At 40.5% G+C, this 143,518-nt stretch overlaps 1 protein-coding gene across 1 annotated transcript; it reads left to right on the top strand.

The window, feature by feature from the left end:
- The first annotated feature begins 24,244 nt into the window (after positions 1 to 24,244).
- Positions 24,245 to 140,847, top strand: GRXCR1 (glutaredoxin and cysteine rich domain containing 1). The gene is made up of 4 exons (XM_043438599.1): positions 24,245 to 24,646; positions 83,617 to 83,859; positions 127,206 to 127,271; positions 140,563 to 140,847. The coding sequence occupies exons 1-4, from the start codon at positions 24,245 to 24,247 to the stop codon at positions 140,740 to 140,742; spliced, it is 891 nt and encodes a 296-aa protein (XP_043294534.1). The 3' UTR covers positions 140,743 to 140,847.
- The last annotated feature ends 2,671 nt before the right edge of the window (positions 140,848 to 143,518 follow it).

The raw sequence follows: 143,518 nt of genomic DNA, 5'->3' as shown, positions 1-143,518 counted from the left end.
TTTTGCATCTATGTTCATCAGTGATATTGGCCTGTAGTTTTCTTTTTTTGTGGCATCTTTGTCTGGTTTTGGAATTAGGGTGATGGTGGCCTCATAGAATGAGTTTGGAAGTTTACCTTCCTCTGCAATTTTCTGGAAGAGTTTGAGTAAGATAGGTGTTAGCTCTTCTCTAAATAACTTCAGAATTTTTAAGATCAAGGGAAGAGTGGTGTTGCCCAACCCTGAGGATAAGCTGTGTGAGGACGGGCTGACCTGCCACTTTGGAGCCTGACCCGTGATACAGGCGACCATCAGTGTTGAAGCAGAAGCATTTTGAGATGGCAGAATCTCAAAATATCAAGATCTCAAAATCTTTCCACCCTGTGGTGCAGAAAGATGGTGTTCTAGAGAGGTTGCTTTGTAAAAGGCTGGGCTCGGTTTGTGGCTCTATGTCGAGAAGTCCTTTCTGTCTGGAGGCTTGGCTCAATCAAAGCCTGACGACTGCTGCAGGATAAATGGCCCCCTCTGTTTTCTGGGAGTGCCCTTTGCCTCACACATGAGCCCCGACTCCCCGGTGTCCTGGAAGAGCTCTGGCCACTCACCCCTCTGGTGTGGCCTCTCATGGTTCAGATCCCTGAGAACCCTGCAGCTATCTTCTTCTTGCACCTGTTCTCCATGTACCCTGTCCCGCTCAGGAAGGTCATATTCTGTCAAAAAACTGCACTCTGGGGTTAGCAAGCTAGGCAACCTAGCAGCTTGGGGAGGTTGGACCCCTTGTGGTGTCTTAGCTCCTCTTCATCATAAAGTAACTATGGTAACGGAGATATTGTGCTGGGTAACAAGAGCAACAGCACCCTGAGATTAATAGCTATGACTCATTGAGGCCAGGTACTTAAAAATATTGGTTAAAAACTCCAGTCTTCACTTACCCGTGAGACAGGTATAATACCAAGTTCATCCATATGAATTTATTTATATTCTATCATTTTGACCTACAGAAATGACAGTTTCATTTGATTAGACCTAAGGTTTTACATGCAAAGAAAGGGAAGCTCAGGGAAGTTGCAAAGTTTTTACCAGATTTTACACGCCCTGACTCAGAGCTGGCATTGTAATGCGAGGCAGCTGGCTCCTGGGTCACTGGTCCTGCTGCTGTGACTTCCTGGCTGCTGGAACTTACAGAAGCTAGACTGCCTGGGTGTTTCTTTGGGGAGATTTCAGGCTGGAACTTATAGCTGTAGAGAGATTTGCAGAGCCTCCAAAATCCCCTAGTCCTGTGGAACTCTGACCTGGTGCTGGAGCGTTTGGACCTGAGGGTGAGACTATAGTACTCTAGCTCCTAGACTCTAAGAAGACCCCATAAGGCTAGAAATTGCAAAGGCAAGTGGGCCAAAGAGCTGACTCAGAGAGAGTAGATGAGGGGATGTGAGAGGTCAATTGCTATGCCCCCGTGAGAATCAGGAGGGTGCCTGAAGCCACAGGGCGGAAGCCAGGGCCCAGTGTGGGGGGCCATTTCCCAATGTGGGGCTCCTCAAATACCTAAGGCAGAAGCCGGTTTCCCCGGGTGGGGCTCCTCAAAGACCGAGTCCCCTAAGAGCTGCCCGGAGGCAAATAGGGTGGCAAGGTGCATTCCTGCAGCTGAGCGGAAAGCAGCAGGGGGAACGAGACCAGGCCCCGAAGCCTCGGAAAGCTGCAGGGGGAACGGGACCAGGCCCCGAGGCCTCAGAAAGCTTCAGGGGGAACGAGACCAGGCACCCCAGCCTCCGTCTGTCTCTGTCCTGCTGCGGCTGCAACTCTGCTTTCGTGCTTTCCTCTCGATAACTGTGGCTCCTCTTTCTCCATCTTCACAGACAGATTTCTCAGGGTCCTCATGCATATGCTGAACAGTGATGACCCCAAGGATGCCCCTAAATCCCAGTGGCCACAAACACCAGTGAAAAGTGTTGCCATTTAGTTAAAAGTTCTCCAGTGAGAGTCGCCTACTGATCTGGCTTGGGTCAGAGGTCCCCCGAAGCCTGGAGTAGGTTCCACACACAGTCTCTGAGGAGGGCGCACTGTACCATCGGCAAATTTTCAGGCTTGTTATAGTTGGCATTAAGCCACATTGAGAAGCCAACAGGAAGTTTGCTTTTTTCTTTTTTTCTCTTCTGATGTATTTTCTCACTGGACTCTTCACCTCTTACCCCAGTATTGCAGCCTGCCTTCCCTTGATCCAGTCTCCCATGCCATTGGAGGCTGTGATAGCCCGTTTCCATGCTCCTCTGAAGTTCCTTTGAAAAATAAGTCCAACAAATGGGGGTATTGGTTCTAAAATAAGATGTGTTCTGACCTTAGGTAATGTGAGAAAGATTGGTTATAATCTGTAAAAAAAAAATTTAAAGATTATGGACATATAAAGAATAATCACTTAAGATTTTTAGAAAAATAAGCATTTGGAGAGATATCAACAAGCCAGCCAGTCCTTTTAGTCTAGGACTGTCCTTCATTTCCCTGGGAGTAGGGAATGACAACCCACTCCAGTATTCTTGCCTGGAAAATTCCATGGACTGAGGAGCCTGGTGAGCTACAGCCCATGAGGTCACACAAATTCGAACACAGCTGAGCGGCTGAGCACACAGCAAGCATCTTGCTTCTACACCTGTTTTAGCACTCGAAGTCCCTGGTCCCCAGAAATCCCTCTTCCTCTCAGGCACACTGGGACTATTTGTCACTTAAAAGTCCAATGGATGCCTTGGTTACCTCTGTAGAGCAGTAGTTACCAAGGGTAAAGAAGCATTATTTTCCTTCTCTTCCTTATAAAGTGATGGGGTTAATCCACACTGTTTATCCCTGTAAATTAATACTATTAATAGCTTAAAAATTATACATTTCTTTGAATTGAGGTTCAGTCAGCATCCAAGTTTGGCAGGTGTGGATTTACCCCATCATGTATGGGTGTAAGAAATATTCTATACAGATATAATATTCTGCTTTCTTTGTTCTAGACTGGCATGTCTCAAATTTGGATGTGCATAGGAATCCCCTAGGGATCTTGTTAAATGGCAGATTCTGAGTCGGTAGCCCTGGGCAGGGTCTGAGGCTCAGCATTTCTAACAAGCTCTCAAGCCAAGTGATACTACTAATGCTCTGTCAACCACACATTGACTAGAAGGGTTCTAAATCATAAAATCTATTGCTCAGAACTCCCACTCTTGGATAGACAAAACTTCAATTAGAATATTATTTTGGGGGTATGCCCCTCGAGAATTATATAAGAATTGTGAGGGCTTATTTGGTGATTGGAAAATGAAGAGATGGACTTTGCTTACTATTTCCCAAAGCAGTGAGAACAAAAGAGAAACCAATGTCTTTATAAATTTTCCTGCAACACACATACAGGCATCCCATTTTAAATCCGTGTACTTGTTTTAATTTTTAAAGCTCAAATTTGTTCTGCAATCCATATAGAACTTCTCGTGCTTCTGGTAATAGATGTCTGACTTTGCAAATAATTACTGATGGAATATCTGGCCACTTTGGCTGCCAACATCATCACCTGATTGAAAACTAAAATTTTCTCTCACCAAGAAGTTCTTTGAGTGGTCATTTTGTAAAATCAGCTTCTTCTCGTCCCATTTCTTTGACCTGAAGTGTAAGACATGGCATGTGAGAATGGTTGGAAACTAAAGGACTCAACGAATGCAAAATCTTATTCTCATAGCTTTATGACAAGTTGAGTATCACCTGGACAGCCTAGTAGAAAATGCTTCTTAAGATGTCCTTGGTCATCTTTTAGATGAGAGATCTTTACTTGATGATCTTTGTGTATTTCTGATAGGAATAAGAAATCCAAGGAAGGAATAAACATAGAGTGCTAGTCCATTTTCTGGAGTGTGTGTTTGCTGCTGGCTGAGCCTGGGCAGCCTTCGACCTATCTTGAACAGATGCCTCTAAGAAGAAGTTAGGGGCAGTGAATGTCTCCCAGGCTGCAGAATGTCATTAAGGCTTGATTGCAGTCTCCTGACATGATGAAACTGAATTGAAGAGCTGGAACTGCCTGCTTGGCGGCTCTGCGGACAGTTGGAAAGCTCAGAGAAGGCACAGGCATTAAAGAAGAAAGAACGCTGACAGAAGCTGGGCAGGCAGACAGGGCTATTTAATGCAGAGGGGTGGGTGTTAATTAATTTATCTGGGGTGAAGAGATCTGATTTCTAAGCCAGACTACAAGCTGTTGCCAGTCTAGTTGGGGACAATGTCCTGACAGCTATTGGAGTATCATCCATTGTCTGGATGGCTGATCTCAGACCACATCTATCTTGCTGGGTCCAGACTCATCATGCTGCACCAGTTGGACACCAGCAGCTCACCTTTCTTACCCCTCAGTGTTACTCTTATTGTACATGCCTGTTTAGCTGCCTGTCTCTGCTTCACGTGTCTTCCAGAGCTCCCCTGGAGCCCCAAAATGATCTGTGGCAAGTGGACAGAAGGAAACTGGGAGTGAGTGGAAAGTTACCATTCCTTCTAGAATGGCATAATTTTAAGTGGATAAAGTTTTGGCTTCCTATACTTTTAAGATGGGCCAAACGTTATCCGGAAAATAAAAGTTAGTCATTATAATGCACGAAAGGAGATGTCAGGCTCGTGGTGTCCCAATCTCCTGTCTGGTCTCTGCTTTCTCATCACCAAAAACTATTTTCTCACAATTCCATTGTTTCACATAACAAAGGGCCTGTCTCATGATGTCCTCCCACGTGCAGTTCTATGGAGGCGTTTATTATAGTAATTAAATTTTCAAGGCCAAAAATGGTATAATGTATTATGAAGTGCAAATAGAAATGAGTGCAAGTTTGCGGGTAATTTTAAAAAGTATTTTGACATAGTGGAAAAAGCACTGGATTTGGGTCAGGAGATCTGGTTTAAGCAAGTCACTTAAAATACAAGGAGCCCCTCTATGTTTGTCAAAACTCCTCAATCTGTAGCCTTGAAAGGATGCAATATACTGCATGCAAATTAAGCCTGTCTAAATACATCTTGAAAAATCTGAGGAATAACTCTGCTTTATTTATTATGAAGATAACACATTCTCTTCTAAAAATGCAGAAAAGCAGACACAGACATAAATACTAATCATAATATTTCAACCATGAGATGATCACATATCTATTTTCTATTTTGTCTATTTTCTGTCACATATCTATTTTGGTGACTGTGGGGTAGATTAATGCTATCCTGTGTTCTGGGTGCTCTTATCACCACCGATCCATGCAAAGCCTTTCCTCTCCACCCATCCCATACTCCCAGTACCGTTTCCCTCCTCTGTCTTAAATATACCTATGGAATATACTTTGATTTATATCACCTTTGTAAAATATGTATGGTTATTTGTGCATGCATTTGTTTTTCTTCTATTGACATATGTTATTGTCTGTAGAACTCATTCTATTTCTGAATTATTTTATTCAATATAAACACTGTGTATTGTTTTACACAAATCACAATTATGTGTAAATTTAGTGTATTGATCCAAATTTCTACATAGCACTTAAAGAGCTATTATTTCCAGTGTCCCAATGCAATCCACACAGTATTGAAATAAACCTCCTTGTACATGACCCCTTATGGACCTGTGAGGTCATGTCTCTAGGTTATACCTGTGAGTGGGTTTGTGGGGTTTTTGGGTCAAGAGATCCTGAATGTTTGCATCAGTGTATACAGCAATCAGTTATTTTAGGAGGCTCTCAGTTTTCCACACATCTTCAAACATTTATGTATTTAATTTACTTTCTGTCTATATTTTTTAAAAATAGAAAGTATGTCTTATAATTTACTTCCAAAAGTGTTCTACAGTGGATATTTTTTTTTAGATTTAGCACAATATTTTAATGTTATATTCAAAGTTAGGTCTTAATTATTGGACTGTCATCATTTGTTTAACTGATGCCCTGTTTTGTAATATTCAAGAAAATATTCTTCCAAGATAGGACATAAACAAGTCTACAGTTAAGCCAATATAATTATCAATATAATTAATTGAATCTTGGATATTTGGACCTAAGAAACAGATTCTGACTCATGTCCAAATACCCGTGATTCAACTATTAAATTTGAAAATCATATTGCCTTAACTATAGACTTGTTTATGTCCTATCTTCTTGCCTGGAGAATTCCATGGAGAGAGGAGCCTGGTGGACTACAGTCCATGGGGTCACAGAGAGTCAGACATGACTGAGCAACTTTCACTTTCACAGGGATCTACATCTTAGCAATCGTGGAGTGTTGATAAGTGAAATATTTTGGTTACAGGAAACTAATGAAATTTCGGCTGCATTAAAAGAAGTAATTCAGTAAGTTGAAAGGATAAACTAAAAAGAAACAAAGACATGAGTTCCAGAGCAATTCTGTCACGCTGCCGAGCCTGCGTGTAGCCGATGGAAATAAACAACGCGATCAGGTGTATCACATCCTTTATGTAGCGGGATACAGAAGGTTAAGTGCCTAAACTCACCAGGTGGAATCATCTTAGGGTAGAATATAATTAAAATAATAAACCCCCCAGTTTTAGCAAATACGTACTTTTCATATGCTAAACTTCCTTGCAAGTTTCCTTATCAAATTAAGTAAAATTAAGCCAATGTTTATGTTACATTCTTCAGTGATTTAATATTTCAAGTGTTTGATGATGTACTGATTACTCCTTCACACGCACCCGCTCCCATGCCATCCTTGATCCAAAGAGATACTCATTGTATTGAATGTTAGGGTGATACTCTGATACTTTCAGATCATCAGTGATTTGCTATAAATTACTTTTGGAGAATTAAATATTGACATGTTGAGCAAGATATCTGATATTAAGAAGAACTTATTTCAGCAAACAAAAATTAAGTAGATCCATCGGCTTTGATTAAGAAGTCTTTGAAAGAGAGTCATTAGCCTTTTAGATTGTATGCATGCTATGTACAACATGATGTATGTAAAAGGAATTTTAGAAAGCTTAGTGTAAGAAAAAGAAAGATGAGTGCTGGTTGTTATTCTTTTCTGAAGTGTAACATTCTGCATCTGTCTGAAATTTAGCTAGACTTTTCTTAAGGGAGTGAGGAAAACTTAGGAAAAACATGAAATAACCTTATATAAACATGTTCTCTTTCGGTGATAAGATGTTATTCACCATGCACTGTGCTTTGTATCAGAGCAGCATAATTTAGGTTACTCATTTATCAAGGACAACTATGTCCTTAATAGGAGAGCTCACAGAAAACTTTATGCTAGGAAACACCTCACTTTTTTCTTGTCTACTTCCTTGGAACAAAGGGAATTATTTTCTGTGAAGAACACCATTTTTAGAATATTACAGTTTTAAAACTATTAATTGCAGGTACCTTGGGAAATTTTAGAGGTTAAAATATTCCTATTCAATCACCCTGTGTTGGTATTTGAACTGGATGACAACTTTAAGAGGAAGATGTAAAGCAAGTCACTTTCTGTATGAGCAAGGATTAGCTTTGTTTGTGTTTGCACGGGCAGGACGGAGGCCAATGCTGGGTACATGAAATATGCTAAAAATATTTGCTGAATAAATTAATGAGTTGAGAAATCAAGCAATTGGATTTGTAAAGGAAAGAGTGAAAATATAAAGGTGAGGATTCACTTTCTGAAAGGTTACCGGCATTCGATTTCAAGTGTTTCATTTACATAGGACACAGTTGTGGGATCAACAATGAACTGAGAATAGTTTTATCTCTTTGTGTCTTACTTCACTTTCTTCAGTCTGGAAAGTGGATATATTCATATTTAACTCCTGTCTTTATTTTTCCTATGCTTCTCTTTTCTAAATTGTTTTGAATTTATTTTGTGTTGCTATAGTATATGCATTTCTATAGCCTTCTTCTAGTCTCTGTAAGGATTGTGTAAACATAAATTGGAGTAATGATAGCTGTTTTGCTTAAAGTCAAATTAGAGCACCTCTAGGGCTTCAGAATTCCTTAATAAACAATCACGTGTAAACATATATGAAGGATTATTATTAACACACACTGTTCCAAGTAAAGTATAATACTATTTTCCCCCATCGTCAGTCACCATTAATGGGCTGCTCTAGCTCCAGAATCTATTGGCCCATGTCAGAGTTAGTGCCTGACTTACTATTTGGTCTCATCCATAAAATGGATAGTTCGTAATCCCCTATGCTCAGGAAGCGGCTCAGTGGTAAAGAATCCACCTGCAGTGCCGGAGATGCCGGTTCAGTCCCTGGGTCGGGAAGATCCCCTGGAGAAGGAAATGGCACCCCACTCCAGTATGCTTGCCTGGGAAGTCCTGTGGACAGAGGAGCCTGGAGGGCTACAGATATGGGGGTCGCACGGGTCGGACACGACTTAGCGACTAAACCACTACCACATTCTCAGGAATGTTACGAGATTAAGTAAGATCAAAGGCGGTGTTCTCTGTCTGTTTAATGCAGCTCATTCCTCCCCATCCTCACTGCTGCCAGGTTGCATTTGTGCTGTGAGAGGTGGTCAATATGGGCAGGAGAAATCTTGGTGGCTTCAGAGATGCTCCATTCTGAAACATCTGAAAGACCCGAGCCTGTCCATAGAAAGGAGCCAGAGTCTGGCTTTGACCACACAGGATGAGAGTCAAACGGAGCTGGGTCCTTGGAGGAGAGCAGACAGAAGAGGAGGAAGGAGGAGGAGATGGGGGCTGGAGGAAGAAGCCTTGGATGTCCCTCTGAGGCTGACATTTTTGGATAGAAAGGTGACTCTATGGAGACTGGAAATAAGTGAATGAACCATTCTCGGGAGCCCAGTGTGTTCCTGACAGGCTTCTAGTAAAAATACATGTTTCCAGGTAATGAAGTTCTTTGCTGCCTGTTCCTCTGGATGTTAAATAAAAGTGATATGTATATGAATATTGTGACATATGCTCATATTTCATTGACTCTAAGATGCTATTAATATTAGATGTAAGGTGCATCTTTATTTTATAAACCACTAGGAAAGTAAAAAAAAATACCTGCTTTTTAATTTAATCAAGGCACAATATTTTGTCACTTGAAGATTTTAGTTTAAACATATGGAAAAAGCTTTTAAAGGTATATTTACACATAGATTACTCATATGTATTACTTTTGAACATACATATAAAAGCAAATAAATTGATTAGGATGTTTCTAAATGTGTTCATATGCACAGTTTAATTGTGAATCACCTTTCCACTCAGAGTAATTGATGTGTGCTTTCTAACACAGGGCTATCAGTCCTCCCTGCAATCAGAAGTACCTATGGTGCAATGTTTCTTCAAAGTACGCTACGCCGTTGTCTCAGTTTCCTCCAAGCCAGTGACAACAGTCTGCAAGGTTAATGTGCAGGCAGTGACAGCTTTGTCATGACTGTCACAGGTGATCTGATGGTCAGATGCCCAATAATTTCAGAGATGTTAACGCAGTGAAAAATGCAGGTCTCAGAATGGATGACATACTCAAATATCCTGGGACCCTCAGATCCCTCTGTAAGTCCTTAGACAGCATTCCAGGCTGGGTCTTGCACATTTAATGTATTGGCGAATATGTGTTGCAGCTTCCACAGTGGGAGGGAACACGTGATTTCTCAGTGACAGTGACTCCAGCCTTCAATAGTGGGATGGATGGATGGACCTCAAGGTTCCCAACTTGAAAACCTCCAGAACTGAAGAAAAGGGGGTTCAGTGAGTCTCACTTGAAAAATGACACAACTGTTTGTGAGCGTAGCCCCGTGTGGCCCGTATTCTCCCTTGGGCTTCTGCCGATCATCACCCATCACCCTCGAAGCTGCCTGAATGTGCCTGACAGATGCCAGCTGCTGCCCCTGCCCCTGTGAGTCTGCAGAGTCTGTGCCCAAGAGGACTCTTTTCTAAAGCTCCCAGTGATTCTTCTCTCCAGGATGTCAGAGATGTGGGAGTTTTTATGTGTAGTGGGGACGAAGGATGGTCTTCTTAACTCTTCATCTCATTTTATTCCCTGGGTCCCAAAGGAGCAAAGCTCATTCCTAGCGTCCCTTGACCCTTCCAGGAGACTTCTGGCTTCTGGTTGTCATCCTTGCAATATTAGGACTTCAAAGCATTCCAAGTTTCTGAGAGCTAAACAGATACCAAGATAACATCTCCATTATTCCCTCGCATCCATCACCTATACTCTCTCATGCCTTCCATGCCACGGCAAAATATATCAAACACTTATCATTCTCTTACACTTCTTTTAGCTACAAATCAAGAGTGATCCTGTGCATTGCAACTGGTGCAAAATGAAGAGGCAAGAAGGTGTGATGATCCATATTCTATCACTAGTTTTAGCCTCATATGAATGATGCTTTACTGTTTGCCCACATATTTCCTTCTTTGTATGGATTTAATCTTACTCTTTGTTTCTCTCAAGAAGATGATAAACTTTTTGAAAATAAGGATTATCTCATGTATCTTTTGTGAACATCTTCTAGTGATGGGCAGTCAATGTAAATGATTATTTTTATTTAGTTTCATTTCTAACATGGCATATATTCATAGTGGGAAAAGATTCTATTTGCAAACCAAGCAGATGAAAGCCAAGTTCGTTAGATTATCTTAAAGTTTCAAGCTTATGTATGAAAAAGCTCAAATGCTTTGGAAACTGCATTAACTCATTTTGTAAAAGATGCTGCAAATACACATCTGCAAAGTCCACCTCTTTAATGTGTATTTGGTACTTTGGGAGAGTTGAATGAACCCTGTGCTTTGTGGGATGGTGAGATTTTTCAACCAAAAGCTCACATTTCATACTCCATCATGCCTTCTCTTCGGGGAAACTCCCTTGGCCTTTCTTGGGCACCACTTTTGTGCTCTTAAAAACCTTTCTAGTTTACTTTTGGACTCAAATTACAATCTTACCGGAAACACAAAAACATTTCCAGATCTCTACATGAACACAGAGTATTTTTTTCTGTCTTGCTGGCTGCCTGTTTTTCCTTTCCTTGCCAGCTTTAACCTTCATCTCAGACAGTCGAATCAACAGGGCCCTGTTACCTTGGCAACGATGATAGGATAATAGAATTAGAATGTCCCAATGCTTCATGCTAGCATCATGCTCTTGGAAGCAAAAGAAAACACAATTATGAAATATAACTTGTGGTACTTTCAAGTGGCAGTATCCATTCATTTTAACTGCATGCCATTTATTAATGAAAGATAATCTATGTTGAACTTTCAGTGATTTAAAAACAGTTCAAGCACAAGAATAAGACAGGAAGTCTGTCTCAGGATAAGGTTTTCATATATTTATATGTATATATATACATAGAGTCAGCTTTGCATGTTTCTTTTGACATTCTACTTTTTCATCAGTTTAAAGATAATGACCAAGAAAAATTTATCAACAGGGTAGCCTTTGAGAGAGTTGCCATTTTATCTGAAATAGATTTGAAAATTCTTGAGGCTCTTTCTGCTTTCTAAAAGCACATTGTCACTATAGAAAAGTAAACTGACACTCTAGGGGTTTACACTTCCAAGCTACCACATTCAGCACTGATATTCTGTTGAAATACGCTGCTGATTTGGAAAGGGGGCTTTTGCTGATGTTCCTAATACTTTGGCTCCTCCTCTCTTGTTTCTATCCTGATTCCGGAAAATCTTAAGTATAAACCTGGTCTTTATGGTATCAAGAATACCTTGAGTATTTTTGGGTCTGATTCAGTACTTTTTTCAATTGACATATAGTTGATTTACAATGTTGTGTTACTTTCAGGTGTAGAGCAAAGTGATTCGGAACAATACATATATACATGCTATTTTCCAGATTCTTTTTTATTAGTGGTTGTTATGAGATATTGAATATAGTTCCTTATGCTGTGGAGTCGACCCTTATTTATCTATTTATATGTAGTAGTGTGTATCTGTTAATTCCAAACTTCCCAAGCTCCCATTTTACCCCATCTCTCCTGCTTCCCTCTCTGGTAACCAAAACTTTGTTTTCTACATCTGTGATACTGTTTCTGTTCTATAAATAAGTTCATTTGTATTATTTTTTAAGATTCTTTATATTTACCCCATCTCTCCTGCTTTCCTCTTTGGTAACCAAGATTGTTCTCTACATCTGTGATACTGTTTCTGTTCTATAAATAATTTCATTTGTATTATTTTTTAAGATTCTCTATATAAGTGATATCATATGATATTTATCTTTCTCTCTCTGATTTACTTCACTTATTATGATGATCTCTAGGTCCAGCGCTGCACGTGGCATGATTTCATTCTTTTTTTGTAGCTGAGTAATATTCCCTTGTGAGTGTATATATATATCTCCACCAAAATTTCTTTACCCATTCATCTGTTCATAAGCATTTAGACTGTTTCCAGGTCTTGGTTATTGTACATAGTTCTGCTGTGAACATTGAGGTACATGTATCTTTTGAATTAGAGTTTTTGTGTTTTCCAGGTGTATCCCAGGAGTTAGATATAGCTGGGTAATATGGTAACTCTATCTTCAGTGTGTGAGGAATGCTTGTACTGTTTTCCACAGGGTTGCACCAATTTAAATAACCGCCAACAGCCTAGGAGGAGGGTTCCCTTCCCTCTACAACCTCTCCCGCATTCATTATTTGCAGAGTTTGGATGATGGCATTCTCACCAGTGAGGTGACACCTCATTGTAGTTTTCATTTGCATTTCTCTAATAATTAATGCGGAATTCCCAGATGGCACTGGTGGTAAAGAAGCTTCCAGCCAATGCAGGAGGTATAAGAGATGCAGGTTGGATCTCTGGATTGGGAAGATCCCCTGGAGGAGGGCATGGCAACCCACTCCAGTATTCTTGCCTAGAGAGTCCCGTGGACAGGGAAGCCTGGTGGGCTACGGTCCATCAGTTCCCAAAGAGTTCAACGTGACTGAAGCAACTTAGCATGCACATAATAATTAGTGATGTTGAGCATATTTCCAAGTGCCTGTTGGCCATCTGTGTGTCCTTTGGAGAAAGTCTATTTTGATCTTCTGTGCATTTTTTGACTGTATTGTTTGATAATTTGATATTGAGCTGTGTGAACTCTTTGTATATTTTGGTGATTAATCCCTTGTCAGTGGTATTGTTTGCAAATATTTTCTCCCATTCTGTAGATTGTCTTTTCTTTTTGTTTATGGTTTTCTTTGCAGTGCAAAAGCTTTTAAGGTTAATTAGGTCCCATTTGTTTATTTATTTTTGTTTTTATTCAATATTTTCATTACTCTAGGTGATACATCAAAAAAATATCATTGTAATTTGTGTGAAAGAGTGTTCTGCCCATGTTTTCCTCTAGGAGATTTATAGTATCTGGTTGTACATGTAGATTGTTAATCCATTTTGAGTTTATTTTTGTATATGATGTTAGAGAATGTTTTACTTTATTTTTTTACATGTTACTGTCCAGTTTTCTCAGCAACACTTGTGAAAGGCCTTTTCTTCATTGTATATTCTTGCCTTCTTTGTCATAGACGAATTGGCCATGAGTTTATTTCTGGACCTATTACCCTATTCCTTTGCCCTGTATGTCTGTCTCTATGCCAGTATGTTTTGATGACTGTAGCTTTGCAGTATTGTCTGAGGTCAGGGAGCATGAGTCCTTCAGTTCCGTTCTTCTTTCTCAAGATTGTTGGGGCTATTGAGGGTCCTTTAGGTTTCCATACAAAATTTGGAGTTATCTGTTCTCGTTCTGTGAAAAACGCTGTAGTAATTTGATCGGGATCGCACTGAATCTGCGCACTGCCTTAGGTAGTGTGGTCGTTTTGACAATATTGAATCTTGCAATTCAAGAGCACAGTGTATCTTTCCATTTGCAAGTCTCATCTTCAATTTCTTCTATCAGAATCTTACAGTTTTTGCACATCTTACAGAGTGCAGGCTTTTTGCCCTCTTGGGTAGGCTTATTCCCAGGTATTTTATTATTTTAGACATGATGGTAAGTGGTATTTTTTTCCCCCTTAATTTCTCTCTCTGATATTTCATTGTTAGGGCATGGAATGCAACAGATTTCTGTTTGTTAATTTTGTACCCTGCAACTTTACCTAATTCATTGATAAGCTCTAACCATTCTCTGGTAATATCTTTAAAATTTTCTATGTGTAGTATCATGGCATTTGCTAACCATGACAGTTTTACTTCTTTCCAAATTTGTATTTCTTTTTCTTATTTGATGTGGCTAGGACTTCCAAAACTATGTTGAATAAAAGTGATGAGAGTGGGCATCCTTGTCTTGTTTCTGATCTTAGAAGGAATGCTTTCAGCTTTCCACAATTGCTTATGGAGTTAGTTATTGGTTTGTTATATAAGGCCTTTATTATGTTGAGATATGTTCTCTCTGTGCCTATTTTCTGGACAGTGTTGATCATAAATGGATGTTAATTTTACCAAAAACTTTTTTCTGCATCCCATATGATTTTTATTTTTCAACTTGTTAATATGTGTATTTTCAACTTGTAATATGTTAATATGTGTATCACATTGATTGATTTGTAGATCTTAAAAAATCCTTGCATCCCTGGAATAAATCCCACTTGATTATGGTGTATGATTCTTTTAATGTATTGTTGAAGTTAGTTTGATAGTGTTTTGTTGAGTTTTGCATCTATGTTCACAGTGGTATTGACCTATAATTTTTGTGGGTGTGTGGTATCTTTGTCTGGTTTTGGTATCAGGGTGATTGTAGTCTCATAGAATGAGTTTGAAAATGTCCCTTCCTCTGCATTTTTTTTGGAATGGTTTCAGAAAGATAAGCATTAACTCTTCTCTAAATTTTGGATAGCATTCACCCATGAAGCCATCTGATCCTGGAACTTTGCTTGTTGGGAGTTTTCAAATTATTGATTCAAATTCAGTCCTGATCTGTTCATATTTTCTATTTCTTCCTGGTTCAGTCTTGGGCGATTATAGCCTTCTAAGAATTTGTCCAATTTTCTAGGTTGTCCATTTCATTGGCATATGGTTGCTCATCGTAGTCTCTTATGGCCCTTTGTATTTCTGTGGCATTGGTTGTAACTTCCCCCTTTTCATTCTGATTTTATATATTTGTGTCTGTTCCCCTCCAGTCTGCAGTTTCTGCTGAAAAATCAGCAGATGGCTCTATGGGAGTTCCTTTGTATGTTATTTGCTGCTTTTCTTTAGATGCTTTTAATATTCTCTCTGATTCTTTAATTTTTGTCATTTTGATTACAGGATGTCTTGGTGTGTTCCTTTTTGGGTTAATGTCTTGGTGTGTTCCCACAATTCTGTATGGGACTTGGCATGTCCTGGACTTGGGTGACTGTTTCCTTTCTCAGGTTAGGGATGTTTTCAGCTATTATCTCTTTAAATATTTTCTCAGACCTCTGTTCTCTCTCTTCTCCTTCTTGGATTCTGGGATACCTATAATGCAAATATTAGTGCCCCTGATGTTGTCCCAGAGGTCTCTTAAACTGCCCTTTTTCTTTTTTTCTGTTTGGTGGCAGTGATTTCCACTCCTATGTCTTGTAGTTCATTGATCCATTCTTATTTAGTCTACTATTGATTTCATCTAGTGTATTTTTCATTTTAGTTATTGTATTATTCATCTCTATTTGGTTGTTCCTTTTATTTTCTAACTATTTTTTTAAAAAACTTCTGACTTCTCATTCTGTGCATATATTTTCTTTGAAAATTCTATCATCTTTATAATAATTGCTCTTAATGGTTTCTTGTGTAGATTGCCTATCTTCACTTCTCTCAGTTCTTCTCCTGGGGTTTTTATCTTGTTCCTTCATCTGAAATACATTCCTCTGCTACCTCTTTTTGGCTAAGTTGCTCTCTGTATTTTTATGTATGTGGCAGGTTAGTTACATTTCTTGGCCTTGAAGAAGTGAGCCTCTGTAAGAGATGTCCTGTGCTTCCTAGAAGTGCACTCCCCTACGGTCCCCCAAGGTATATGCTCTAGTGGTTCCCCCAGATGGGTTTTTTGGGGTCCCTCTGTTGTGGCAGGCTGACTATGTGGGCAGCCTGGTAGGCTTGGTTAGTCCCTGGTCTGGTTGGTTGCCAGACTCTGTGTTATGAGGCTATTGTTTGCTGGTATTTGGTGGGGCCTAGTGCGAAGAGTTGACTCATTGGAAAAGACCCTGATGCTGGGAGGGACTGGGGGCAGGAGGAAAAGGGGACGACAGAGGATGAGATGGCTGGATGGCATCACCGACTCGATGGGCATGAGTTTGAGTAAACTCCGGGAGCTGGTGATGGACATGGAGGCCTGGCATGCTGCCATTCATGGGGTCGCAAAGAGTCGGACACGACTGAGCGACTGAACTGAACTGAACTGAACTGAGTAACAAGGTGGTGGGTTGCAGCGCCCTAGTGGGCCCCGGGGCTAGTGATGTCTCACTGTGGGTGGAGTCAAGATCCCAAATGTTCTAGGGATATTGTCACTGGCACGTGAAGCCAGATCCTGGGGTTAGTGGCGGTCGCAGCTGGTTCCTGAAGTCTGATCGCGGGTCCCTGGGATCTCAGAGCTCATTTCAGATCATTAATGGAAGGGAGTTCCTGACACAGGAATGGGGCCCAGGGTGTCCTGAGGGTGATTTTGGCCTGTTAGTAGGTGGGAGGGGCCCAGCTGGTCCCAGGATAGGGTCTGGCTTGCTGTTGGTCGGCTCAGTCCCCAGGCTGCAGGACTGTAGTCTTCCTCCTTCTGGTGTCTGCCCCCTGGTGGGTGAAGCTCCTCTGGAACCTAGCGCAGTCTTACTGCTGGGAAGGGCCATGTCTGCCCAGGGGTGGGTGGTAATGGGTCTTGGCCCTCTGATGGGTAGGGGCATGTCCAGAGGTGGCTCTGGGCTCAGGAAGTTTTTAAAGCAGCTTGTATACTGGTGGTTGGAATTGTATCCCCCCATGTTAGTTTTTTGGCCTGAGGCATCCCAGCACTGGCATCTATCAGTTGTTGGATGAGGCCAAGTCTAGACCAAGATGGCGGCCCCCAGCAGCATTGTTCATGGAAGTATTTGAATGTTCCCCAATATTTCTCCCACCAGTGTCTCTATCCCTAGGGTGAGCCTCATCCTCATCCTACCCTGCCTCCAGGAGACTCTCCAAAACCAGGAAGGAGGTCTGGCCCAGCGTCATACCAAACTGCTCCTTTTGCCCTGGAGGGCTTCCCTGATGGCTCAGCTGGTAAAGAATCTGCCTACAATGTGGGAGACCTGGGTTCAATCCCTGGATTGGGAAGAGCCCCTGGAGGGAACAGCTACCCACTCCAGTATTCTGGCCTGGAGAATTCTATGGACTATAGTTGATGGGGTCACAAAGAGTCAGACATACTGAGGTGACTTTCACTTTCATGGTACACATGAGATTTTGTGTGTGCCCTTTAAGAGTGAAGTGTCTATTTCTTCCAGTTCCCTGGGGCTCCTGCAGTTAGGCCCTGCTGGCCTTTAAAGCCAAATGTTCTGGGCACTAATCTTCCTGGTGCCAGACCCCCCAGATGGGGAGACTTTCGTGGGGCTCAGAACTCTCATACCTGTGGCAGAACCTCTGCAATATAATTATTCTCCAGTTTTTGTGTTGCCCACCCATGGAGTATGAGATCTGATTATTTCATGTCATCCTTCCTACATTTTGTTGTGTTGCTTCTTTGTGTCTTCAGTTGTTTGAAGAACTTTTCTGAGAGGTTCCTGTCTTTTTCACTGATGGTGGTTCTGCAGGTCATTGTGGTTTGCGTGTGCTCAGGAGAGCAGGTGAGCTTAGGATCTTTCTACTCTGCCATCTTGGCCACTGTCCCCAGTTCAGTCTTTTTGATGGTTTATTCATTAATATTTATTCTTGAGTGCCATACTCATTCATCCAATCTGACCTTTCTTCCATCCTGGGGCCTTTGTATTTACTTTTGTTATCATTCTATGCAGAATATTGAGAAGTAAGCATCCCATGTGTAGGATAAATGTATTTTTAATTTCACTCATTGATTTCCTCTTCATTGGGAATTAAGAGATAACAGATTCATATGCCAATCAGTTCAGTTCAGTTCAGTTGTTCAGTCATGCCCGACTCTTTGCTACCCCATGAATCACAGCATGAATATCCTCAGGTAATAATGGAGTAGTTAAAAAATCTTTTTACCATAAGATATTTATAAATATTCTATATACTGACAATCTGAATAAAGAAGAACATAAAAGTGACCTTTCTTCCAATCTTTTGAAAGATCTTTTCTTTTAAGTATCTTAGCTATACAATACACAGGAAATTCCTTATTTAAGAGAAAATAACAAAATCCTTGTTTTATGTTTGAATAAAACTTGAGCTTATAGCTACTTGGTGCTAAGTAGACTGGATGTTTGAATCTCTTGGTTTTTATAAGTTGAGGGTAGCCAAGTCAAGGTTTCAACACCTAAATAAGTAAACTTGATTCATTGTTCTTTGATTTTTCTGGGACTGGATTCTACAAGCAGAGTATACTATTTACTCTCTAGCATTCAACAACTTTTAATATAGAGTAGATGATGCCTTTAATGACACCACGAGCATTAAATGACTCAGGTATTTTGCCTGGAAAGTTGTTGCTGTTCAGTCGTTCAGTTGTGTCTGACTCTTTGCGACCCCTTGGACTGCAGCACGCCAGGCTTCCCAGTCCTTCACTGTCTCTTGGAATTTGCTCAAACTCATGTCCATTGAGTCAGTGATGCCATCCAACCATCTCATCCTTCTTCTTCTTTCAATATTTCCCAGAATCAGGGAGAGATTTCCAATGACTCAGCTGTTCACATTAAGTGGCCAAAGTATTGGAGCTTCAACTTTAGCATCAGTCCTTCCAATGAATATTCAGGGTTGTTTTCCTTTAGGATTGATTGGTTTGATCTTGCAGTCTGAGGGACTCTCAAGAATCTTCTCCAGCACAACAGTTTGAAAGCATCAGTTCTTCAGCATGAAGTCTCTTTATGGTGCAACTTTCACATCCATACATGACTATAGAAAAAACCATAACTTTGACTTTTGCCTGGAAAGTAAATAGATATTAATTCCCACCTTGTATGTAGCCTGGGAGCAGGAAAGAAAGAGGTGAAAGTACTCATGTTAGCTGTTATTTATGTGTCTCCTAAATGGGAGGTCAGTTTGTTCTGACATTAGAACTTAATTTAGTTAGTCTTAATTCAGCAAACATTTATTTATTTGCTTCATTTATTTATTGCTATGTATAAGTGAAACATCCTACAAAATACAGTGGGGAAATTAAAGATGAGAATTGAACTATAAAAGTCTATTTTGGAAAGCTGTTTCTCTGGGAACTCTTTATTGGTCCTCCTTCATTGGTGGTAATGCTAATTTTAAAGATTTTAGGTAATTAGATACTAGAAGTGCTGGGTGCATGTTGAGTCTACAGCTGAGCAGCCCTGAGACTCTGAGCCAACCATGCCTCTCTGGATCCATGGTGACAGGTATAAGCCAGCACTGAAAACCCCTGCTCCCAGTTACAGCACTTAATATATAGTCAACAGTCCAGAGTTGTATAGAGTGAATGAGATTCTGCAAACTGTAGCCCTTCTCCCAGGATCTAAGTGACGACAGACTGGTTCAGCCTTGAAAACCTAGAGTCAGACTAGAAAAAAATTACTTTGATTCCTTTTCAGTTAATTATGTTCACTGACTCCACGTTCTTCTCACTATCCTCCAAACAGTATAGTCAGCCCTCTGTATCCATAAGGTTCCACACTCATGGTTTGGTTTCAAACAACTGCAGGTGGAAATATCTGAAAAAATTCCAGAAAGTTCCAAAGAACAAACTTAAATTTGACATACACTAGCAACTATTTACATAGTTTAAATATTTAAAAAGCATTTACATTGTATTAAGTATTATAAGTAATCTAGAGATGATTTGAAGAATTGATATAAGGGAGGATGTGTGCAGATTATATGTAAATACTGTGCTATTTTAACAAGGGGCTTGAGCATTCATAAATTTTAGTATCTGTGGGGGTCCTGGAACCAATTCCTCAAGATGCCTAGGGATGACTGTATGTGTGTTTAGCTATTTTAAGTAAATGATAAGAATTTATAGCTATCATCTGTTGAACAGCATTCTGAGCACTTTGTATATACATCATTCTAGTCAGTCTTGCCAAACATTCTGAGCAATAAAATCTACTATTTGACAAATGAAGAAACTGAGGTTCAAGGTCATTTTAGGGGATGGTATAGCCAAGATTTCAACCCAGCACTGTGTATACCCGCAGCCCCCATTCTTCACCACTAATCTATAAACTAAGAAATCATCGCTCTTTCTTGTTATGTATTAGTAGTTTTGTTTTCAACAAATATTTTCTTTAATGCACTCAGTTTCTTTTTTGATTTAGAAGTTCTCTGCACTTCAAATGAATATTGAACTGTGAATTTTGATTTGCAAATTCATGTTGGTTGAGAAAATCTCAGTATTCTGTAAGCTGAAAATTTCAGGGGTAGCTTGTTCTCCCTGTTTTACTGAGGTTGTGCATGTGTGTATGCTAAGTCACTCAGTCATGTCCAACTCTGTGGAACCCTAGGCACTGCAGCCTGCCAGGCCCTCTGTCCATGGGATTCTCCAGGCAAGAACACTGAAGAGGGTTGCCATTCCCTGCTCCAGTGGATCTTCCTGATCTAGGGATCAAACCTGAGTGTCTTATGTCTCCTCCATTGGCAGGTGGATTCTTTACCACTAGTGCCCTTACTGATGGTTAGTAAATCTTTTGCCCCTCTAATTGCCAATGTAGTTAGAAAATAAAAATTGATACGTCCTTTCCATCCAAGCAGAAGTTCTGAGAACAGCACTTTGGGAGTAAGTCATGATTTATTGTTTCCCTAGGGACATGTGCTGCTGGAGAGAAGACCATCACTTTGCCAATGACCGGCAATATTTCTGCAAGACCAAAAAATAAAATAGTGAGTATGATAGCTATAAGATGGCAGCAAACGGAGACATTTTGCACATATTTTCTGTGATCCAAGGGATTAAAAAATTATCCTCCAAATGCTAGGAATATTTCTAAATTATTTTCACCATTCAGTAATAATCACACAGAATGGTATATGGGGCAATATTTGGAGACAAGATGAGTAATACTTCTTTGCAACTAAGGAAGTAATTAGATATTATGATTAAAAAACTAATGCTAGCATATCCAGGCCTAGGTCTAGCTGCTCAAGTACTGTTTCTACTAGGAATTGAACAAGGGGTACTTTTCTCTTTGAATACATCATTAATGTTAATTTCCAAAGTAGTTCTACCTTGGTTAATACAATATTTGATCTGGAATTTTTAACTTTATATTTTAAATAAATAAATACCCAGTGGTGTCAAACTTGTAATATTTCTGTATTGGTAATGTGGTTTTTCATGGGAATGGGATGTTTGTTCATGTTTTGAGGGGTTGCATAAATCAAGGCTTAGCTTAGGAAGGAAAGGTCTTGTTAGTTGTGTGCCCTCTTTTGAGAAGAGCTTTGTAGATGGGAGTTATTCTTTGGGCATTTGGCCTTTTTTTAGTTCTTTGAACAAACTTATGGTTTTCTGCCTCAGGGCCTTTTCAACTACCATTTCAGCTGAGGAAGTAGCTTCAGCTACTGTTGCCCACTTCAAGTCTTTCATGATCAATCTCTTAATTTTGGTAGGCCCTAGTTTAATGCCTCCTATTAGGAGAGGCTAACCATGATTCTTCTAAAGTAGGCTCCCTTCTTTTATATTTTCTAATTGTATCCACCTTTCCCCTTTGGTAAAATGCTTGTTACAATTTTTATTACTACCTCTAATTGTTTATTGAGTGTTATCTGTTTACCTCTAAAGGCAAGGATCATGCTTGTATAGATCCAGCAATTCTTTGATATTTAGTAGGTGCTCAATAAATATTGTTAAATGAATAAATGATTGTAAGAGTACATCTGAAGGAAACTCCTGCTCAAGGGTGGGGGCCAAACTGACAAAGCAAAGATAATGTTGTTGTTTAGTCACTAAGCTGTGTCCAACTCTTTGTGATTTCATAGACTGTAGCCTGCCAGGCTCCTCTGTCCATGGGATTTTCCAGGCAAGAATACTGGAGAGGGCTGCCATTTCATTCTTCAAAGGGTCCTCCCAACCCAGGGATCAGACTTGCATCTCCTGCTTGGCAGGTGGATTCTTCACCACTGAGACACTGGGGAAGCCCTGATTATAATGCAGGGAATAATAAACTGATAGTGGGAAAAGGTGGCAAGTGGGATAGTTAGAAAGTGCTATATTCATATTGAGCAGCTGGGAACAAATTCTAAACACAATGAGAGTGGAAACTGTTGAGAATAGCATTGGTGTGTTTTATTGGTGATGACTAGAAATTAGGTTATTTTTAAAAAGAAGGGTTCTGTACATCTTAAAATATGCTGTGTTGAGCTATAGCTAATTTTTCTAAGTATTATGTAACCAATGGAAGGTATGGGTCTCAAGCTTATATATCTTTATATTTATTATTGTCTCCTGGTACCCTTGGGGGGTATGCAGTAGATGCTTGTGGGATACTTATTGCCTGAATGAAAAAAAGAATTACAAAGATTATCCATTGAAAAGAACAGGTTGATTTTTATTTTAGCTTAAGACGGGTGTGTGAGTTATAATGACCTAGGACATATTACACATTAGGACACACATATTCTTATACCAGCAGATACTTCCATTTACTTGTAGTCCAATGCAGTGGTCATAGCTGTGAATTTCCTTGTGACTCAGACAAGCTCATATATGGCATGACTGCTGATGTCATCCAGCTAGCAGATGGGGAAGAAAGAGAAATAGAATGACATACAGTGTCTTGTCAACTGCCTGGGTCCACAGATACCTGTCACTTTTGCACACATCCCCTCGGCAAAAGCTAGGCATTTGTTCTCTCTCCCTTAAATGCAAGAGGCTGGACAATGTAGTTGTATGTATCAGAGCATCTCAGCTTCATACACACTGTAATAAATTTCACAAAATTATTAACATCTCTAGCAACAGTAGTTGTGACTTTTATTTTTAACTCTGTACTGTTAATTACTCTCTGAATTTTCTGAAATAAGCACAAATTAAGTTTATAATCAGGCAAAAGCTTATAAACATTAAAAAAAAAAAAGGGTCCGTGAGAGCTAGCTGAGTATCCTCCCTCTGGAGGTTCAGATGGGTTGGGGCGCTCACTATGGTGTGAGTTTCAGTATGTCTTTGTATCTTAGGAACTTCTTCAGGTGCTTGCCAAAGTGACAGAAAATCCACCGAGCATAGTGTAAGGAGGCCCCTTCTCTATGCATGGGTGGTTTGGATATGACATTTATCAGTGCTGATCCCCTGGATTGCCTTGGCTGATCTGGCTGACTTGGAGGATTTTCCATTCTTCCCTTGCAGTTCCATATTTCCTTTCCAAAACTTTTCCTTCTGACAAAGAGAGGAGTGTTTTCTGCTCCCAGAAGTGGGAAAGCACAAAAGAAAAGTTATTTATTTTTATAGTCTGTTGAAAAGCTGCTGCTGCTGCTAAGTCGCTTCAGTCGTGTCCAACTCTGTGTGACCCCACAGACGGCAGCCCATCAGGCTCCGCCGTCCCTGGGATTTCTCCAGGCAAGAACACTGGAGTGGATTGCCATTTCCTTCTCCAATGCATGAAAGTGAAAAGTGAAGTCGCTCAGTCGTGTCTGACTCTTTGTGACCCCACGGACTGCAGCCTACCAGCAAAACTACTTGTGCACAGAGATGAAGGTGTAGATTGAACATTCATTGTATAAATGTGGGTGAAGTCTAACTGATGATTTAATAAGAATTGGTATTGATGGCCCTATGCAAGCATGTAGCATGTTCACTGCCCTTTTTTAAGAGTGTGAAAGACAGAAGGAATAGGCACTGTGAGAAGCCTATGACACCTCCCAGCCTACACATTTGATTCCATATTTTCTCTCTGGTTTCCACTCTGAATTTCAGAGGTATTTCTGCAGCTAAGATCCTTCTCAACACTCACCCCTGGCTTCAAAGTTCGAGCCTTTCATTTCTTTGCCTCGTACTTACCTTCTGTTTCATTGCTTGCTACTTTCTTGCACTTGTCTTGCTGAAGAGTCCACCGTGGCTATTTAATATTTAAAGGCTGGGATCACTTTGCAGGTTTTAGTTTAAAGGTAACCATAGCACGCACACACACACAGACACATTCATTATTCATAGCAGAGATGCACTGTAAGTTCTTGGGACACTTCTTTCCCTGCGATGTTAGTTTCATGCAAATGCTGCCGTCACTAGAATTAGGCTCAGATATTGCTATGTGGCAGGTTGACTAATGCAGGAGCGAGGGACCCAGAACTATGTGAGCTGTTTGTTATGTGGGCGGATGGGACCATGCTGAAGCGGGAGATGAAGCCAGAAACTGACAGGCCCCGGAAAGTCCGATTTCGGATCGCGTCGTCTCACAGCGGGCGAGTTCTGAGGGAGGTGTATGAAGATGGACGGCCAGCAGGCTCTCTGGATTCTGAGTGTGCCAGTGTCTGTGGCATAGATGGGCTCCGTGAGTCTGATGGACAGCAGAACGGCCACATAGGACCGGAGGGTGACGAGCAGGAGAATGACCAGGATAACTTGCTGGTGTTGGCAAGGGCGGCCAGCGAGAAGGGGTTTGGGACAAGAAGAGTCAACATTTTAAGCAAGAATGGCACAGTCAGAGGTGTTAAATATAAAGTCAGTGCTGGGCAAGCTCTGTTCAACAATCTGACCAAAGTATTACAGGTGAGTCACTGAACTCTGCCCTTCCTTCCTGGCCTTTGTTACTAACTCACCGTCTGAACACCTCTGTTCTCCAGTTTAAAGCAAGCCTCTCTTACTCATGACTCTTACACTATGAGTCACTTCTGCCTCTAGGATATTGTCTCAACAGCCATCGATGAAAAACATGGTCAAATGCTTAGCAAACTAGATTGATTTCTCAAGGCCAAATTCCTAACATTTAAGTAGTCTTCTAGTACATAATGACTAAAACAGAATATGTGTTTCTTAGCCAAGGAAGGGAAGAAGACAGATTATAGTGTTCAAAGCATTTGAGCAAAGCTTAGGAATTAATTCCTGGTTAATCATCCTTAATACACCCGTTTGCCGTGTGTCATCACTTGTATAGACATTTAAACTAGAAAAGATTGAGTGCTACATTGAGTGGAGTTGGGTTTAGTTGGAATGCTATGAAGATAAAAGGCTAATTTGACTCCCTCCCTTTCCTGGTGAGTTGCAGATTTCATCTAAGGTACTTTATTCCATTAATTTGCCTTAAGAACTCCAGAGCAGTACTTGAAAAAGTTATTCTTCTGTAAGTGTACAGTTTGGATCCAGATTTTATAGTAAGAAGTTAGTCTTTAAAATATGATAGATTATGCACCGTAATGCAGGAATGCATTATTCATCCTGGGGCCGTTGGCAATGATCTTATGTTAATACAAGTTTTTGAAATTGCCTGGGAGCATTGGTGAAATGATTTTCTGTTAAAAACAGGAATCTTTATTTCATGAATGGAATTCCTAATCACTACCATTAAAGTAGCAAGCCAAAACTTTTTCATTGTAATACCTTTTTATATTATTTGAAATATTTAAATAAAGTGATCTCTCGTGATGAATATTCCAGTGCCTTGACATTAAATAAGAACATGGGAGTGGTGGGGAATTTAGCCAAAGACTTTTATTTTTCATTTAAAGGAAGTATTGGGAAAGGTCACATTATGAGGATTTAGAAAAGAAACTAAAGGGTAAAAGCTTTTCAGATCAAAGGTTTTTTCATTTATAGAATTTACGTATGACAGATTTCACAGATTAGGGGTGGGGGTTGAGAACCAAACATCAGAAACTGGTGAGCATGTTTTACTAGGTTGAAAATAACCCCGTGTGGCGTTCTCTCCATTAGGCTGGTTCATCTTAGCGCCCCGTATGTTTCGCCCAGAGCAGAAATTGTTATTGCTAAAGTGTGGAACAAGACACCATGACAATTACGTTTATAACTGTTTGCATTCTTGTGATTAATTTAGCTTGTCATGACTTCACCTGCTTTATAATTTGGAGGGTTATTTACAAAACTGCTGTACTAATTTTGGTCCTTGGATTAGAATTTGTTGTTCAAATCTCCCAAGAAACCTATCCTTTATGAGTAAATACCTTAAACCTTCAAAGCCTACAAGAGGAAAGCTTTTCCTCTTGGTGGCTTTATCCTAATGATGCTATAAACTCAAATACACAATAGAGGCAATTCCAAGATAAAAATTTTAGTCCTAGATTAGGTTACAATATTTGTTTAGATTTTTATGCATAATTCCATCACCCTCTTTTGTTTTTTTATATTTTAATTTTTTTAAATTATGAAAACATGGTAACGCATTTACAGGAGATGTAGAAAATACAAAACAAGGTTATATGTAGTTCCACTACATATTACAATTATTTTTTAAGTAGACAAATTAAGATTTTTACTTGGAGTTTCAATATCAAACTCTCAAAAATTAATAGAATGGATACACAGAGAAGAGAAGGATATAGTAGACCTGAAAAGCACTATGAACCAATTCAACATAATTAAGATTTATACAGTTTTCACACAACAGTAGGATACAAATTCTATTAAAGTTCCCATGGACTGTAAACTTGAAGACATTGGAACATATCCAGGGGCATAAAACAAGGTGCAAAAATTTCTAGAGATATTGAAATCATACAGTCTGTTCCCTTATCATTGTGGAATTATGTAGAGATCAATATAAAAAATATTTGAAGATAACCGACATATTTTCAAGTGCAGTGTGACCTTTACCAAGAGAGATCTTTGACTTAGTCATGAAAAGCCTCAAAAAAGTTAGACTGAAAAAAGTATAGAGGGTAATTGCAGAGAAGAAAGCATCTAAATGAAAAATTAGCATCAAAATGAGAAATTAATATTAAAGATACTTTATAAACAAAATCCCATGTACTTGGAAATTAAATGACCACTTTCAAATGATGTTTTATCCAAGAAGCCATAACAAGGAAAATTAGAAAATATTGGTAATAGAGTAAAAAATGAGAAGAGAATTTACCAGAATTTGTTGCATGCAGCCGAAGTTGCTCAACGCAGTTAACTACAATGTGGAGTCTTGAGTAAGGTATGGAAACAAATAATGGACACTAACATAAAATTGTGTTCATCATTTTTTTAGATAAAAATCCAACAAAACTGTCATTTTCTAATAATGTAACCTCATTCTATTCACTCCATGCTTTAAGAAGACAATAATGGTTACTAACAGAGGTCTCTCAAAGTTTGATATTTAATCAGTTTTTTTTCTTTCCGAGCTGGTCATTCTTTTTTTTTTTTTAAAAAATAATTGTAAAGAAATCAGTGCATTATATTCACAAGTTGTGGCCATTATCACTAGTTTCATCCTCATAATGATCACCGCCACTATCACTGTGGGGATATTCGCCCACGTCTCCAGGACAGAATGTTAAAGGAGCTCCCACCTTATATCAGAGCTGCTGGCTGCAGGATTTCAAGGCCTCCGTCCCCATCACGTCTGTGTGAACAGCGCAGACATCCACACAGTGTTATGCTGAGAGCTGACTTGGATCCTGCCGCCTGCTAAGAGACGTGTGCATCGATAAAGGATGACAAATGTCTCCGGCATATGTTTTAGGATGACTTAGTCGGTCCTGTCCACAGGCATCCCACGTGCAGTATCAGAGAAGCCCCAGAAGGTAAAAGCAGAAGTTACCATTCAATTACACTCATAGGTCGGTATAGCGGCCAGAAGTGCCTCTTCCCGGGATCTCTGTATATTTTCCAAATCCCTCCAGAAGTAAGCAGCAAGGTTAACCAGATGGAACAGTAATGTAGCAGTTTCTCTCAGGGAGGAAAACCTAGGAGTCAGGAGTCCTATCTTGGATATTGGTTAAGTTTCCAGTGCACAGCCAATTTTGAAGAAAGGAACTGTGCTGGAAGAAACGACCAGGTCGTTCTTCCTACTCTTCATTTAAGATAATAAGTTATAAAATCTTAAAGCACTCAACCTGAAACTTGAGAGGAAACCCTAACTATAAATAACATCTTTGAAAAAGCAAATCACTTTGCTTTCTATTAGTTTTCCATTATGTTATCACTGTCTCATAAAACACTGGTAAGTGACTTGCAAAATTTTCAACTGCAGAGGATAGCCTTGAAATCGTTTTTGCTCCAAACATTTATACTTCTGAGCAGCACTTATTAATTAATAGGAAGTTGTCTATAAAAAGGATATTAGAACAAATTTTTATTTCATTTGTCAAATAATTGCCCTATAGAATTCTGGGTTATTGAAGGTGTGCAGAATGAATCAAGGTTTTTAAGGGTGGTGATGGACCCAGAGAGAAAAGGTCACCTGGATTATCCATTGGCCCTTGTAGATTGTGGTTTGTTGGTGAGTCACTCAAGGGCCTGGTGCTGGTCTAAATTATGACTTTTCAGATGCCTGACTTTTTCATATCTCCCAGAGATCACAGGATGTAATGCCTAAGAGAGGCCGATTTGGAAATCTGAAAGCCTAGAATATAGTCATGGCCTGGAGACAGGCACGCATCAGAAGCTGTTTATGTTGTTCTTACATATGGGAACCTGGAGAAGGGAATGGCAACCCACTCCAGTATTCTTGTCTGGAGAATTCCACGGAGAGGAGCCTGGTGGGCTACAGTCCACGGGATCGCAAAGAGTCAGACACGACTGAGCTACTTTCACTTCACTTTGCATGCAGTAAAGTTCAAGAATTATGAACCAAAATGTAAAAGGAAATTTTAATGAAAAATATTTCTTAGTGTTCTGTATGACTTCAATGTTTAATGAGGAAATAAGAAGATATGTATTGATTTATGGTTTTTTACTCTGATCAGGTTAGATCATCAGGAGGGTCTTTACTGAGTCAGAGATAAATAAAGGTATACTTATAGACATGTTTCCTATTGGTATCCTAATTTATCCATCTCTAGTTGGTTTAGAAACAGGTCTAGAAATCTCAGCAGTATAGGTGTTCTTTTTAGTTCTCTTTAAGAAATTCTGCTGTAAGGATATTTCTATCTAGATAATACTTTTCCTCATTATTTGAAAATTTTAGAAAATTTATTTTTTGTTTAAAAAATTATTCATTGTTATCTCATGCGAGACAAATTACACAACTGTATTGCTCAAGCTCTCCACCCAGTTTGCATAATTAAATATGAGATACACTTTTCTCTCAGCAGCAACATCATTTCCAAAGGCTCTTACAGTGGTCAATGATGCAGATAATTAAGGTCATTAATGTTTTCTAATTTATTCTTATAAAATGACATTTCAGACGGTAATCTTTTCTTGATCTTATCTTCAGACTTTGTAAGCATACTCTGTTAGAATTGCCTAAACAATTTCCATAATTTTAGTTCCCTCTCTTTCTACAAATTTCACATTTCTGTATTAGAGAAAAATAGATGCAAAAAAATAAAGTAATTACAGCACACACTATAATTTGGTGGCTCTTTTCAAAGAACTCAAATTAGACATATAACCTCCGTCTGTGTATGTATATGCATATCTCTAGCTTGTGAGCTTGTATGTATGAGCATTCTAATATTTCAAGACAAATAAAATAAAAATAATAATTCACTAGCAGAACAATTATGCAAAGGATTTTACAAACATTATTTTGCTTAATTATACTCAAAATTTTGTGAAATAAGGAGGATATTTTTATTATGATGGTGTCTGTTTTTTAAATAGCTGGATATCAGAGAAATCAGTTATTTGACCCAAAACTAGAATACTGCCTTTCACTGTTTTGGATTTGTTCATTTTTAAAAGTATAACACTCTATATAAACATTCCTCACTTTGCCTTTTGAAATGTTGTAATAACAAATATGAAGATATACAAGAATATCATGTTATGATATCATCTGGTCTTTTGAAATTTCAACAATTGGTTAGAAGATTTTTAAATTTATCATCCATTGAACTTTCAATCTTCACCTAGGGGAGGTTTTTCTGCAGCTAAATAGCTTCTATTCAGTTTTAAATTGTAACTCTATATCATCATTTGATTGAATTGTCATGAGATTGGAGAAGTTGGGACCGCAGGGGAATGGCTTGGTTCACTCAAGGAAACAGCTGCTCAGCTTTGCTCACTGACCTTAGCATACAGCTATTTATCTGTATTGGCAGAAGTTTCTGGACATACTTCTTATCCATCTCTGGTTCACTGAATCTAGGTTTGATAATAAAATAATACTCCAGAAAAAAGGAAGGAACACTCTTGATGACTGTTAAGTCCCAATGGCTTATTTGGACCATTCTGGAAAAACAATGATAATGGTAAAGGTTGATTAAGTACTTCCTGAATGCCAGACACTGTTCTCATTATTTATGTGCATTGGCATATTTGTTCTTCATAGCAACTCTATAAGGTAGTATCATTATTAATCAACTAAGTACAGTTTGAGCTTCATTTCTGTATATGAAACATTAAATTGTGGGATTTAAAATCATATTTATCTGGGGAAATTCTTATGCAATAGTTTATCAAAACAAGCATCTACTAATGTAAATATTGCCTTCTTAGCTATCAGTAGGCAAGAAATTCTAGGATTTTTGATACAATTTCAAGTGGTGCAGGAAGCTACATTAAGAAATTAGGTGACATCATCAAAGAAGCAGGGAAAAAAGCACCAAAATATAAGTTGGTATTGTTGTCGTTTAGTCACTAAGTCATGTCTGATTCTTTTGCGACCCCATGGACTCTAGCCTGCTGGATTCCCTTGTCCATGGGATTTCCGAGGCAAGAATACTGGAGTGGGTTGCCATTTCCTTCTCCATGGGATCTTCCCAATCCAAGGATCAAATCAGTGTCTCCAGTGGATTCTTTACTGTTGAGTCACCAGCTACTGATATATTATTGTCTACAATTAAAGAATTGTAAACTGTAGAGTATGTGACCACTTTCCACGTGCCATCCCTTTGGTACTCTTTATAACACTATTTATACTGTGATACTAATTAGGACCTCAATAAATATTCTTTCTTTGAGTTAATGAATTTAGTGACATACTCTTAGTGGTTATTTCCTTCTCTTTGTGTTTGGAGATTTCTTATATTGGATAGGAATAGAGTTTGCATGGTGAAGTATTAGTAGCTTGCTCCCATCAATTCTCTAATTGATGTGAGTTATCTTTAATTGATATGAGTTATCTTTAATATTCATTCAATCCTTTATTTAATAGCTGTTGACTGCATATCTAATATGGAGCAGGGACTCTGCTAGATAAGACGAGGAATAAAACCTAATTTCTGCCTCCATGGACGATTGAACAGTGTATTATGAATGGTTGTGTAAAGTGATTCCTGGAAGAATTCAGATACAACACTGACACTGTTTCCCATCTACAGAGGATTCACCCCCTCTCTTTGCTTATTGGCCTATCATAGCCATGCCCCCATTCTTCATTGGCCAATGCTTATATTTTTCTTAGCTTTAGTCTTTTTTCTCATTAGACTGTCATTATATTACATTCTTTTCTTCAGTTACTCTTGCTTTCTTTTTAATTTCATTCTGATCTAGATATAAAAACAGAAGGGTAATCTATATAATTAAGGATACTTATTTTGACCTTATAAGTCCCCAACAGTCAGGAACAGTTACTCTACCCTTTAGCACTCACTTATCCAAGTCCTGTGAATCTTATTAAAATCTTGTCTCCTTAGTGCAATAAATATCTAAATTGGAATGGTTCATTTTCCTATTTATCAGAATCCTTGTACCATCATGAATTTAAATTTGTAGGAGCTTGGTTTTAATTCTTTGAAGATTAATTGTTTGACGATCCCATGAAGCTATTTCAATTCTGACTTTAGAACAACACCCTGGGCAAACCAGCAGGTTCCACAAGGTGACTGGAGATGCTTTGATGAACTCTTACTGGCAGCCCGTGGTTACCACATAATCAGAGAATTAACACCTGGTGTTTCAAAACTTTACAAAAGCAGTATAACAGTAGGATTAGACAAACATCCTCTGAGTGGCATATTCATGCTTACAGAGTTTCTGATATTTTCTCATCAAACCAGTGCTTTGGATTGTATAAAAGCAATATGAACATTTAATAGTCTATAAATTGACATACTATACGATTATATGAATCCCTCAAAAAATCATTATTGCTTGGAATGAATTTTCAAAATGATACACAGAGTAAAATATACAAATTTTTTTGGTTAAGGACATTTTATTTACATACACAAATCCATTCAACTAAGAATTTGGATCCCTTTGCTTAGTTTTATTTTTCTAATAATTCATTATCTCACCTAACTGCTGACAATTTATTTATGTCTTAGAACCTTTCATTAGAAAGAAAGAAGTAGATGTATTAGGTTGACCTAAAATTTCATTAAATTTTTTTCCCATAAGATGCTATGGAAAAACCCAAATGAACTTTTTGGCCAACCCAATATTTATATTTTGTTCATGTAATCTCCCCCACAGTTAATAGACCAAATTAGAGAAGAATTCCTTATTTTATTGATCTATAAACAACAAAATTAGGCCATGAAAGAGTTAAGTTCCCCCATTATGTATCTTTTATGTAAGTAATGCTATAGAATTAAACATCTTTATTATATGAAAACTCTGAAAGCTTGGCTAGTCCACAGTTGGAAAGAGTAGTGAAAACCAAAGTATTGATTTGCAAGAGATAGTCTGTGTTAGAAGAGGAGGCGCTGGGGAATTATGCTCTAACAGGTCAGCAGAAAGAGAATGAGGAGAAGTTAGAGTCCCAGACCAGTGGAGACTGAATGAAGGTCATCTTAGGAAGGGAAGAGAGGTGATGGGCTTTGGCCTTAGAGGAGGTCGGTGGGTCTAGAGGTTGGGGTTCTGGGCTTCATGGATTGGAACTGGGTCAGCATGGAGAAGCTGTGGACAACCCTGCCTGCGGGGGCTCTAGAAGCCTCCAGGGCTGGCAGAGCAGCTCTCCTTGACTGCTCGCTGGCCTTGCTGCAGAGCCGGCTTCACATGCCACCTCACGGCTGTTTCCTGAGCACCTCCCGTGGACAGCTGCCGGCATACGGCTTGCAGAGCGTCTAATGGAAGTGATGCCCTCTCACGGCCTGAGATTCTGCGGAACTCCTTCCTAACTGTCCCAAGTAAACACTCCTCTTTTCAATGACACAGGACTCACGATTCCCCCCTGAAATGAAAGCAAGGCCTTTGGCATCCAGATTAATCATGCTGGGTACGTGAAAAATGAAGCCTGCAGTATGAATATTCAGGACTTTCCTGGGCAGTGACTCAGGATAATGACTCACTTCATGTATTAGTTTCTTACTGCTGTTGAAACAACATGCCACAGACTTAGTGGCTTAAAATAAGACAAATTTATTACTTTACAGTTCTGTAGGTCAGAGTCTGAAATGTCTAAGGGGATAAAGTGAAGGTTTTAACCGGACCATGATCTTTCTGTTCCTACCTTTTACGGCTTCTGGAGGCTGCGCGTTCCTTGGCCACGGTCTTGCATCACTGTGACCTCAGCTTCCACTGTTAATCTCTTCTTCTAGTTCTTCTGCCTCCTTTTTTCTTTTATAAAGATGTTTATGATTACACTGAGCCTTCCTGTATAATCCAGGCCAATCCTTCTACCTTAAGATCCTTAACACAATCACTTCTGCAAAATCTCTTTTGCCATTTAAGGTAACGTATTCACAGGTTGTGGTGATTAGGGCATGGCCCCTTAGGAGTGGCTGTTAGTCTATATACCACAGCTGGTAGGTGTAGTAAGCTTATTTTATCTATGAGAAAACTGAGGTTTTGTGGTCGATTAAATTATTGGCTGTTTTTTCTCCCTTTTCCCTGTGATACACTGACATAGTTTTGCCACGGCCACCTGAAGACAGGACTGCACTTCTGCGGCCTTTGACTGTAGTCTTGGACACTTATTGGACGGTGGAACGGTAATAGATGCAGCACATGCAGAGGCTTGAAGTGTGTTTTGTTTGCACATTTGGGTTTGCCGTCTTCTATGCCTTCATTTTATGTCTGGGCTCTTAAAAGCAGCTCTATCAATTATTCCCGAGTAAGAAAACAACCAAGTGTTTCTAAGAAACAAAGCCCCAATTTCCTTTCTGAGAGAAAGAAGAAACAAACATCCTATGGACAGATCAACTATGGACACTCTGCGAGTGTCTTAAATGATTTTTGTGCTCTCTTTCCCTCCATTAATGGGTGAGAGTATTATTCTCTGGAGGGAGATGGCCTGGTTTCTGATGCAGAGTCTGAAACTCCGAGGTGAGTATCCTAGGGAAATTTACTTAACTTTTGTAAACTCCAGTTTCCTCCTCGGTTAAGTGGGGATAATGGTAGCAACTATTTCCCATGAAATAAATGAACTACTGAGTGTTAGCATTTTACACAAGGCCTGGCACATTGTACGGCTTCCCTGGTGGCTCAGACGGTAAAGTGTCTGCCTGCCATGCGGGAGACCTGGGTTCAATCCCTGGGTCGGGAAGATCCCATGGAGAAGGAAATGGCAATCCACTCCAGTACTCTTGCCTGGAAAATTCCATGGACTGAAGAGCCTGGTAGGCTACAGTGCATGGGGTCGCAAAGAGTCAGACACGACTGAGCGACTTCGCTTTCACTTTGGCACATTGTGCATGGTGAATAAAACTGTTATTTCTATTATTCATCCCTCAAACGAACTGAATCAGTCATTGCTAACTAAGTACTCTGCTAGGCAGTGAGGGCACAATACTGAATAAAGCATGATTTCTATCCTCAGAGGAGCTAAATTCCTTCTCATGAGGAAGATAAACTCATAGTCCCTGTCAAACATGGTGAGTACTGTGGCGTTTACACACAGACAGAGGCCGGAATTCTGACCCAGCTCTGTAAGTCTTCAGAGATGCTCTTCTCCTCATATGACATCTTTTGAAATTAGGGCTTGCGTGGGACTTCCTGAAAAGACGTCATGGTACAACAAGCTTTACTGGCTGCACTCACTTCTCCGTGGGAAAAAACTCAGCTGCTGGCCCTGGACTTGGCTTAGCCTCTGCTACACAAACCTGTTTTCCCGAGGCCGGTTCCTCTGTTCCAGGTCCTGTCCTGGCCCTGCGTGGGCCCGTGTCTTCCTTTCTCTAGTTTTAACCTCCTGTGGCTGCTAGGCCACGTTTGTCAGTTTGGCTCCGAACCTGTGAGCTCAGCCAGCCCCCGACGAGCCTTGTGTCCGAGCATTCCTCCACGGCGCCTGTCATCCTGCAAGCCTGGCTTGCTCCTTCTGGGTAGAGATAACTCCCGTCTCTTCTTTAGTAATAGCCTGGATTGACTTGTTATACCTTTCAACCCTAAGCCAAGGGATTACTTGTATTTATATGGGATTTACTTTGCTATAAGCTACAGAGTCGACTGCTGGAGATGGCTTAAAGTACAGACGTTCATTTTTACCCGTTCAGGAGATGTTCAGAGAAGGCTGTTGCTGAGGGTGTTTGGTGGCTGGATAAGGGGGTGAATGACCCAGTTCCTGCTTTCTGCTCTATCATCCTTGGCTTGTCTGTGAAATGCCTCGTGGATCCAAGATGGCCGCCAGACCAGAGTCAAAAACAGGAAGGGATCTCCTTTGTAGGTTTGCCTCTTCTATCGGAAAAGAAAACAGAACCCTAGAAATTTCTCAGAAGCGTTCTCTTACAGTTAATGTCCGGAATAGAGTTTTATGGCTACTGCTTGCTATAATCGGAGAAGGCAATGGCACCCCACTCCAGTACTCTTGCCTGGAGAATCCCATGGACGGAGGAACCTGGTAGGCTGCAGTCCATGGGGTCGCGGGGAATTGGACATGACTGAGTGACTTCACTTTCCACTTTCATGCATTGGAGAAGGAAATGGCAACCCACTGCATTGTTCTTGCCTGGAGAATCCCAGGGGTGGGGGAGCCTGGTAAGCTGCCGTCTATGGGGTTGCACAGAGTCGGACACGACTGAAGCGACTTAGCAGCAGCCCCTTGCTATAATAGAAGCCTGGGAATATGAGTTATGGCTTTGCCCCTGTGGCAGAGGACAGCATGGAGCCTGGGGTTCGAAACCGCTGTTGGGTAAGCAAGCAACTGTGCCTGCCACACCAGTACCTAAGACCTCTGACTGTTGTTGTGCAGTCTCTCAGCGGTGTTGGACTCTTTATGACCCCATGAACGCAGCATGGCAGGCCCCTCTGTCCCTCGCCATCTCCTGGAGTTTGCCCAAGCTCATATCCATTGAATCAGTGATGCCATCCAGCCATCCGGTTCCATCCAGAACTGTGATATGACTTAATTTTTACTTTATACAACTTGACTCACATCGGACCATACAGAAGCATTTTAATAGTGATCTTATAGTATAATCTGTGTACATTATTTTTACCTGTCCTTGTTTTTTCCTGTCTTTTCAAGTTCATTTCTTAATGTTTTTTCATTATCTATTCCTTTTGATTTCTGGCTGCCATACCTGTTTTCTCAGGCCTAGACCTTTTTCTTGTTGCTTTTTACCTTTAAAAAAAATGTCTTGAACCTTTTTACCAGATGGCTTTCTTTATTCTATTACTAGAACTTCAGAAACCTCAAATGACATGTTGTTGTTGGTCCAGGCGTGTCCAGCTCTTTGTGACCCCACGGACTGCAGCACGCGAGGCCTCCCTTTCCCTCACCACTCCCAAAGATTGCCCAAGTTTATGTCCATTGTGTCAGTGATGCCATCAAACATCAAATGACATGAGGGGATGGTAAACAACGTATTATTAACTCATAGCCATAAACATCTAAGTATATTACTTACCTATTGTATCTAGAGTAGGGCCTGATGGTGTAATTTTAAAAAGGTGCAGGCCAGCCACACTTGCCCTAAGCTGAGCCACCTGAAACAGAAATGAATTTCTCCTAAACAGTGCATATGGCTTTATTTTTTCCCTCCTGCTTGCCTTCATTAAATCAGAAACAAAATAAAATACATAACACAGTGACTACAGAGTCACAGGGAAGCTTCCCACAGCGTCCTCCTCCACGCCTGCCTTGGAAGCATCCCCTCAGGGCTCCATAGGCAGGGAGGGGGACTCACTTCCTATTCGAGGAGAACAATGAGAGAGCAGCTCTCCGCATGCAGAGCAGGGCAGCCCTCTCTCAGCAAGCCTCTTAGCTTGCTGCTGCTGCTTTCCAGATTCCACTAGTCATAAACAAGCTTTGAAAAAATTATTTAAGCAAATTCTATTGGTATTAATAATGACAGCAATCCTGTTTTGAATGCCTGCACACACAGAAATTAACTTAGGTACCTTTCTTATGGGCTTCCCAGGTGGAGCAGTGAGAAGGAATCTGCCTGTGAATGCAGGAGACTCAAGAGACATGGGTTCAATCCCTGGGTGGGGAAGATCCCCTGGAGAAGGAAATGACAACCCACTCCAGTATTCTTGCCTGGAGAATTCCATGGACAGAGGAGCCTAGCAGGCTACAGTCCATGGGGTTGCAAAGTCCATGGGGAAATGACTGAGCACACACACACACACACACACACACGCACACACACGCACGCACACACACACACACACACACATCTTTCTTATAATACTGTTTCTTCAATCCATGTAGCACATTTGGAAGTCAGATATTAATTTATTTTACATGATATAAGCTGACAACATCCCAATTTGATGAAAGAGCAATGAAAAAACATTTGTCCCCAAATATTTTGACCTTTGATTTGATCTGCCATCTGAAATTTTTCCATTATTTTTCTTACTCCAGAGATCTCCTTTGTCTTAAGTCAAAGTTCCCTTGAAGGAGAACCTGCGATTGGATTCTTGAGACAAGTGATTTATTGAGGGAACACTCTTGGAAGAAAAGGGATGGAGGGAACAGTTTAGGGTGGCAAGAAAGCTAAGCAAAGAAGTAATCTTGTCTAGAGACCAGCTGCAGCCTGAATGCTTGGAATACAGATTATACCATGATTTGTCCCTGTCTTCAGGAAGGGGCTGGCGTTTGTCATGCCTGTGTTGTTTGTCATTGGCTGTTGGGTGTCTATGTGTGTATATAAATGTCCATAGTAAAAAGGCATCATCCATTCTGCTGAAACATTGATCCAGAGAAAGGGGAAGCTGTGAGCTTTTAGCAGGCAATAGTCACAGTGGCTGGGGCTGGTGGTGGTGGGTGACCCAGCATTTTGGGGGAAACCTGGAGCATCCACTACCGTCCACTTCTTGCAGTGTTCAGACTTACTGGCTTCTCCCATGGAGTTTATTCCATCCAGGCACAGCCATCCCCAGTTAGTGGGGGAGCTACTAAATGATAAGCCCCACACTGTAGCTGGTCTTAGGGTGATTTTTGTTTTACCCCTCTCTCACTTTCCACCACAGACCTCGTCCTCTTAACTAGCACAACCATAGCTTGCACAGTTGAGTGTATTCTCAGTCCTGGGGGATTCTGAGCCTCTGGTGATTTGTACCCTCATCAGGCGGTGATTGCTGTACCTGCCCATTTACATTTAAAACCAAGTGAGTGCCGAGAGTGGCCCCTGAGCGCCGCACTGGTTTTTATCTGTCCCTAATATATAGCCGCAGTTTATCCCTTTGACAGTCAGGGTCAATTACCCCCTCCAGTGTGACAGCTCCTTTTTATGACAGCTGGATTCCTGTAATAATGAGCCCAAGGTAACCACAGGTCGGCTGTAGCTTTAAGTTTAATGGGCCCTGTCCTACGCTGTTTAGTGGAAGTATCCCTTTTGGGACCAAGGGACTAATGATAGCTAAAGTCGTAGGAATGGAAAGCAGAAGTCAGTCACTGTAAGTGATGGTGAATGGGGTCATTCTCCTATCTCCCCGCTGGTTCCTGGACCCGTGAATCCCAGATATCGGCAATATAGCATCTTATGATGACCACTGGCTGGAGGTGTGATTGGCGTTCTGAGGACTGGCAGCCTTTCCCACCAGGTGCCATCACCGAGCTGATGCGTCATCTCTGCTTTCACGCTGCTATTCTCCAGCTCTATCCAGCTCTGGACGCCAGCCCCTTCCTGAAGACGGGGACACATCCGCGGTATAATTTGTATTCCAAGCATTCAAGCTGAAGCTGGTCTCTAGAAATGATTACTTCTTTGCTTAGCTTTCTTGCCACCCTACCCTGTATGGTAGGGCTAATGTTCCTTCCTATTCAAGTAGCTTATTTGAGCCTTCTGAACCTGCTTGAGCCTGATCTTATTTCATTTTCTGATGAATCACTTCCATTTTCTGATGAATTGTTGCTAGACCTACTTGATCTTAAATGACTCTGTGGTTGTGACAGTATACATCTAGTATGAAAGTGAAAGTGAAGTTGCTCAGTCGTGTCCAACTCTTTGCGACCCCGTGGACAGTAGCCTGCATCAGACTTCTCCATCCATGGGATTTTCCAGGCAAGTGTACTGGAGTGGGTTGCCATTTCCTTCTCCAGGGAATCTTCCTGTCCCAGGGATCGAACCCAGGTCTCCCGCATTGTAGGCAGACACTTTACCCTCTGAGCCAGCAGGGAAGCCCTATAAAGTAGTTACATCCAGACTAATTATATTAGTCTGGAAGGGTAAATGCTCAGTTTCTACCAGGGGCCTGGCCAAGCCAGAAGCTGCTTTTCAAATACTGTGTAGTTTCTTCTGCAGACAGTATGGTTTTGATCCAGAACCTAGAGGTTGCTGCTATGTCTTTCCTGGCCAGAGATTTGACAGAGTGTCCTTGTCCACTTCAGACACCTCTAGTAACGTGGGATCTGCTGGGCACTTCAGGGCTACTTGTTCTTTGGCCTGTAGCTGTTGCAAAGCCCTTCTTTTTGAGCCTTACTGTAAGACTGGCAACCTTCTGCGCCCCTTACAAATGGATGTGTGTCTTCTAACCCCATCCAGCACTGCACTTTTTATTTAGAGATAGAGGGTGCGGGGATTTCGCTGGCAGTCCAGTGGCTAAGACTGAGCTTCTAGTGCAGGGGGAGCATGGTGGATCCCTGGTTGGAGAACTAAGACCCTACATGCCATGTGGTGTGACCAAAAAAAAAAGGTGCAAAATACAACAACTCATCCTTTCCATTTGAGGGGAAGTTCCAGCATGCCCCAGACCACCAGACTCCTAAATAATTCATCAGGAGTTGCAAATTCTTGGATCTTTATTGGGATTTTCTCCCACATTCTGGAGCATATGTGTCTTATAGTCAGGCAGTTAGTATTTTTTGCTCATCATGTCTTAGATGAGCTGTTAATACCGGTGGGCCAGTATGTGGTTCTGGGTAATGTCCATAACTGCCCTCTCACCCAAGTCTCCTAGACAAAGGGAGTGATTGTCTGTCTAGAGGGAGAGGAAGCTGAGAACAGAACAACCACCACTCATGACAACAGAGACAGAATACCAGAATGGTGAAGGGAAGGGAGAGTCCAGGATAGACCCCACAACATCCACTACAGCCTGGAAACATGCAGTGGTACCTGGAGATAGTGGAGGAATGATGCTGAGTGAGGAAGGGATCAAAATTCAGGACACTGGGATCTCTCACTAGAGCACCGCTTTGGAAAGCAGTTCCACAGTGATGGAAAGGAAGCTGGTTGTGAGGACTCTGAGTAGCCTGAGACCTTTCCTGTGGGGAGTGGCCGTGGTGTGCTGGGAAGAATGTGGTTCCGTATTCATAAGATCTGCAAGTTGGTTGTCAAAACCTTTGCAGTTAGAAACTGGCCATGGTGGGAGTGTTCCTAGCACAGAGATCAGCAAATACTACAAATTAGTGCCTTTTTCTCTCCCCTGGAAGTAGTTTACCAGCAGATCATGGCTACTAAAAGCTTTTTTAAAAAAATCACAAAATAGGAGAAGGTGAACAGCAAAAGAGCCCCAAAATCCAAACTCTAGCTAACTAGTCATTTTTCCTGGAACCAGAGCTAGAGCATTTTCCTTTTTCTAAAATGCAATCAGAAAGTGCCATCTGGTTAGCCATTTTTTAAGGTCATTAGTGTTATTTTCTCATTAAAAAGCCCATTTACTTCTGGGGATTGCTTAGTAGTCTTATGTTGCCATAGACATGAAGAAACTCTTCCTATTTTGTTTTCCAGCCCCCAGGCTTGCCTTTGGCTGATCATTTCCTCATGGAACTAAAAATCTAATCATGTTACTCCCTTGCTAAAAGTAAGCAAATTGTTTTCTGCAGCATTTAGGTATAAAACTTCTCAGTCTGGGATATGAGCCTGAGTTCTTCTCAAAATCAGAGTGTAAAATAAGGGTCTGTGTGTGGGTAGTTTTTTGGGGACTAATCTCAGGGCAGAAGGGAGAGATTGGGGAATGTCGGGGAGGGAAGGAGATAAAGCCAATATGGAGATGCCTTAATCACTGTCATGGAAGACTAGGGTTCGTTCCATCCTATCTCCCACGGGGGCCTTCTTGGGATTGTCTATAACACCTTTCAGAGTCCACAGCAGCCATGAGGGGAAGCATTTATGAACTTTTCCCCTTTGGTGAGGGTTGCCCCAAGAGGTTTAAATGTCCCCCGCCCCGTCCACGCACACACTTCTGTGCTGTAACACCTGGGAGCTGGGTGGTCTTCTGCAGTGCCTCTCGTTGAGGAGTTGGAGAAAACCTATAGGGCAGGAAGCCAAAGATGTGTGACACACACGTGCAGTGAGTTTCTGTCAGTACAGAATGACGTGGACCCATACGGAACTGTTTCCTGAAGCCACGACTGTGGGGTGGAACGCAAAGGTCTGCCGACACATGTGATGTGCAAAGCTCTCCGCGATTTTCCTTTTTCTCTTCCTGTCTCATCCCCGGACAGGGTCTCCTTACAGCCCGGGCACAGCAACACAGGTACCCTAATCAGACCTTTCCGTTTAATGTAACCTGATTTTTTTTTTTCTTGGTGTATACTCATTTCTTTTCTTGAAATGCTGCCACTTTTTTCTCCTAGTTAACACAATCTTTTCAGCTAACACCAGATGTGACTTTTTCCTGGAAGCTTCCATGGTTCCCTCTCAGTTCAGTTCAGTTCAGTTGCTCAGTCATGTCCTACTCTTTGCGACCCCCTGAACCACAGCACGCCAGGCCTCCCTGTCCATCACCAACTACCGGAGTTTACTCAAACTCATGTCCATCGAGTTGGTGATGCCATCCAGACATCTCATCCTCTGTCGTCCCCTCCTCTCCTGCCCCCAATCCCTCCCAGCATCAGGGTCTTTTCCAATGAGTCAGCTCTTCGCATCAGGTGGCCAAAGTATTGGAGTTTCAACTTCAGCATCAGTCCTTCCAAGGAACACCCAGGACTGATCTCCTTTAGGATGGACTGGTTGGATCTCCTTGCAGTCCAAGGGACTCTCAAGAGTCTTCTCCAACACCACAGTTCAAAAGCATCAATTATTCGGCGCTCAGCTTTCTTCACAGTCCAACTCTCACATCCATACATGACCCCTGGAAAAACCATAGCCTTGACTAGATGGACCTTTGTTGGCAAAGTAATGTCTCTGCTTTTTAATATGCTATCTAAGTTGGTCATAACTTTCCTTCCAAGGAATAAGCATCTTTTAATTTCATGGCTGCAATCACCATCTGCAGTGATTTTGGAGCCCAGAAAAATAAAGTCTGATACTGTTTCCACTGTTTCCCCATCTATTTGCCATGAAGTGATGGGACCAGATGCCATGATCTTAGTTTTCTGAATGTTGAGTTTTAAGCCAACTTTTTCACTCTCCTCTTTTACTCTCATCAAGAGGCTTTTTAGTTCCTTTTCACTTTCTTCCATAAGGGTGATGTCATCTGCATATCTGAGGTTATTGATATTTCTCCCGGCAATCTTGATTCCAGCTTGTGCTTCTTCCAGCCCAGCATTTCTCATGATGTACTCTGCATATAAGTTAAATAAGCAGGGTGACAATATACAGCCTTGACGTACTCCTTTTCCTATTTGGAACCAGTCTGTTGTTCCATTTCTAACTGTTGCTTCCTGACCTGCATACAGTTTTCTCAGGAGGCAGATCAGGTGGTCCGGTATTCCCATCTCTTTCAGAATTTTCCACAATTTGCTGTGATCCACACAGTCAAAAGCTTTCCATAGTCGTTAAAGCAGAAATAGATGTTTTTCTGGAACTCTCTTGCTTTTTCGATGATGCAGCAGATGTTGGCAATTGGATCTCTGGTTCCTCTGTCTTTTCTAAAACCAGCTTGAACATCTGGAAGTTCATGGTTCACTTATTGCTGAAGCCTGGCTTGGAGAATTTGGAGCATTACTTTACTAACATCTGAGATGAGTGCAATTGTGTGGTAGTTTGAGCATTCTTTGGGATTGCCTTTCTTTGGGATTGGAATGAAAACTGACCTTTCTAGTCCTGTGGCCACTGCTGAGTTTTCCAAATTTGCTGACATATTGCGTGCAGCACTTTCACAACATCATCTTTTATGATTTGAAATAGCTCAACTGGAATTCCATCACCTCCACCATCTTTGTTCATAGTGATGCTTTCTAAGGCCCACTTGACTTCACATTCCAGGATGTCTGGCTCTAGGTGAGTGATCACACCATCATGATTATCTGGGTCATGAATATCTTTTTTGTACAGTTCTTCTGTGTATTTTTATCACCTCCTCTTAATATCTTCTTCTTCTGTTAGGTCCATACCATTTCTGTCCTTTAGGTAGCCCATCTTTGCATGACATGTTCGCTTGGTATCTCTAATTTGCTTCTGTACCTCTTGAAGTATACTTATTATAGCTCTTATTACAACACTAACTCTAACACCCAGATTTGTTTACTACCCAGGCTTCCACATAGGTTTATAAGGGACTGTATTTTAAATTTCCATATCCTGAGTACCCAATATAGTACTTGACTATATAATAAATGTTCTTTAGGTACTTGAGGACTAAAAGAATGAGTGCATTTTGATTTTGTGATGCCTTGCTTTTACCTAAACAGAAAATCTAATCTAAGTCCATTCCAAATAAGTTAAAACATTGATATATTTTGAAAGCAGTGAGGTAAGTATCCAAATAGGTCTCTGATATACATAGATATGTATGTTATATTTATATACACATATATATATAATATATATACACACACACATATATATATGTATACATATGTATAGGCAGCTGAAGATGGAGAAGCTCTATACAGTCAGCAAAAACAAGACCTGAAGCTGATTTTGTATCAGATCATGAGCTCCTTCTTAAAAAATTCAAACTCAAACTGAAAAAAGTTGGGAAAATCTCTAGACCATTCATGTGTGACCTAGATCAAATCCCTTATGATTATTCAGCAGAAGTGACAAATGGTTTCAAGGGATTGGATCTGGGAGACAGTCTGCCTGAAAAACTATGGGTGGAGGTTTGTAACATTGTACAGGGGGTGGAGACAAAACCATCCCAAAGAAAAAGAAATGCAAGAAGGCAAAACTGCTGTCTGAGGAGACCTTCCAAATAACAGAGAAGAGAAGCGAAAGGCAAAGAGGACAGGGAAAGATATACCCAAGTGAATGTAGAGTTACAGAGAACAGCAAGGAGAGATAATAAAGCCTTCTTTCGTGAACAATGCAACAAAACAGAGGAAAACAACAGAATGGGAAATAAAATTGTAGATACCAAGGGAACATTTCATGCAAAGGTAGGTACAATAAAGGATGGAAACGGTAAGGGTCTAACAGAAGCAGAAGAGATTAAGAAGAGGTGGCAAGAATCACAGAAGAACTATATGAAAAGGTGTTAATGACCCAGATAACCACGATGGTGTGGTCACTCACTTATAGTCAGACATCCTGGAGTGTGAATTCAAGTGGGCTTTAGGAAGCAATACTTAGAACAAAGCTAGTGGAAGTGATGGGATTCCAGCTGAGCTATTTCAAATCCTAAAAGATGATGCTGTGAAAGTGCTGCACTCAATATGTCAGCAAATTTAGGAAACTCAGCAGTGGCTACAGGACCAGTAAAGGTCAGTTTTTCATTCCAGTCTCAGAAAAGGGCAATGCCAAAGGATGTTTAAACTACCACATAATTGGACTCATTTCTCATGCTAGCAAGGTAATGGTCAAATCCTTACAGCCAGGCTTCAATAGTACTTGAACCTAGGACTTACAGATGTTCAAGCTGGATTTAGAAAAGGCAGTGGAACCAGAGATCAATTTGCCAACATCCGTTGGATCATAGAGAGAGCAATGGATTGCAGAAAAACATCTGTTTCTTCCACACTGACTATACAAAAGCCTTTGCCTGTGTAGAATTCTTAAAGAGCTGGGAATACCAAACCACCTCACCTGCCTCCTGTGAAACCTGTGTGTAGGTCAAAAAGCAACATTTAGAACCGGGTATGGAACAATAGACTGGTTCAAAATTGGGAAAGGAGTACATCAAGGCTGTACATTGTCACCCTGTTTATTTAAGGCAGTGTACTTCATGTGAATACAAAAAAGATCTTCATGACCCAGATAATCACGATTGTGTGATCACTCACCTAGAGCCAGATATCCTGGAATGCAAAGTCAAGTGGGCCTCAGGAAGCATCACTACGAACAAAGCTAGTGGAAGTGATGGAATTCCAGCTGAGCTATTTCAAATCCTAAAATGATGCTGTGAAAGTGCTACACTCAATATGTCAGCAAATTTAGGAAACTCAGCAGTGGCCACAGGACTAGAAAAGGTCAGTTTTCATTCCAATCCCAAAGAAAGGCAATGCCAAAGAATGCACAAACTACCACACAATTGCACTAATTTCACATGCTAGCAAAGTAATGCTCAAAATTCTCCAAGCCAGGCTTCAGCAGGATGTGAACTGTGAACTTCCAGATGTTCAAGATGGATTTAGAAAAGGCAGAGGAACCAGAGATCAAGTTGCCAACATCTGTTGGATCATTGAAAAAGTGAGAAAGTTCCAGAAAAACATCCACTTCTGCTTTGTTGACTACACTAAAGCCTTTGACTGTGTGGATCACAACAAACTCTGGAAAATTCTTCAAGAGATGGGAATACCAGACCACCTGACCCGCCTCCTGAGAAATCTGTATGCAGGTCAAGAGGAAACAGTTAGAACTGGTCATGGAACAAGAGACTGGTTCCAAATCGGGAAAGGAGTACGTCAAGGTTGTATATTGTCACCCTGCTTATTTAACTTATATGCAGAGTACATCATGAGAAACGCTGGGCTGGATGAAGCACCAACTGGAATCAAGATTGCTGGGACAAATATTAATAACCTCAGACATGCAGATAACATCACCCTTATGGCAGAAAGCAGACAAGAATTAAAGAGCCTCTTGATAATAGTGAAGGAGGAGAGTGAAAATGTTCCTTAAAACTCAACATTCAGAAAACTAAGATCATGGCATCTGTTCTCATCACTTCATGGGAAATAGATAGGGAAACAGTGGAAACAGTGGCTGGCTTTATTTTTTTGGGCTCCAAAATCACTTCAGATGGATTGCAACCATGAAATTAACAGACCCTTGCTTCTTGGAGGGAAAGCTTTAATAAACCTAGATTGCATATTAAAAAACATAGCCCACTTTGCTGACAAAGGTCCATATAGTCAAAGCTATGGTTTTCCCTGTAGTCACGTACAGATGTGAGAGCTGGACCATAAAGAAGGTTGTGTGTTAGTTGTTCAGTCATGTCCAACTCATTGAGACCCCATGGAGTGTATGTAGCCTGCCAGGCTTCTCTGTCCACGGAATTCTCCAGGCAAGAATACTGGAGTGGGTTGCCATGAGCACTACTTTTGAACTGTAGTGCTGGAGAAGACTCTTGAGAGTCCCTGGGACATCAAGGAGAGCAAACCAGTCCATCCTAAAGGAAATCAACCCTGAATATTCATTGAAAGAACTGATGCTGGAGCTGAAGCTCCTATGCTTTGGCCACCTGATGCAAAGAGCTGACTCACTGGAAAAGACCCTGATGCTGGAAAAGATGAATATAAAAGGAGAGGGGAGCAACAGAGGATGATATGGTTGGATGGCATCACTGACTCAATGGACATGAGTTTTAGCAAACTCAGAGAAATAGTGAAGGACAGGGAAGCCTGGTGTGCTGCAGTTCTTGGGGTCACAAAGAGTTGGACACAACTTAGGGATTGAACAATACAACACAATGCTGCTTGGAACATTGAGTTGGGGCACATCTAAACCTAAAGTTCCAATGCCATTTGATTGGACATCTCTTAGAAAAACTTATTTTGAACAGATAAATCAAATTCCTGCCAACAGGTAACTCTACTCCCAATCCTATGCCTGTATAATACCACTAATCAAGTATAGTAGGAGTAGTGAAAGTCACTCAGTCGTGCCCAACTCTTGCGACCCCATGGACTGTAGCCCACCAGGTTCCTCTGTCCATGGGATTCTCCAGGCAAGAATACTGGAGTGGGTTGCCATTTCCTTCTCCAGGGGATCTTCCCGACCCAGGAATCGAACCCATGTCTCCTGCATTGCAGGTAGATTCTTTACCGACTGAGCTAGGAGGGAAGCCAGTACAAGTATAAGCCTAGAACAAAAATATTTCCTCATGTTCAGAGTTCAAGGGAGTTAACCTTGCTCACATCATTTCAGAAGAGTAATGTTACTTAAGCACGTACTTTTGTAAAAAATAAAGGTACAAACCAAGAGATGAGAACATTTGGAATTTAAGAAATACTGGATCCCACTCAGAAGAGCAGTAAAGGAAGATTCCAGGATGAAAGTCTTCAGCAGATCCAGAGAGCAATTGGTTCAGATTGGATCAACAGAATAAATGGTAGTCGAGAAAAGTCCTCCTGCTTAAAGAGGGCTACCTGGGCTACCAAAAGCCAGAGGAAAGAAAGTAAGCTATGAATGCCAGGAAAAACTACAGAAGCTAAAACCTAGTCATGATCTGAATATGTAGCAAATAAAATTTGTCATATTTAAGATGATCGTTCTTCAGCCTTTTTTGGTCTTTTGTGCCACTGACATTTTGAAAAATATATGCCAGTTGTTTAATAGAATCTCTCTTAATTTGGGTTTCTTTGATGTTTCCTCAAGTTACACATTTTTGGCTGGGATATTATTTAAGTGATAAAATATCACTATGGGGGTATCATATCTGAAGGTACATGTTACTCATTTTCCCCTGAGAGTGATATTAATCTTGATCACTTTATTATGGTGCCTTCTAATTTCTCAACTGCTTAGTCATTTTCCCCGCTTTGCTTGCTAAATAATTTGTTGGGAGGTACTTGAGGCCATGTGGTTCTCTTGTTCTTCACCAAACTTCTACACCCAAGATTAAGCACCCAATGATGATATTTGCTTGCATTAATTTTCAGAATTATGTTTGCAAAATGATATTTTTTTCCTACAGTGATTGGCCAGTATTTTCCTGTAAGGAAGACTCTTTGTTTCTCCTTTGTTATGGATTCTTTTATTTATCTATTTCTATCAGTATGTAGACTCATGGATTCTTATCATTGAGTTATAATCTACCAATGTTTTTATTTTGATACTTTAAGTATTCCAGTTTTGGTTAGTGGGAGCCCCTTAAAAGTGATGCTGGTGTTTTTTTGACATGCCTCCATCAATTGTTTGAGCATTTCCTTACTTGTGGCACAAGATGTTCTAGGCTGACGTTTCCTGCACATCTCAAGAGTCGGTCATTTCTCCAAAGAGCTCTGGTACCTTCTGGTGCAGAATGGTATTTGGAAACCAAAATCTGGGTGGTGGATTTGCTCATTGCTGCTGGTTTCATTATCTTTTTTTTTTTTTTGGTGGACAAAGCTAATGATGATGGTAGAAGGAGGGGGCATTATTGTAATTTGCATTGATTTGAAGCTCCTGCTCTTCTCTCATTCCTAGTCATGCTGAATGAATGGGGCATGTGTAGTATTATTTTGTTCCTTGTTGGCATTAGTTTTGTGGGAAGGATGTGTAGAGTGATTTGGATTCAGGAAACCATCCTTATCTGAGCAATGACAAGAACTTTTGAGATCTGAGGTCTTCTGCTGTTTCTCATATCCAGGGCACTCTCAGTCTCCAGGGCATTTAAAATTTAGTTAAAGATTTTCAATGAATGGATGTGTGTGCTGATGAAAACTGTGAGGATAGGAGCTTCTGCTCCATCTCCTGACTGTCTCTCACTTTAATGGTGTGTCGCTGTTTTAGGGTCAAAGAAGGCAGCTTGGGAGGAAACCAGGTCAATAATTACTCCCTTAAAATGAACACTGATAGGAGGGTGGCTTTTGTAATGTGCTTTTACGCATTGCTTTCACAGGCTGTTGATACATTTGCCATTTTTTCTTATGTATCATATATAGGTCACATATAATATATAGCCATATTATATATATCTTAGATGCATATATGAATAGTCAAAAGTGTAATCCATGGCATTTATAGAAGCCTAATCTGATTTTATTGATGGAAGCAGAAATATATAGAGAAGAAAAAAAAGTGTTCCATTTCCTCAAGTATTGACAGCACAATGAAAGCTTAGGGTTTCATTCTAATGAGCTTGTGGCTTTCATTAATCTCACGCTCACTGCTGATGAATGAAAATTGTTTTGTCGTCCCAGGCAGACTGCTCCTGCAGAGTAATTAATAGCAAATGAAGGGTTGGAACAACTACCAATGAAAATGTTGTATGTCTGCAGCTCAGCTGGGACTCACCAGCCAGGACTTCACGGTCAGTGACTCATGACTTTATGATTCCTTTCACTCACATGGGAATGACAAATGGAGCCACTGACACTCGCTTTAATTAAATAGTCTCTAAAACAGGTGGCCAGTCAGGATGAAGGAGGTACAAAGGGCTTCTTAGATAAGAGCTTCCTAGAGTGAATGAATTTCATGGTGAAAGAGGTTGTGCTAGGCATATAAGCTACCTTAGTATTTCTGGGCAGAAAAGGATCAACTGGGATTATGAAGCATACACCATAGTCTCTAATAGGGAGCAAGGTAAGAATTAGACATAATGATACGAAGAAAGGAAACCCACGAACTGTCCACCATAAACTTTAGTTTTGCAATATTGTGAGATCTAATGTGGAACCTAACTGGTGAACAGGCATTTTAAGATTCCAGTCCAGCCAATACACACTTGTATCTGAAGGTACAGTGGTTTGGAATCAGTTTTACCTGCATAAGGAGAAGGACATGGCAACCCACTCCAGTATTCTTGCTTAGAGAATCCCATGGACAGAGGAACCTGGTGAGCTATAGTTGATGGGGTCACACAGAGTCCAACATGACTGAGCGACTAAGATACTTCATATGCATAATGTGAAAGTGTTAGTTGCTGGCGGACTCTTTGCGACCCCATGGACTGTAGCTTGCTAGACTCCTCTGTCCATGGAATTCTCTAGACAAGAATACTGGAGTGGGTAGCCATTCTTTTCTCCAGGGAGATCTTACCAACCTAGGGATCGAATCCAGATCTCCTGCATTGCAGGCAGATTCTATACCATCTGAGTTACTGTGGAAGCCCTTATATGCATAAAATATTTCTCAAAACCCCCCTGGTGGTGTCTCCCTTGCCACACCAGCCTCACTTTCATGAAGGGCTGAACCTAGAATCACAGTCGTGTATTCCTTTATTGTTTTTTTTTTCCGGCTGTGCTGGGCCTTCACTGCGGTAAGGGAGCTTCTCTCCCTAGCTGTGGCATGCAGGCTTAGTTGTCTGGTGGCCTGTGGGATCTTATTCCCTGACCAGGGATCAGTCCTGCATCCCCTGTGTTGGAAGGTGGATTCTTAACCTCTGATCACCGGGGAAGTCCCTGCAATCATGTATTTCTTGAGCAACTCTAGTTTGAGCAAAGTTTTCTCTTTTTCCCTGAGGCACTAAAATCCCCAGGTCAAAGGACTCCTTGCTTCTCAACATGCCATCTAAGAACCTCAACGTCACCTGGAAGTTTGTTTGAAACAGAGGATTTGGGGCCACAGCCAGACCCACTAAATCAGAGTGGCATTTTAACAAGAGCCCTGGCGATGCCTTTGCAAATTGCCGTTTGAAAAGCGAGGCTGGTGAGGACCAGACCTGGCCAGTGACTCTGTGGTATCCCTCCATTTTCCCCTCCACATTCCTAGCTCCATATTCTGCCTCCCACTGTTGTGGAGGCTCCTGACACCCCTGCCTCTGCCCCTGAAAGTACCCGTGGGTTCTGCACCGATGTGCTCTGTCATTTGAAGAAGCGGGTGACAACCGAGAGGATGCTTGTTCCCATCTCGGCTACCTGTCAGTGATTTTGTAACAAGTTCCTGTGCTTGACCGCCTCTCTTCTGACACCTGAGTTCTTTTCCAATAGGTGTCTTGGTTTACTCACATGAATAAAGTACTAGAAGACTCTCCCCTTTGGTCTACGTGCTAAACCCGAGGGTGAATCTAAGGCTCAATATAGGAGCTTTGCTGGTTGTCATTTTGATAATAGCTATCATAATGATTTAATAATGTTTTGGGTTAAAGACAGCCTGTATTAGCTTCAATTATTTTAAAATCAGAAGATTTTACATCAGTCTTTACCAGGGGCATGTCTTGACAAATCTGGGTTCACGTTTCCTCTTGCAATATCATCTAGAGCTGTGTAGCGGTTGGCCTGTCAGACAGAATTGCGTCTTCCATCATGCCTGTCTTTCATGCTCTTTTGTTATCTCCGTAACTCCAAGTCCAGGGGTCCTTGGTGTTTATCCTCACACCCACTCTCTTGTTTTCTCACGCTTGGCCCAAGTCCCTCTTGTTTATGTTGCCTGCTTATCTTCCACGGGCGCGTGGATTTGTGGTCCCGATTCAGCTTCTTAGTCTTCTTTGTTAAACATGGTGTTTTTAAAGTGTGCCGTTGGCTTTTGTTTTTCCATTTAATAAATGGAATTTTCACCCCTTTTTAGGGATAAATCTGGATTCCAAACATAGAACATGAGTCTGTGATACCAACAATAGAAAGTCTTGGACCTCTTAGCCATCAGTGCCTTCAGCATTGAAAGCTCAATAGGATATGAAAATAATACATTTGGACGGCAGAGAAACTGACTAAATCATGTTTTCTTGGTTGTTCTCACTGGATCCTTGAGAATATGCTTCACCAGGAGGCACGAGGCCATTTCCAAGAACATGTCACATCAGTTCAGTTGCTCAGTCATGTCCGACTCTTTGCGACCCCATGGACTGTAGAACACCAGGCCTCCCTGTCCGTCACCAGCTCCCAGAGCTTGCTCAAACCCATGTCCATAGAGTCGGTGATGCCATCCGGCCATCGCACCCTCTGCCGCCCCCTCTCCTCCCACCCACGACCCCTCCCGCCCCCTCTCCTCCCGCCCCCGGCCCCTCCCAGCATCAGGGGCTTTCCCAAGGTCTTTCCATGTCACATACTGGGTCACACACACACATACACAAATCCCAGAACTCATTGTTTATTTTCTATCTGGAGCTTAAAATTTTGATTTCTAGAGATGAAAATTTCTGTACGTGTTCCTTTCCATTTATATTACTGATTTGGAAATCTATCAGCCGATTTCTATATCTGTCAAGGAGCCTAACCCATCCTACTATGTGATATGCCATGAAAGACATGGAATATGCAGAATCATGTGTACCTTCATCCTCTGTGCTCTTTGGAAGGCACTGCAGCCTTTGTGGCAGGAGGGAATGGGCCCTGGAGCTCAGAGAGGCAAGGAGCAAGTCTGGCTCAGGCCTGGAGAGTCGGCGGGCAGTTTGCATTGCTGACCACCCACTAGCAGAGCTCTTCTGTAGCTTGCTTCTTCTGCTTCACTGCAGAGGGAGTTTATCATAGGACAATGGACACAGCGGCAAACGCTTCTAGAAGCAGCTGCTTCTCAGGAAGTCAGCAGTGTTGCAAAGGTGAAGGCGGGGTTGGGGCAGAAGCACTGAGCATCTCAACGGAAGAGAACTCTTGAACATGTCTAATCATACACTCGCCCATTCAGCCAAGAGGTTTTTTTTTTTTTCTTTTACAGCTTATGATGAATTAGTGTGAGAACCTAATTTGCTACCCTTGCCATCTGTACTTAATGCATCCATCAGGAACAATGACTTTCAAAGTCAATTATGAAATATATGTTGGGACAAGGTGTCACATAGAAATAGCAAAGAGCAGTGTATCATGTTGAGAGGTGCTAAAGCCTAGAGCATGTGCCAACATGGTCCGTACAGGGCATCCATGAACAGGGCACAGAGGTTCTGCTTCACATCACAGCTCCATAAAGTGCAGAGGATGGCGTCCCCTCTGTCAAACTGAATAAATCCTGCAGGATTTAAGTTTCCCTTTCTCCCCTCCCTCCTCCTTCCTTCTCTGCTTTCCTTTTCCCCTCTCCTTTATTTCTTAGAAGATGTCTTTAAAATTTTTTTCAGATAAGCAAACACTTTTCACTCCTCTCACTTCTCATACTGACCTGTTCCACTAATCCTGATGAAATTTACACTTAATAGTATGAAGAACTGAAGAGTTCTCTCTGAAATTCTTAACGCTTTTTCTCTGTTTTTTCTTCTTCTGTCTTCCTTAGTAAGCAGAGGCCAGTAAATTATTCCTAGCTCACTTCACTGTGGGGTTATCATTCACTATGGGGTTGCAATAATTTCCTTTTAAATCTCTATCCCAGAAATGAATGCTTTCAATGCAAAGCTCATTTGTACCAACATCCCTACTTTTACTCATTTCTAGATTGTTTTTCTAAAGATCTTCTAAATTTGGAAATTCAGTACCATATCCTGCTTCTGGGTACTGAAGAGCCACACAGGAAACACTTTGACAGAGGGCTGTAGGTGACTTTCTCCTGAGCATCTGGGGTGGGGCATTGGTATACAGAGAAACCTGCTGCTGCACACTCAGCCATCAACAAACCGCTCACTAGATAGTCTGAACTTGATGAGATTCAGCAGTACATTGATTTAACTTTTTTATATCACTGTCTGAAACATGTTTCATCCAATCTTTTTTTATTTCATCAACATCGCAGACAAATATGATAATGATTCCAAGTTTGTCTACACTTAAAGCTCTCCTTCTCTTATTCAACCCTTAGATTTTCTCTCTCCCACTGCTGACGTGACTTAGGGCTGGGAAGACCTGGAGAGATGAGAGGTGTGGTCAGATCCTAGAACATACCACCTGCCTGCCTTTCCTTCACTCACTTCTTTTTCTAGGGCCCCATGCCTGTGGTGCAGGAAGGAGAAAAGTGATCGAAGGTGACAAGTGTTTCTTTTTTATCTCTTGACTAACACTAGTTGGCTTCCCCAGGTGCCCCTCTGTTGCCAGGTACCCGTAACATTCTGGGGGCCTGTGTCATGAGTATGGATAGAAGCCACGACATCCTATGTCTAAATACTAAGAAGTTGTATATAAAGCAAATGACGTATTGAATAAATGTATTCCATGAACTTATTTTGATAGACATTTTCATATTGACCTTCAAGGCCAGTTGGACTGTGGAGTCCGTGAACTCCTTGTAATGTTGTATGTTAGTATGATGGCATAGAATGAACTGTCCTTGTCTGCTCCACCCATGGCCCAAGGCTGCCATCTTTATCTTTCCTGGGTTTCACACTGATACTGGCCTGGTGTCCCTGTGTATAGTCACTGCAGCCAACAAGTTCCAGCTCTGTTTTACCTCCTGCCACCTGCTGCCAACAGCCACCCCATGGCTACTTTTTGGGCATAGAAGTGTGGTTTTCAGGGGAATGGACCCAGGGAAGAAGTCTGTGTAAATTCTGAAAGCAGGCTTAGGACCATTTGGAGAGAGAATTCTGGGGTACTCAGAACATGACCTAGAAGAGGGTGCAGGCTTCAGACTGGCAAGTCCCTTTGTCCCTCATCTTGTAGGGATGGGCACGGCTGTGGGAAGTCAAGAATGTTGTCCTTAGAGAGGAGGCTAACCACTGCCTCTGTAATGAACCTCGGCTCTTTTATCCTCTACTTATATAAGGTGGGGGGAGGGGTGGAAGTGGGATGGGGAGGTAGTTGGAGGATGGCAGAACTTGTTTGTTTCTTAGTAAGCCCAGGAGGGACTGTTGGGCCCTCTTATTAGGTAATTTACGCTCTATATTCTCAGCTTACAATCTGTGACCCATTCCAGGGCCAATAAGAAAATCTCTCAATATCCTAATATGCAGGCAGACAAAATACCTCTCCTATTAGAGTAGGTAGCTTTGCCAGTAAAAAAGAAAGAGGACTATTCAGCCAAATATTTATCTTGATCTTTGCTTTCTGTGTATAGAAATTTTCTTTTACTTCACAGTTATACAAATAGCATACGTGTAATTTGGCTTAAAAATGTGTCTGGGCAACATGCAAATTACCAGTTTAATCCCTTTTCTTTCTAGCTTGGCCCCATGTTTCTACGCCTCCATCTGTCACCAGGCTAGGCAATGCACATACATAGCATTCCCACAAACACCAATTCTTAAAAATCTCCAAAGATGCTCCAGTATTTTTTCTTCTGAAACACAGATAATAGATATTGCTCACTCACCAAGCATCATTCCATGTGCAAGAGGGAAGGTGATGTACAGCCTCCGATACGCTACCTTCACTGCATCTTCTCACTCAGGAGAACATTTCAGAAAGCTAGAATGTGAGCGTGAAGTTATTATGGGGATAACCTTGAACTCTATTCTATATTAAAAGGTAAATCACTGATAAATAATGCAGCTATAATCAGTAATAAACTGTCTGCCACCAATTGCATGACTGATTGTGATACTAAAGTTGACAAGCAATTCCCCGGATGATCTAAAATGCAGCAAGCAATAGAGAGCAACAGAGAGAGAGGATCTGATTCCTGAGAGGGACCCTAATTTATGGAGGGCTCTAGATACATGGATCAGATCCTATAACTTACTTGTAAATTTGTCAAGCACTCAGTTACTGACATACTTCATCACAGTTGTCATTTAGAAATATTTATGTGAAATATTTAGAAATATTTATGTGAAACAAGATAAGAACTGTATATTAAAACATGTGTGTATATGTGTGCACACACATGTAACATACCAGGAATAATAATTGATGGATTGATGATTTTACCTAAATTATGATATTTAATCCTTAAAACAACTCTGTTGATGAGATAAAAGTAAATTCCATTTTATGTATAAGGAAACAGATGTTCAGAGAACTTACATAATCTGCCCAAATTCATACATGTAAGAATCAATGAACTGGTATAGGCACTGTGGAGTATGTTTTCCCCAAGAATTTAAAAATAGAACTACCATATGATACAGAAATTCCACTTCTAAGAACATATCTAAAGGAAACAAAATCAGTGTCTTAAGGAGATATGTGTACTCCTGTATTCATTGCAGCATTATTTTCAATAGCCAGGGTATGTGAACAAGCTAAGTGTCCATCAGTGGATGAACAGACAAAGCAAAAACTTAAATCTTCTCATTTAAAAAAAAGGTAAATATGTGAGATGATAGAATGTCTTAATTAACACGATGAGGGGGATTCTTTCACAATGAATACTGTAGATCAAATCATCGTGTTGTACACTTTAAATATCTTAACAGTTTTTCGGTCAATTATACCTCAATAAAGCTGGAATAAAAAGACAATTAAAACAACAAAAGTGGTAACAGGAACAGAAGAAATGATGACCCTGTGTTGCAATTCAGGCCCTTCTGACTCTAAAACCAATTTCCCTAATCACTATTTTCTGCTGCCCCCCTTTTCTCTATTTCTTTCCTTTACTTAGCAAAAATAAATGAAGCACCCGTATGTGCAAGGTATGTTTCTAGGAGTTGGGTATACCCCAGGGACAATCCAAAATTCCTGCCTTTTGAGAACTTAAATCTATTTGGAAAACAAGTAATAATCAAGCAAATATATAACTAAATTAATACAAAGGCACCTTCAGGCGGTGATAAATCCCATGAACAAAACCTCCCTAGAACGAGGAGGCTGGGAATGACAGTCGTGGTAGACAGCAGGAGCAGGAGCAGGGTGCTTTTTCAGGTGTGGAGGTCAGGGAAGTCTGACAACTGACATGCTGTCACAGGACATTGACTGCTTTACGGAAGGATCTAGTTTCCACTGTGGCCCTATAAACAATCTACATTTTTTAGAAGAAACCCTTAGGTGCTTTTTGCCATTTGTTTGTAGGGCTTCCCAGGTGGCATAGTGGTAAAGAATCTCTTTTCTAAACAGGAGATCCAGGTTCAATCCCTGGGTCAGGGAGATGCCCTGGAGAAGGAGATGGCAATCCATTCCAGTGTTCATGCCTGGAAAACCCCGTAGACAGAGGAGCTTGGCAGGCTGCCGTCCACGGGGTCACAGAGAGCCGGACGTGACTTGGTGCCGGAGCCCAGCAGTGTCAGCAGTGTGTCTGCCTTTGCTGTGAGCCTTCCCAGCGAAAAAGAAGTTTGTGAGCTCTTTCTAGAAGCACAGAAGATGTCTGAGGACATTTAAAAACATTTTGAGTTGTCTATGGCAAGAAGGTACAGATCCTGTGTTTAGATTGAATGCCCCTTTAACGCGGGCAAATATTACAGGTTTTGAAAGGAGGAAGAAAATTAGACAAAAGAGAGAGGGTCTGTGAGGAATTTGGGAGGGCGTTAGGGAGGGCAGATTGCTCATGGAAGCAGAATGTGAAAACTGTAGGTCCATAAATAAAGCCCCACCTTCGTTTTACTCAAAGAATGCAGAAAACCTTGGAATAATTGAGTCCTAGAAGCAAATAGTCACTTAACAAAGTGCATCAGCACCCTCACTAGAGGTTCATTTTAAGAATACATCTCAGCAAACCAATTAACCATATTTTGCTAATTTCATTCTATTTTTTTTTCAGCAATTTGCTTATCATTGTAATTTATTTCAGCAATTTCCTTAATAACCTTCTTAGAATGGCACTCTCAGATATAAATGTCTTCAAAAAATACGCTGAATCCGCACATGATAAAAATTTACAGTCAATTTCCTTCTTCAGAGTATAAATGAACCGGAGTCATTTGGCTTGTGCCCTTCCACCATCTTTGCGGGGTGTAACGAGGTGGCGTAGAAGGCAGCTTGGAGAGAAGAGAAAGCTCTTGCTTTGACAGAGGCAAAAAGTGGAGGAGGAGGGGTTGTACTGAGAGGCAGCTGGTTCGTTTGATCCCTCAGACATTTTCACCCCCTCCAAAGATCAGACGCTGAAGCTGAGGTAGACACTTCTGACAGTAAATGAGCTAGAACTGCAATATAGAATACCTCTGGGTGGGAGAAGTTCAGCTCACTCTGACTCATTAGTTGCTTCACTAAATACTGCCAGGGATGAACTGCTTTCACCTAACATTTCAAATCTCCTTGAAAGGAATGTTTCAAATGAGTTCTAGCCTTCTCTCGTGCCACCTGAAGATACATTTTTAAATATTTATTTATTTACTTTGAAATATAGTTGATTTGTAATGTGTTAACTTCTGCTGTGCAACAAAGATAGATGTGTGTATATACATTCTTTTTCATGTTCTTTTTCATTATGGCTTATTACACGACATTTGAACATAGCTCCCTGTGCTATACAGTAGGATCTTATTGCTCATCCATTCTGTATATAATAGTTGGCATCCGATGTCCTCAACCTTCCAGTCCATCCTTTCCCCAGCCTGCCCCTGTGGCAACAATAAGTTTGTCCTCTGAGAGTCTGTTCCTCTTTCATAGATGGGCTCATTTGTGTCATATTTTAGATTCCACATAATACACGATATCGTATGGTATTTGTCTTTTTCTAACTTAGTATGTACTAAGTACTTAGTATGTACTTAGTACTTCACTTAGTATGATAATCTCCAGTTGCATCCATATTGCTGCAAATGGCATTATTTCATTCTTTTTAATGGCTGAGTAGTATTCCACTGTGCATATATATCACATCTTCTAGAAGATACATTCGTGATGTTTTTTAAGTTCTTCTAGCTGCCCTACTCTTCCCTAAGGGAAGAGTAATTCAGCATGGCACTACTCTATTCTAGGTTTTCACAAGTTTTAAAAAGACTTCTAGTAGAGAGTTAAACTTATTTTGATGTTTCCCTCATTCTGAGTTTCTTTGAGTTCAACTTTGGATATACTCCAAGTTTTACTATAATTTCCATTTTAGAAGAAAGGAAATGGAAGTGTAAAGAGGTCAAGTACTCATCTGAGACCACTGTTTTTGTCCGTTTGGGCTGCTAAAACAATATCGTAGAGCAAATGGCTTAAACAACAGCATTTATTTCTCACAGTTCTGGAAACTGCAAAGTTCAAGATCAACTTGCAGGCAGATTTGGTGTCTGGTGAGAGCCCACTTACTGGTTCATCGGCAGTTCTGGTATTCTCACATGGAGCAACAGAGAAGTGAGGTTCTATGGGGGTCCCTTTTATAAGGGCATTGATATCATTCATTAGAACTGCACCTTCATGACCGAATTATCTTCCCAAAGTCCCACCTCCTAGTACCATCACACAGGGAAGTTAGGATTTTAACGTGAATTTTGAGGAGATACAAATATTCAGTCCATTACATTCTACCTTGACCCCTCTCCCAAATCATGTCCTTCTCACAAGCAAAATACATTCATTTCATCCCAACAGTTCCCAAAGTCTTAACTCATTCTAGCATCAACTTTATAAAGTCCAAAGTTTTATCTAAATATCATCTCAAGAAGTTAAGGGTGAATCTTGAGGTATGAGTCATCTCGAGACAAAATTTCTCCATACTTTCCATCTAGTAAAACCAAACAAGTTATGTGTTTCCAAAATACAATGATAGCACAGGCATAGGATAGACTCTCTTTTTCTAAAATGGATAAACATGGAAGAAGGCAGGGGTGACTATGATATAGATTCCGAGTAAGTCCCAAACCTACCTACCCAAACCTACCAAGACATCCCACCCTCGCCTTCTCCCACAGAGTCCAAAAGTCTGTTCTGTACATCTGTGTCTCTTTTTCTGTTTTGCATATAGGGTTATCATTACCATCTTTCTAAATTCCACATATATGCGTTAGTATACTGTATTGGTCTTTATCTTTCTGGCTTACTTCACTCTGTATAATGGGCTCCAGTTTCATCCATCTCATTAGAACTGATTCAAATGAATTCTTTTTAATGGCTGAGTAATATTCCATGGTGTATATGTACCATAGCTTCCTTATCCATTCGTCTGCTGATGGGCATCTAGGTTGCTTCCATGTCCTAATTATAAACAGGAAAACACATTTTCTTATCCACCTATTCCATCAGCCTGCCAGCTAAAATTTACTGAGTACCTGCTCTGAGACAGAGCCTTTTAGAAGTGAGAGATACAACTGTGCTGTGATATCCAGAGGGCATTCTAGTTCATTCCTTTAACTCTCCAGTCCTTTTTGGGATGCCAATACCAAAGAGCTGGTGACATGTCCTTCCTGATTTGATATCACCCACAGCAGCTTCAAATGTGGTTAAAGGCATCTCAAAATTCATAAAGGCAAATTTAAATATGACAAAGTCTCTCTCTGGATGGTACAGCATCACCAGCAGGTGAGCATCCTCAGGATGCAAGGATTGTGTCACACAATTAAGGACCAACCCAAGTGACTCTAGAATAAATCTAAGATTTTTTTTTTTTTTTTCCTGTGGGAGTTCAGGGCACTGTGCTATGTGCGTCAGGGACTTAAAGAAATGTGAAGCATCCCTGTCTGTCCTCATAGTTGTTTGCAGCTTATTTGTAGCAGTTCCTTCCTTTGGTCCTGAAATTACAACCAAGACCAAAGCTAAATGTGAAAGGAGTTATGTGCTCCTGAGTGTTAGGGAGCTGGCAGTGCTGGGAATGCCTACCTCTCAGAAGGTTCGCCGGGAAAACCTCTTCCTCCCTCAACTGCTATCCTACCTCTTGAGGTGGAGAGAGAAAAAAGGAGACCCGTGTTTGCTCTTTACTAAGCTAAGGAAGGTCGGTAGGGCCAGTGATGAGAGAATCACCTATGATTCTAGGGAGCCTCAAAGAAGGATAAATGACCACTTTACTCAATTGCTGGACATGTGCTTCCTGAGAGAGTTTTATAACTTTCTAAAGTGCATAGGAAAACTGAGGAAAGAGAATTAGGGAGAAACGGCATGATGAGGAATTACTGGGCAGAGAGGAAGCCGGGACACGTCCCATGTCTTGCTCTCAGTTTAAGCAGGTCTGGAGGTGTGACCATCCCCATACACTTGGTCGATGATAGTGGAGGCTGCCGTCTTTCTGGAACCAGAGCTTTATGAACAAGGGGCACATGAATCAGAGGGATGTTGCCTGAAACCCTGAGCTGGGCATCAGCTAGAAGGATGGTCACATCTCGCGAGGGACTGCCAAAGCTAAGAGGTGTCGCATTGCCTGTTGAGTCAGCACCACGCCGATCTGGCCTTGGTCATGAAGCTAGAGGAACCGCCGTGACCCATCATGGGGGGTCAGCATGCTGACACAGTGAGGCAAGAGGGCTGCCCTCCTCTCATCTACAGGGATGAGGAGTCAGTGCTCTGCAGAGGGAAGAAAGGAAGCAAAAAGCGGACCACATGGTGTCTCTACCTCCTTCTTCCAAGTGAGCCAAAAGCAAGGAGAGATATAGCCAAACGGAGTCACGGTGATGGGGAGCTCTGCTTCAGGTTTAACACTGAAGCTTAAAAATTAATTTTTAATTATTATTATTTTAAATATTCAAGTGAGGCTGTTCAGAATTGGAAAGGAGCAGATCAGTTATGGAATCCTTAAGGAGGCCTCTTCGCTTAGTAGTATTTGATAAAGCGCAGTTCTGAGCGTTTACTGGAAAGCTAAAACAGTTTTACGCTGCTTTATACATGTCATACATGTATGTTATATATGCATGATGTGACATCATAGATACATAAAATTACCCACACCATTTATTATATCCTAAGTGATATTTTAGTGATAAACAAGCAATGAAGAAGGGCGGACAAGATACACTGGACAGTTTTATCATGAAACAAATGGTAATTCAATTTAACACCCTGCCTCTGCACCACACACACCCACACACGTACAAGTACCCCAGAGTCTGTTTTTTATGTCTAAACACATGAATTAGCACTTCTTTTCATAAAGTTCATATAATTTCTTGAGTATGTTAATCTCCTGGAGTGAGGATTTTGAGGTTGCCTGAAGCAGAACAAATTCTTTCTCCATCTTAGCAAACAGACACTACACATATTCCTAGTCACTTGCTCTATCACTCAGTAGAGTGTTTATTTGACTTCTTTTTGTTTTATACAAAATATTTTCACTTACCTGTTTGTATTAGACCTGATGTGTGAGCAAACTTTGCAGGAATAAGACTCACATATGTAACAGCTAAAACTAGCATCTCATACAGATCCTCCTGCCTTCAATCTTTCCCAGCATCAGAGTCTTTTCCAGTGAGTTGGTTCTTCGCATCAGGTGGCCAAAGTATGGGAGTTGGGGAAGGTTGAGGGCAGGCGGAGAAGGGGATGATAGAGGATGAGATGGCTGGATGGCATCACTGACTCAATTGACATGAGTTTGAACAAGCTCCAGGAGATGAAGGACAGGGAGGCCTGGTGTGCTGCCGTCCATGGGGTCACAAGGAGCTGGACAGGACTGAGCGACTGAACAGCAACAATGTACAGATCCATGTACAGAGACTTGCATGAGAGGAGATGAGGAAACCAGATCTGAAAGAGACACGTGCATCCCAGTGTTCATTGCAGCACTGTTTATAATAGCCAGGACATGGAAGCAACCTAGGTGTCCATCAGCAGACGAATAGGTAAGAAAGCTGTGGTACATATACACCATGGAATATTACTCAGCCATTAAAAAGAATTCATTTGAATCAGTTCTAATGAGGCCTATTATACAGAGCAAAGTAAGTCAGAAAGAAAACCACTGATACAGTATATTAACCCATATATATGGAATTTAGAAAGATGGTAATGATGACCCTGTATGTGAGACAGCAAAAGAAACAGATGTAAATAACAGACTGTTGGACTCTGTGGGAGAAGGCAAGGGTGGAATGATTTGAAAGAACAACATTGAAACGTGTGTATTATCATATGTGAAATAGATCGCCGGTCCAGGTTCGATCCATGAGGCAGGGTGCTCAGGGCTGGTGCACTGGGATGACCCCGAGGGATGGGATGGGGAGGGAGGTGGGAGGGGGGGTCAGGGTGGGGAACACATGTACACCCATGGCTGATTCATGTCAATGTATGGCAAAAACCAACACAATTTTGTAAAGCAATTAGCCTCCAATGAAAATAAAAAAAAAATTTATCCAAAAAAAAAAAGAGTAGATGAGGTCCCATGAATGAGCTCAGTGAAAGCTCAGGAGCATGGACAAAGATTATTCTTATGGTCAATGATGCTTTTCTTTGAATCTTTCAAAGATTCTATTCTTTGCGATAGAACACATGTTGTTGAGAATGTTTCCTACGGGGGATTGGGATTCTGATTGGCGATTGCAGAGCAGATTCCATACTCTTAGCTTTTGATGAGGGGTGAAAACTTCTTAAACAAGTTCCTTGAAGAAGCAGATTATTTTTAAATGCCTGAAACCCTGAGTGCTCAGCAACATGTCAAGGCAACAAGTATTTATTATGCTCCATACGTTAAACATGGCCATCCAGTGATAGGTCACCATCAAATGAACGGCGTTCTCTGCTGTCAAAGAAAAAGACACACATATGCCTTCAGAGACGTGCAAACAATGGCAAAGTTAGCATTTTCTCCATAATGGAGGTAGATAGATTTCCAGTGCCAAGAGGTGGTCAGCGAAAACAAAACTTAATAAACACTGGCTGTTCCATGGGACACATTTGGAGAAGTAAACTGGACGTTGTGCAGTTAGTGACAAAGTCAGCATCACAGAGAGAAGGCCCCAGAGGAAGAAGGAAGAAAGCAGGGCTTGAGGACAGGAGAGGTCCAGGAAGGCTTTGTGCACAGGGTGACTCAAGCTAGACTTTGAAAGATGCGCAGAATGTGGAGGGGCGGAAAAGGAAGGAGGCTCTTAGATAGTCACAAGATTGTCAGACAGGCACAGGCTTAAGCAAGTCTCAGAAGTGAAACTGATCTCCAGATGAAGAGAGAAGAGCTTTATGAGTGCAGAGGGTCATGCTGAAGGTGTCCGAGATGTGGGCTGGACATGCAATGAAGGATAAGTAGGCTGTGTGATAGAGGGCCGTGAATGCTAGGTGGGAGCATCTGGCAGGATTAAGAACCTTTCCAAATGTGACCTATTACAGAATGTCTTCCATGAACTTTCCCCTGTGGTTTATATCATTCTATTCAAGTCTCTCAGAGGGCAGCTTGTTTACACCATTGTGTAAAATAAGATCTCTGTGCTTCATACATTGGGCAAGCCTTGTATCAATCACTGTTTAGGATCAGTCACTCTTTTTTTTTCTTCTTTCTTTTTTATTTTTTAAATTATGAAAATATGATACACTTACAGGAGACTTCAGAAATACAGAACACAGTTACATATAGTTCCATTATATATTGCAATTATTTTTTAAGTAGATAAATTAAGATTTTTAGTTGGGGTGTCAATATCGAACTCTCAAAAATTAATAAAATGACTGGACTGAGAAGTGGGGGAACATGGTAGACCTGAAAAGCACTATGAACCAATTCAATGTGTTAACAATGAAGAGTTATACAATTTTCACACAACAGCAGGATACAAAATCTATTCAAGTTACCACACACTGTAAACCAGAAGATGCTAGAATGTATCCAGGGACATAAAAGAAGGTGCAAAAATTTCATGATCGAAAGATATTGAAATCGTACAGAGTCAAGAATAAACCACTCTTAATAGCCTCGTTTGGAGAAAGTAAAGGTCTACTTTATCATCCTGCTGATGGCAGAACATTTTGCCACCCTGATCTCCTAAACAGTGACTTTTAAAAATTCAGCTGGTGAGTAGGTGCATCGTGGTTTTCAGAGAACGTGTTAATAGAATCTACTTTTGCACATTTTATGACACGGCCATACTCATCAAAATATATTTTCTGATGAAATATTGTCACAGAGAAAACAAAATTGTATTTAAAATTATTTAAATTAAATTCCTTCTTCCTGAGTGATCTGAATGCACTGTATTATTTGGAAGTCCGGCATTCCTTCCTGTGTTAATAAATGCTTTGTGAAAAATTGTACAATGGTCATAGAAAGTGGGGTAATATATTTTTTCACTCTAAGAGTTCCCCATCTTTTATGCTAAATTAACTGTGGTTTTCAAGGGGAGAACGCAATATTGCATGAAAGAACTCCCATTCTACATTTTTCTCCCATGAGCTAAAAATTGTCATTTTATAAAATTCAGTTTGGAAAATGTTCCATCAGATATTTACCCACTCTTCTCCTGGGATTTGTAGTCCTGGCCTATGTTAATTTGGGTGAGGGCAATGAACAGGATGAGGAGTATCCTTCTTTGGAGAGATTGTGCATTTTTGTCAAATGATAAAAATATTAGAAAATAGGACTGTCACTTTATTTTTGATATCATTTCAATAAAAAATTACAGTAGGCAAGAATCTGTCGATATTTAAGACCACAAACCAAGGTGAAAATTGGCTTTTAATGAGGGAACAGCATCCAGCTCTCTAATTTGCATGAATAATTATCTGAGTTACAGCAATTAGTAATATTTTCACATTAATTAATTACTCATGTTAGATTTTTTCATGTTTATCAGCCTCTGTTTTTTAATAAATGAATGTTTTATTTGGAATAATTTCTGATTTATAAAAACATTGTGAGGATAAAGTAAAGAGTTCCCAAATGTCCCACACCCAATTTCCCCTATTACTAACATCTTAAAACTAGTATGGTATATTTGATGTAAGTAATAAACCAATATTGATGCATTATTAGTTTTTATTGATATATACCTGATTTATAATATTGTATTAATTTCAGGTATACAGCATAGCGATTCAGTATTGTTACAGATTATACTCCATTGAAAGTTATTGCAAGATAATATTGAGAGTTCTAATTCTCTGTGCTATACAACATGTCCTGTGGCTTTTCTATTTTATACATATAATGTGTATCTCTTAATCCCACACCCCTAATTTGTCCTTCTCACCTCTCCTCTCCTCTTTGGTAACCACATGTTTGCTTTTTATATCTGTGAGTCTGTTTCTGTTTTGTTTTTCACTCAGTTGTATTATTTTTTAGATTTCGTGTATCAGTGATATAATATTTGTATTTCTCTGTATGGTGTTTCGTTAAGTAAAATATTCTCTAGGTCAGTCCCTGCTGCTGCGAATGCAGGCTTTCATGTTTTATGGCTGAGTAATATCCCACTGTATAATACACACCACGTCTTTGTCCATTCATCTGCTGATGGGCGGTGGGGCTGTTTCCACATCTCGGCTGTTGTAAACAGCGCAGCTGTGGACGCTGGGGTGCATGTAACTTTCTGAATTGGTGTTTTTATTTTTTCTGGATACGTACTCAGGAGTGGAATTAATGGGCTGTATAATATCAATAGTTCTATTTTTAATTTTTTTGAGGAATCTCCGTATTGTTTTCTGCAGTGGCTATACCAATTTACATTTCCACTAACAGTGTAAGGGTTTCTTTTTTCCCCACATGGCTGACAACATTTGTTATTTGTAGACTTTTTGATGATTAAAGTCCATAGTTTATTTAGATTTCCTCAGTGTTTACCTAATGTCCTTTTTCTGTCCTAGGAACACAGGTTAAATAGCATATTGCACTTAGTTTCTCAGACTTCCCTTGGTTAAGGCCTTGATTGTTTGGGGAAGTATTGCTCAGGAATGCTGAAGAATATCTCCCAACTGTAATTCATCTGATGTTTTTCTCATGATTAGACTGGAGTTCTGTGTTTTGGGGGGAAAAAATCACAGAGGTAAAGCGACATTTTCATCACATCATCTTCAATGTACATGCTGTCAACTTGACCTTCCACAGGTGAAGCTGAACTTGATCACCCGGCGGAGATAGCGCTTGTCAGATCACTTTCTTCCATCTTCCACACTGTGCTCTTTGGGAGAAGGTCACTGTGTAACCCACATTCAAGGACTGAGGAATTGGCTTGGAGTGCATTTTCACAGGGGTTTCTTTCCCCTTCCTCCTGGCAGAGCCTGGGGCATCTTTCTTGGCTCTTTACTGTGAGAATCTGTGGGAATTCCTGCAAATAAAACTCATAAAACTTTCAGGGGCCACTAACAGAGCAGCCCCTCGGTTTTTCACAGTGTCATGCTAGTCCACATTCAACCTCTAGCCGTTCATCAGAATTGTCATTTAAGCGTCCAACTGCAGCTCCAGGAAAGCGGAGTTCAGCTGGGTCCCTCTGAGTGCATCTCTCTCTCCAGGTGTCAAGGTGGCAGTTTGCCTCGCAACCTCACTTCTGTGATGGACCCAGAAAAGTCATTGATTTTAGTTTTGCACAACTTTTTCTTGTTATAAGTAACAGCTTCCAGACTCTACATGTTGATGTTGAAACCAGAAATTCAAACTATTAATTTTTAAGTGTTATCAATCTCATTGGTTATTTTGGATTAAAATAAATTGCTAATTCCTATGATCATATTGCAGCTAAAATATGGTCCAAAAATTGGGTCAAGGAATGGTAATCACTGGTAATCTATAAGCCTTTTCTAGTTTTATTATTTTGATTTTATGATTATATTAACTTTCATACATTAATAAAACACATTTTCTTTAATTTAAAAATTTATAACATTTTAGACAATTGACTTTTTATAAAAAATTATCCTTATTCTTGTTCTCTAGTTTTTTTTTTTCTTTTACTCTCTAGTTTTTAATAACAATTAGTCCTCTGAGCACACAAGGCTATTTCAGTAATATAGAGACGTTTAAAATAACTTTTATAATTTATTATTTTTAATGGAGTAGAACATTAAATAATATTGCATATGAAATATTTCCTAACTTTCAAGTGTTACTTTTATCCTTCATTAAGCCTCTTGATTAAGGTTTATAACTTAAATATTGAAGTGATTATGAAATTGATGAAGCCTGGTTTGCTCTATTGTTTGGTACTATTGTAATCCTTATACATACAGAAATGTCAGTGAATTAGCTTGGACAAGTTATTTAAACTACCTATGCTTCAATTTTTCCCTTTAGAAAAGCAGATTAAATAATTATAATATTATTATTATTATTATTATATATATACCTCATTGCAGAGTTATAAGGACTAAAATCAGTTACTGTAAATTAAATCTTTAGCTAAGAGATTGATGTATAGTAAGCACCAGATAAATGTTAACAATTATTATTATCTGGATTATAAGGTGGTTTCATTACCATTACTTGTGATTTCAGAAACACACATAAACCTTCTAGAGGTAGAAGGTACCTGAAAATCTATCTAGTTTAGGGATCATAAATAGTCTGTGGGCTGGATTTGACTTTCAGAGGCTTGGTTAACACAATGTTTTAAAATTAATTTAGATACTCTTTGAGAGAGCATAAAAATCCAGTTTTTCATAATCCCTGCTACCCCCTGTTGTCTTATATCATCATTTTGGTTCTCACATTTGCTTTACCTGCATAGCTACTGAAAAACCTTTGAGAATTTAGCCCTTGATCTAGTCTATCCCTCTCATTTAATAGTGAAGCACATGAGTTCCAGAGGGATATAAAAAGGCCTCCAAATTGTGACCAAACTAGAAATAAGATCCAGGACTTCTGATTCCTAAGCCATTCATTACAGCATGCTGCGTGTTTAGTTAGAATGCCTAGATCAAGTCCCTCTTGAGCGACAATAGATTGAAGGGCCTAAAATTGAGCTATCATCTTATAATACATGTTCGTGGGGAGAATGTGTAAATTCTTGAGGACAAAGTTATCCTCACAACTGAGAAGCAACATAAAAAACAAAACAAAACGGACCTAAGGTATGTGGCAATATCCCTCTTCCCTTTTAAAAGTGATGTAGATGAGTCAGGTTAGGAAACTATCAGAATTTTTTCCCCTGTTAACTTGGCGTAGCTCCTAAACTAAAACAGTAGCCTGAGCACATCATTTCAGCTTCTGCTTTTCAGTTCACAGCTTGCTTTTGTGCTCTCTGTAAAAAGAGGGAGTCAAGCTAAAATTATTTGTGTGGGCCTGGGGCATTTTAATAGAAAACTCTTCTGGTTGTGGGCATGGTAACAACAATGAATCATTTCTACAAAATATAAGAGAAAGAAAGATGACATCATTCATTTTGAACACTCTGGATCTGGTAAGCTGGATGCAATGCGCAGCACACACAAACGGAAAAGTTGTTGAGGTGGACGTTTATTTAAAACGAGATGAGTGCTTTGGCAAGGAATTGGATTTTGTGTAAGATTTCACTGTCACACTTACTTCACAAAATTGATAAAGGACAGCATAGGTACCTGAACCTGACTTCCTGTCAACTCAGTGGGAGGTTTTAATTAGGAACTCTTCTTTCAATAAGAAGGAGAAAATGAGAATAAGGTGACAAGTCTTACTGGTTGACAGTCATAAGGATTAGGCAAATTTCCTATAGAATATTTGCTTACCCTCCGTGGGGACAAATAGAATATGCTGTTTAAAAAGATGGCAAGAACATCGAGAGACTTCTGGTTTCAGGGATTTGCAGTCTGTAGTTTGGATAAGAATCGTCTGGGGTACTTACTGCACCAGAATCTGTGGGCAGGGGTGATGGTGCTAGGACTGCATCCCAGGAGATCTGATACAAGTGGTCTAGGGACCGTACTTTGAGGGGTGATGGTAATGCATCTTGTCTCCTGTAAGAATTTTAAGAGTTCATCTTGCTCTCTCCTTCTTTCTTTCCCTCCCTCCCTTCCTTTCTCCCTCCCCGTTCCCTCCTTTTCTCTCTCTCCGTTTTCAGTTCAGTTCAGTTCAGTCACTCAGTCGTGTCCGACTCTTTGCAACCCCATGAATCGCAGCACGCCAGGCCTCCCTGTCCATCACCAACTCCCGGAATTCACTCAAACTCACGTCCATCGAGTCGGTGATGCCATCCAGCCATCTCATCCTCTGTCGTCCCCTTTTCTCCTGCCCCTACTCCCTCCCAACATCAGGGTCTTTTCCAATGAGTCAACTCTCCATTTTACTCTTTCTGTATTCTCAATTCTATTTTAATAGCAGACAATGAAGATCTGAACTTTGCTTCCAAGTTACTCACAATCTACTTGTTAGACATAATGCCACTAATAATTGGCACAAGGAAGCAGAGACTGAAGCATAAGGGGCAAATAGAAATGCTTGCATTTGCATTTGAATGCAAGAAGAAACCACAGAGCCCATGATGAAAGGGCTGAGATGTGACCAATTAATGGAAGCGCTGCATTATCGATTTGGGAGGTAGACTTGCCTGGGGTCAGTTCTAGTTTTCCACATCACATCTGTATAATCCAGGGCAAAGTCATTTTGTATCTTTGAGTCTCAATTTCCTCATCTTTTTAAAAAGAGAAGCTGTAAAAGTGGGCACAGAGGGAAGGAAAAAGGCCTGAAACATGTAGAGAGAATTGATACTTGATTTACGGACAATGGGGGTGGTGGGGGAAAGTGCTGGAGGAATCAGGACCATTCCAGGTTTTCAGCAGTGGGTTAACTAGGTTTAGTGGCAATGATGTTAGTTTCAGGCATTCTCAATGCAAGGTATAAAGGGTGTGTCCCTCTGGGTGGAGATGTTACACTGATAATTGGACATCTCGTCTGGAGTGCTGGAGTGCAGTCTGAGCTGAAGATACGCCCTTGGGAGTTCACAGCCTTCAGTTAGTTATTGCAATTTTGATGAGCTCATCCAGAGAGAGGGAGGTGGTCCAAGCTGAGAGTCCATGGCAAAGAGAATTCTTAGGGGAAGAGTGACTCTAGTGGAACATGGATAGCCAGACACGTAAGAGGAAATCTAGGAAAGACGGATGTTATGGATGCCAATGGAAAAAATTTTTATGAGTTTGTGCTTTGAACAAGTGTGCAATCTCCCTGTGACTTATTTACTTTGTCAATGAAAATGAGATAGCAATATGTATTGCATTTTGTGTTGTGAGGATTATAGTGATAATAAATCTATTCATCTGATATGCCTGTAGCATAAAAATCATCAGTGAATATTTTTTCTGCTGCAAATGTTGATTGAATTATAAATAAAATGGCTGATAGTAAAATCTTCCACCTAATGAGACATTATTTCCTTCAATAATTTAGCCAGATCTCTTTCCTAATGACTGAATTTCCAAAATCTAATAATTAGCTCCAGTAAGGAGTTCTGATATCAAAGCAAACAGTGTCTGGTGAAGAATATTTTTATTTTCTTCTTTCTGATAATACTATGATTAATCTTGTTTAAAAACACCTGCATTTATTTCTTATTTGAATATGCAATCAATATCAAGTGCTTATCTTCCTTTAGAAAATTACATTGGTCATCCCAGGCAGTACAGAATACATTTAAAAAAAATTATGACTTTCAGGTTTTGAGTATTATTCTTCACATCAGCTCCTGTAGGCTTCTTGTGCCTCACAATTTTTTCCTATTATTAAAGCAACATAATTTGGGGAAAATGAGATGAAAAGGCAACATTTTCTTGCTTTTGAAATCTTACGGTTATTTGCTTTGAAATTGAACTGAAAGACTTAGTTAGGTTCCTTTTTGGAACACATAAACAAATTCAACCTCTGGCTTTTTGCAGAAATTTAAAACATTTTTATTTGTGCTTTTCTTTTCATGTAACACAAAGCCCCTCCCTTGATTCGTCATGCTTAGCATCTGATTTTCAGAGCAATTTCTAAGGCTTGTTTGACAATTTGAGCAAAGCATGTTGCAAGGCAAGAGGTAGGAAAGAGTAGAAAAGAGAAATGAGATGCACTGAATTGACAAAGATCGAGCAAGTCTTTCTTTAATGCACTTGCTTGTTTTTAAACTCTTTCCATCTTTTCAGTAGCAACTTGGAGAAAAGTCCTGCTCACAAATGATTATATCGAGGTCTTAAAAGAACAATGTGTTTCACACCTGTCTTACTAGAAATACCCTTATTTTGTGTTTTAGCAAGCCAGTAGGTACAATGAGGAAGATTCAGTCTACTAGAGGTTTGAGTGTATTCTTGACACTGTCATACACTTGTTCAAGCTGGGTTAGATGATCTCCAAGTTTCCTGTCTGCTTTAAGATTGTGTAACCTGAAGTTTCTTTTACCCCTAAACCTATGATCTGTGACCTTAAAGTCAATTTCTCTCTATTTGCATGCCTATATATATATCTATCATAAACTCAACAGTAGTCTCCCTGACCCCAAAGCTGTTCTTATCCTAATTCCTGAATGCTCGGTTGCTCAGTCGTGTCCAACTCTCTGAGACCCCATGGACTGTAGCCCACCAGGCTCCTCTGTCCATGGGATTTCACAGGCAAGAATACTGGAGTGGGTTGCCATTTCCTTCTCTAGGGAATCTTCCTGACCCAGGGATCGAACCTGCAGCTCCTGTGCCTCCTGCACTTGCAGAAGTAGTAAAGAATTCTTTACCACTGAGCCACCTGGGAAGCCCCATCCTAATTCCTAGAGTTTGTGAACATTTGTCTTACAGCAGAAGGGACTTTGCATTTGTAGTTAGCTAGGGATCTTGAGATGGAAATATTATTCTGGATTTTTGGATGGGACCAATGTAATCACAAGGGTCCTTGTAAGAAAGAGGCATGAAGGTTGGAATCAGAGAAGAGGTATGACCATGGAAACAGAGGTTGTTACAGTATACAGTTGGCCCTTGAACAAGAATGGAGGTTAGGGACACTGACCTTCCAGAGAGTCAAAAATCCTGTATAATTCAGTCAACCTTCACTGTCTTGGGTTCCTTCATGCTAGCAGCTTGGCATTTGAGGATTCAACCAACCTTGGATCAGATCATGTAATACAGTAGTATTTATTATTGAAAAAAATTTGTGTATAAATGGACTTGCACAGTTCAAAGCTGTGTTGTTCAAGGGTCAGCTGTACTTTGATGATGGTAGAAGGGATGGAGACCCAAGGAGTGCAGGTGACCTCTAGAAGCTGGGGAAAATGAGGCAATAAATTCCCCCCTGGAGCCTCTAAAGGGGAGGTGGTCCTGCCAAGACTTTGATTTCTGCCCAGTGGAACTTATTTGAGACTTCTGACCTCCAGGATTGGAGATAATTAATTTAGAGATAATACATTTCTGTTGTTTTAGGCCACTACATTTGTGGTAATTTGATACAACAGCCCTAAAACATTATGAAACTTTAAGATTCATTTCAGTTCAGTCGCTCAGTCATGTCCAACACAACTGAGTGACTGAACTGAACTGCCCGACCCTTTGCGACCCCATGGACTGCAGCACACCAGGCCTCCCTGTCCATCACCAACTCCTGGAGCTTGCTCAAACTCATGTCCATCAAGTCGGTGATGCCATCCAACCATCTCATCCTCTGTTGTCCCTTTCTCCTCCTGCCTTCAATCTTTCCCAGCATCAGGGTCTTTTCCAATGAGTCAGTTCTTTGCATCAGGTGGCCAAAACATTGGAGCTTCAGCTTCAGCTTCAACATCAGTCTTTCCAGTGAGTATTCAGGACTGATTTTCTTTATGATTGGTGACTTATGAAACTTTAGGATTAATAAATCCTATATCTGTCCCTCTAACTTCTTTTTACTCAATGGGATGGGGTAGAAATGGAGTCAAAGTCAGGATGTGACCTATAGGGTCATATAAAGATTTGAGTTCTGTGGTTTACTCAGATCAAATACTGGCTCCATCTCTGGCTACTTGTCTGACTTTAGGCTTGTCACCTACTTCCCTCATCTGCAAAGCTAAGATAATGATAGCACCAACTTTCCCTATAGAATTAAAGGACACAGTGCTCATAAGATACACGTACCAGCTTCCTGTGCCAACTTCCGAGCTTCCCGTCAATGCTCTCCAGCAGTTCCTCCCCTAAATACAGTGTTTAGAATCCGGAGAAGTGCATATTTAGGTGAGGTTGGGACCATGAGATTCATGAGTCAGAGTGATGTTAAACCTGGAAGCCTAAAGAAGAGGCAGGGATGAGGGATTTGCCCGAGGCTGGTTCCAGTTCTCTCAACCTCTGAGTTTTCACTGGCTTTGAAATAGACTCTCAGTTGATTCTGGGAATTCTACAAAGATGGAGGTCACCTCTTCATAACAATGGAATTTATGAAAGCATCAAGCTGAGATGAGATGCAAGTATTTCAATCTCCAGAGCAGACTCTTATCATATCCCAACCCACTAAAGAGGACTGACTACATTTAGCTGATTATTCAGGCAGTTTCTTTGATGTAGAAAATCCAGAAAGATTTTAGTCTTTTATTGTTTGATTTTGTATTCATAATGTGTATGTCTTTGGGAGAATGTAATAAAAAGGGCAACTTTCCCTTTAAGAAAGCACCAGAGTTTTTATAAGCTAAAAAGATGAAAGGCACTATGAAAATGGTCAAGGCAGGACCAAGCACTTGTTATTCTGATGCTATTGTTAAACATGTTAGTCCAGCTTCTTCTGGTTTTGCCACTTGAATCTTTCATAGGATGAGAGGGGCAATGTGGTTTTTCAGTATCTCCATCTGTAAGATGTTTCTGATTCATTTGCTGCCTGGTTTTTCACTATGGTAAGCATATCATTTTGGGATGGGATGCTCCTGAAATGATGATTTTTGGTGTTCACCTCAATATTGTATTACCTGAAGAAATGAGCAGAATTGCAAATGCCAATAAATCATGTTTGTGACAATTTCTATAAAAACCAAAGTATTCAGGTCAGAAGAGAGATGCTTTTGTTTGGTAGAAAGGTGGCTTCCATGAGATCCTAGATCCTCTCCTCCAAGCTGTGTGACTTTGGGGGATAATGATGGCTCGTGTGTCTGTAAAGTTTTACAGTTTACAGTGTCTTCAGGTGTCTTTGGGCTTCCCTGATAGTTCAGTTGGTAAAGAATCCTCCTGCAATGCGGGAGACCTGGGTTCGATCCTTGGGTTGGGAAGATACCATGGAGAAGGGAAAGGCTACCCACTCCAGTATTCTGGCCTGGAGAATTCCATGGATACAGTCCATGGGGTTGCAAAGAGTCAGACACGACTGAGCTACTTTCACTTTTGCTTTCTTTCAGGTGTCTTTTACCTATGACCCTACAACTCCCCCATGGGCTAGATTATAGCTGTACCTATATGACAGAAGAGAAAAAGTAATCTTGGGAAAGTAAACTGATTTCCCCAAGTTCATGCAGGTACTAAGTGCCAAAGCAATGGCTCCAGATTGATTTTCTTTCCCCTGCAACATGTTGCTTCCTAAAAAAAAAGTTTGATTCAAATAATTAAAGTGTCAGTCTCAATTTCTTCCCATGTAAAGTGTGCATATGGACTAGATGCTGGTGCTAAGCTACTTTCAGTCGTGTCTGACTCTTTGGAACCGCGTGGATTGTAGCCCACCAGGCTCCTCTGTCCATGGAATTCTCTAGGCAAGAATACTGGAGTGGGTTGCTATTTACTTCTGCAAAAGTGAAAGTCACTCAGTCGTGTCCGACTCTTTGCAACCCCATGGACTATACACTCCATGGAATTCTCCAGGCCAGAATGCTGGAGTGGGTAGCCTTTCCCTTCTCTAGGGGATCTTCCCAATCCAGGGATCGAACCCAGGCCTCCCGCATTGCAGGCGGATTCTTTACCAGCTGAGGCATCAGGGAAGCCATGGACTTAATGTGGCATCAAAACTCAGACCTAAAGGGGCGATGCAGGCAGTGTTCATGAGAGATATTGTCTAGATGTAAAGGAAATGGTATTAAATGTGACAAGAGCCATGTGTCATCTAAAGTGAGGAGTTGCTGTCAAGTGTTTTTGCAGAAGAAGGCAGCAAAACCAGTGTTGCCAAGTTTTCTGCTGTTTCAAGAGAAGACAAAAATCTAAATTTTCAAGTGAAATCTCCCTGTGTTAGATTTGTTCTAAATTGAAGAATTATGACCCCCTCTCCAAGGTCAAAGGGTGGGAGGGGGCACCTTCATTTCCATTAACTCTGATGTGCTGGAAAATCAGTATTGTTTCAGTTTAACTTTTTGGAAAAATTTATTTCTTTGGTCTGGAGGATTCACTAGGTTCATTGACTTTTCAATTAATGTCTAGGCCAACTCAGTAATTGATTTGGACAAATAGATAACTTCTAAAGCATGAAGGGAAATGAAATATAATGAATGAAATAAAATAAAATCCATTTATTTCTGTGATCTTGGAGCGTTGTGCAAACAGAATGCACTGTACCGGAATCTTTGTGTGAAGAGTTTATGCTCATGTGTTTCTTTAATGCCACCAAGAGGGCAGCTGAACTTAGAAAAGGAGGGATTTTTATGACATCTTATATGTATTCTCTATTGTTTTCCACTCTCAGAATTGATGGCATATCCAAGCAAATTTAAGTAGTAATTTAACTCATTAAAGACATTTATTTTTTGGTCATCATGTAATTATGAAGTTACACTTTGCCATTCAAACTTAGGAGGTTGATGACTGGTGTGAATTTGGACTTGTTGATGATAATGATAGTGGTGATTGTACTACTGCCGTTGTGTGTCCAAAACGTTTTGTAATAATGATATTAATAATGAAATAATATTTGTTGAATGTTTGCTATGTGTCAGGATTCATGTTAAGGATTTCCCTATTCATTTTTAACTGGTATGAGATTATTCTGTTACTAAGAGATAGATTCAAACCAAGTATTAATTCAGTGTATGCAGAGGAGGTCAGGAGGTGTTTCCTGAGCATCCATGTACCAGGTCAATATTCTGGGTTCTTGGTACAAAATGAATTTCTGCTTTATTTGTGTGTGTGTGTGTGTGTTCAGTCACTGAGTCATATCCAATTCTTTGTGACCCCATGGACTATAGCATGCCAGACTCCTCTGTCCATGGGGTTCTCTAAGCAAGAATACTGAAGCGGGTTACCATTTCCTTCTGCAGAGGATCTTCCCAGATCAGGGCTCAAACCCATGTCTCCTGCACTGGCAGGCAGATTCTTTACCACTGATCTACCAGGGAAGCCCTTGCTTTATTTAGGTTATGTTTCATTTGTTGAGATAATAAGCCAATAAACCTACACAATAATGTCCAGCAGCACTAAGCATTCTAAAAGAAAGAATTGCATTAGGGCACGGAGGGGCTATTTTTACAGGGGATGATGAGGGAGGTATGTCTGAGAAGGTGATATGTGACCAGAGACACTGGGATGAAGAGGAGGGAGGAGCAATGGGAGTGTCTAGGATAGCCGCTTTGACAGTCCTTCCGTGGTACTAGTCACTGCTCAGGTCTGGAATGGTGCGACCGTGGGTGGGCTGCATTTAAGAGGGTCGTGGAGTATCTCCCTAAGGCTGTAAGCAAGGATTGAGGAGGAAACTCAGCTTAAAGTTCTGGTTCTGCTCCATGTTCCTCTGAGGCATGCAGACACCTTAAGTTTACCTTCAAGTTTCAGTTTCTTTGCCTATAAAATTTGGATAATAATCCTTATCTCTTATGATAAGTGAACATTGCACATGTAAACTTCCCCTTTGCAGCCCTAGAACTGCCCTAGAACAGCCCTAGACCTGTGTGTGTGTGTGTGTGTGTGTGTGTGTGTGTAAATATATTATATTTATAGGAGTAAATATACACATAGGAGTCATGTAGCAAATAGTAGTTATTATAATTATTTTATAACCTGTGTCTTACAAAGGAACATGAGAAGGTACTCATGGTGTTTGTGGTCAAAGTGTGGGAGGGGGTGTAGCCTCAAAAATCACCATTTACCCTCAGAACTGAATAGGGAGTGTGGTCAGAGTGGAGTCCGATTTAGGAACTAAGATAAGAGAGTAGGATGGTGTGGATAAAGTGGGTTTTCACATCACAGTAGTTAAATGAAATAATTCAAACAGCACTTTGAAACGAGGCAGGCAGGAACCTATTTATTTATTTAAGTTTAATATTGGGAAGCATCTCAGAATATGCATACAGCCACAGGGGTTTACAGAGTGGCATGAGGAGGGAGAGAGAGAGGGAGAATTCCTGCCCTTTACTAAGTAAGGCCCACATCCCTGCTTCCAAAGGCAAGTGTCTTGTATTTAAAATTGCTTCCTGGAGCCAGCGGGTTGGCCCGATGCCTAATAATCAGGGAATCTGGGTCCAGTCCCAGCTAGCCTTCTGACAGGCTGCATGGCTCTGAGCTAATCACTTCACTTCTTCGTCTTCAGAGGGAGGAGAAAAGATCTCTGCGTCTTGTCCATGTCAAAGGAACCTTTTTAGACTGAAATGAAAAAAGGTAAAAATGCCCCTCCTGGGATGGTGCTATTAAATATGGGAGCATAATTTGGTAGAGAGACCAACCTCTTTAAGTCATCAGTGTTATCTACGGGCCTTGAGTTAGCTCCGCGGTGGTCTGTTTTGGCAATAACTTCATCCGGGGGCAGGGATAACAAAGCAACAGCGCTGCTCAGGGGTCTGCTTGGCGGGCTGGAAACACATGGACTCTGAAGTGGATGCATCAGGGCTCCGATTTTCTAATTTTGCTGTAATTTTAACTTCATCATCCTGCTGAGGACACTTGTTCTCTCTGAGCCTAGGCTTCTAGATCTATAAATAAATATACTCACATCATATAAATTATTGGGAAGATTAAGTAAATGTAACGTTATTAGCATTATGTCTGCCATAGCAGGAGACGTGGGTTAGATCCCTGAGTTGGGAAGGTCTCCTGGAGGAGGGCATGGCAACCGCCCCAGTGTTCTTGCCTGGAGAATCCCCATGGACATGGGGCCTGGAGGGTTACGGTCCATGGGATCGCGAAGAGTGGGACAAAACTGAGCGCGCACGCATGCACGCACTGCCTCAGCATTTTAAAACGTCACTCTTTATTATGTCTTTTAGTTTTGTTTATGAATTGAATTCCTGGAATTGTCGAGGCATCTCAGTTTCAGGGGATCTTGTCAAACCAGGGTCACCTGGGCAGGCAAGGGTCGAGTGGATATAACCCACCAGATCCGCCCCAGCCCGCGGAGGTGGGTCTGCACCAAGCCGACCCTCCATCAGGGGGCATCGGGACTGATTCTTGGCCTGAGGCAGTGGCAGTTACAGCAGACGTGGGGCTCTAGGAGTGTTCCTAGACGCCTAGACGACTGCAGTACTTACTGTCTGACAGCAGGGACGGCCACGTGCAGCGTGAAGATGTATTTGGCTATATAGAAACCCTTCAGTCTCGTTCACAGCGAGTTCCCGCCCTTGACAACACATCTACCTTTGCTGTGGGTTGTTGTGAGGCTTTGGGCACCCTGAAGATTCATCTTTTTTTAATCAATGGAAAGGAGGCAATAGCTTGCCTTTATTATCACCTAGATTGACTCCCTCAGAACAAGCAGGCTGCAGATCCCAGTGGCTTCTTAGCGCTTTCTCAGACGCCTCCATCCTTCATTAGCTATTCCCATGGTAACACTGAGGAAGGGAGAAGAGGGACAGCTAACCACGGAGAGGCTATTTTTAGATTTCTGGCCAGATGCTTTGACAAATCTGTTGAGGGAAAGAAAATGAAGCAAGTGTAGAAGAGGATTATTTTCCCCCAAGACAATATCGTTTAAAATTCATATAAAACTGGAAACAACTTTGATAAATAATTCAACCCACTTATATTTATAGAAAGATCTACTTTCACATCATATAAAAAACTGTTCAATAAGATCATTCTTATTTACTTAACTACTTACACCAGGTAACTTTATTTCCTACCTTGAATTTATCCCAGATTCAGTCTGAGTTCCCAGACCAAGGGAGTTGGGGATGAGCATGGAAATGGTGGGTCAAGGTGTGGGTTACACAGCCCTGAGAGCATCGTTCCTTTAGACTATACTGTATTCCTTTAGACTGTTCCTTTAGACTATAACACTGTTGCTCAGCCTCCCAGGTAGCTCAGCAGTAAAGAATCTGCCAGCCAGTGCGGGAAACATGAGTTTGATCCCTGGGTCGGAAAGATCCCCTGGAGAAGGAAATGGCAACCCACCCCAGTGTTCTTGTCTGGGAAATCCCATGGAGGAGCCTGGTGGGCCACAGTCCACGGGGTTCCAAAGAGACAGACAAGACTTAGCAACTAAACAACTAAAACAGAAACGGCACTGGCTAGGTTTGTGCAAATGTCTGCACTGGATCTGGTTCACTTATTTTTAAAATATGCAAACCCCTCCCATACTCCTTAAAAACCTTCAGGAATTTCCCATTGCTCTTGGAGAAAGGCCATAGATCTTTAAAGTGGCTGTAAAATACACATGCCATTGATCCTATATACATGTCCAGAGTCATTCGGTATTATTATAATTCTCCTTCTTTGTGTTTCACCTAAGACTTTCTTTCAGAATCTCAAACATGCCATCTTCGTCCATGTCAACCTCTTTACATTAGTCTATGATATTTTCCCCCCATGCTCACTACCTAGTTAATTTCTGTAACTTCTTATTCTTTTAATCGGAGCTCAAATACCAGAAATTGCTTTCTTAACCTCTAAACAAAAAAGACCCTTCTGCCATAGCCTCTTCTAACAACCTGTGCATTTCCTTTGCAACACTTACCAGTTTATAATTCTATATTTATTTATGTTAGGTTTTTTAAAAAATTACTTTAACCTATGAACTCCATGCTGTTAGTAAATTGTATTGTTTGCTCACCATTATATATCTAGTGCCTAGCATATATTTGGCAACTTATTCTAATGACTGTGTAAATGACTAGCAGTTATTTTAAAAAGACATAAGCCTAGGTTTTCTGTCAAGTCAAACTGTCTATGTGACTTATCAGGGCACCTCAAAATACAACGTGCACCCAGATTTCCCAGAAACCTTGCTAAAGAGCAGGTTCGGATTCAGTAGGTCTGGCTGCAGCTCGTGATTCCGCATCTCCAGCTGGTGTCTAACTAGCCCTGGACCCCGGTTGCACGGAAATTGCCATGTGCTGTGTGCTCAGTAGCTTGAGTCGTGTCTGGCTCTGTGCGACCCGATGGACTGAAGCCTCCAAGCTCCTCTGTCCATGGGATTCTCCTGGCAGGAATACTGGAGTGGGTTGCCCTTCCCTTCTCCAGGGGGTCTTCCCAAGTCAGGGATCAAACCCACGTCTCCTGTGTCTTCTGCATTGCGGCGGATTCTTTACTGCTGAACCACTGGGGAAGCCAGAAATTGCCATAGGAATTTTCAAAAAAAACTTCAATTTTGAAGTCCCACCCTGTGATTCTGAGTTAACTGGTACATGTTTGGCCTGGGCTTTAGGGATTTTAAAAACCTCCTTAGTTTACTCTAATATCGAATACTGTTGTAGAATCATTGATTTCAGGCAACAAAGCTAATCCTCAACAATAGCTATATAGGAATATTTTTGTTACCCTTTGCATTAGACAGCATTTAACATGGCCACCCAATAAGGATTCACACTGTTACTGTTTTTTAAATGTATATTTCTTAGAGACACATAGGAAAGTGGTACCAAGCATTTGTTTCCTAGCAGAGAGAATCCTATGTGAGTCAGTTGTTGTGGTAGCAGAAAGGTCCAATCTTAAACTTTCCCACTTCTTCACATAGGGGAACTGTATTTCTTATTAAATATTTAAAACAATATGTATACTATTGAAAAAAGTGGAGCATTTCGGTAGAAACAAATGCAGTTATGTCTTTGCAACCAGAGGAACAATGCATAATTATCCAGATAATATCATTAGGAAGAAGAGAACCTTAGTGCTCTTCCAAAAGCTGCAACATTTATAGTGAGTTCAGTGATTCCCAGCATGTCCATAAATGTATGAGGGGAAACCAGAGGCTCTTGGGCATTTGGCTACCCTCTTTGAAGATCAATGCTTCTTAATCTAAAGCATAGTAATAGTCCTCTTTTTTAATTATATTATTAATTTCACTAATATTTTCCACTGATTTATTTTTGCTTGTGGTTTTATTCTTAAAAGTTCCACAGTGTGGAGTGTAATATTTTTGCAGTTATAACTTTACACAGTACTTTATTTTAAGCCCTGCAGCAGTTGTTTTCTTATTCTCTCTTACTTAATCTACTCATCAAATCTGTTTGGTATCCACAGCTATTATCACATTCTACAGATGAGGAAACTGAGCTAAATGGCTCAGTAACTTCTCAGAGATACAGATGGCCAGAGACATTGTCCAGGAATATATGATGTAACTCCCTGGGACTCTCTCCTTTCCAGTGTTAATACATTTCCAGTCTATAGGCCAAATTCAGCCTTCAGTGATATTGGTCCAAGGGTCTTAATATATTTTTTAACGAGGTGCCGCTATTTAGAAAGCAGAAAATTTCTTATGAAAATCCAGATTTCAAGTTTATATTTACGATAATCTTATCTGACAACACCAAGTGACATGACCGAAATCCTGAAATGTGCCTGGAGCGGAGTTCTGTTTTTCCCTTTCAAATGACACGCTTCCTGCCCCTCACTAGTACCTCTCTTACTCCCCGCCTGCTCCAGTGTTCACGACGCAGGCTTTGCCCTTCCAGAGCTCTGGTTTTCAAATCAGCCTCTAAGTTCTGTTGAGGGAAGAAATGATTCTTATGTCTTTAGTACATTTTACCACCAGGAAAAACAAAATATCCTCTTTCTCAGTGATGAGTAGACCATTGCATTGCCATCCTCATCACTTCATACCTTTTCAGGACTACCTGTGTGTCTGCATCTGGCTGAGTGGTTCAGTTTCTTTGAATACAAAATGGTGGAGCTTAGTATCCTACTTTCTGGTTCTACTATTTAGCTGTTTGGAGTGGTTTCCAATCAAAGTTTTGATTTCACAGGAGTTTACAAGTTGTGTGGTTGTCTTTCAATAACTGTAGCCCTGTGGAGACTCACGTATCCCTTGGACTCATGGTATGTAGTTGGGTTCTGTTCAGCCTCCTTCAAGTAAGCCTATGATAAGGAGGAAGAGGATGATGTTGTCCTGGTGATGTCAGCACCACCTAGCTGATATGGCGCTCGCAGGGTCAGCAGGGTTTCCCAGGAATGCAGTCACCGATTTCTAACGCAGCAGGAAACGCCGACAAAGATGGATTCTCTTCTTAGGAGTCTTCACCTTGGCTTTGAGAGTTGCTTGCCTCTGTTGCAGTGTACCATCTCCTTTATTCCTTTCCATGTCTGGCTTTTACCTTCTGCCCACCTTCTTCTTGGTTTCTATACACTCTCTCTGAGCCGCTCAACCTTTTGTTCCTAGTGGTGGAGACCTCTCACTGTACATGGAAGCCTGTCGCTCAGCAGAACTCAGGCACGCACACTTAAACCTCAGAACAACCCTACGATATAGGTCTTGTTACTCTCAGGAAATTGTGGCTCAAAAAACCTTAAAATTTGGTAAGTTGATAAGGAGAAGAATTTTCAAAAGGTTAAATTTTAATGTTGACTATTTTGTCCCATGTTTTAATTTGGGTACAAGAGGCTACTATCATAATTGAATGATGTCTATAAAAGATGAGAAAAGTAATTTTACCATTCCTTATTTCATCACATGGCGTGCCATGTGAGACATCATCAATTTTAAGGTGCACCATTATCTGATATGCTACTGAGAAGAGAAAAAAATATGGTCAATTAAATTATGTCATCTAAATTATGTTGATTGCCATTTTTATTGCAACTATAGATGTTCTAAAATATAAAGACATGTCTTAGAATTGTCCAATATGGTGCTTATTCAACTTGTATTGTACACATTTAACATGTAAGTCATTGGCTGAAATGTTAATTGTCTTAAAACAATGAGAAGAAAGCAAATGCAAAATATTTATACTATAATGTTTTCCTTCAGCAACCATCAACTGAACTGGAATTTGACCGGGTAGTGATTTATACCACTTGCCTTCGGGTGGTACGGACAACCTTTGAAAGGTGTGAACTGGTTAGAAAGATCTTCCAGAACCATCGAGTCAAATTTGAAGAGAAAAACATAGCTCTGAATGGTGACTATGGAAAAGAGTTAGATGAACGATGCCGGCGGGTTTCTGAAGCTCCTTCCCTCCCTGTCGTGTTCATTGATGGCCATTATCTCGGGGTAAGTATCTGCTAAGGAAAATCTTTTTTATTGAACCCAACCAGTGTTGACAGAAATCTGTAAACCTATGACAAAGCAAGTTGCATCACAGCTACCAGCACACTTACTGATTTTCAGAGTTCAATCCAGCGGTTTTGAGACACTTATTTCTATCCCAAATGATGTATCACTACAGTGTTCATCCCTATAGATTCATAGTGAGACAAAATTAGCATGAAATTGTCTTTTTGAATAGAAATACATTTTAAAAATGGTTAGTTGACTTGAGTTTTGAATTGAGAAGCTTGACATATGGGATAAAAACTTTTTTTAAATGCAGGCAAGAAAAATGGAATATATGAGATATGCATTTGTGAATTCTCCTATACTACATTATCAAACACTCAATTTCCTACTTAATGAAACTGAGATGACAGTCATGAAATGAAATCAATACGAAATAGGGCCTGTAGCCAGAATTTTATCTGCTTGTTGTTTAAAATGATTCTTGATTTGAGTAATGCAGGAGTGTGAGACACAAATGGAGGCTTACAGTGAGCAGAGTGGAGAATTCCCAGAGCATCAAAAAAAACCCTGACTCCTTCATTGCTCTCTGAATAACACCGTTAGCATAATAACCCCCATCCATCTATGAATGTGTGTCATCGGTAAGAAGCCCAAGAAGGGGGCTCTGGAGGGAACACTTTGGAAGAGGAAGAGCAAAGAGCTGAGGGATGCCAGTGGCTGGGGAGGTAAGACTGACAAGGTCACTGGTCAGAGAAGAGAAAAGTGAATTGCAATAATTAATTTACATGGCATTCTGTATTTTTCTTGATATTTCTGGTGCCTTGAGTGCAGTGAGAAATCAGTACGTATTAATTTCTCAAATCTGGTCTTAACCTTCAGGTTTCAGGGAAAGTTAGAAAAAGCGGGAGCTTTTTCTTAGCAGGAAATGCTCCTGTTTGTTCCAGGGAGCTTGTATCTTGTATCCTGTCTAGAGACATGGCTGTTAGAGGCAGTCTGCCATCTTATGGAAAGATTAATGCAGAAAAGCCATGATTCACTAGCTATGACATCATGCAGTCTTACTTTCAACCAGAGCTGGACACAGATTGATTCTGAATGAGAAGAATTTTGATTGAAGTATTGAGTCTGAGGTCCCAGAAACCCACGGCAATGGAACAGATAATAATGGCAGATAAATACATCGATTTTACAAAGCACTATAGCATACTCTCAGCTTACATGTGTTACTCCTCTAACCATCAGTCTAACTTTAGAAATGAACTCTCTGGAACACTGGTTAAAAGGCAAGATAGCCTTGGAGTCAGGCAGCATCGTTTCAAATTCATGCTCTGACACTTCTAATGCTGGGAAATGTGTAAATCACTCTGTACCTGGCTTCCTCCTTTGTATGAGAATACTAGAACTTTTCTTAGGCTAGCTGTGAGGGTTTTACTATATATGTGTGTATTGTATTATTTTATTATTATGCGTGTGTGTGTGTGTGTGTGCTCACTTAATCATGTCCAACTCTGAGGCCCCGTGGACTGTAGCGTGCCAGGTTCCTCTGTCCATGGAATTTTCCACACAAGAATACTGAAGTGGGTTGCTGTTTCCTACTCCAGAGGATCTTCCTGACCCTGAAATCGAAACACATCTCTTGCATCCTCTGCATTGGCAAGAAGGTTTTTTTTTTTTTTTAATATCACTAGTGCCACCTGGGAAGCCCCATTATTATATAATTATATGTATCAGTTACATAATGATATAAAATATTAATCAGTTGGTATGGTTGGAACAAAGTATGTTTTCAATAAATAGTAGCAATTTTCATCCCTGTTTTGAAAAAGAGAACATTCTTTTGCGCCAAGGCACACAGCTGGGTAATCGGCAGGGCTCCGTGTTAGGTCAGGCCGAGTCCCCAGGCCCTTGTTCCCTGGCGCGTCACCTCAAGGAAGGTAATTGTCACTAGTTTCTTTGCTGCTCTGTTCTTGGCACCTAGGACAGGGTTTGTCACAAAGCTCTCAAACACATACATTAAACGGCTGTGGGAATGACGCTATACTGTCCCTTCACGTTCTTCCCTTCTCTAAGACATCCTTCCACAGGGGACACAATCTGAAGAACATATCCACACTGGGGAGAAAATCACTGGTACAAGTGTTCTGCCCGTAGTCCGAGTCCCCAGTCGGGAAAGAAGACTCCTCCAAACAGTGCAACTCGCAATAGGGGAATTTATTACTGACTCGAGCCAGGGCCTCCCGCCCTCACCAGGTGTGTGAGGACGAAAGGCCCGGAGCCCCAGTTCTCTCCGGTATTTATTAGGTCAAAATAAGCAGCAGGTAGTTGGCGCAATCGGATTGGTTACACAGTGGGTAGTTGGCGTAAGCGGATTGGTTACACAGTTGCAAGGTAATTTTTGTTGGCCCAACGTGGGGCTTTCAGCTTTCCCCTGATAGGTTCCCTTTTCTCTGGCTAGGCATATGTTGATTGGCTGGCTCCAGGAGGCCTGATAATTATGTTACCCCGGGAAACCAGGCCTACTCCTAATCTAGGCTGCCTGCCATGGCCTTAGCCGTGACAGCCTCACACAAGGTTGTGCGAATTTGCTTTTAAAGCTGGGGAGAAGTTCTGACCATGTGAGGTCTTTCTCACTGTGGCGCTCTAAGTTCTGTGAAGCTGCTCCCCGATCTCAGTGGGCGATCACTAAGATCACTCGGGGCAGGAAGCTTGGCCCACCCGCTGCTCTGACTTCAGCCACGCTCATCTTCTTCCTGCTTCTCTGTTTCACCCGCCCAAGCGCCTCTCCTGCGGTCTGTCCTTCAGTTTCAGGGATAGAGGGAGAGCGGGATCGACAACGGAGGTGGAATGCAGAGTTCTTTCTCAGTGACTGTCCCTGTGATCATTTTATTCACACAAAGTAACCCAGACGTGGAAGAATCACACACGTGCTACCCTGTTGCTTCTGAAATTTGAAACTTCAAGTCTGAAGAGAGGTCAGACAGAGATTCCCCACCCCCCTTTCTTTTTCTGATAAAAGAGGAATTACTTCTAGATTTATAATTCAAAACGGAGATAAACCAGTCCAACACAGCTTACATAACAAATTCCCCTCCTCCTGCAATAGCCACTTTATTTAGATTCCATGCACAATTGCAAATAGAGGACATTATTGGGCTTGTAGAAGCTTTCCCCTGCAGTATTTGTGCATCTGAAATGGAAGGATGCCCTCTGCTGGGTTTTGGCACGTGATGAAGCATAATTCTGGAAGAGGAAGAGAAACTGATGTTGGTAGTTTCCTTAACACCTGTGATGTTTTCAACAGTTGTATAGAACCATTTGATTTAGTTAAAATTTAAGTAAATGAGAAAAATCAAGATGTGTGAATCAGCTGCACAAAATACAACTGTCTTTAAGGATGGAGAGAGAGAGAGAAACAGCCGGAGCCAGAGAATGAAGTAGACGCAAACAGGAATACAGAGACAAAAGTGCGGGAGACCATGAGATGGAAGGAGAGAGGAAAAGGACAATTCACAGCGCCCCTGTTTTACTGCCACAGGCTCAGGGTGGGCGGTGCCAAAGGGACTCAGCTGTTTTCATTGAAGGGAAGCTATCAGGGCTCCATCCGAGGGCAAGAATGGAAGAGTTGACAGGAACGCTCTTTTTGATTGATGACTCTCTTCCCCAGCCGAACTAAAACCTGAAGATGGAAATAATGGAACAGCCAAGGGAAAGAAATTACTTTAGGAAGCAGATCTACTCGGCCCTGCAATGCTCAGTGGTAGAGGGGGAACTGGTGGAGGCAGAAGCATTTTCAGCTTGGAACTTCCCTGGGGTTGCTTTTGTTGTTGTTCCGTCATTCCGTCGTGTCCAACTTGTTGCGACCCCATGGACTGTAGCACGTCAGGCTTCCCTGTCCATCACCATCTCCCGGAGCTTGCACAAACTCATGTCCACTGAGTCGGTGATACCATCCAGCCATCTCATCCTCTGTCATCCCCTTCTCCTTCTGCCCTCAATCTTTCCCAGCATCAGGGTCTTTTCCAATGAATCAGTTCTTCGCATCAGGTGACCACAGTATTGGAGCTTCAGCTTCAGCATCAGTCCTTCCAATGAACATTCAGGATTAATTTCCTTTAGGATTGACTGGTTTGATTTCCTTGCAGTCCAAAGGACTCTCAAGAGACTTTTCCAACACCACAGTTCAAAAGCACCAATTCTTCAGTGCTCTGCCTTCTTTATGGTCCAACTCTCATATTCATACATGACTACTGGAAAAACCATAGCTTTAACCATAAGGACCTTTGCTGGCAAAGTCCTTGGAGTAAGTGTCCTGTTGTTTTTGACATCAGAAAATCTTGATGTGAAAAGATTATGTCCCAATAGTTTGGACATAAATAATCTTATAAATTCCAGTTGGAAATGAGCTAGAAATTATGTCTTGATTATGGACCAACCATAAACCTGTACAGTAAGAGTCCACAAAATCTACATTGGAACATAGCTATGAACCATGTAGAAAGAATCCAACAGGGGACTCCTCTCTAACAGAGAGAGGAATGGAAAGGCTGTTGGTCTAGAGGGGTCTCTTAAAATAGCTGATATTGAGTTGTGGCTGCTTGAAAATTCTGTATCTATTTAAAGTTCTAGTTTATTCAATTTAGGAATGAAGAAATTATTACTGAGCATTGCTAGCAGACACACCAGAAATATAGACTCTAGGCTTGTTTAGAGGCTACTTCCAACAATTCTCTGCAGAAATAGGCCACCGAGGAAGCCGTTGCCTCAATCTGGAAGTGGCCAGCTCTCGTAACTTGTTGTCTTTGCCTTGGTCCTCACAAGAAAAATGGATGATTTGTTCTCCACCCTTCTTTCTACAAAATTCTCTTCCTAAGTAAAGTCTTGAGTGAGGGTATCTGTTTGTGATCAATAAATAAGTCACACGTGAAAGCAGTGAGAAAAAATGGGGAATGTGCTCTGTAGGTTTCTAGCCTCTATACCCTGATATTCTCTCTGTAGCAGAGGAAGACATTCTATAAAGTGATGGGGTAGGTTACTGAGTGAGAGGAACCATAGTATCTGCTGGATATGCTGCTTTTATTTAGTTTTATTTTAACCAGCTTTATTGGGGTACGATTTACATTTAATAAACTGTACACATTTAAATTGTACAGTTTAACAAATGTGTACACCCATGTATCTACCAACACATCCAAAATATACAGCATTTCCATAAGCCCCCAAATATTCTTCATGTCATTTAGTAGTTGATCCCTTCCTCCAAGCCCAATCCCCTGCTAAACATGGGTCTTTCTGTTAATATAGTTTTCTATTCTTCTAATGTCTATGTGTAGTTTCATTATCAGGGTAGTGATGCCCTCATTCAAGGGAGTTTGAAAGTACTGTAGCCCCTGGAATTTTAATGTCTGGTTCTCTTTAATCCTTGATATACAGCACCATATCCATTTGACATCACTTTTCTTTTATGTGAAAGACTTCTTATACGCTATTATTGTAGTGTGGGTCTGCTGTGGATGAAGCCTTTCAGGATTTAAAGTATGACATTCTTTCAGCTTGTCTGAAAAGTTTTTATTTCATTTTTATCTTTAAGGAGTATTTTTGCCGGATATAGAATTCTAGGTTGGATTTTTTCCCAGTAGTTTGGAGGTGTTGGTCCTCTATCTTCTCACAATACTTCTGATAAAACATATGCCGTCACCCTGATCTTCATTTCTTTGTTTGTAACACGTCTTCTTCATCACCCCCAACCCCACCTGCTTTTAAGCTTCTGTTTATCACCAGATTTGAGAACCTCAATTATGGCATGTCTTGGTGTAACTTTCTTCATTTTTCTTTTGCTTATGGTTCAAGGAGATTCTTGAATCAGTTGGTTTATTAGTTTTTATCAAATGTGAAAAGCTTTCAACTATTATTTTTTTCAAACGTTATTTTTATTTTCCCTTCTTTCTCTTTTTTCCAGAGGCTTTAATTACATCCCCATCAGGCTGCTTGAAGTACTTCCATAGCCTACTTCATTTTATTTTGGGTAGTTTCTATTGCGATGTCTCCTGGATTCCTAGTCTTTTCTTATGTAATATCTAATCTTCTATTACTCCCATCTGTATATATTTTTTTTAATCTCAGATACTGTAACTTATATCTTTAGACATTTCATTTCTTTAAAAAATGTACTTTTCATGTCTCTACTTAACATGTTCAATATCTTTTTTAGCTTTTTGATCATATAATAGCTTTTAATCTAATAGCATTATCTGTGTCAGTTCTGGATTGGTTTTGAAATTCTGAGTACTGTTTTACACCTCTTTGCCTTCCTGGTAATTTTTGCTTGAATTCCACATACCTGGTTGGATGAAAGCATTTTTATTGGGATATTTTTGTATTCCTATATATCCTTGCACTTTTTGCTGAAAGGCAGTCAAGTTACTTGGAAATAGTTTGCTATTTTAGGTTTGTTATTAAGATTTTCTAGTCAGGATCAGAATAGTGTCTCAGTCCAGTTCAGTCACTCAGTTGTGTCCGACTCTTTGTGACTACTTAGTGAGTAGGAAGTTAGTATCTTACTGAGCAAAGCTCTTTTTGAGTAGTTGACTAGAATAATCTTCTTCAAGTTGCATGTTTTATACTAATTGTTTGCTTGAATCAGACAACTCCCTAGTATTCATTCTGTTAAGGAGGGTTGCAGAGATGGTGGGCTAATGGGAGGGAATCTTTGGTAAATTTGGTGTTTCTTTATGGGAATGTATTATATGCAATAATAACTATTTTCATAAACCATCAATGTAAAATAAGTGTTTTGTCAGGTTTTGAAACTCTTTTGTTTTAAACCTCTTTAAAATATTTACCATATATCTGTGAGAAGTGGTTTATAAATGTTGGAGTTATATGCTTTGAAAATCTGTTGAAAGTTATAGTCCATCTCACTGTACATAAGACACAATCTTCTTTAAATAGCAAGGCTTTCTGAGAATTTATCCCTAGATAATTAACTTTTCATTAAAAGGAGTACTTTCAATATGGTGCCTGCTGAAGTATACCTCCACTTCTTAGTTACCTTGAGTATTTTATCAAGTAAACAACCCACTTCATTACAAGTAATTACCATCATATCTCATTTAGATTCTTTAGCATTTAATTGTGGAATAGATGAATTTTAGATCTTTATTTTTTCCTTTTTCTTTGGAAATCATCTTTTTGGTCATTTCCTTGATTATTAACATTTCCACCAGAGATCTGGATGAAAGAAGAATCCCCTGAGCTTTCAGATTTACTAATTTTTCGTGGATCTTATTTGGTAATAGGTACAGCAAATATTCAACCTTTAAGCATCCTTGTGCAGAGTGACGGAGTATTTGTTCCTGGCCTGTTCACTCTACTTCAGAAAGTACAGGATGGGGAAGTTTGAAGTTTAAGCTTTAAGTCAAGCTCTTGGAGTATAAGTGAAGCAATAATCTGTCACATGATTGCTTCCTTGTCCTTTTTTTCCTGAATAACTGATGATTTTTTTTAACTTTTTATTTTTGTATTGAGATATAACTGATTAATAACTTTGTGATAGTTTAGGGTTAACAGCGAAGGGGTCCAGCCATACGTATACATGTATCCATTCCCCCTCAAACTTCCCTTCCATTCAAGCCGCCACATAACATTGAGCAGAGCTCCACATACTCTACACTAGGTCCGTGTTAGTTATCTGTTTTGAATATAGCAGTGTATACAGGCCTATCCCAAAGAGCAATAAAAACAGCAATAGTAAAAACTAACTTGAATGATACACTCTGCTAAGCTTTCTTTGACCTATTAAAATAAAAATGTAAATAGTACCCCTCTCATTTCTACCACCCCAAATTTTGTTAGACAAATTAAGAAACTTGGAGAAGATAAGAAACTCTTTAAACACCTTCAGATCACAAGCCAGGATTCAAACTTAGGAGTGTTGGACTCTAGAGCTCAGACTCTCCCACTCTTCAGCAGCATATTTACATCCTGAATTATTTCATCACTTGAAAACACTCCACATTCAAAGTCTTGAGCTTAGAAATGCCCTGCTCTGACCGCACTTTCTGTCCTTCAGCCACTCTCCAGTTTTGAACTGGCTCTGCCACTGGTATTGTGTATCCTTCTCCCTTTCTGCTGCAGGCACACTTTTGGTTTCACTTGTTTCCCTATATTTCTGTATTCATGAATATGATAGTATCTAGTCTGCATCACTCACTGGATCAGCTCTCCTGACTTTTTCCACATTTGTCAGTTCCCAGTCTGGCACAGCTTCCTGTGTTTTTCTTCTGTTATTCCAGCACATCAAGTACGTTATTGGAGAAAAATCTCAAAATTTTAGCAAAGAAGTCTACAACAAAGTTGTATCATCAGTGTTATCTAGGCCCACTATTGCATACTCCTGAGAATATCTTGTTAGTTTTCTGTTGTGATCCACATAATCAACTGCTTTGAATGTTTTCTAATTTCCCCCAAATAGAAATCTCATTGACATCTCTTGATTCCTATTTTCCATATCTGTCATTGTCTTTCACTTTTTCTAGTCTTCAAGTCTCTGTACAGTCACAATCTTATAGGGTATGTTAATTTTTTTACAGATATTTTACTTTGACATTAAAAAACACAGAAAACTGCTTCATTATTAGCTTTTTATTCCAATTCTTTGGTTTTGATAAATGACCCCACAATTCTTCCAGTCACTCAGACTCCAAATCTCAGTTTTCTTTGATACCACATCTTTCTCTTCCTCATATCTAATCACTCGTCAAGATTTACATTGTATTCCATGGGATCTCAATTTTCACATTTCAGGAGCCCCTCCTAGAAAGGAGTAGGAAAGCAGTGGAAGCAGACATCTGAACGCAAGAGTAAGCTATTTGTCTTACCGGAATGGATGTTAGCCTAGTTATTTAATCTCTCTAAGGTGAAGATAATAAAATACTAATAACTGGGTATTTTGAAAATTATGAAGCAGAAAAACTCACAGTGCCTGGAACATGGCACAGACTAAGTAATTCTTTGCTAATATTATTACCAATAGCTTTAGAGAAAACTTTACATTTATGGGCTGTAGGTGGAAAGACAGAGAGAATAAAGAGAATTAATATAGGATTGGATCAAGTCATGAGAGGAGAAAAGGAGCAGAGTATTATTCCGAGCTCACGTTCACGTGTTAATTTCCAAGTAGTGTGATCTATGAGGGCAAGATGCTGCACAGTGTCAGAACTTCTGGGTAGCGGTAGTGTTTTAAATATAAAAACTAACATCAAGGTCATGTTTCAGATACTAGTTTCATTTGAGCTGATATGTGGGCTACTAGCAATATTCCATCGCCATTCATGATACCTTTCCATGAATATTAAGCATAGTTATTTAAATAGTGTTATTTTTTCAATTTTAATACTAAGCTATTAAAAATGGAGGAGAAGGGGATGACAGAGGATGAGATGGCTGGATGGCATCACTGACTCAATGGACATGGGTCTGGGTGGACTCTGGGAGTTGGTGATGGACAGGGAGGCCTGGCGTGCTGCGGTTCATGGGGTCACAAAGAGTCGGACACAACTGAGTGACTGAGCTGAACTGAACTGAATTTAAAAAGCTAGTTAAAACATATTAATGAGTTTATAACATATGAGATTTAAAAATTATTAACAATTTATCTATTTCCTCTGAAAATGAAAGAGGTTTATGTATAAGACACTATACCATCATAATTTTTTCCTTACAATATGAAACTTTGATTTTCCTCCCTCTCTTTTCAACAGTAAACCTAATTTTACCTTTATTCAACTCAGAATGAATTTCATTATATTAAAATATGAACAGGTGACATCTGATTTGCTCTTATTTCTAGAACAAAGCTATTAAATCTAGAATGTGTGCCCAACTAAGAAATAAGAGTGGGTGAAGGAATTAATGATTTACATTCTTCTCTTAGCACCTCCCCTCTCTCATATTCTCTCAGATTAAGACCACTGGGAGACTGGTGGGACAACTATTAAGATGAGGTTGCAGAAGATCTACTTAATTACTAGATTTCATAAAGACAAATGTGGTAGATAAATACATGTGTAAGTTTTATACAGAAGATTAGAATCTTGGATTTGGAAGGAATCTTAAATGTCATCTTGTCTAATGTCCCTCTTAGTGCATAATTCTTTCTACCATAACCCTGGGCAGAGATGAACAATCTTTGAACACACCCAGTGACAAAATCTCATACTGTTCAAGCCAACCTATTTTACTGCAGTGCTCCTGTAAATATTAGACATTTCTTTCTCATGTTGATAACAAGCCTGTATCTAACTTCCTTCACCCATTAGTCTTAGTTCTACCTAGAATAATTAGAATTAAAATTGTTCCCTCAGCCTCTTAACTAAAGCTTCATATGCAAAAATGTTGGCAAGTTTTCTCCTTGGTTTATTTCATACTTACTCTTATCTCATGACTTTCTGAGCTTCAAAATCGTAATTATTCTCCTTAAGACATATTCTAGTCTTTAAGTGCAACACCCAAAGCTAGAACCAATCTTCTAGATGATTATCTCCTCAGTAGGATTGCTATCCCTCTAATAGTGGTGCCTAGATTTCCTTTAAGCATCTATATCATACAAGTGATCGTACTGAGTCTGAGGTCACTTAAAAGACTCATGTAATTTTTAAGTGTACTTTTTCTCAAGTGAACTCCTAATACCCTTGGATTTTGTTGCATTTTACTGGGTCTCAAGACCTCTTTTCCATGGATGTGCATTGCTAGACAGTAATTAATATTACAGGAAATAATATTTTTTATGAAATATACCTATGATTTTTGATAACTGTCACTCTCTTTCTGTAAGCAGTTCATTCTGGTGCTCGTATCATTCCTCAGATCAGGAAGCAAAGAAGTTATCAAATGTTTCAAGCTTTCATCCCCAGAGAAATATGCCCACTGGGACTGGAATAAACTGTAGTCAAAGTTTGGGTGCTATGATGAAAATAGTTGTAACAGTTAGCTTTTGCTGTGTAACAAATCACCTGAAAACATAGTGGCTTTAAAGAATCATCTTGTAGACTGCGCTTTTGGCTGGATTTGGCTGTCTTTTGCGGTCTACTGGTCGGTTGGCCAGAGGTGGGTGGTCTAGGATGACATCAGTTACACATGTGGAAATTGGCGTCTCAGGTTTCCTCTTTCCTAGCAGACTAGCTGGGGAATGGTAAATGGCAGCAATGGGATTTCTAGCAGAGAAAAGAAAGCCAGCCCTAAAGCTGAAGCCCACTTCAAGCCTTGGATGGAGTCTAGTTTGTTTTTGTCCTGTTGACTAGAGCAGGTGACATTGTCGGGCTCAGGTTTAAGATGCAGAGAGCAGATTCCACCTGTTGATGGGAGGGCTGCCTACATCACATTGTAAAGGGTGTGCATTGAATGAGATATAAACAAACTGGGGACAGTGACCCTTGCAATCCACCAGGGTGAAGAACTTCAACATTATCTAACCCTGACTTTCTGCCTGAGTCGTGAGTGCTCAGTGATATTTTCATGTTGGAGGACTGCATACTGTAGATTGACTAGAGCTAGTTAATTATACTTTAGCACTCCACAGCCCACAAAATATTTGTAGAGCGGTTTGGCATTCAAGCACATCTGTGTGGAAGGAAACCAATGTACCAAATACGGCTCAAGTTTCCAGAGTCACCTGCTATCCTCTCGTTCCTTTAGTCATCCTGTACCTTCCAGTAACATCTTGTGATGTCCTTGATCTATTGACCAAATCTTTGCCTTTCGCCTCACAGATTTTTCTGTCACTTAACCTCACAAGAGAAATGCAGAAGTATTATTATTATAATTTCTTCATTTCATATTTTGGATGCTAAACTTAATTCAATGACATGAAAAGTCATATAGTAGTAAGTACCTTGAAATCTGTTTATGCACAATTCAACTTTACTCCAACACTTAGAGTTGATTAAAGAGAGGGGAACTTTGAGGCATGCTGGTACTAAGTATTCCTAAATTATAAATGGAAGGAACAGCTTCACCCATACAGTCTTTCCTTAATAGGTATCCTGGCTTTGCTACTGAACCAAATTTAGGTCTACTCGCCTGCGTGCGGTAAAGCCAATATATTGACACCAGGTTGTGGTGAAGGAAAGTGCAACATTTATTGCAAGGCCAAGCAAAGAGTATGGGTGGCTAATTCTTAGAAGAAGTGAACTTACCAATGGTTTTCAGGGAAGGGTTTTTAAAGACAAAGTAAGGGAGAAGGTCATAGGATGCCTGATTAGCTTATGGACGTCCTTCTATTGGTTGATGGTGAGGTAACCAGCAGTATTTCGAGAGTCAGCATCACCAGTCTTCTGGTTCCAACTGGTCTGAGGTCTACAGGCTTGTGGTCAACGGTCAGTTGACTTTGTCTTACCTGGTGTGGATTTCAGTATCTGCAAAACAGTTCAAGGATATGGCTCAGAATGTTGTCTGCAGTCTTTGAGAAGGAACTAAAGATCCTTGACATTCTGTTATGGATAAACTACTATTATTTTATCTTGCTTGACTATTTGCCTTTGTGCTTCATTTTCTTACTTCTCTGATTAAATTTGCCCTTTGGAAATCGAAGAAGGCTTGATTGAAGTTTTTCTATAAACAAGAGGCAGGCAGAGGATGGCCTGGGGAAGGTGTCTGTCCTGTGAAAGTCCCATAGCATCCTCCTCAGTTCAGCTTTATCATTTTGCACATTTTGCAAATTAAAAATCCATTGTCACATTTTCCTAAGACTTTGCCACTTTAGTTTTTCCTTCTGTAATTTTTTGTGTGGCAGGATACTTATAAAATATCTGGTAGTTTCACTATTTATTTGTATATGTCAAATCCTGAGTCTTAAATTTTGTCCTTTGGACGATGGTTCCATAAAAGTACAAAATAGTGTTTATTTTCAACTTGGGCATAAGTTAAAAGAAGACATAGAACATGTTACCTAATAAGGGACTCCAGGACCCAGTTTATCTACATCTCAATTTAGAAATAAATTGCTAACTATTCTTAATCTGATTGAAAAGAAAATGTAGTTGTCATGACCAGTGTTTCCTTATTTGGATTTAAAAAGACATAAGGCTTCCCTAGTGGCTCAGCTGGTAAAGAATTCTCCTGCAATGTGGGAGACCAGGGTCAGGAAGATCCCCTGGAGAAAGGAGCGGCTACCCACTCCAGTGTTCCGGCTTGGAGAATTCCATGGACTGTATAGTCCATGGGGTTGCAAAGAGTTGGACACGACTGAGTGGCTTTCACTTTCAATATATGCATTTAAGATTTTTTTTTTAATTCTAGAAATGTATGAAAATAAATTAATGTACCATTCTATGAGTAGGTGAAAGTTAATAGAAAATTTAATGTCTCTTTTTAATAAACCTTGAAATCAGTACCTCAGTAAAGAAAACTTTGGTTGATAATGAACTCTGTATCTGCTCTTGTGCATATAGAGATTTGGTATGTTTTCAACCACCAGAGGGCTCTCACAATATAAGAAAATATATTAAATGTGTAAGAAAATAAATGAAAATAGAAGTCATTTTTTATATCCATTTTTAGTGTTCAATTAAAAGTTAAACATCTTAAATATATGGATTGCATGTAATATTTCAAATTCAAATTTCATTTCTAGACATGAAATAGGAGGAACTGTTTAAACATGATAGTTCAAAAACTTAATGAACTAAATCCTGAATCAAACATTAATACCATTCATTTGTGTTTTCACTAGAAAAAGTTAGTGGAAAGTGCATGTATATTTTGTCTGAGAGATTCTAGCCCTTAAGACTTACTTTTCTAAAAACATCTCGTTTGTTACTTTGGCTTCATATGTGATTACAACCGAGTGAACATCTCACACAGGATTTGGCAAGGTAAATATTTCTTGTGCCAGCGGCATGCCTCCTTATGCTCAGGTAGGATTGTGATACGTTGTGCTATGGTTTTGTTTAGTTTTCATCAGTCCTTGGACTCCCGATTTGGTTGCACTTAGCCCAAGATGCCTTTCTTTCTAAAATAAAAGATTAAGCTAATGACATGACCATCTGGTTGATCCTGATGGTGTTTATTCCCTGGATCAGATTCAAAGGATGAATAGAATGAATAAAATGAAGCAAACCACTTGTTCAGCGACAAGCCCTGAAATGCGAAAGTCAGGGGCTCATTACTGGCCTCCTTTCTGGGCTGTAATCGAGGCCAGTCTTGCAGGAAACCAACAAGTTTCCCAGTTCTCGTCCATTTGTTGTGAACTTCAACCTGCCTCTTAGACTCTTGGGACCTGTCTCAGGGACTGTGGAGACGGAATCAGAATTAGTGATTATCAGGACTTCCCCAGTGGTCCAGGGTTTCAGACTCTGAGCTTCCGATGCAGGCGGTGCGAGCTCCGTCTCTGGTCGGAGAACTAAGATCCCACATGTTGAGTGGTATGGCCAACAAAATAAGAATTAGTGGTTATCAAATTGTTCTCTGTGGCTCCCTAGAAGTTCCTTTGACTTCCTTAGTGGGCATCTGATGGGTAGTATAAACGGGAGGGATTTCAATCTCTCTTTGGAATGCCAAACCAAACCCTTACATCCATACCTGTTATTGCATTCTACTTATGGTCTCCCTTGAAAGATTTGAATAAACAAAAAGTTCAGCTGAAGGACTTGGGAAAACTAAGAAAGAAAGGTGTAAAGTTTTTTAGCAGTTTTATCATACTTGGATTTCTTGGGAAATATCCCTAAATTACAGGGTGGGAGTGGTGGATGACAATCAGATGGGACGGGCTTGGATGCTTCTCTTTGCACCGTCTCTAGGCTATGGTGAAAGCCATTGCCCTGACAAGGCTGGGAGGAACAAGGGGACGCATCATTAAGCAAATTCTGAGTGTCCTCTGTGTACAAGCCCTGTTTACTATTAGGATTCAGAGATGTTTCAGACATAGCCCCTGCCTTCTAGAATCAAACTTTGAGTGTGTGTTGTGGGGGAGGGTGGTACACATGATATCACTCTAAGCTAGTTGTACTCATCTGACATGCACAACTGCACTCATCTCCCACGCTAGCAAAGTAATGCTCAAAATTCTCCAAGCCAGGCTTCAACAGTTTGTGAACTGTAAACTCCCAGATGTCCAAGCTGGATTTAGAAAAGGCAGAGGAACCAGGGATCAGATTGTCAATATCCGCTGGATCATAGAAAAAGCAAGAGAGTTCCAGTAAAACATCTACTTCTGTTTTACTGACTACTCTAAAGCCTTTAACTGTGTGGATCACAACAGACTGTGGAAAATTCTGAAACAGAGGAGAATACCAGACCACCTTACGCACCTCCTGAGAAGTCTGTATGCAGGTCGAGAAGCAACAGTTAGAACTGGACATGGAACAACAGACTGGTTCCAAATAGGAAAAAAAGTATGTCAAGGCTGTATATTGTCACCCTGCTTATTTAACTTATATGCAGAGTACATCATGCAAAATTCCGGGCTGGGTGAAGCACAAGCTGGAATTAAGATTGTTGGGAGAAATATCAATAACCTCAGATACGCAGATGACACCGCCCTTATGGCAGAAAGTGAAGAAGAACTAAAGAGCCTTTTGATGAAAGTTAAAGAGGAGAGTGAAAAAGCTGACTTAAAGCTCAACATTCAGAACACTAAGATAATGGCATCTGGTCCCATCACTTCATGGCAAATAGATGGGGAAACAATGGAAACAGTGACAGACTTTATTTTCTTGGGCTCCAAAATCACAGCAGATGGTGACTGCAGCCATGAAATTAAGATGCTTGCTCCTTGGAAGAAAAGCTATGATCAACCTAGGCAACATATTAAAAAGCAGAGACATTACTTTGCCGACAAAGGTCCTTCTAGTCCAAGCTATGGCTTTTCGAGAGTTATGTATGGATGTGAGAGTTGAACTATAAAGAAAGCTGAAGAAAGAAAGAAAAGAAAGTAAAGTCGCTCAGTAGTGTCCAACTCTTTGCCACCCCATGAACTGTAGCCTATCAGGCTCCTCCATCCATGGAAATCTCCAGGCAAGAGTACTGGAGTGGGTTGCCATTTCCTTCTCTAGAGCTTCCCGACCCAGGGATCAAACCCAGGTCTCCTGCATTGTGGGCAGACGCTCTACCATCTGAGCTACCAGGGAAGTCTGAAGAAAGTTGGGTGCTCAAGAATTGATGCTTTTGAACTGTGGTGTTGGAGAAGACTCTTGAGAGTCCCTTGGACTGCAAGGAGATCCAACCAGTCCATCCTAAAGGAGATCAGTCCTGGGTGTTCATTGGAAGGAGTGATGTTGAAGCTGAAACTCCAATACTTTGGCCACCTGATGTGAAGAACTGACTCATTTGAAAAGACCCTGATGCTGGAAAAGATTGAAGGCAGAAGGAGAAGGGGATGACAGAGAATGGGATGGTTGGATGGCATCACCGACTCGAGGGACATGAGTTTGAGCAAGGTCTGGAGTTGGTGATGGACAGGAAGGCCTGGCCTGCTGCAGTCCCTGAGGTTGCAAAGAGTCAGACACGACTGAGCAACTGAACTGAATTGAAAGCTAGTTGTGCTAAGTGCCAAGTTAATGGTGAAACACCGTTTATTTAGAAGGAGAAGAAGAAAGACACATATCCATCAGGGCAATGAAGGAAGTTTCTAATAAGGAGGCAGCATTTGTGCTGTGCTTGTGAATTGGGTAGGATTTCAATAAGGAGCAGTAGCAGAACACCCAGAATTTCATGCCACACATGTTCCTGGCAGAAGAGGTTTCTAGAGAGAAATCTAGTGCTATGCCTAACCTGTGAACATCTCGATTTCTTCTAATGAGATGTGATTCAGTTGAGTTCTGAGAAAGATGTAGGTGATGAAATCCAGGGCAAGAAGAACTCTAGGGACTCATGGGGATTTCCTTGAAGAAATAACAGATCAACTTAGATCTCTGTAAGTGGTTAGCTTTCTCTCATATATATATAGATATAGCTTGACTCCACACTGATTGCATTGAGTCTCCTTATGATCTTTCTTTGAGGTTTCCAGACAGAAACCCTCGAAGGCTCTGGGGCCCAGCGAGGGCAGGGGATTTCCTCCTGTTCTCCTCATTGGGTTCCCCAGACGTCACACGTTGTTCAGAGTGTGCTGAGCTCTGGAGCTTGAAATGACCTTCGAGCCTCAGGTTTCAGCTTTCCCTTGAGTGAGTCAGGAGAGTCAAGAGTGGCTACGCGCAGGTAGCCCAGGGTGTGAGAAGGTGGTCTGAGGGGCCAGGGTGGAGGAGAGTGCCGTGTTGGCATGGGGACTCTGCTTGAGAATCCTGGATCCACGCTGTTATATTTTGTCCCTGGGGAAGAAAGGGTAAGAGCTACATTCTCAGATTTTCACAAATAAAAATGAGAAATAAATCAATTCCATTCTGTCACTGACCCAGAGCGCTGACGCAGAATGACAGCAGGTCTCAGTCCTTTCTTAGGCAGAGGATGCAATAAAAACAACAATATCGCTTTTTCTTGAAGACTGTTAAGTCCTATCTACTCTTTCACTTCAGTTGGTGTGGAACTGACATTAAAGGGAGGTTATTCACAATAAATATTCTCTCATCACTTTTCCCCCTAGGTTCAAACACATATATTTAAAATGCATTGCAATTCATAGTATAATAACTTATTAGAGTATTAGGAATGAAAATATAATTGAGGGTTTGTTATTTTTTTTTAAATTTTGTAGAAAGACACTTGATCCATTTTTCCTGAATTTCCCAACATTGATTAGTTAAATACTTTTGAAGTGACCAATTAACAAATGAGTAAGAACCTGTTATGTGTTTTGCCAGGGATTTTGGAAGATTTAGTAGTAAAATAAGCTGTGATAGTTGCACACCAGAAACTTGTAAGACTGTGAAAACACGTGTATATACATGGAGTACACATAGTTTTCTTTTTTTCAGATTATAAGTGCTATAGGATATCTGAGGAAAAAAAGACTAATGAAAGATGAACTTATTTGGAAAGTCTTCTTGAGTTCATAGGATTCTGTTCTTTCCTAATCCATTTGTCTCTATATCTAGCTCAGATTTCTGATGGAGTGACCTTGAGGATAGAGGGTCTATGTCACCATCTTATTCAGAAATCCATATGGTTATTTCCAAAAAAATTCTGGAATACAACCATAGGCTTGGCATTAAAATGAAGCTGATCAAATGTCCTCTTCAGAGAGCTGAATAAGTAATTTGACTGATAATTAATAGGAGAAAGGGGAATGCTGTAAGTCAAAGCTGGGATAATCATTTTATTGAAATGTCAATTTCTCTGCACACCACAAAGTCACTCTTTCAAATTAATTACAACACAGATGACTAAGTGAAGGAGATTTCGTGCTTTATGTGTTACAATGTAAGATGTATTATGCTGCAGTTATTTTTCCTACCTTTGAAAATTGCCAACACTTTATTGCCCAGATTCGTAACTTTCATTGTTTTCTCTGGTCACAATTTCTCTGCTTAGAATTCCATTATTAGTTTTGAAAAGGGTTGAAAATTAGATTTGTTTACATTGTACTCGATTTATTCATAGTGGATCATGCTGTTTCTTCAGTGACTCAAAGCCCCTTTTTATTTTATACTGGGACTCAGAAGCTTCCAAGGTTTAGTAACTTGAGTCAGGCAAATGGCATGCTGAGGAAAATGACTTTGCGTTTATAGCAGGAGCCCCCGACCCCCAGGCCATGGACTGGCCCCATCTCCTATCAGGTCAGAGGCAGCATGATGAAGGTACTGCACTTGAATCATCCTGAAACCTCCCCCTCCCTCTGTGGGAAAATTGTCTTCCATGAACCTGGTCCCTGTTGCCAAAAACCTTGGGGACTGATGGTTTATAGTATCATTGTTGTTCAGTAGCTCAGGCCGACTTTTTGCGAACCCGTGGACTGATACTGATACTATAGCATCAGTACATTCAGAATATTAAAGTGAGGTGATTGTGGGTGGAGGAGGTAAACATTCACATGTTTTACTATGATTACTAAAATATAAAATATAATTAAAATGGTTTTCTTAAAAACATTTTAAAATATTTTTATAAAGATGTTGAAATGTGAGTGGTTCTTTTGGTTTATCTATTTTTAAAGTTTCTTACATTTCTTTATTGCACTCCCAATTTGGGGAGAAGAATAATAAAAGTGTAGTTTTTCTGAGTTCTTTTTTCCCCTGCCTTTCCTTTTTTCAGCAAATATCACACATATTAAAATGCATTTCGGCTTTGAAAATGGCAAAGTTTCCTTTGATCAATGATGGGACTTCCTCCCTTCTTTCTCCCTCTGTTTTTTCCTTCCCTCCTTTCTTCTCATCTTCCTTCCTTTCCTTCCTTCCAACTGAAGAGTGTTTTATCTGTCACAGGTAAAACATACATGAAATTAAAGGAAGAGCTGGAAATACGCTCCCGACCAAATGGGAGCAGGCCACTTCTGTAACATCTCAGAAACATGCCCTTCATCTTTTTGTTATCTGTCTCCTTCTGGCTTTTTCTAGGCTCCAGGTTACTAATTCCTTGATGCATCTCTGCTTGAGCTGAAAAAGTGGGAAAATACAGTGAGGGTACAGAATTTTGCCTTATCCTATTGTGTCAGCGTCTGAACCATAAGTTTTACTTGTCAATGATTTATTTTCAACTAAGAAACATTGTGTATGTGTTTGTTATGTGTGTTAATTGCTCAGTCATGTCCAACTCTTTGTGCCCATGGACTGTAGCCCATCAGGCTCCTTTGTCAGTGGGATGCTCCTCCTCCAGGGGATCTTCCCAACCCAGGGATTGAACCCATGTCTCCTGCGTTTGCAGGTGAGTTCTTTACCATTGGGCCACCAGGAAAGCCACACATCATAATGAAACATTTATCTAAACTCACAGAATATACACCGCCACAAGTAAACCCTCATGGACCCTGTGGACTTTGGGTGATAATGATGCATCAAAATAAGTTCCTCAGTTGTAACAAATGTACCATACTGGGGGGGGATGTTGATAACAAGATGGCTATGCGTGTGAATGTGTAGGGAATATGTGGGAAATCTCTGTGCTTTCCTCTCAATTCTGCTGTGAACCTAAAAGTATGCTAGAAAAATTGTCTTTAGTAAAAGAAAAATATAAGATTATTGCCTTAATGCAATCATGTTCTTTGTTTCATATTGTCCTCCAGTTTATATATACATGCATATATGTCCTTTTATGGAGTCATTCACATTAAATGGACCATTTTTACAGTGTTTGTTAAGCATATTTTATCAAGAACATTTTTCACTTCCCCTAGTACTTGTAATGAAACCTGAGAATGATTTTATTATGTCATATTGGTGACACATTTGAATTTGTTAAAACATTTCCCTCTTGTTGGAAATTGAAGTTTTTAGTTTTGAGGTTTGCTTTATAAACAATGTGAATATAGACTTTTGTTCCTGTTGAATTATATTTTTAAGACAACATTCCAGAGATGGGAGAATTGAGTTATTTTTGTAGCTTGGTATATTCAACAATAAATTTGAGTTTTTCTTCTTTGGACAATTTGAAATGTGCTTTTAATTATAAAGAGTTTTAAAATGTCTATTTAAACAAGTATTTTGTTAGCATATGTAGAAATTATTTGTTTAAAAATATTTCTGGTGGCAATAATCTTTTTTGTTTGGTAGGGTAAGAAGTAGTATATTCTATTTTTCCCATTCTTTTTGACTTTGCTGGAAATATATATTTGCACAGTTTTGTACCAGCCACTAGGAGGCACTAGTTTACCACATCCTCATTGCAGACAGTGTACATATCATCCTATGGACACAGCTGAATTGAGTGGCTTTGAGGTAAGCCACATACAGTGCACATCTTACTAAAATGCAAGCACATTTACTACTTTAAATAGAACATGAAGTATATGCATGTCACGCTTTAGATCGATAAAATGAATTGGTGAATTAGGAAATATTTTAGATTTTTGGCAGTTCTCTTCTCAGGCGATGTGCAGAGTGAACAGTTTATCTGAGAAATTGAGGGTCAGTCAGCTCAGGATAAGCTCTCCTTTAGCCTGAGAGCTTAGAAGTTGTGTAAAGCAAAACTATGATCTACTTGTCCAGGGCAGATGTCAGACAATACCAGGCTTTACCTGCTACTGTTTAATCTTAACAGAGAACTCCTCCCATATAAACATCCTGAAGCTTTCAGGGTTCTTCACCATGCTACTCTATCATAGGCAGCATGTAATCAATAAATGGATGCTATTTTTGCAGACTAGTGATATTACTTTAGAACACTGTAGAAAAAATTATGTATTTTTTAAAATATGTTTTTGAAGTTGAGATTTAGGGTCAAAATGATTTCATTAGAAGCAAAATTATTATGGAAGTGAAGTAGAAATTTAACTTGATTTATAAATCCTGCTTTATATGCAATGTCACAGAGCTCTATCTCTAACATAAATAGAATTATAGTCATCTGTCCTTATGACTTGTGGTTTGCTCTGCTGTGGCTAATACTGTCTGATTAAAAATACACATTATGGCAGGGTAGAAATATCTTTGGTTACGAAATGACAGGGAACAAAGCGGAGACGTAAATTTACTACATTCAGTGCTATTTTTTAATCCTGATAAATCATCTTTAACTTTGACCTAAAGTTACTCAGAGAATAAATTGTCTTAGTTTTTTCCAACTTGTGCCTTTTGATGGGGGGCCCTTTGGTTTGCACAGTGAAGAAGTCTTGACTAATAATCTATGTATTTAGAGGCTGTATCTTTATAACCCCAGTAAAATAACAGATTTGCCTATGACTAAGCTTTTTTTCCCTTAAAAATTGTCAAGTATTCTCTTTGTTGTGAATTTAGACAGCAAAACCATAAATTCTATACTTTTACTAGATTTACTATGGAGAGCTGTCATCTTTAATTATTAGTGGTTTGAGGATGATTCTGTAATGTAGCCTCAAAATAGCAAATATGAAAGATGGTGAAATAACGTACTGACTGTATAAAAAGTAAACTCCAGTAACTATTGCAAATTTTATAAATTAATATTTTATACTAATAAGACAAACATATGAATAAAACTGACTGCTTTATACTATGCATGTATATTCCTCTCTTGATCTTTCCTCACAACGGGATGGGCATCCCTGGTTACTGTCTCTTAGACCCCAAGTAGTCTCGATTCTACTTCCTGCATATTATTTATCTCTCCTCCTTTTCCTAACACAGTTCCCACTACGTTAGTTCAGTCTCTTATCATACTTGGTCTGTAGCCATTTTGCCAATTTGTTGAGCAAATGAATGACATATAGAGTTCTCTGTATGTCTCTGGATAGGTTAGTGGATATATATAGCCTGGCAAGCTGCAGACTGTGTGGTCTTTTTTAATTAAAAAATGGAATTATATTTGCATATAACATTGTGTAAATTTAAGATGTGCCTGTTATCCTGATACTTTTATGGTAATGGTTATTATTGATTACAGAGTACATCTGGAAATTGCAATTTTAATAAACAGAAACATTGTGTTCTATTTATACAGGCCATTTCCTGGCAAATGTTCAAACTCCTACTAAAATTTGTGGCAGAAGAGAATCAAACGTGTAGCTGAAGATGTCTTAAAAAAAAAAAGTCTTATTTTTCTGTATTTTCTGATGCTTTGACACCTGGGGCCTTGCTGACCCTGGAAGGAGTGCCCTTCTTGAGAGAGTTAATTCCTGGAGAGAGCCACTCATATGCAAACCAGTGACCCTGAGGCCGTGCCCTCAGCCGTCTTCTCTCTCACACCCAGGGCCTCTATCCCCTAGACAGAGGCCACTAGACAGCCCTTTCCCCTGAGTCCACCTCAGCCATTCAAACCAGCCAGTTCTGAACCTGCTCCCGCTGCTTTGCCTTTCCTGTGGAAACCGCAAGAAAGCCTTTGCCCGTGTTCTTTGGTCGAAACCTGTATTTGGTGTTTGGTCCATGCGTGATCTGATGCTCCTTCCTCGTGAGAACTCTGAGTATAATTGCCGTAAGAGCTCCCCTGGGGGCTCGGATGGCAAAGAATCTGCCAGCAGTGCAGAAGACCCGGGTTTGATCCCTGGGTCGGGAAGATCCCCTGGAGAAGGGAATGGCAACCCACTCCAGTGTTCTTGCCTGGAGACTCCCATGGACAGAGGAGCCCGTGGGGTCAGAGAGTCAGACACAACTGACTGTGTGCTGCTGCTGCTGCTAAGTCGCTTCAGCCGTGTCCGACTCTGTGCGACCCCAGAGACGGCAGCCCGCCAGGCTCCCCCGTCCCTGGGATTCTCCAGGCAGGAACACTGTAGTGGGTTGCCATTTCCTTCTCCAAAGCATACATGCATGCTGTCGCATGTTAATTGTCTACTACTTGGCCTCACCATATGTGAATATAAAACTTATAAAATATAAATATAATACAAAATAAGAGAAAGTTTATTACTTTTTAAAAATCTTACATTTATCGAGCCCTTTGTGATAGGCAGTGTGAATGCTTCACATGCAAGATCTCACTAAATCCTCCAAGCTTTATGAGGTAGATGCTATTATTTCCCTTTTAAAAATAAAAGGACTGGATGTGAGAGATTAGGAAACCTACCCAAAGATCCAAGCAGAAGTGGTGAGGCGAAATATCAGTTCAGTTCAGTTCAGTCGCTCAGTTGTGTCCGACTCTGCAAACCCATGGATTGCAGCACATGCGGCTTCCCTGTCCATCACCAACTCCCGGAGCTTGCTCAAACTCACGCTCATCGACTTGTGATGCCAACCAACCATCTCATCCTCTGTCATCCCCTTTCTCCTCCTGCTTTCAATCTTTCCCAGCATCAGGGTCTTTTCAAATAAGTCAGTTCTTCGCATCAGGTGGCCATAGTATTGGAGCTTCAACTTTAGCATCAGTCCTTCCAATGAATATTCAGGACTGATTTTCTTTAGGATTTTCTAGTTAGATTTCCTTGCAGTCCAAGACACTCTCAAGAGTCTTCTCCAATACTACAGTTCAACAGCATCAATTCTTCGGTGCTCAGCTTTTTTATGGTCCAGCTCTCAGATACATACATGACTACTGGAAAAACCATAGCTTTCACTAGATGGACCTTTGTTGGCAAAGTAATGTCTCTGCTTTTTAATATGCTGTCTAGGTTGGTCATAGCTTTTCTTCCAAGGAGCAAACATCTTTTAATTTCATGGCTGCAATCACCATCTGCAGTGTTTTTGGAGCCCAAGAAAATAAAGTCTGTCACTATTTCCATTGTTTCCCCATCTATTTGCCATGAACTGATGGAATCAGAAGGCATGATCTTAGTTTCTGAATGTTGAGTTTTAAGCCAGGCTTTTCACTCTCCTCTTTCACTTTCATCGAGAGGCTCTTCAGTTCTTCTTCACTTTCTGCCATAAGAATGGTGTCATCTGCATATCTGAGGTTATTTATATTTCTCCCAGCAATGTTTATTCCAGCTGGTGCTTCATCCAGCCTGGCATTTTGCATGATGTACTCTGCATAAAAGTAAAACAAGTGGGTGACAAATTCAGCCTTGAAGTATTCTTTTTTCCAATTTGAAACCAGTCTGTTGTTCCATGTCCAGTTCTAATTGTTGCTTCTTGACTTGCATACAGATTTCTCAGGAGGCAGATAAGGTGGTCCAGTATACCCATCTCTTTGAGAATTTTCCACAGTTTGTTGTGATCCACACAGTCAAAGGCTTTGGTGTGGTCAATAAGGCAGAAGTAGGTGTTTTTCTGGAACTCTCTTGCTTTTTTCTATGATCCAACGGATGTGGGCAATCTGATCTCTGGTTCCTCTGCCTTTTCTAAATCCAGTTGAACATCTGGAAGTTCTTGGTTCATGGAGCATTTCGAGCATTACTTTGCTAGCCTGTGAGATGAGTGCAATTGTGTGATAGTTTGAACATTCTTTGGCATTGCCTTTCTTTAGGAGTGAAATGAAAACTGACCTTTTCCAGTCCAGTGGCCACTGCTGAGTTTCCCAGATTTGCTGGCATCTTTATTGCAGCACTTTCACAGCACCACCTTTTAGATTTGAAATAGCTCAACTGGAATTCCATCACTTCCACTAGCTTTGTTCATAGTGATGCTTCCTAAGGCCCACTTGACTTCACATTCCAGGATGTCTGACTCTAGGTGAGTGATTATACCATCTTGATTATCTGGGTCATTAAAATATTTTTGTATAGTTTTCTGTGTATTCTTGCCACCTCTTCTTAATATCTTCTGCTTCAGTTAGGTCCACATATATTCTGTCCTTTACTCTGCCCATCTTTGCATGAAATGTTCCCTTGGTATCTCTAATTTTCTTGCAGAGATCTCTAGTCTTTCCCATTCTATTGTTTTCCTCTGTTTCTTTGCATCGATCACTGAGGAAGGCTTTCTTATCTCTCCTTGTTATTCTTGGGAACTCTGCATTCAAATGGGTATATCTTTTCTTCTCTCCTTTGCTTTTAGCTTCTCTTCTTTTCTCAGCTATCTGTAAGTCCTCCTTAAACAACCATTTTGCCTTTTTGTATTTCTTTTTCTTGGAGACAGTTTTGATCACTGCCTCCCGTATAGTGTCATGAACCTCTGTCCATAGTTCATCAGGCACTCTGTCTATCAGATATAATCCTTTGAATCTATTTCTCACTTCCACTGTATAATCATAAGGGATTCCATTCAGGTCATACTTGAATGGTCTAGTGGTTTTCCCTACTTACTTCAATTTAAGTCTGAATTTTGCAACAAGAAGTTCATGATCTGAGCCACAGGCAGCTCCTGGTCTTGTTTTTGCTGACTCTATAGAGCCATTCTTTGCATCTTTGGGTGCAGAGAATGTAGTCAATCTGATTTCAGTATTGACCATCTGGTGATGTCCATGTGTAGAGTCATCTCTTGTGTTGGTGGAAGAGGGTGTTTGCTATGACCAGTGTATCCTCTTGACAAGACTCTTTCCTTTTTCCAAAAGGAAATCTTTTGTTCTAAACATTACATGTGCTTCCTGACTTTTTCATAAGGCAGAAAAGAAATAATTACCTCTGAAAACATAAATTTAAACTGAAGAAAAACATTTTTCACCTTTATTTTTCTTACCTGTAGTCATGGGTTCAATTTTGTATGTTGCAAATAAATTTTACAAACTGGTTTTAAAAATGCTTTAAAAATGCTTAGCAAATTAGTAGATTTTGGGCACATGTATCTTTTTAAATTCCTTTGCACAACAAAGGAAACTGTAAACAAAGCAAAACTGTAAACAAAACAAGACTAGAATGGGAGAAAATATTTGAAAATGAAACAATCAACAAGGGATTAATCTCCAAAATATATAAACAACTCATGCAGCACAATTAAAAAAAAAAAAAACAACCCAGTCAAAAAATGAGCAGATCTAAATAGACATTTTTCCAAAGAAGACATGTGTTCAGTTGTTCAGTTATGTCCGACTCTTTGTGACTCTTTGTGACTCTTTGTGAGCCCTCCAGGCTCCTCTGTCAATGAAATATTCCAGGCAATAATACTGAGTGGGTAGCCATTTCCTCCTCCAGGGATCTTCCCAACCCATAGATTGAACTGGGGTCTCCTGTGTCTCCTGCATTGACAGGCAGATTCTTTACCATTGAGACGGGAAGGCCCCCAAAGAAGACATATAGATGGTTAAAAAACACATGAAAAGATGCTCAACATCACTAAATTATTAGAGAAATACAACTCAAAACCACAAAGATACATCACCTCACATAGGTCAGAATAGCCATCATCAAAAAAAATCTACAAACAATAAACAGAGAGGATGTGGAGCAAAGGGAATCCTTCTACACTGTTGGTGGAATGTAAATTGATGCAGCCTGTACTGTGTGGACGTTCCTTAAACAACCAAAAATAGAGCTACCCTATGATCCTGCAATACCATTTCTGGGCATATATCTGGAGAAAACCATATTCCAAACGATACATACACCCCAGTGTTCATTGCAGCAGTATTTACAATCGCCAAGACCTGAAAGCAGCGTAAATGTCCTCTCCTCTTTCTTTGAAAGGGCGGATTCTTTGTTTCCTACAGAGCAGTGAAGCCATTCTCCTCTGCTCTCCTGAGCTTCGACTCCTATCCCAGCCCCAGGCCCACTTTTTTCCCTCAAGACACCCCTAAATTGGGAATTCTCCCCAAGACAGCTTTCACCCTTTAAAGGTATCTTGCTTGGAGCAATTGCTAGAAAATTTAAAAAGTTTGTATAAAATCATCATACACTGAATTAAGAGAATAGCATCAATTCACTAACTCCCAAGCAGCAGACAAACTCTTACACCATCTAAAGTATGTGGTTGGCCCATTAGTTGGTAAGCATCAGTCAGTAAACAACAAGCCCACTAAATTCCTAAGATGGCTAGATATCAGATGGTGCTGGAGATGAACTTCTATTTAATGCACATTTTTTAACCTGTTGTGATGTATCAGCCTATGCTGATGGGGTTATTACCAAAACATGTTGGGGGAAGGGTGAGGACTATATTATCAATTCATACTTTTTCCAGCCATATACTAGGGACTATGTGTATAGCTATAAGCATTTCTTTCCTTCCACAATTTAATTCCTGCATCTTTCTCAGAGATTACTGGATACCTTTATATTACCTTCAAAGTGACCTTCTTGGGTCATCCGTCAACTGTGTTTGCAATGAGACTCTACTTTGCTTTCTTTGCTTGCCCCAAATAAAGTCATCTTGCTTCTTGCTTAGTTTCTGGGTTCACCTTGAGCAAGGGCTAAGGAGCATCAGGATTCAGTGGAGGGTGGTTTGACATGAAGCTTGACGCTAGACTTTGCAAAGGGGCCAGCTTATTCCCTTCACTGAGTTTTTGACTCTTGAAAAGGATCCGATTTAAAACACTGATGTCAGGAATCAGTGACAGTTATTTATTTTGCACTGTGAGGAGAGATATCTGGATTTATGTGGAGCTTTTCTGGAGAAGAAATCTATTTATTTTTACTCTTCAAAATGTAGACTCTTAGCAGTATATGCATCTTGCTGAAAACTTCTGAATGGTCTGCTTGTAATTGTTTGGGCTTGTGTTGAATATCCTTCTTATATTTTAGGTGATTTTGTGCCTCACTGCCAGCCTACGGGAACCAATGCTATGCTTTTTCCTGTTTCCTGTCCTCTGTAATCCTTCTTGTAAATACCCAGAGCAAAGAGATGATAGTTTATTTTGGTCTCACAGGAAATAAAGGTACTGATACTTATGGTCTGATGTAAATGAGAGCTGTATTGAATGCCAGTTTAGTCTCTGAGATATTTTCTTTAATTCAGTTTAATTTTAAAATTTAATCTAATTTACTTAAAAACTTAATTTAAAAATATACTTTTATCCTGCAATAACCTCTGAGACATTGGTCGGGTGCGTTTTATTATTTGTAGCTCGTGCTTTAGCTTTAATTATACGTCCTCTTTTCTGTGGACCAATGTGTGTTTATTATGTTGAACCATAATAAGTGGCACTAACGGCAATGCCGTGGTGTTCAACCTTATGTTGCTCAAGAACAAAGAATCGCTGCAGGAAGGGAGACTGACCAGACTGCAAATGACAGGCTTTAAGGAGCCAGGCTGCAGCGTTTCCTCTTGCCGTACCGAGTCCTCCTACCCTGGTATCTGTGGGAGACCGTACACGTGGGGCACGAGATGCCAGGGGTAGGGGAAGGGCCCCAGGACTGCTCATCCTGCTTTCCATTCCTTGGTTCTGATGTGAAGGATTTTCATCTACTGGGGAGACCAAAGCTTTGAAAAGGAAGCCCACAGCATGGTCTTTCGTTCAGAAGTATTTAGGAGACACTGATGCGTCTGGCTCCATGCCAGGCTGAATTACATAGCTGTTGTCCTGTCTCATGGAGCTTACATTCTACTGGGGGAGAGGGACAGGCAAATATTAGGAACAGATGCTAAATTACAGACAGACAATTGGTATGAAGTTGACAGGGTCTAAGATTGAGAGTAATTAGAATAAGGGTTTATTTAGTTTGGGTGATCAGAGGAGGTCTGTTTTAGGATCTGAGACTGGAAGCTAAGACTTGGAACAGTACAATGAGGCCACCATAAAAGCCACCCTGGAGCTGTGAATTCTGATTGTAGAGCTTTTCTGCATTCAAGCTGATGCTCTGAGGCAGGAAAGAGCTGGCATGTTTTGGGTGCTATAGGAAAATTGAAGGAAAAACCAATGGGACGGTCACGAGCTTGACACAGAAGTGAGGCTGTGAAAGTGGTTCAGAGAATTAGAAGGAGACACGCTTCACAGGGTCCTCTAGATCATGGTGAGAGGCTTCGGCATAAATGGAAGACAAAGGTGGTCACTGCTTTTAATCAGGGAATGGCAGATGAGGTGACCATTCTGACTTTGTAAGAGGTTACTCTGATCTCTGCATGGAGTAGAGGTTGATGGCGAGCAAGAATAAAACCTCAGAAATAGTGGACCTTTGAAACAGAATGTTAGCAGTAGACGTGACGAGAAACGGATGGTTTCAAAATAAACATTGCAGGTGAATAAATAGGACTTCCTGATTGCTTGGATGTGGGGTGATGAGTAAGGAGTCAAGAGCAGCTGCTAGAATGTTGATGTGAGTACCTGTCTGCTTGGTGATGTCATTTATAGTTTAGTAACTAAGTAATTGGCCTTAAAAGCCTGGATAGTTTCCGTATGAGGATTTATGCTTTGGGTCTTAGAAGCAGCCTCATTTATACATCCTAATAAAATTCCTTGACATTATTTTCACACCTCATAATGTCTTAACTGGTTAATTTTATATTTTCAAATATTTTTTGTTTTATTTTTAAAATGTTTCTGGGCTTTCTTTATCTTACTTTTCTTAGTCTACTGTGACTTTGGTTATAATATTTTATTTCACTAGTATATTTTTCCTAGTTTTTATTCGCTTAGTTTCATCCAGTTTTCAATGAGTACATTAAACTTCTTTTTATTCTTGGAATCTACTTTTAAATTTTACCTTTTACTGTTTTAGCTATGCTTTCATTTCTCTTAATTTATTTTATCTTATTATTTAGTATATTATCTTTTATCTGTGACAGTACTTTGCCTTATTAAATGGGTGGAAGATAAATGATCATTTCATGGATTATCCCACCTTTTAAACAAGAGACTATATGTTTGCTCTCTAGAGTCCCTGAAACAGTCCCTAGAGCCTAGGTCCTTTAACAAATGACCTCTATTTCAACCTATTTGCTTTTTGCTTCACAGGAAGGAAAATAGAGATGCACAGGCCAGAACTTTACAGCATAAGTCTGCCTGCACTGAGGGCGTAAATGAAATGCTGAAACACTCCGTGAGGCTTCAGAAATGACAAGGTCTAAGATCTATGTTCTTTACTATCTACTATCAGTTAACATTAGACAAAATTTATCACATATTGCTTTTATAGTGTTTAGTGCAATAATAATAATAATAGCAAGTATATTAATATTAACAGATACTATTATTAACCACTTTCTATTAAACAGTAACAATGTGCGTTAGTATCATGCTTTATCCTCATAGTATCCCTTAAAGATAGCTATTATTTTTAAAACATATATATGTATATATTTATAAGTGAAAAAAGTGAAGTTTGGTGAAGAAAAGCATAGACTTTGGAGCCAGGTGGACTTAGATTAGAGCTTCCCAGATGGTAAAGATTCTGCCAGCAATGCAAGAGACCCAGGTTCGATCCCTGGGTTGGGAAGATACCCTGAAGAAGGGATTGGCTACCCGCTCCAGTATTCTTGCCTGGAGAATCCCATGGACAGAGGAGCCTGGCGGGCTACAGTCCAGGGGCTGCAAAGAGTCAGACAGGACTGAGCCACTAACACACAGAGATTTAGGTTGCAATCTTGACCGTGCCAACTGTTAGTTGTAGGGTAACCTTGGACAGGTACTCATAATACTTTCACAATTCCTTTGAGTTTTAGGTTCTCTGTTTTTACAACTAGGGTTTTAAAAGACAGCTTGCAGGGAAGCAGTGCAGATTAAAAGAGTGACGCTTGCAGAGCACACGCTCACTAAGCTTCTGCCTAGAGAAGAGGCTTCTAGGCTCCGCTGCGGTGTCACTGCGCTAACTCCTTCCTCCCACATCCCTTGAGAACTGCCCTCCTGGCATAGTCCTACCCACGGAAACAGCCAGGAGATGAATCACAGAAGCCTTGTACTCTGAGAAAATTGTAAGCACGGTCTCTTTGGAGGTCACAGAGGCCAGAACAAAAGGAGATGATAAAGGACTACCAAGCTTTGTTCTCAGTCTTGATGTAGAGACCTGAGTTGATTCATCCTTCTTGAACCTGCCTTCAAAATCAGGGCCTTGATCTGCTTTTCTGGAACAGGAGATAGTCCCGGCAAGAAAAGTCTCTGGTGAAATGGAGGAAAAGAGCCTAAAAATAGCTACAAGAATTCTCTCTGGATAAGGTTATTATTGTCACTCTATTTTACTTTTTTCCCCTAAATCTTGTAGCTAAAAGCAACAACAAAAAAATAACTTAAGTTTTGGGCAGTACCCAAGAATTTGTGGTGATTTCTAAGTCACTCTCTCTGATGTCTTCCTCATCCTATCTCTTTGTCTCTATCTCTAGCTTACCTCAACATAAATCTCTCTCTCTCTCTTTCTATACATATATATGCATATCATGCATACATATCTATATGTCTATATCAGTCTATATATCTATTTTTCAATCATCTATGTGAATCATGCATGTGTGTGCATGCTAAGTCACTCAGTCGTGTTTGACTCTTTGCAACCTCATGGACTATGAGGTCCATGGAGCCTGCCAGGCTCCTTTGTCCATTGGATTCTCCAGGCAAGAATACTGGAGTGGGTTGCCGTGCCCTCCTCCAGGGGATCTTCTTGATCCAGTGATTGAACCCGTGTCTCTTACATCTCCTGAATTGGCAGGCAGGTTCTTTACCACTAGCGCCACTTGGGAAGCCCAAATCATGCACAGGTTATTCTTTTAAACAAGGTAGACGATGTGTAGTTGTCTCTCAAAGAAGTCTGAGTTGGAGGTAGTGCAGGGGTACAGACTGTCTCTTCTCCATTAGCGATTCTTCTAACTTACTGCACCTCCCTTCAGGGTGAGCCTCACTCCATGATTCCTGGCTTATTTAAAAGAGAAAGTATAAGACAATCTGCCTAATTTAAGAGCGTGGCTTGGGAGCTGTTGCATTACTTATGCTCACATCTCACTGGCAAGGACTTAGTCCTACGGCTGCACCTAATCACATAGAGGCTGAGAAAAATAGGCTCTCGCTGTATGCTCTGCCCAAAGAGGTCTCAGAGGATTTTCTAACTACAAAGGAGACTGGAGTTTGGATAATAACAGTGGAGCAGAGGTAATTAGTATTCTCCCCATACTATTATGGAAGGAAGATAGTCCCACTGTGAGAAGGTCACTGCAGTTGATTTCAGAAAAGAAAGCAACTGACAATGTCTTTCCAAACACATTTCTGAAATTAAGCTAAATGAAACATCCATGACTTATACAGGTTTGTTGAAAACAAGAAGAAACAAATATTTTAATTTGCAAGGCTCTGTGTGTGCCTGTTTAGTTACTCAGTTGGGTCTGACTTGACCCCATGAGCTGTAGTCGCCAGGCTCCTCTGTCCGTGGGATTTCCCAGGCAAGAAGGGTGGAGTGGGTTGCCATTCCCTTCTCCTGGGGATCTTCCTGCCCAGGGATCGAAACTGGGTCTCCTGAATTGCAGGTGGATTCTTTACTGCCTGAGCGACCAGGGAAGCCATGCTAAACACGTAAGAAGCATTATCTCATTTATTTCTTACAACCCTGCGTGATAGAGATATTTTTCTCTTCCTTTTCTAGCTGAGAAGGCTGAGGTTTGGAGGGATTAACGGCCCAGACTCACACAGCAAATAAGTAGCCGAGACAGGATTTAATGTGCGGCTGAGCCCACCAGTTTAACCCCAGTGCTACAACCTTCTCAGCAGATCTTGTTACTGGTATGATTTCTTTCCCCTTAGGATTAAAGGAGGATTACCATCATCGTTATTCTCTTGTTCTGAAGACACTTAATAAATGGAGTCCCAGTAGAATGTAAGGAATCGTCTGATTTGTGGCTGACTGGGGTCGTTACTTTCTGTTTTCCTTTCCAGATTCTGTCTCTCCTTCTCTGGTCTGCTGTGGGCAAACTTAACAAACTGCACCACTCAGATGCCTTTAGGGTCTGACTTCAAGTGCTTTGCCCTCTGACATCAGTCAGGAGACTAGAGCAGGAAATCTGCGGGAGGCAGGAAACAGCGGTATTTATTTTCTCTGCTCCCTTCCTTCTGAGGTGCCCCTTAGGCAGACCTTGAATTCCTCTTGGTCCCTTTCCCATGATTACATCTTTTGTTGGGCTCTGTATACCTTAAACTCAAACATAGTAACAGCTTCCTCTTTCTGCCAGCACTTGGGTGCTTCATCAGGCCTGTTGCTTTACTTAATGCTGTTCATACTTCTGTAAGTGGGGCCCTCATTAAATCCTCTTCAGCTAAATTATTTGTACATCCCAATTTCCTTCTGTGATCCTGAAAGATGCATTGGGTTTATTCTCATAAATTAAACAAACAAAAATATTAGATAAGCCATGACCCTTTTCCATGGTAGAACTTTATAAAAAAAATAGTATAGCTGCTTTATTTCATGAGCATGAACTTCACTACAGAGATGTCTTTCTAGGTAGCAGCTAGGTAGGAGTGGTGCTTTGATCTTTTGATAATTTTACTGCATTGCTGTTGTCTTGTCCAATTCTCTGCAACCCCATGGACTGTAGCACGCCAGGCTCCTCTGTCCTCCACTATCTCCTGGAGTTTGCTCATATTTACTAAGATAATAATGTACAAAATAAAGTGATTTTCATTGACTGCTGCAGTGATGATTCTTTAGTTAACCCATCTGTGTTTAAACATCCTTGGATCCCATCTGGGTTAAACCCCATTCAAGTAGGAGCTCCCTCCTATTGATGAAATTTTAACTGACATTTTGATCAACTAATTATATTTCTCAATTACCCTCACCATATGAGTCTTTCTAAAATATTTTTCCTGCTGAGTAATTAAATATCCATGTGTCCCAGAAAAATAGTCAACTCAATTTTCATCAACAAAGTTTTTCACTAACTGTCCCTTTTTGACTCTTCAGAGTCCTAGTTGAAAGCTTGCTAAATATCCCATAATAAAGAATACTTTAGCCATTCTACAACTTAGCTAAGAACTTTTATTGTCTGGAAAGTCCTCAAGTATCTCAGCTTTTCAATAGTTTACACAACTGAGTTTTTCATCCCACTGTTTTATATGAGCCCACCCCCCCCGGTTTATTACATTCCTTTATGGTGACATTACCCCAAAACAATTGTGAGACTTGTTGACTTGCATGTACCTTTTATTATTTATTGACTGTGGATGGGAAATGTTTGTGAACCAGATTTTGAGAGCTTGAAATAGATTCTAGCTTATAACTGTTCTTGGGGAGTTCAATAATGATAATAATAATAATAAACAAGTAAATGACTACTGATTGAATTCCTATCATGCATTATACAAAATTATAGACTCATATCTTTTCATGCCATCTTTCTGACAACACTGTACATATTATTATACACAATTTACAAATAAGGAAACTGAGTCTTAAAGAGTTTTTGTCCAAGTTAAATTAACTTGTAAGTGGAGATCCTAGGATTTAATCTGGAGTCTTATTAAAAAATCCCTTGGTTGTAGAAATAGACAAGTTGGACTACCTCAAACTAGAAAGCTTTTGCACAGCAAGGGGAACCATCTGCAGAATGGGAGGAGATATTTGCAAATCATACATCTAATAAGGCGTTAGTATCCAAAATATAAAGTCAATAGTGAAAGGGCAAATAATCCAATTAAAAAAGGGGCAGAGGATCTGAATGAACATTTTTCCAAAAAAGACTTACAAATGGCCAACAAGTGCATAAAAAGGTACTCAATGTCAGTAATCCTAAAGAAAATGCAAGTCAAAACCCTGAGACATCGCTTCACACCTGTTAGAATGACTGTCATCAAAAAGACAAGAAATAACAAGTGCTGGCAAGGATGTGAAGAAAAGGCAACCCTTGTACGCTATGGGGGGAAATACGAATCGGTGCAGCCACTATGCAAAATAGTATGGGTGTCCCTTAAAAACCTAAACACAGAACTACCATACAATCCAGCAATTCCACTGCTGGGTGTTTATCTGAAGAAAACAAAAACACTAACCCCAAATATATGTGCACTCTCAGTGCTCATCTCTGCATTATTTACAATAGCCAAGATACAGAACAGCCTCACTGTTCATCAATTGATAAGTGGTTAAAGAAAATATGATACATATATGTTTTTCAACCATAAAAATGAAGGAAATCTTGCCATTTGCGATCTCATGGATGGTCTTTTATGGCATTATGCTAAGTGAAACAAGTCAGAGAAAGCAAGCTACAATATGATCTTACTTATCTGTGGAGTCTAACCCCCACAAGACAAAAAGAAAAAAGAATCTGCCAAAGTCATAGATACAGAGAACAGATTGATGTTTGCCAAAGGTATAGTGGGCAGAAATAAAATGGGTGAAGGGGGGTCAAAAGGTACAAATTTCCAGTTATAGAACAAATAAGTTATATGATATTATGTACAGAATGGTAACTGTTGTTAATAGTACTATACTGCATATTTGAAAATTGCTAAGAGAGCAGATCTGAAAAGTTCTCATCACAAGAAAAAATACTGTAGCGATGTGTGGTGATGGACGTTAACCGGACTTCTTGTAGCGATCATTTCATGGTGTATATAAACACCAACTCATCATGTTATACACCTGAAAACAGTAAGATGCTATATGTCAATCGTATCTCAGTTTAAAAAAAAACCTTTCTGAACTTAATCACTGTATTCTAAAATTCAATTTATGAGGAGAAAATTTTGTGACGCAGTAGGTGACAATCTAAATCTATTAAATAATGCAATCTTCTGGCTTATTCTGCTCAACCCTCAATACTATCTTCTTTTAGCCTGGTAACTTGGTATCACTTTTATATGATTTGATACTAATATTAAAGCAAAAGGAGAGGTGGCCTTCTGCCATAGGAAAGAAAATAATACACATTGTTATGAACGTTTATTTTGATGATATGGATTTATTATAAAAAATAATCAAGATTAACCTCCATAGGAAGTTGTTCTTTAGAACCACACTGAAAAAACTAATTACATAAAACTAAAATCAGTCTTTGGCAGGTGTTTTCTAACACCAAAAGTCTGTATTATATAATTGCACAAAACAAGTCAGCTAGTTTAATTTTACACTTACTTCTTCCTGCCAGGGACAGAGGAAAACTGTGCTTTTTAGAATGAAATTATCCACAGGAGCTTTTACTGGTTTTTTTAGACACTGGTGGGATACTGCTCCGGCTGCTTTGAACATGTTCCAAGCCTAAGTGTTTCGTGTAGAATACCAGGGCCTCGGTGGAGTTTGTTCATGTGCTGGAGAAGATCCAAAGCTAATTCCTGAAGTCAGGCCTGCCTTTGTCAGCTGGGCTCAGGTGGCCTATCTCCAGGGCGGATGTAACCTTCCCTTCTGGGGCGCATGGCAACCATGACAATACACATTTGTTGAACACATCCTTTGGCAGGCACCCTGCTGCGTGGTAGCTGAGTTGCTTAAACACCAGCTCTGCCATCTGCTCTCCTGATTACACAGCGGAAAGGTCCTTTAGCAGCCAGGACTTGACAGTCCTAGCCTCCTGGGCTTCATCAGAAGTCAGCTGCCAGGGGCTTGTTCTTTGCTCCCTAGCATGTGCCCAGATGAGAGAAGTGAAAACTAGAGGAAATCATTTGCATTGTCTTCATCCCTCTGTCTCCTCTAGGTATCTGTCTTTCTGTTTAGGTCCCTTTCGCAAGTTTACCTCCACCAGGGTACGTACTGACTCATGACCTTGTTTATTTTCCTTTTTAAGTGGCAATTATTATAAGAAACATTTGGAGTTTATTACTGCATTTACTACAAAAAGATAGAAGGCATAAATCTGGCAAATATTTATTGAGTGTGTATAGCGCACCCCGCAAAGAGCTGATCCTTGAAGAAGTTGTAGCCCTTGTCATCACCACTAGGATTGCTGTGCGGTGGGACAAGAGCAGAGATTTGTGTCTTAGAAAATCAAAGACATTTCATTGAGAAGGTAACATTTCCACTGGGTTTGGGAAGATGTATAGAAATTTTCCGGAAGACGATGGTGAGGATAGGAGAAACTTTGTGCAAAAGGATGAAGCATGTGCAAAGGCATATTATCTTATTTTATGCAAGGATGTGGTGTGTCCAGGAAAATGGGAAAAATTCAGAGTATCAGCATATGGTATTACAACACAGGGCTGGAAAGGTTGGTCCAAAAGGATAGTGAAGGCCTTTATAGATTGTGCTAAGGATGTTGGGTTTCATCCCAGTCACTCAAAGACATAATAAAATATGGAGAGAAAAATAAGTGCAGGGAGGCATCTGAGAGGGAAAAGGAACCTGCTTTAAGCAGGCGAGATGAAATCGTATATTTTTTGGTTCAAGAGCCATTTCTGCATTGACATTCACTGGAGACCATGGGCTTCTCTGGTGGCTGAGCAGTGAAGCATCCACCTGCCAACACTTGCAAATGCAGGAGACCTGAGTTTGATCCCTGGGTCCGGAAGGTCCCTGGAGAAGGAAATGGCAATCCACTCCAGTATTCCTGCCTGGGAACTCCCATAAACAGAGGAGCCAGGCGGGCTACAGTCCATGGGGTCACAAAAAGTCAGACACAGCTTAGGGGCTAAACAATAACAAAAACAAATATTAATGTTTTATAGTTAATAAAAAGGCAAGGGTTACTTATTGTATCAGCCACTTCTAAAATCTTATGTAAGGCATTGCATTGTGTAAACTGTTGTGCTAAGAGAACTTCGTTTCAGTGGAGGAGCTGGTGCAGAATCAAACTTCAGTCTCAATCATAGCTATCATTTTGGTTTTACATATGCCACATCATCATATGTAAACTATCAAAGTAAGCATTATTATCGCAGTTTTTGAAATGAAGAAACTAAAGTATGAAGGGCATAAGGGAGTACCCCAGGTCTTGTATTTCACTAACAGAAAGGCCTGGCATACTGCCCTCATCCTCATATTTTAGTTTCTTCATTTCAAAAATCATGAAAAGATGCTCAACATCACTCATTATCAGAGAAATGCAAATCAAAACCATAATGAGGTACCATTACACGCCAGTCAGGATGGCTGCTATCCAAAAGTCTACAAGCAATAAATGCTGGAGAGGGTGTGGAGAAAAGGGAACCCTCTTACACTGTTGGTGGGAATGCAAACTAGTACAGCCACTATGGAAAACAGTGTGGAGATTCCTTAAAAAACTGGAAATAGAACTGCCATATGACCCAGCAATCCCACTTCTGGGCATACACACTGAGGAAACCAGATCTGAAAGAGACACGTGCACCCCAATGTTCATCGCAGCACTGTTTATAATAGCCAGGACATGGAAGCAACCTAGATGCCCATCAGCAGATGAATGGATAAGGAAGCTGTGGTACATATACACCATGGAATATTACTCAGCCGTTAAAAAGAATTCATTTGAATCAGTCCTAATGAGATGGATGAAACTGGAGCCCCTTATACAGAGTGAAGTAAGCCAGAAAGATAAAGACCATTACAGCATACTAACACATATATATGGAATTTAGAAAGATGGTAACGATAACCCTATATGCAAAACAGAAAAAGAGACACAGATGTACAGAACAGACTTTTGGACTCTGTGGGAGAAGGCAAGGGTGGGATGTTCTGAGAGAACAGCATGTATACTATCTATGGTGAAACAGATCACCAGCCCAGGTGGGATGCATGAGACAAGCGCTCGGGCCTGGTGCACTGGGAAGACCCAGAGGAATCGGGTGGAGAGGGAGGTGGGAGCAGGGGTCGGGATGGGGAATACATGTAACTCCATGGCTGATTCATGTCAATGTATGACAAAACCCACTGCAAAAAAAAAAAATAAATAAATAAAATAAAGTAAAACCAGAAAAAAAAAATCATGACAATAATACTTACTTCACACTGATAATTAAAAGAGCCAGTGTCTGTAAACCACTTAACACATCGCTATTATCATTATTTTCAGGAAGATATTAATTTTCAGAAAAAAAACTGTGATTCTACATTAATTGAAAAATATACTAGAAATATTTCCACAGGTATATTGGCAGTCTTGGCAAACTGTGCCAATCAATAGAATCATTAATTAATTTCGACTTGCGTGGAATTGTATGTGGAATTATATTTTAAAAGCAACAAACTCACATGTGACATTCCTAGCCAAATACCAGCCAGCAAAAAAGACTGTTTTCCCAAAATGGGGATGCTTAAGGAAATACACTCCCTTTTATGGACACAAGGGCTTCATTATTGGTCAAGTAATAGTTGGAAAGCTCTCGATGGAAAACAGTATGGAATAAGACCTCTGGAATATGTAAATGCAGTGCAGACAGAGTTACCTTGGTAAATATCAGTTTGGGAGTCGCCCTGGTAAATGTCCCAAGTCTCGGGATGGGAGGACTCTAGTTTTTCTCTGCATTGGCAGGCATTGGCAGGCAGAATTTTTACTGGTGAGTCACCACGAAAGCCCATAGTCTTTGCCAATGAGGCTGAGATGCCCATCTTGTTGCTGCTGCCGAAGAGCAGAGAGCGCACCGTTTGATGCCCTTGTCCTCCCTGTAGGAACTTGCACTTAGATTCAGCAAGGACAGGGTCAGGTGGAGGTGCAGCCGTGGAACCCTGTGGGCAAGCAGGCGATTTTGGTTGCTGTGACAGCTCGGTACATAGCTCAGGGCCCAGCGGGCTGCTCCCAAGGAGACCGGGGCGGTCCGGCCGCGTGGAGCTGCGGCAGAGGCCACAGCGAGCAGCTGCGGTGACGGGGGCGGAAATTCTTAGCTCCTAGGTCTCTACTGGGGAGCAGAGCTTCTCCTCCCTCAAGAACTTGGCCCAGCATCTGTGCTACAGCCATGCAGATGTCTCCAGCAGCATAGACTCTCACGCCTTTCGTCACATGGCTTCTGTGAGCACAGCCTGAGAGTCTCATGAAACATGGAGTCTGCTCCTGAAGTCCTGATGGTGCTGGAACGATTCAGCTGAAGAGAGTAAATTTCATGCATCTGGGGGTAGTGAGATAGTCCTTTTCTGACCTGTGCATGGTATTCTAAACAGCAGACTAAGGCACCTTCCTAAGATAAGGAAAGATCTGGGAAGCAGATGCATGATGGCTGCGTGGGTACATTCATATTTTTTGTAGTCACTGGGGTACATTTTCTTTCATTGAAGAAAAATGAGTCAGATATTCTCCTTACTGCTTAGTTCATGTACCAAATTTCCTGAGGCTTTTCCCATTTTAGTTTATGCAGAGAACCCATGCCCCCTGTAACTCCTAAAAGAATTAGAATGTAGCAAAAGTAAAATATACCAGTTATTACCACATTTTAGGCTTTTAATGTTTTGTTTTGATGTCTCCTTGGTTTGTTCTCACTCTAAGTAAGTCATATCTGTATTCCTGGCAAAACCACTGACAGACAAAGGAAGATAATGTGTTTTCTGTAGCCCTGTGTGTTCATTCACTGTGCTTTGTTGGACATTCCTGACTGTGGGTAAGATGATATGTGTGCTAGGTCACTTCAGTCTCGTCTGACTCTCTGCCCACCAGGGCTCCACCGGGCTCCTCTGTTTATGGGATTCTCCAGGCAAAAATACTGGAGTGGGTTACCATGCCCTCCTCCAAGGGATCTTGCCAATCCAGGGATCAAACCCACATCTCTTATGTCTCCTGAGTTGGCAGGCAGGTTCTTTACCACTAGGACCAATATAAAATAAACTCAAGTAAACGAAACACAAGACTAAAGACTCCCATACATCCCTGGTGGAGTTTCCTGCCTGTCTTAAAAGCCTCACCTAATCTTCAAAGTCCAGATCAAATGCCAACAACCTCAGAAAGTCTTTTCTGCTCCCCATAAGCAGATGTTCTTTTCTCCCTGCTGGCATCTCCTGGTTCATCCATTTCCTGTCTCACTCACTGAGCAGTCATCTCCCATTCTTCTTGAGGGTTACTTGGTTGTGTGTTTACATAAAAATGTATTGTAACCTCCTAACACAAGGGCCTTTTTAATTTTTTAAATGAGTCTTTGTGTCTTCGGCACAAACAGGAATCCAGGAAGTATTTTTTTATTTGATGATATTTCTGTCTGTCTTGATGAATCAAAAATGGCACGCATGAATGCTCAGTCACTCGTGTCCAACTCTTTGTGACCTCATGAACTGTAGCCCCATCTGGTTCCTCTGTGCATGGGATTTTCTGGGCAAGAATACTGGAGTGGGTTGCCATTTCCTACCCCAAATCAAAAATGGATTCAACACTTAGTCTTTGCCGGGGATATGATGTGCAAAACACAGAAGTGGTCTTGTCTTTGATGGGAAATAATAATGTCTTCCTTCTTTCCTGTCTATGGCTGGATGTGGGGAAATAGAGTGGGTAAAGGTAGGTAGAGGCTGGAAGGGAAAGGAAAATGAGTAGTCCCAAGAGACACGATGGGTTTGTGGGAAAGTACATACATGGCCTCTGTTGTCCTTTTCACGTAAAATTTTAAAGTTGAAAACATCAGCTCTGGAGCAAATCCCCTGCTCGTGTTCTAGTTCCAACTCTGCTTTTTCTCTGGGAGACCTGGGAATTGTTATTAAATCTCACTGAGGCACATTTTCTTTTTTTTGTTTCCATTTATTTTTATTAGTTGGAGGCTAATTACTTTACAATATTGTAGTGGTTTTTGCCATACATTGACATGAATCAGCCATGGATTCACATGTGTTCCCCATCCCGATCCCCCCTCCCATCTCCCTCCCCATCCCATCCCTCTGGGTCTTCCCAGTGCACCAGCCCTGAGCACTGGTCTCATGCATCCAAGCTGGGCTGGTGATCTGTTTCACCCTTGATAGTATACTTGTTTCAATGCTATTCTCTCTGAACATCCCACCCTCGCCTTCTCCCACAGAGTCCAAAAGTCTGTTCTGTACATCTGTGTCTCTTTTTCTGTTTTGCATATAGGGTTATCATTACCATCTTTCTAAATTCCATATATATGTGTTAGTATACTGTATTGGTCTTTATCTTTCTGGCTTATTTCACTCTGTATAATGGGCTCCAGTTTCATCCATCTCATTAGGACTGGCTCAAATGAATTCTTTTTAACGGCTGAGTAATATTCCATGGTGTATATGTACCACAGCTTCCTTATCCATTCCTCTGCTGATGGGCATCTAGGTTGCTTCCATGTCCTGGCTATTATAAACAGTGCTGCGATGAACATTGGGGTGCACGTGTCTCTTTCAGATCTGGTTTCCTTGGTGTGTATGCCCAGAAGTGGGATTGCTGGGTCATATGGCAGTTCTATTTCCAGTTTTTTAAGGAATCTCCACACTGTTCTCCATAGTGGCTGTACTAGTTTGCATTCCCACCAACAGTGTAAGAGGGTTCCCTTTTCTCCACACCCTCTCCAGCATTTATTGCTTATAGACTTTTGGATAGCAGCCATCATTTTCTACCATTAAGAGAATCCACCACATCAAATTAGATGATGTTGGGTGTCTACGCACAATATGTACTTTTGTGGATGCTCAGTAATTTCATTATTACTATCAGTCGCTCTGGTGTTTACATGTATGACTCCAGGGAGGGGCGGTCCAGGAGTAGGGCAGAGGTGGCCCAGGCTGGGGATTTGCTCAGAGGCTTCCTTTCCCAGGCGGCTGCCTTCAGCTTCCTGAACAACTCTGAAGGGTGTGCTGGAATCTTCCATATCTGGACTTCATCTGAGAGCTGTGGGTTCCCATCACTCAACTTCTGCTGACAATCTTCCTTTTGCCCACCATTAGCCTTACTAGCTGGGAGAATATATGAAAGGAAAGAGACATTCTACTCCTTTGGTTTCCTGGATCTAGGTTTTGTCATTATTATTTAGTTGCTAAGTCAAGTCTGACTCTTTTGCAACCCCGTAGACTGTAGCCCGCCAGGCTCCTCTGTCCTTGGAATTTCCCAGCAAAAATAATGGAGTGAGTTACCATACCTTTCTCCAGGGGATCTTCCTGATCCAGGGATTGAACCTGCGTCCCCTGAATTGGCAGGCAGATTCTTTACCACTGAGCCTCCAGGGAAGACTGGTTTTAGGTTTATTTAGATCTGAAGTGAAAAACCCTGTCCAGTATTTTCTGGGTAAAACTTTCCCGTCTAGAACTTTTTTTTCTCAAATACTAACAAAATGGATTTTCTTTCTCCCCTACCCTCTCTTGTTAATAGGGTGCTGAGAAAATTTTGTCAATGAACGAATCAGGAGAACTGCAAGACCTCTTAACCAAAATTGAGGTAATTGTGCTTTTAGCAACTTATTTTTAGTAATCAAAATGTTCAACACATTCTGATTGTAATTGAGTTTCCCTAATTGAATTTTTCCCTGCGTGTTCTTACAAATATGAAACAGGACACGTGTGGCAGTTTTAATCTGCTCCCACCTGCCGTGAGGTTTGCTCCAGCAAGAGTGCGTAGTGTTAGCGTCTAACAACCTCATGGTATTAGGGGAAAATGCCAGTCAGCTTTATTAGAACCTAATTCTCTGTTATAGAGATGGTGATGAGGTGTTTCAAGTCAGGCCATTGTCTGGAAGCACAAATAACGTTTTTATGTAAATTATTTTCCTTTTTCCCAAAGACCAGCTCATCGTTTCTAAAGATAACAGAAAAAGTTATTTCTCCAAAAGTGCACTTTCTAATTCTGTTCCTGTGCTTGTAATTACAACATCTCAGAAATATTTATTTGGATATATAATGTGTCAAATCAGTATGTACCCAGAAAGTCTTCAATCTCTCTCAATTTTATCAGCCTGTTTCTCTGTATATGCAGAATTAAATTACATATATTTTGTAGGCTAACTGGGTCATCTTGGGAGTGGAAGAGGTGCATTAGTCATTTTCTGGGCCAGTGAGCATGACTCAGACCCTCCCAGCTGAACCGTGCAGTGTGGTGACGTGGTGGAATGTGCCGTGGCCCGCTCTTTCTGGGCCGGCCTGCCTTGCTAACCTCTTTTCTGATTTTCTTCCATTCCTTCCACTTCATGGTTTCTTACTACCTTTCCTTCTGTCTGCCTAGCCTGCTGTTGTTCCACTGCCTCACTCTCCTCCACCATCATCAAGGCCCCTCTGCAGCATCACATCTTTCCTGCATCGTTCCAGATTTCTCCCACCTTCGCATTCCCGGATCCCTCTTTCTCTCAGGTGTTTGTCACAGTCATTTAATTTTTCTTACTACTCTTCTTTGAGCATCTGAGTCGTGTCCCAAATGAATTAGATGCTCCTCGGTGTTAGGAATCATGTTTTACTCATACTGTAGTCTTGCCCAGAAGGGCAAACGCAATGATGGTGTGTACTTCATAACCTAAAGCTCCTCTCAGCTCTAAAGTCTGTGCAGATGGGTTTGTTTTTTCCCTTTTGCCCCTATACTCTACTCCAGTCCCATCAATTTGAGGAAACCATCAATTTGGGTTAACATGTACCTTTTAATTTAGGTGATTTAACTCAATGTGTATTATTATTTTTTTCTGCACACTTTTATTTATACAAATGATGTTATGTAACACACCTAATTGTGTTTCAAATTCCTTTCTATAGGCACTATGCTTTTAAGAACCATCTATATTGCCTTTCATGAAACTTTCATCCCTTTTTTAAAAATTGCTTCATACTTCTCCATGACAGTACAATTGAATCCAGCTTTCTTTGATGATGGAGATGTTTTTACTCTATCCTATCCAACATAGTAGTCACTGGATGCATGTAGCTATTGAGCACTTAAAGAATAGTTAGTGTGACGGAAGAACTGAATTTTTATTTTATTTAACTCTGCGTGATTCAAATTCAAATCAAATAAAGAATTTTAAATAAGTAATATGATGAACCATATCTGACTGATGGCTTATATTTTGGACAGGGCAGCTGTACGTAGCCCATATACTATTCTTTATCTGCTCATCCACTGCTATCCTCTAACTTCTCCTTCAGATAAACTACTGCAAGGAGTAACCTTGGCCACATTTGTTTGTGAACTTCTCTGAGAGTAGAAATCACTGGATAATAGCTTATGCATGTCCCCAGTTTTTCAGGTAGTGCCAGATGGCGCTTCATTATGTTTGTACCATCCAATACTCCCTCCTACAGTGAAAGAAGTTTCCTATGTTTCCACACGCCCCACAATGTTTTACGTTGTTCCATAATTTTTGCCAAGGTAGTAGGGATAAAGATATATAGCCTTATCATTTTAATTAATGTTTTTCTGATAACCATTGAGTTTGGGCATTTCCTTGTATGCTTGTTAAATTTTTAAATTTCTTCTTCTGTATGTTGTATATTACCGTGAAGTGTCTGCCTGCAATGCGGGAGACCCGGGTTTGATCCCTGGATCAGGAAGATCCCCTGGAGAAGGAAATGGCAACCCACTCCAGTATTCTTGCCTGGAAAATCCCATGGACAGAGGAGTCTGGTGGGCTACAGTTCAAGGGGTCGCAAAGAGTCAGACATGACTGAGCGACTTCACTTTCTTTCTTTTCTTTTCTTTATGTTGTACATTCTTATTCTTTCCCATTAAAAACCTTGGAAGTTTTGCTATTGTTGTTGGCTTTCAGAAGATCCTTCAATAGTCTAGATGTTAACTTTTTGTTGGTTTTAGTTATTGTCAATATTTCCTTTCCTATTTTTAGATTCTTTCTTGGTGTCCTTCATCCAATAGAAACCTTCTGATATAATCTAACCCACCATTTTCCCTTATTTTTGTGCTTTTTAACATTTATTTATGAAGTATCATTCTGTCTTAAGGTCAGAAGATATCAGCCTACATTTTTTTCTATTCACTTTATACTTGTTAACATCTGGTTCTTTCATTAATGGAGAATCCATTTCCATTTTCTTATACATAGTGAGATTTCCAGCATCCTCTATTAAATAATCTATTATTTCTTTATTGCTTTGTTCTGCCAGTTTTCAGTTCAGTTCAGTCACTCAGTCATGTCTGACTCTTTGTGACCCCATGGACTGCAGCATGCCAGGCCTCCCTGTCCATCACTAACTCCAGGAGTTTACTCAAACTCCTGTCTATTGAGTTGGTGACACCATCCAACCATCTCATCTGCTCTGTCATCCCCTTATCCTCCTGCCTTCAATCTTTCCCAGAATCAGGGTCTTTTCAAATGAGTTAGTTCTTCGCATCAGGTGGCCAAAGTATTGGAGTTTCAGCTTTAGCATCAGTCCTTCCAATGAATATTCAGGACTGATTTCCTTTAGGATGGACTGGTTGTATCTCCTTGCTGTCCAAGGGACTCTCAAGAGTCTTTTCCAACACCACAGTTCAAAAGCATCAATTCTTCAGTGCTCAGCTTTCTTTATAGTCCAACTCTCTCATACATACATGTGAGAAAATGGATGGAATTTTCTATTTTCTACTGGAAAAACCATAACTTTGACTAGAAGGGCCTTTGTTGGCAAAGTAATGTCTCTGCTTTTTAATATGCTGTCTAGGTTGATCATAACTTTTCTTCCAAGGAACAAGCGTCTTTTAATTTCATGGCTGCCGTCATCATCTGCAGTGATTTTGGAGCCCAAGAAAATAAAGTCTGTCACTCTTTCCACTGTTTCCCCATCTATTTGCCATGAAGTGATGGGACCAGATGCCATGATCTTAGTTTTCTGAATGTTGAGCTTTAAACCAACTTTTTTACTCTCCTCTTTCACTTTCATCAAGAGGTTCTTTAGCTCTTCTTCACTTTCTACCATAAGGGTGGTGTTATCTGCATATCTGAGGTTATTGATATTTCTCCCAGCAGTCTTGATTCCAGCTTGTACTTCATCCAGTCCAGTACTTCTCATGACGTACTCTGTATATAAGTTAAATAAGCAGGGTGACAATATACAGCCTTGACATACTCCTTTCCCTATTTGGAATCAGTCTGTTCCACGTCTAGTTCTAACTGTTGCTTCTTGACCTGCATACAGGTTTCTCAGGAGGCAGGTCAGGTGGTCTGGTATTCCCATCTCTTGAAGAATTTTCCACAGTATGTTGTGATCCACACAGTCAAAGGCTTTGGCATTGTCGATAAAGCAGGAGTAGATGTTTTTCTGGAACTTTCTTGCTTTTTAAATAATCCAACCGATGTCTGCTGCCAGTTTTATATTATAGTAAGTCCCCATATATATATTCAGGTCTTTGAGCTTTCTCATAATTTCCCTTGATCTGTTTGTTCCTGTTTTACCAATATTGTACTATACTATTTTTATTCCTTTTAGAGTCCTATAGAGTGAATGTCCCTCATTACTCTTCTTTTTAAAGATTGATGATTTATCTTAGCTACTCATGGGTTTTTTTTCCTTTGAGTCTATAATTCCTTTATTTGGCAACTTGATTAATACTATCATGCTATATATTAACATAACCTCTCTCTCTCAGCTCAAAGAATCCTGGAAAGAGGATTTTATTCTCTTCATTAAGTCTGTCTCAATTCTACAGATGCCATAAATAATCCAGAAACATTCTTAATGTTGAAATACAATGGTATGGTACTGGCTTCTACCACTCATAGGAGTTGTAAGAGCTGTAACTCTGTTGGGCTGCTTTGCCCGTATAACAAAACTGGTAGAGAATTTTCAGCCACCCAGAAAGCCCTAAACTGCCTGTGAAGGGGCTAGGGTTTAAGCAAATTTACCCAGGGAAAGAGACTAGCCTTGGAGAAGCAGTTGGAAGAACCAGGAAAAGTGGATAAAAGACAAGATTCATATCCAAGCACATCCAATTCTTCTGATTAGCTTTCGGCAATGAAACAGGACAAATATTCCTGAGGTAGGAAACATTGGAGTTCTTTCTAAGTGGCCAGCACTGTTCCTGTTCCTGGTATTACATGTATTAAGTTATCAAACCTCAAAATAACACTGTACGGTGGGTTCTGTGACCGTCTTTTGTTTTTCAGACAAGGCCACGGAGGCCCAGATGATTAGGTTAGTTGCTCCAGACCCTGTAAATAGTGTTTGGCTCAAGATTCTAAACCCGACTCCTTGACCTTGACCATGAATCTGTGCTGCCTTCACTGTCAAATTAGTTGGCAAGTTGGTGTCTGGGAACTCTGATCACATGTGACAGGACCTAAGACCCAGGTGAGAAGATTACTGGGAGATAGGCAGAGTATTAGGTCCAGGGAACAGATTCATCACACTTGGCTCTTATGCTAGTATGGCATTGTACAGGAGATGGGCAAATAGGCAATACATTTGGAGAGAAACCAGAGAGCTCATACCGAGTTCTAATTTTCTGTTCCTAGGGTGCTGCATAGCAGACCGTGACTCCCCTGGTCTTTGTAATTCAGGCCCCAGTTTCTAACAGTTACCCCAGTAACAGAGAGGCAAGTGGCTTAGCAGCTGCAGCTGGGTCCTCAAAAATGGTGTCAGCAAATCATCTCAAGTTTTCTGGCCTAAAAATTCTAGCATACATCCCGCCCAAGTGAAACTTGCCCTGGGAACCTGAGGGGGCATGATTCGCTGATGAAGACTTGTCAGTGGCTTCAAACATGGGTAGCAGAAGCAAGTGAAATATGGCAGTAGCTGGTATGAGACTTGGGTTCAATAAAGCTAGCTGAAAGAAGATTAAATGAATTATTTTCTGTAAGAGAATGCTTGGGTGAAAAGGATGAATTAAAACACCATTTGGGGGGTAAAATTTATTTGTGTATTTACTTACATTAATAAACAAGCTAAAGATCAAAAGAAAAGAGTGTCTAAGTATTCCCCCTCAAACAATAACTGAGATGGATAGCTGATCCTGCTGGTACCCACACGGAGGAAGTCAGGTCAGCCCTGAGATGTATTAGCAAGCACCTTGTTATGGCAGACACTGAATTAACAATCTCAGATGGTAGAGAAGCTCTACTGCGCTTTTTTGCCTTGTTGTTTTTCTAAAGATTCGAGCAAACATTTTGGTGTCATTGCTATGAGGCTGCCAATATAGTGTTCATTTTCAGTACTTTTTTTTCCTTGTAAAGCCTGATTTGTCGTTCAGGAAGAACAGAAGTGAGATTCTCAACTACACACCAGGGATGCTGGAAATGGCACAGGCTGTCTGTGCGAGGTGCTGGAGCTATCAGAGGCTGGCCCGACCCTCCCTGGAGAGGCAACACTCTGGGTGATGTTCCCTCTCCGTGGAGTGGGTGGCCACAGCATGTTCAGAGACTACAGCAGCCGAGTACCACCTACTTACCTAGGCAATCAGGCCATGGGCTCTGGCTGCCTCTTTCTGAAATTGGAACATCTTTTTAAATAAGGTTGTGGCCATACATCCCATTGGATCAAGAATCAGATTCACAAATCTGGCTTATACATTTAGGAATACAATAACAAATTTCCACTGTGTCAGCATTTCATAACTGCAAATCAAGGATCAGGAACGATTCTGCTTATTAATGGCTTGATCAGACAGAGACTAGCCTCCTAGGCACTTAACAAGCATTTGCTGAATTAAATAGTTGTTCAGTTCAATTCAGTTCAGTTGCTTAGTTGTGTCTGACTCTTTGTGACCCCATGAACAGCAGCATGCCAGGCCTCCCTGCCCATCACCAACTCCCGGAGTCCACCCAAACCCATGTCCATTGAGTTGGTGATGCCATCCAACCATCTCATCCTCTATCGCCCCCTTCTCCTCCCGCCCCCAATCCCTCCCAGCATCAGGGTCTTTTCCAATGAGTCAGTTCTTCACATCAGGTGGCCAAAGTATTGGAGTTTCAGCTTCAGCATCAGTCCTTCCAATGAACACCAGGACTGATTTCCTTTAGGATGGACTGGTTGGATCTCCTTGCAGTCCAAGGGACTCTCAAGAGTCTTCTCCAGCACCACAGTTCAAAAGCATCCATTTCTCGGTGCTCAGCTTTCTTCACAGTCCAACTCTCACATCCATACACGACCACTGGAAAAACCATAGCTTTGACCAGACGGACTTTTGTTGACAAAGTAATGTCTCTGCTTTTTAATATGCTGTCTAGGTTGGTCATAACTTTCCTTCCAAGGAGTAAGCATCTTTTTTTTTCATGGCTGCAATGACCATCTGCAGTGATTTGGGAGCCCCCCAAAATAAATAAAGTCAGTCACTGTTTCCACTGTTTCCGCATCTATTTCCCATGAAGTGATGGGACCGGATGCCATGATCTTAGTTTTCTGAATGTTGAGCTTAGAGTCAACTTTAAATGGTTGAATATAGTTTAAAACAAAATATATAGACAAAGGTGGATCATCCAGAGATGACTATGTGCTAAGTGTTCACTTTTGTGACAATCTGTTATGTGGAGTGAGTCTGCTTCATAGATAACCTGGATGAGGGAGTTTATGGTTACAGAGAGTCAGATAAGTTGCTTCTTCCTTGGTAGAATACTTAAGAGAGTTCCCAGTACTCCTAAAATAAGATTAGATGATCTGAGGTTAAAAATAAGAAGTGCATTCATTCATTGATCTTGAAGAAAACACTGAATACTCTTGATCTTAACATCCAGTTTCTGCATTAGAGAACTGCAGAAAGCTCTTCGTATTTATGAAATTTGAGTTTGTGCCACAAAATAAACCCATTTCACAATCATTCATGAACTCCACCCTTATCCTCTGGTCCTTTGTTAGAGGCTAGGGAATTCTTGGGGACTTCAATTTAGGTGACTGTGGTATGGAGTGGATATATTCAAAGACCACACATAAATTTCCTAAAATAAAATTAATATATAAATACTAAAAGCTACATCATCATTTTTACATGGAATCACAAACAGGCCAAAAGAAAGAAGGAATAAAGAAAGAAAGAGAGAAGGAAGGAAAGAAAGAAAGAAAGAGAAGTCGCTCAGTCATGTCCAACTCCTTGTGACCTCATGGACCATCATCTACCAGGTTCCTCCGTCCATGGGGTTTTCCAGGCAAGAGTACTGGAGTGGGTTGCCATTTCCTTCTCCAGGAGATCTTCCCAACCCAGTCTCCCACATTGTAGGCAGACGCTTTACCTTCTGGGCCACCAGGGAACCAAGGCCATCCTCAAATAATGCAGAATCTCTACAGCGCTATGATGAGATCTGCCTTCTACTTGATTGTTGAGAAGATTTAGCGTGAATTCATGTCAAGTGAATAGAACATTGCCTGGTATGTAATAGCCACTCAGTAAGATTAGTCATCACTAGTCAATATTTCACTAATAAATCCTCATTTGTAGCTGAGAGCTACTTATTAAAAGAACAGGGAAATTTCTTGCTCACTGCTGTATCTCCCATGCTATACACAGTGCCTAGCAATGTGAACTTATTTGTGGAATGAGCCCACTGGGTTTTTATTTTTTTTAAGTCCCTCTCCATGAATAGATGAACAGATAGAGATAAAGAGGGAGGATGATTTCTTACCCCTTTTTTCTTAAAGTCCACCTCTAAAGAGTCGGATGTGACGGAGCAGGAGCACTACTACTGCCCCTACAGAACAGGCCTCCATCCAAACCTCCGTGAAGAGGACGGCGTTCTGTGGACTCAGCACTCCTCCTGGGCGCTGTCAGCAACCGGGTCTGCCTGGTTTCTAGCTTTGCTGGGTGTCAGGACACTGAAGAGCTACTCTAGATTTCTTAGCTGTTTGAAGATCAAAGCGTCTGTAGCCAACCTCTTCACTGAAAGTGGAAGTCTGTTTTCAAGTTCCTCTGTGATCTGAACATTCATTTTACTCATTAAAAATCTTTGTTTCATCATTTGTAAAATGAGGTAGTCTCTATTACATCAGATGCTGGATCTAGACTCTTGCTGGGCTGCAGCCTTCAGGCCTGCAGTTACTGTATTTGCTAAACAAAGAGCCCACAGTCAGTGACAGATACATCAGCAGTTTAATAGATGGGAGATTTTACACATCTCTCTTACAAGAAAGAAAGCTGAACACTGAAGAATTGATGCTTTTGAGCTGTGTTGTTGGAGAAGACTTGAGAGTCCCTTGGACTGCAAGGAGATCAAGCCAGTCAATCCGAAAGGAAATCAACCCTGAGTATTCATTAGAAGGACTGATGAAGCTCCAATACTTTGGCCACCTGATGCAAAGAGCTGACTCATTAGAAAAAAGACCCTGATGCTGGGGAAGGTTGAAGGCAGGAGAAGGGGATGATAAAGGACGAGATGGTTGGATGGCATCACCAACTCAATGGACACGAGTTTGAGCAAACTCTGGGAGATGGTGAAGGACAGGGAAGCCTGGCGTGCAGCAGACCATGGGGCGGCAGAGTCAGACGTGGCTGAGGGACTGGACACCACCACGTCTGAAGCAGGAGGTCCTGGAGCAGCATCCCGCTGCTGGGAGGCAGATGGCAGGCTGGACACGGCAGCAGAGCTCTTCACTCCCAGGAAGAACAGGGAGACTACCAGTTACAGGGAGAAACATCGTAGATCGGCTCATGGGTTACTAGGGAGATGACATGACATGAATCAGCCATGGGTTTACATGTATTCCCCGTCCCAATCATTCCATTCACTTTACATGAATTTACTCATTAAATTGTCTCAACAACCCTTTAAGCAAAAGACAGATCTTACCATAGCATTGCATAATTCTGACAAAGTTGTTTTAGGATGACCTTGGTCTATCCGTGATTCCCTTTAAAATGGACACTGTGGCTTTTAGTGTTTATGTATCAACTTCATTTTAGGAAATTTATGTGTTCTGAATTGCAGTGAAGTGAAGTTGCTCAGTCATGTCCAACTCTGCGACCCCATGGACTGTAGCCTACCACGCTCCTCCATCCATGGGATTTTCCAGGCAAGAGTACTGGAGTGGGCTGCCATTTCCTTCTCCAGGGGATCTTCCTGACCCAGGGATTGAACCCAGGTCTCCCGCATTGCGGGTAGACGCTTTACCATCTGAGCCACCGGGGAAGTTCCTCTGAATTGCAGAGAAGTTGTTAAATAGCAGACTCATCATGTATTTAACATTTGATATTTTGGTCCTTTGAGAGTAATCTTTGTAAGTCACGTTCCAAGCCCATGATATAAGATAATGTTACCAAACCAAATTTGGGTCCCCCCGCCCAAACAGTAAACCTAATCCACTCCTCCCAGGTTGTGGTGAAGGAAAGTACAGCATTTATTGTGAGGCATCCAGTGTGGGGCCAAGAAAGAGGTATGGACAGCTCACGTTTGAATTCCTCAATGACTTTCAAGGGAGGATTTTTAAAGATAAAGAGAGGGACAGGGTCATAGGATGTTTGATCAGCTCATGGACGTCCACCTGATTGGTTGGTGGTGAGGGGACAGGGTGAGTTAACATCCTCAACCTTCTCATTCCAACCTCCCTGGTGTCTACATACTAGTGATCAGCATGCAGTTCACCTCTTCCACTTGAGGCTTCCCTGGTGGTTCAGATGGTGAAGAGTCCACCTGTAATGCACGAGACCGGGATTTGATCCCTGGATCAGGAAGATCACTTGGAGAAGGGAATGGCTACCCACTCCAGTATTCTTGCCTGGAGAATTCTAAGGGCAGAGGAGCCTGGTGGGCTCCAGTCTGTGGGGTTGCAAAGAGTCTGACATGACTGAGAAACGAACTCTTGATGTGGCAAGGTGGGGGTGGGAATCTTAGTATCTGCAAAACAATTCAGGGATACGGCTCAGGATATTATCTTCTGCCCTTGAGGAGTAACGAAAGGAGTTGACTTTATTTCACGGTTAAACTATTATTATTTTGTCTTGCCTGACTGTTTTCATTTGTTTCTGCTTTTTTTTTCACTTTTCTGATTAAATTTTCTCTTTGAAACTCAGGGACGGCTAGGAGTCTAAAGCTTTTCTATAAACAAGAGGCGGGGGGTGAGGTAGGAAGGTATTTGTCCCCAGGAAAGCCTTATAGGGTTCTGCTTGGTTTCAATAATTTTTAATTTGGTTGTGTGTTTATTATTACTATTATTTCTCTGTGTTAAGAGCCTGGTTTTTGGAGTAAGTGACACAGATGGTGAATGAGCCTAAGAAACTCCCTAGCATTCGCATTCATTCTAGCTTTGTTGTTCTTTGCTTGCCAGCACAAATATATTTTATGGGAAAAATCTTATGCTATTGAAGAATTTTAAAATATTGAAATGTTTATACTTGTTGTTAAGATTTATACTGTTTATTAAATAGCTACTACTCTAAGACTCCCAAGACTTCCCCTTCCATAAAAGCAACTACCCTATAAGGGTTGCCAGATAAAAATAGGATGTCTGCTTACATTTAAACCTCAATTAAACTTATGAAAAATTTTTTCAGTTTAAGTATGTCCCATGTAATCTTTGGCATATCTACACAAAAATTTATCTATGGTCTATCTGACATTCAACCTAACTGGGCATCACATATTTTTAGTTGCAAAATTTGATGATCCCAACTCTACTTGAAATCCAACCCTATTTACAATCCAGCACTAATGGGTGACATCCTAGAATCAGGGTTTTGTAAGTCCTTTCTGACTAGTTGGTGTTATTTCTGTGTAAGTCATTAAATATTTTTAACATAATCTCTGACCTGGTTCTAACACATGTCAAGGGCCTATCTACCTTATCATAGTCTTTCTAAAATTTGATAAGAAGAGCATTACTAATTCTCTTATATTTTGTTTTTAGACTACACTCTTTCTTCACTGCCTTTGTTTTTATTCAAAGTTTTTTTCTAAAGAAATTTTTATATCATGCAAAATTATAAGTCCGATGCACCATTTTTTGGTCAACTCTTGCACAATGAAACGACAAAAACCCAGCTACAGAGAAACTAAATTGCTACATACAATCTAACTTTTTGGAAGAGCTTTGAATCTCTACAAACTTGACAACATTTCTTGTTTGTGTCCTTCTGACTAGAAATCACTACTTTCCATCAAAGTAATTCCATTACTAAAATAAGATATGACATGAATTTTGCTATCTTGATCTAATAACAAAGTCAAATCGTAACTGTAAACGAATCTTACTGAATACAGAATATGCAGCTCTGAAAAGTGGTCTGGAAATATATAAATTTTAAAGCAATCAGATCCTTAATGTTTCTTTCCCAAAGCACATCCCACAGGGTACTGATTATGAGAAAATTGTAGTTGCTTTCTAGGAAAGAATTTCTGGCTGGCAACGTGGTGGGTTAAACCTAGTTAATTGGTTTCCTTTTCCGTTGGATTTCTTGGAGACGTTATTAAGTACAATTGTGAATTTCCAGAGAAAATCTGTATGTATAACTAAGTATATAAGATATGTTTGCCTGTGTGTGCATGTGTGTGTATCTACATTTCCCAAGTGTATTTTGGCAATTATTCTTGTCACAAAAGCCGGCTTTCAAACATTGCTGAGAGTTCTTATTTTGCAAGTCAGAAGCTTGTGTTAACGCCCATTCTCTTTGTATTCATTCTGTAATGGCTCGTAAGCTCCCACCAGCAGATGGTTGCCACTTGTGGACTCTCAGCAGAGGTTATATGTTCAAAAAAGAGAATGGGAATGTGTATGGAAAATTTTCAAAATATCCTTAACGTGTTGGCTCAATAGTAAAGAATTCACTTGCAAATGCAGGAGACCCAGGTTGGATCCCTGGGTCAGGAAGCTCCCCTGCAGAAGGAACTGGCAACCCTTTCCAGTATTCCTGCCTGGGAAACCCCACGAACAGAGGAACCTGGGGGCTACAGCTCATGGGGTCGCAAAAGAGCTGGACGTGACGACCAAACAACAGCGACAACAGCGTGCTTCCTAGTTAATTTCATTTTGCTGTAGCGGGTACTTTATTTTCACTTGAGGTAGAAAGGCTGACAGTTATGGTGGGTAGTTTTGTGGACTTAGATAAATCTCAAGATTTCTATGTCTGTTTCTTTAAATGTAAAAAGAAGGTAATGATGGTAGAGGAGGGCATAGCAATCCACTGCAGGATTCTTGGATGGAGAATCCCCATGGACAGAGGAGCCTGAGGGCTACAGACCATGGGGTCGCAGAGAGTCGGACACGGCTGAGTGACTCAGCAAAGCGCAGCGCAGTGATGCTTGAATTAGCTGCTTTACGTAAGAAGGTAACCTTACGTGTGAAGGATGCGCGGAGAGAAGATTCTATGTAATGGTGCATTTGGAAGTGCTTTTTAAAAAACAGAGCATTATTTATACGTTCAATATGATGATGAATCTTCAGCTGACAGAGGCTCCTCCAATCCAGCTTTTATTTTTTCTAATTTTCCAGACTTACTATTAGTGCTGCTATTCTATAAAGATACAAAACTAGAAAGTGATACTAAAAGGAACGTTACAGTGTCTTCCTTTAAGGCAAATTACCATCTTCTGAATTTCTTTGATTTGTCAATATGTGTTTTCGTACGATGGATTTCTGGAAGTTTTCAAATGATGTGCCCTTTAACATGTGCCAGCCTTTACGCACCAGGCTTGTGGTGCCGATGCCATCAATGAGACCATGAGGGGAATGTTCGAGAGCACTCCTGCGCGTCTCTCGTGTGTTACAGGGGTGGATGATTGCAAGTCCTCCGCCGTCGTTTGCTGACATTGTTCTGTAACTGCCCACAGTGCGGGAAGGCAGGGGGGCTGATGGCGCTGTCGTGCTAACGCAGATCCTGTCCTTGTCCTCCCGCCCCCGCCCAGAGAGTGCAGCATCCGCACGAGTGCCCCTCCTGCGGAGGCTTTGGCTTCCTCCCGTGCTGTGTCTGCCACGGAAGCAAGATGTCGGTGTTCCGAAACTGCTTCACAGACTCCTTCAAGGCCCTGAAGTGCACGGCTTGCAACGAGAACGGTCTTCAGCGCTGCCAGAGCTGCCTGGGTTAGAGTCCACACCCACGGAGCACCGGGTTTCATTGACTGAAAGCAATGACTTGGTTTATACTTTTTTTTTAATGGCCATGTTCTGGATTAATCAATAAACTTTGTCTATTATAATTGCCTTTGTTTGGAATTTTTGTCATGACTTTCATTGATGTGTTAAATAAATATTTATTCAACAGCTACTGTGTGCCAAGCCCCGTGCTAGACTCTGGTTTCTAATTGGAGTTAATGGAGGACCTGATAAAGTTCCAACATATTCAAAGTCTGATTCCCTAACTGTGTTTGATTTTCTAAAGAAAATATAAAATATATCCAATGGTGTCTATCACAATGCCACCCTGTTGTCTAGGATCAGTTCATTCAGCTCTCCAGATGCATACCTTTTATTAATATGTGAGCCTCAGCTGCAGTGGAGAAGACAGCCCTGGTTCGTAGAGACGAATATCTTACTTATGCTTAAGCAGTAAATTATTTTTAAAGCTGTAAAAATAGTCTTGGGGCTGATGATAATCAATGATAAATCATTAATGTTATTGAATGTATTTCTTGGTGATGATGCAAAAGCTGCCAGAAGACTTCTCTGAATTTATATTTTTAAAGCTGTTTTATACTATTGTCACTTTCTTGAGATGGACACAAAATATTACATAGTTTGAACACATAGTAGAAAATATTAGCCAAGTAGACAAAAGTAAATTTTACTATAATTATCAGCTAATACCTATTTGTACACATGTCTGTGCTCTGATGGATTCCTTTATGAATGATTTTAATAAATCACCTTCACAATATCTGTGACAAGATAATCAAAATATTTTACATCTTGGTTTTGCGAAAATATATAAATATTTACCAAGTACTTTCTAATCAGCCAGGTGTGGAACGCAAGGCAAGACTTTTGCTTTCATGGAGGTTACATTCTAAGAAAGAGGGAAGTGTTAAACAGATAACTATATGCAGGACGAACCTTACAAATACTACAAAAATAGTGCAGGGTGCTCTGGGAATGTGTAGCAGCAAGGCAAACCTGGATGAGTTAGGAAATAGTCAGAGCAGACTTTGTTGAGAGACTGATATTTAAACAGAGACATCATGGATAGTTGGAAGCCAATTAGTCAAAGAATAAAAGACAGACTATTTTAGGTAGAGAAATAGCATATTTGGGAACTCTTAGATCAGAGAAAAGTTTTTGTTTGAGGAGCTGTAAGACATCCAGTGTGGATAGTTATAACCTGGTAATAATGGAGCAGTTTTCGGCTGACTAAGCCTCCTGCTATACACACATTTACTCTGAACAAAATAAGAAAAAACAACTGCTGAAGATATTGGAAAGCAACTAAAACTAGGAAAGAATCAGGATTTCAGCCACTGGAAGAAAGGAAAGAAAATGAACCCCCCATTTATCCAGCTTGCCCTCTGAGAACGCTTCCCAGTCTGCACAGAATATAGATCATAAGGAAAGTGCAAAGTTACTGATTTGAAAAGATAAAACTGGAATTTGAGGCTGCAGGGTACCTGGAATTGAGTGGAGAATTTTAAGAAATGAGAGAACCCACAAGATGGGAGTACGTAAGTCTGCTCATAAATTCCACAGGTCCTTGGCTGACTCCTAACGTACGTACACAGAGGAAGGAAGTGTCCAGGAGGTGAAAGAATTGAGCAGAGATTTCAGCAGCTGCCTGTGCTGCAAAGTAAGAATTAGTTGAAGTGGTAAACAATAAATGTTTCCTGAATTCTCAGAAGCGCCCTATCTTACGGCCGAGAAGTAAGGGCTGTGTTGTAGAGCTACGGGAAGAGACACAACAGACTTGCCCTCGACAGACCTAAAGCCAAATTTCCAGGGTGTTGTGATATTTCTCAGTATGTGATCACCTGCAAGAACAAAACTCAGCCCTCAAGGAAGAGAAGGGAGTTTGTTGAATATGAAACTCTACAGTTAGCAGCCACTTAATGGTAGAGTATTAAATGCTTTGCCCCTAAGATCAGGAAGAGTGCATGAATGTTCACTTTTCACACTTCTGTTCAACCTTGTGATGGAGGTGCTAGATAGTGAAATAAGGCAAGAAAAAAGAAGTCATAAAAATTGGGGAAAAAATAAATCTCATTGTCTGTAAACAAAGTGATTGTGATATAGAAAATCAAAAGGATTCTATAAACTAGTAAATTCTAGAAGAAAACTTGCAAAATAATTAGATTTGGTCTTTATAAAGAAATTAGAAATATATACAGCAACAAACAATTAGAGTGTAAAACTAAAACAATACAATTTATAATAGTATCAGAAAACATCAAGTATGTGGAATACATTTTACAAAAGATGTGTAAAACTTCTATATGTAAAATTATGACATAGATTTTACTGAAAATTATAGAACCCAAATACATGGAAAAATATACCATGACTTCATGGATCAGAAGTCAGCATTTTAAAGATGTCTATAGTTCCAAAATAATCTCAATTAAAACCCTATGAAATTCTTTGTATAATCCAACCAATAATTCTAAATGTATATTATAATGCAAGCAATCTAGAACAATCAAGAAAATTTTGAACAGGGGAAAATAAGTATAGACAAATAGGTTAATGAGGTAGACTAGAAAATACAGAAATAAGCACACATATTAACATCAAATTGATTTCCATTGACTTTTGCCAGTTCAAAACAATAGGAAATGGAGAGCCTTTTAAACAAACAGTGCTGGATCTAGTAGATTCCTATATGGAAAAATTGATCTTGAAAACTCCTGCTACCATTGCTACTACCACTAACGCTACCAC

The sequence above is a fragment of the Cervus canadensis genome, chromosome 19, assembly GCF_019320065.1.
Source record: "Cervus canadensis isolate Bull #8, Minnesota chromosome 19, ASM1932006v1, whole genome shotgun sequence".
NCBI lineage: Eukaryota > Metazoa > Chordata > Mammalia > Artiodactyla > Cervidae > Cervus > Cervus canadensis.
Note: the sequence above shows the minus strand (reverse complement) of the source record. Positions and strands in the feature narration are given on the sequence as shown.

Bases quoted from the DNA above. Each gene is read 5' to 3' on its own strand.
- GRXCR1 (XM_043438599.1), top strand. From the start codon at position 24,245: ATGTGGGCGGATGGGACCATGCTGAAGCGGGAGATGAAGCCAGAAACT. The intron at 24,647-83,616 runs GTGAGTCACTGA...GTTTTCCTTCAG, and splicing joins ATCTGACCAAAGTATTACAG to CAACCATCAACTGAACTGGA. The intron at 83,860-127,205 runs GTAAGTATCTGC...TCTTGTTAATAG, and splicing joins TTGATGGCCATTATCTCGGG to GGTGCTGAGAAAATTTTGTC.